The sequence below is a fragment of the Coturnix japonica genome, chromosome 1 (genome assembly GCF_001577835.2).
Source record: "Coturnix japonica isolate 7356 chromosome 1, Coturnix japonica 2.1, whole genome shotgun sequence".
In the NCBI taxonomy this organism is placed as follows: domain Eukaryota; kingdom Metazoa; phylum Chordata; class Aves; order Galliformes; family Phasianidae; genus Coturnix; species Coturnix japonica.
In genome coordinates this window covers 155,266,952-155,399,968 of record NC_029516.1, presented here as the reverse complement: position 1 = coordinate 155,399,968, position 133,017 = coordinate 155,266,952, and the positions used below count along the sequence as shown (strand labels likewise).

General features: G+C 38.5%; 2 long non-coding RNA genes across 2 annotated transcripts; both read left to right on the top strand.

Moving 5' to 3' along the window:
- The first annotated feature begins 13,649 nt into the window (after positions 1-13,649).
- LOC116652770 lies at positions 13,650-68,413 on the top strand. Its single transcript, XR_004305960.1, has 3 exons — positions 13,650-13,977; positions 64,898-64,955; positions 68,365-68,413. It is a non-coding gene; the product is annotated as an uncharacterized LOC116652770 (long non-coding RNA).
- Positions 68,414-68,589: 176 nt separating this feature from the next.
- LOC107308229 lies at positions 68,590-84,211 on the top strand. The gene is made up of 4 exons (XR_001552695.1): positions 68,590-69,095; positions 70,212-72,276; positions 72,796-73,041; positions 80,730-84,211. It is a non-coding gene; the product is annotated as an uncharacterized LOC107308229 (long non-coding RNA).
- The last annotated feature ends 48,806 nt before the right edge of the window (positions 84,212-133,017 follow it).

Genomic DNA, 133,017 nt, shown 5'->3' with positions numbered 1-133,017 from the left:
CAGCCTTGGAAAGGAAGAAGCCCTGGAGGTGGGCCATAGCAGCAGGGATTAGTTCAATTACTGGTTTGCCAAAAATACATGTATATTAAGCAGTCTTTATAAAAAGTTCTTTGCTTTATAAAAAAGACTCTTAAAAGGGGTCAATTTAACATGAAATAGCGAGAGGTCACAGTGCTCCCAGAGAATGAAGATACAGCAGGGTATCTTTTTTTTTTTTTTTTTAAAAAAAAAAAGAATGAAATAAAATTGCATTAGACACTCTGTCAGAGAAATAATCCACAGGATAGCCTTGAGCACTGGCAGTCCTGACAAACTGCAGTGGGTGAGATGTGTGGGTGGGTGTTCTTAATGTCATACTGGTGACCACCAGAGAGGCTAATAAGATCAGGTGAAGAGAGAGAAATGGAAAAAAGAATAAAACCCAGACATCCTTTCTAATGCTGTGAGATAGCAGAGGAGAAAGGCACTGCTGGAGGCATATCATACATTATGCAAGCAGTCACAGCTGTCCAGCTCATCCAGATCCTCAGTATGGTTAACACCAGTGTAACTAACGATGCCAAATGTATAATGAGTGAGAGGGGGATGGGAACAGCCTTAGTGTATGAGAAGCCTTGAGTTTCCATACAGAATGAAAACAGAAAAACTGAGAAGGACATCCAAACACTTCATAAGGATAAAACCTGCTGCCTGGGACTCTCACCAGGAGTTTGGTATTGCTGTTCCCTACTCCTTCTTGTCACTGGTGTGAGCTGAGCCATGTACAGGAAGCTACAGAGGGCCAAAAGTGGAAATGGTGGTAGAAAATGAAGTTACGATATTTCTGAAGGAAATGGTGAAGTGCTCATGATTGAAATGCACACAATGAAGCATGTGTGTTATCCAAAGATCCTGTAAGGTAGTCTGTTGTCACTTCTGCTCTCTCTTGATGGCTTAGGGGCTGTATCACACTGCATGTCCTACTGGACAGCCACTCTACTTCCTCATTCTTCCTCCAGCCTAGGCTAAGTCCTCTCCCATGGTGGGATGAAATAAATAGAATCACAGAATCATAGAGTCCTTAGAGTTGGAAGGGAACATTAAAGGTCACCTAGTCCAACACCCCTGAGATGAACAGGGACATGCACAGAGAGATGGGGTTGCTCAGGGCCTTATCCAGTCTTGCCTTGAAAGACTCAAGAGATGGGGCATCAACTACATCTTTGCACAACCTGTTTCAGTGCCTCAATGTAAAAGACTTTTTCCTTATGTCCAACCTAAAGCTACCTTCTTTGAGTTTAAAGACATTTCCCCTTTTTCTGTATCACAGATCCTGCTCAAGAGTGTGTCCCCTGCAGATTTTGAAAGGCCACCCCCAGAACTCCTCAGAGCCTTCTCTTCTCTAGGCTGAACAGCCCTAGCTCTCTCTGCCTGTCCTTGTAGGAGAGCTGTTCCATCCTTTGGATCATTTTTGTGGCTCTCCTCTGGACACATTCCAACAGGTCCATGTTTCTCCTGTACTGAGGACTCCACATCTGGATGCAGTACTTGAGGTGAGGCCTCACCTGCACAGAGCAGAGGGGCAGGATCATCTTCCTTGCCCTGCTTGCCATACTTCTTATGATGCAGCCCAGGATACAGTTGACTTCCTGGGCTGCAAGTGCATATTGCTGCTTATGTCCAGCTTGCCATCCACCAGTACCCTCAGGTCATTTTGACAAGGCTGCACTCAGTCCTTTCATCACCCAGCTGGTATTGGTGGTAAGGGTTATCTTGTCCCATGCGCAAGTTGTTGCACTTGGACTTTTTGAAACTCATGAGGTTCACCTGGGATCACTGTTCATGCCTGTTTAGATCCGTCTGGATGTCATCCCATCCCTCTGATGTGTCAGCCACAGTTCACAGCTTGGTGTCATCAGCAAACGTGCTAAGGGTGAACTTGGCCCCACTGTCAATGTCATTGATGAAGATACTAAAGAGTATTGGTCCTAGAACTGACCCTTGTGAGACACCACTTGCCTCTGAGCTGTGGAGCAGCTTCAACACTTGCTGCCTCTCCTCATCCTTCCTCCCAAAGACTTGATTAATTTTTCTGTGCCCTTGTGCACCCAACATTGCTCTGATAGTACAACAGACTACTAACTTACAGAAGGGCTTGAGAGGTCATACTGGTATTACAAAAGGTGATGCTTTTGACAGACATGTCTGCTTCAGTATCAGTATGAACAGATCTCACCAATGTAAGCAGAAACTCACTAGCAGGTGTTCACCTTATCTGCAATTGCTGATAAAGCTCAAGAGGAATACCTTCTATGTTATCTTTTTCTTCCATATAAATGCTGAAAAAGCATCATGACACATGTTCTGTTTACAAAACCTGCTATAGCTTAAGAACTTATTTTCCAGAGCACTAATTACAGGAAACAGCACCAATCAAATATATAAGTGGGACAGTTTGGGTAGAAGTGGCCACAGCAGCATCTCTGCTGTTGCCTACTTTCTCCTTTAAATGTGGTTTTTCTAGTAGCTTCCTAATCTAAAGTTCTTCCATTCCATTTTCTTTCTCAGCTGACTCCCAATCTCCTACAATGGCAAAATAACCTGTCAGATGACAACGAGCCATTTCAAAGACATATGAAAAAAAGGAAAATTGTTTCCATCCTCTTGAATGAATTGCCTTTATAGATCTGATTTCTACATTGATTGAAGTGGACTTGGTGCCTCAGAGCAAAGCAAACACATATGTTTAGGAAGGCTTTTAAACTACTTGGCACCAAATCACCTCTTGCCACCCAGAGAATATTTTTCAGCCTTAAGGGCTTCTGATGTATCTGAAGCACTGGCTTTCAGACTCCACATTTCTCTTTGAGATACAGTTGGTGGTGTGGTGCTACGTGTGACCTCAGACATCTGGACTCGCTGTCAGCCAGAATCTTCAGCGTTTGCAGCACCATACTGAGGCTCTTTCACATCAGATGGAGAGAAAAATATTCCCAGATATTGGCTCTCTCCCAGAAACTGTACTTCACTTGGATCACACCTCATGTGAATCTCTATATGAACTGAAAAGAGAGATGGGTTATTGGCTTATTTTACACAGCCTGTCTGTTGGCTTTATTGTAACAGACGACAGCTCCAGCCTGGAGGAGGCTTGACTACATGTTGCTTTCTGCATATATACTATTTTGCCTGCTGTTTCAATTTGATTCTTTATTTTCTCACTGAAGAGTATAAGACAAATAAAAACTACCTCACTTCCATAGAAAAGGTATATGGCAGTTGAAGATACTCCCGCAAAAAAAGATAAAAGTGGGTACATCATAGAACAAAAAGTAAAGTCTGTCTTTATGTATACTTACAAACTAGGACACTATTTGAAGTAAAATATGTGGATTTCTTCTGTCCACAGTTGCTGGAGAAAGAGGCCACAAATTGGTGTTAACACTGAATTGAATTGATGAGATTCCTCTACAAAATGTCCTTGTCAGAAATTTGCATTCAGGTCCTGTGGCTTTTGAAGATATTGTTGAAGAAGTGAGATGCAGTTAAGCATTTAACAAATAAACATCTGGGATAAAGTTTTCTAGCACCAGCTGAATTTAATCAAGCTCTGAGCAATGTCCCAAGTTAGTTAGCTTTCTAGTAATCCCTCTAAAGGTGCTGCTCAAACAAACTATCTCAATGAAAATGGATGTAAATGTTAAACAGGTATCAATCACAAATCATGTGCTTTGGTGGAAGCAAACCATGGCTTGCAATATCTCTGCAACGTGGCTTGGAGAAAGTATGCTTTTCTCCTGGTTGAGGTCAGCTGTGGCAGACCCAAGTGTGGCACACACCTCTCTCATCGAACCTGATGGAATCCTAGGGCATCAGCAAAGTCACCGATCACACAAGTCACAGATCTGAAACACCACAAGAAGTTTCAAATCTGTCTTATACACCCTGATGAATGCTACAAGGATTGCCAGATGGATGAACAAAAGTCAGCATCATGAGCAGATAAGAATAGATCAACAGATGCAGGCTGACATTGCTAGTAAGAGACCAGAGACTTCACACTAACTCTAAGAAGACTTTGGAGTTGTCAGGCTTTGGCTGGGTTTGTCTTGGGCTGCCCACAGCTTTGTTTTGGCTTGTTTAGCTGTTATCAGCAATCTCCTAATTGACAAGGTAGCCATTGCTTAATTTGTTTTATTGTTGTTTAGCTTTGGGTAATCATTTGCTATAACCCTAATTTCTGAATAATTAATATTATTAATTGTTAATAACAGCATTAACAAGCTGTTGTTTTGTGTGGAACTGAATACTTGACACTAGCAAAGTGATGCAGTGCAAAGGAGTGGTATTGTAGCAGAGGTTTCAACAAGGGATGACAGGGTGTGAAGTATTGAGGAATACTGGCAGTGGAAGAGCACAACATGGTACTGGAGACCCCAGAGCTGTAAACAACTCATCACTGGTCAACTACCAATAGTGAAAGAAGTGTCATCCTGAGAATAGGGAGAAAATTGTATGGTGTGATAGAAGATATATAGCGATAGCCCCATGTGGGGAGCAAGATGGAAACAACAGCAGCATCATACTCCTCTTGGCAAATGAGCTGGCATGCCAATGACCTGCAACACTGATGCACAGAAGATTTGCAGTTTGGGAAAAAGTGGAAGGTGATGCATAAAAGTGGGAAAAAGGGGCAAGTATTAGGAAGTGAGTGTAAAGCAATTCTACCTTTATTGTTATGGAGTCGTTTTTATAACGCTATGCCTTCCTCTGATGGATTTCCCCACAACCCCCCCCCCTCCACCCCCCCCCGGTAATAATTAGATTGTGACTAAATATAACTCATTGAATAGTTAACATTTAAATTAAACTGCAAATAAATTCTTGGCTTTGTTTGAAAGTTGCATTTATTTCTGCCCATAGCAAGACTTTGAGCATAACGGTGACTGTTTATTTTAGGACTGGAGTCGATACTCGTTGGCATGTGAAGAATTAGACCAAGAACTTAAGAAGGTCCATGGAGGAGGCTTTGCACCCACAGAGGTACAAATCTAGGAGATTCCAAACAACAAACAAATGAAAAATGTGAGATTAGAATTGAGACTTCAAGAAACAAAGGAGTTTGAGGAACAGTGGCTTGATGGAACTTGAAGAGGGAAAAAAGAGCTTTTGTCCAACAAAAATCTTTCAGGATATAGCACTGATAATTACCTTTTAGTGTCCCATATGGCTGAAAACAGTGCTGGTCAACATAGAATGATCTGATTAAGAAAGGTAATTAAAATTAAATTAAGAAAAAGAAGAACTATGGAATATGAATAAGAAGACTTTGATTGTCCTGCTCATTTCCTGCTTAGGGACTGTACTGTGATTCATGCAGATGGTTGGATTGTGTTCTAGAGAAAATTGCAAGGGGCTCATAATCAGCACTCTCACTAGCTCCAGCTTGTTGTTGGAAGAGAGACTAGAAATGGGATCTTTCCCATCCCAGGGGACTGCTGTGACACTGGATTATGGATTACTGGCTACTCTTGAAAAACTTTCCTCTTACATTCCTGTGATTTTATTTTTTTTGTTGTTGTTGTCTTAGGATTTCACTCAGCATCAGAAAATAATTGGATTTGAAGGTTTCAGAAAGTTTGCACTTTTCCAACCTTATTGAAATCTAGTGCTAGTTTCAATTTTCTGCCACAAATTGAATAATTCACATTGAGGAACAGAGAAGAAGAAATGGGATATCATGATGAGTAAGTTAGTATACTGTGGAAGAGTTTTAATTTCTGAGTCCAAGGAATTGAAGTCAGAAGTACCTTGGCTATGAGACCAGATAGCAGACCTTCCTTACAAAGATCACCTGAGGATAGGAAACCCTCCCTGTAGAATCAGAAGGAGAAGTTGCTGCCATTTGTGCTTATTGCGTGACATTGTTTAGCACACATGAAAAGATCCTATTGTCCAGGTGGAGAGCTGCTCTAGCAGCCAATGAAAACTTTTGATGTGGGCCTACAGCCTCTTTATCCCATTTTTCTCATATTTCAGTACTGTAACAAAGGCCCAATGCTACTGATATATACACACTCATGTAATTTGTCTGCTGTTGGAAGAGATAATGTCAATGATACTGTCAAATATTTTTTGTCTTGTACTTTGGCACAAGCTTCATGACTATTTCTCTGATGGCAGTATCACTTAGAAGTAAGAAGAATACACAGGAGAATGACAAAAAACTAATCTCTTGCAAGGATAAGTGGTTCTAAAAATTTTTTTCAGGTAATGTACATTCAGAGGGATTATTCTGTACTACAAACAATGTACTTGCAAGCACACTGCGATGATTGCTCTTGCTATGAACGGCATCTATGCTGTGTGCTCTTCTTTGGCAGTAGCAGAGGGATTTATGAGAACATGAGTAATTACTAGTTACCTCCATGGGTGTCCACTACCAGCAGTTCCATTTTCACCTGTGTGAGCTATCCAGTCTCTAATGTGGAATGCAATAGAGCAAATCTTATTGCCTTTTTATAAGTCTTTTACATTGTGTGGCAGCAGATGTCTAAGGTTTTAAATAAGAGTACTGTGAAAACAAAAAATGAAAACAGCTTGGATGAGTTCATAAGAGGTTGCAGGATTGTTTTTGTTTCCTTTCATGTTGATTTATATATATACATAATTTATAAATATTAAGTATTTTAGATATATTTCATAAACATTGAATTAATATGATATTGCTGTCCAGTAGAGATGTTAAACTGCCAGTAACAAATCCCTGAATCCTAAGTACCAAAGCATGTAGAAGTAATTATGGTTAACTTGACAAATATTGCTGTCATGAATGTAAAATAAGATATACCATCTTGGAGATAAATATAAAAAATGTACTAAGGAAAGGGAGAACAAAGGGAAAGTATTAGAACTCTGGAAATTCATAGTGTGATGCTAAAATCCATTAGGGAATTGAAGGAAAATATCCCTGTAGGTGGAAGCCATCAGTTTAGCTCCCCGTTGAGGAGCCCATCTAGGCTCTGAACCCATAGGCAGAACTGCATCAGAGAACACCATCCGAGCACAGTTTCTACAAGGATTTTTCAGCCTGGATGCTCAGAAATCATGGTCCCGAGTCCAGCTTACAGACCGTGGTTTCATAACTCAACTCTTCAGCAGGGTAGATTAGCTCAGGCACAGCACCACACATCTGTAGCAGCTCTGCGCACATGCAAAATGATCTCAGTCCTCTCTGCATGTATTCATTTAGACAAAGTATCCAACTTCTCAAACACATTTTTACTGTGATTGCCAAATTCCCAGTGGCGACAGTTTTGACAGTCACAATCAAAATACAACCGTGTAGTAATAAGTCCTCATGTGGTAGCTGCTAATAAAGTCCTTGGTAGATATCAAGAGATAAGAGACATTAAGAACTTCTGCTTTAAGGTTGACATGACTTTGGTTAAAGCTATTTGAATGTTTAAGTAACAAATAATGTTGTTTTCTATACCTCTGGAAATCCATTCCAGTAACAAGAACTACATTTTTCTATATATATACGTTTTTTTTTCTGTGAAAGAGTAGGAAGCTAATTTCCATGATCCTCAGAGCAGAGTCTGCTTAAATGGGTTTCTTAAGACACTTATACAGTTGCAGGAAAGACTGATGTTTCCCCACCATGACATATCCACTCCCAATGTAAAATCAATGAAAGTTAAGAAAAGATTTCAGTCTAATTCTTGTAATTATTTTCTTCTTTTGTTTATTATGGGGTTAAAAACAGTGATTCCTACAATAATAGTGAGTCTTGTCACATATACGTAGATGTGGACAACAGCAAATGTTTTACATGGTATTATCTCTCAGGCTTGGTTGGACCTGAGTCTTGTATGTAATTAACTGAAAAAGCGGTATTAATCTTCTTTTCCTTCTTCAGGTGCTGCATCTGCCTTCTCCTTCAGTAGCAGTAAAAAATGCACTTGTATCAAAAGGCACTTGCTTACCTTTTCTTCCTTTTGGAGAATAAAATATTTTAGACCTCATTCATTATTAACTATTTTAATCTTGTTAGCTGTCATTCAAGATGTTTTTTGGAAGAAGAACCAGAAATGAATCACTGTGATCTTTTTTATCCAAAATATGTCTAGTTCTGCATAAAATTTTCCAATAAGATCATCAAGTTATTGCTGCCTTTTCCTTTTTCTTTATCTCCTTGAGATGGTACAGATGTATATTACCTCTGGAGGAGCAATCATTTTGTGCATGTATGGAATCAGTGTCAGAATGGATCAAATCATTTCACACTTTTACATACAAACGAGGGAGAGAATAAAACAGTCCCTAATGTCTATAACTGGTTTCTTGAATCTTAACTTCTTGGTCAGTGTAAGCCAATGTAACGGGACACTCTTGTAAAGTTCTACAAAGAGGTCTTGTTGATACAGCCACTCTATTAAATCAAGAGGGGACTATGCAGAAAGACTTCCTATTGCCCACACCTGAAAACTGCTATTTTACTCCCTGTTTTTCCTTTGGACCACTCCAAGAAACACTTTCAATAGAGTAATAGAAAAAGGGGGAACAGTTTCAAACTAAAAGAGATTTAGATTAGATATAAGAAAGGCATTCTTCACCGTGAAGGTGGTGAGGCAGTGGGACAGGCTACCAAATGACTCAAAAGAATACTTAAACAGGAACAATCATGTTCTACATCCTGGACCAGTTGCTATGATACACATAGCAAAAGTTCTATGATCTAAACCTTGCCTGAAGAACTACTGCTGAACTATGTCAGTGTGACCAGCCTGTTCTAGGTCAGGATAGCTCTGAATGGCACAGAGGTCTTCTCCATCTTCTCCATTGTTTGATCTTGGAGTGACAGACCCTTCTTTGAAAAGGATGCTTTTAATAGCTTAGATGTTTCTCTTCTGAGGTTTAGAAGCAGTGATACAGGGCCATCTGTTGATGTCCTTATCTGCTGTTGATTTAATAACAATGGTTGAAAGCAACTCTTTACCTAAAGCAAGAACCTCATATTCTTGTTTGGAGATCTAAATCTGCCTTAGTCCTGACATGAATGATATGCCCACATTGCCTCTAAACTCAGCACTCATGCAATTAATCTTTCCTGTACTACAGCTGGCTGTGTCAGTGAAACTCTGTTCTGTTTTTGAGGATAGTAAGGTTGTCATTTTGAGAAAAAATTATTGATGATGAAGGAGGAAAGCATGCTCTGAATCCCTGCAGAAGGTCAGAGAAAAACATATGCCAAACACTCTAGGATTTAGGATCGTAGGTAGCAGTATTGTGCATATACTGCGATTGTCTTCATAAAAATTCTGAGCCCATTCAGTGATTTTTCTCTAAATTTTTATTTATTTATTTATTTATTTATTTTGCATATTCCCATCTACATTGGGTCAGGTTATTTTTAATTATGCATTTCTCTTGCAACTTTTAAATGTAAAATTTCCTTTTTCAATTAAGAAATTCTTTTCAGTTAATCTTCTATGATAGAAAATGAAATTTCTATGTGGGCCAGACACTGCAGTATCTGAGGGAAATAATATCTGGGTTAACAGACAGTTTTAAGCATGTTCTCTCAGGACTTTTCCCCTTCAGCATTTTCAGCTCGTCTGCCTCTTTCCTGCTTGTTTCTTCAGTACTCAGGCCAATTGTGATCTGCTAGAAAAGGGAGACTGGGTGTATTAAATGATGTCTTTTCATAGCAGGTGACAATTTAGAATGATCTGTAACAGAAATGGGTTAGAGAATAATACCCAGAGTAATACTGAAGGTATGCAGAGTGGATCAAGACACAGTGCACAAGACAAAAAGGAGGCACTTTAGCAAATAACTAATTAAGTTGCCTTTACTGTATGTCTTTAATCTTAATTTTAACAGCAGTGCCAAAAATGAAGAGAAACCTTTCATTTTGTCACTGCAGTTGCTCCATACTTACTCATGTTATCAACCTAATAGGTAGACTACTAGCCTGTACATGACAGCTGGACTATTACTATGTAGTCTGTCTGTGACAGGGAGAGATTTTCACAGTTGAAAAATCAATCAATCAATCAATCAATAAATCAGTAAATGAATAAGATTGAAAAAAGGCAAGCTTTCATAGAAAAGAAACACAAGCACACATTTTAAGCTATAAAAGTTTTTGTATACAGTTCTTTGTTTCAAGAGTTCCAGACCTTCATTTGCAAACATGCAAACCTACAACACAAAATCCCTGGTCCCGAGCCAGTGTTATACATTCACTGCTTTTGATATCAGTGACCTCAATTTTCCTCCCAGCAGGAATGCTGGGGTGCACTGGCAATAGTTTGGAGGTAGGCTGATGATATCCAAACTAAAGGAGTGCAGAAAAAAGGCTTATTTAGTGCCTGAAAAGCATTAGCAGGTTTAGTGAAAAAGAAATCCAAGTTACAATAACCTCAGGACTTTGAAATAAAACTCATGACAATATTGCATTGTGTCCTAATATACTATGATCTATCTCTTATCTGAAGAACATACACTTTGGACACTATAGAGGCAGTTTGCAGTACTTTGTGTTGACATAATGATGAACCGCAGTCCTACAGGACCATGTATAGATCATCACATTCACTCAGAACTTTAGACTAAACTATCAACCACAGCACACATAATAAAATCTCTTCAGTTCAATTATCTAGCCTATCCTGAGAGATCAATGCCTTCAGTGCTTACTCCACATTTAAGTTCTTTGTGATGGATGTAACAGTAAAGGGTTTCCATCAAAATAATTTTGAAAAGGACTTGCGAGTCATGTATTTGGGGCTTCATGTTAAATCTATTTAATCAATAAGTTAGACATGAGATTTCCTCATAAAATTATTTACTCTAAATGCACTGCAGTGGTGAAGATGGTAAGGAAAGAAACATTTTTTTTTAGGAACAGGAGCAGAAAACAGTGATTATTGTTTTGTAGATATAAAACTGTAAAATATGGAAATTTACCAGGAATTATTTTTTTGTCATTCTTAAAACAACAACAACAACAACAACAACAAAGTTCATATCCATATAGCCTTGATACCCATATTAATCTGACTAAACTGATTTCTTTTATCTCAGTGTCATTTTGGAATTTCACATACAACTGAGATGTCCAGACACCTTTATTAATAACCAGTAACAACACAAGTCCAGTAGCCATAATCTCTTAGTAGAGGTATTGCATGATAAAAATGCCAAACTGAGATTCTGGAAATTGGGGATTCTATTTCACATTCTGCATGTGACTCTGACTAAATCACTTAATGGGTTATTCAACCCTGAAAAGTAATACCAGCACAATCTTACTTCACATATCAATTTTCTACATGTATCCATAATTACATCTGCTTGTGTTAGAGAGAAAAATAATGTTTCTGGTGTTAACTCCTCTGAGGCAACACAGATAAATGAGGGTAAGGTAGATTCCCTCTTCTGTATGAAGTGCTTGTGCTACTGCATTTCTAGTGTTGCAAAAACCCCAACACTCTGGCTGATGCTGGTAAGTTAAGCAGGGTAACTCAGGGCCTGTTTATGTCCAGAAAAATTTGTGCTACTCTTTCTCTTGCAAAAACAACAACAACAAAGTTAAATTCATTGTTGCACCTCAGACTGAATTTTCAAGGTGCCATTTGGGAACAACATAACTATTCTTATCTGTTGCATCGGTGTTGGGAACCAATGAGAAAATAGAAAGCTATAGTTTCAGTCTTAGAGTTCCGAATATTCCTGCATAGTAACTGAGCTCTACTTGTGGGTGAAGATCTGAGTTGTCAAAATGCTTTGATGTCCAAAGATGGAAAATGTGATCAGCATTCAACATTATCTGTATTTGAGTGATACTATTGCTGAGCTCTAGCTCTCATAGGAATGATGCACTGAGCACTGCATAAAAGCTGTGGTGTAGGAGCAGTGCTGCATTTGAGAGGAGGAGTGGGCAGAACTGGCAGAGAAAGGATCTTGTATGGAAGACTGCCACAGCAAACAACTCCTGAACACAACAAGGTAGGGAGCTCCGTCTGGTGCTGGACACCTTGGAGGCAAAATGGACCCTCTTTGCCATTAAAAACAGGAAAGTTCTTCAGTCTCAAAGGATGAGTCACAGGAAATGCTACAAAGCTACAAAAAATGACATATTTTACTATGCAAAAGGATAACCTGTTCAATCTTTTGTTCCAGGATGTAGGCAAAGACAGGGCAGAGACTGTGTACTCCAGAGCTATGTCCTCAGAAACAACCTCCCAGTCCAGGTGCCTTATTATCTGAAGGCCTCTGACTATGGTCCAGAACTGGCATAAGCAAATTAGAGATAACTCTGGAATTAAGCCATTCCAATGTAGCCGATAGCATTATACTATGACAAAAGCAGTACCAGAGTTTATTCCCAAGCCCTGTGGGTAATGACAAAAGAAGAACCAAATATATTCACTCACTTCACACATATTCATGCTGAAGAGTGTGTCAGCAACATGCAGTTTATCTCAGCCCACCGGGTTCTATCCATAAGGCATGTACAGAAACACATCACAACACAGTGATTAATCCTCCACCAGCAGCTCTGCTTTCTTAGTCACTTTCTAGCTTGGAAGACATCCATATTTAGAACTGAACTGACAATGGGAAGTGAATATTTTAAAGGATTAAATACATCATCTCCTTATTATTTATATGTAACCACACAAACATTTCCTTTCATACCTTAATTATCAAACACAAATCCCATTTTATCAGTGTACACATGTGTGAGACTATGAGTTTATTGGAAGGTGTGCAAGACAATTTTCAACTGCTTTGAGTAACAACTGGTTATATAAGTAACACGGTTCTCTCTCTTTTTTCCCTCACTGTCTGAGTATAACTAACTGTCAGCATTTGGGCTTGAAGAAGCCAGTGATGTGCTGCGTACTTAAGATGAGGGTGGTGGTTTAGAGATAAGTTGTAGCTAAGAGAGATAAGAGCTACATTAAACACTCAAAAATTCATATTTTCCAAACTACATAAGACATCACTTAGACAGGATCCTAAAAAATCCCCAGCCTCCTACACTATTGATATAAGTGCTGAATTTGAACTTAATTTTGGCTCACACTGCTCATATAAATGAATCATCTGGAAATGCTGGGCAAAAAAATATCAAAAACTGGTACGTCTATGGGCCTGAATGGGTTGACTCATCCAATCTTGCCCCTGGAGATGGTGTTACTTAACTAAACACTGCCATACTGGAGGCCATCAGTATGTTGTAGGCATAACTGGAACTCCTACAGACGAAACTGTGAAGCAATGGTACAAAGTTGGACAGAAGCAAGGATCTGTTCAAGTTACTCTGTTACCCCCACAGGCAGTCCTTGCCTTTTGCATTATCCTGCTGAAGGTTAATAAAAGTTCATTTACTTTGGCAACACTTACCTAGCACACTCTCTGCCTCTATTCTCTTTTATAGATAGATTGTTCAAACACACTCCACACATAATGGAAGTTTATCTCTCTTTATTTTGGCAGGATGTTGTGACCTTTGAACTGAAATATCCACAGCCTGCTATCATAACAGAGCTGCTGACATATCAGTATAACCCAGCTTGGCAGGCATACCTGAAAACACTACAAAAGTTTTATTGCTTAAAAAGTACAGCTTTTCACTAACTCGCTCTCTTTAAAGGGAGGAGGGCTTGTGTACACTATGATGAAAGGTGCCAGCCACTGTGAACTTGTGGAGGCTACTGAGACTGTACTTCAGAGGCTCATTGCTGTTTCCTAAGGAACGAGAGAAGATGGAGATGCAGAATGGCTCCAGGTGAAAATTAAATTGCAGGACTGGCCACTGACAATGCTGAAGAAGATAGCATAGGTCCTATATTATTTTTCCACGGGGATGGCCAAAAATGTGTAAGAAGTGATCGCATATCAGGGAGAGGGATTGTTGTTTGTCTGTTCTCAGATTCCAGAGAGATCATCCCAATGGCTGTTGAATCCAACTGTGGAGAGGTAAGGATAGTTTGTGTGATTTCTACGATTTAATGAAAAGATTATGGCAGCAAATCTACGCATACTTGAGCTAGCTGTAAATTTACTAACATGTGTCTTGATAACAATGGACTTGATTATTAGTTACAAGTATCTAAGATCCAGGAAAAGATTATTATCTGTGATGAATGTCATATTTACTGCAGGTAAGTACTGCTAGTATGTACTCTTGTTAGATACATAGCCAATATATCTTGGATAACGTATATCTTGAACATTTAACTTGAGTGTTGCAAGCACTTTTGTGTCTGTTTATGAAAAGACAGAGTATGAGAGATGGAATCATGTCACATTGTAGGCCATCTTCCAGCAAAAGCATGAACATAAGCTCACTTCCTGATATCTATAGTTAAGTCCTAGCTCTGGTTTCCTGATAGGCTCAACTATTTAGTCAATAAGTGGTACATCATGAAGCAGTAGGACCAGGAGGGTTGCAATGTGAGTTATGATGACAGGGAATAGGTAGGAAATCTCCAAGCACATTCAGCAGTCTTTCCCTGTGACTTGGGAAGGCACTGGTAAAACTCATTTCCGTATGCTCTTTTCATCCTTCAAACGTTTCTATTGCAAATTAGCAAGATTTGGGTCACTCACACAACTCTTTAGGTCATCACTGAAACGATGCAGTTAAACTATTTTTTGGTCTGACTGTTTCAAACACTCTTAATGTGCACTGGCTTTTGCTTTCTGACTGATCCAATTGAGCTTGGCCTCAGGAGAGCCAAGCAGCTTCTGCTAACAGTGACTCCAAACAACCTTGTAAAAGACAGCTTACTACTTTTAACAGTCAAAATATCACGGAAGTTTGTTCACACCTTGGCTTATCTTTTAGGTTTTAAAACATTTTCTTTTCTTTGGACACCTGTGATATTTGAACCTGAGGTGGACAGGATCTCCTGCATTACTGCCTCATTCTCCACACGTTGCCCTTCCCCAGATAGCTTTGCTCTCCACTTCTTGTCACTGGGAAGGTTCTTTTAATGGATGGGTGTGCTTTGATCTCAAGTTATAGAAATGGGACAATAAGCTTGTTAACCTGACCCTGAACCAGGTAGGTAGGCACTTCTAGATTGATAGCTTGCCCATTGCTCTCTGAAGGACTCTTGGTATTTTCCCTGGAGATATCTCTATCTCTGAGCAAGCAGGAAATGAAACATAGATTCATAAAGTTTAAGCCCAGAAGGGACCATTAGAGAAGTTTCTCTCATATATATATCAGAGGACCTTTAATTTCATCAATTTATCCTTGCAGTGAGTTCAATAACTTCTATTTGACTAAAGTGAGTATTCCTCCTAACAGATGCGAAAGATTTAAATTCATGCAGACAAAAAAAGTATAAAGCACATGAACAGAGACACGTAAAACAGTCACTGAAAAATAATACAGATATCTCCCTCATTCTTTGTAACCGTGTTTGACTATGCTATAGTCCTGACATGTTTTATTGTCCACATAAATAATTCTAACATCCACCCAGTTTCAAAATAAGAGAACCTGAATATTAAAATATGTTTAAAACAGAGATTAGATACCATTATAACCTTGCTAGGTAGGTTGCAAACTATGGTATGCTGAAATCAATACAAAAGTAGTATAATGATGTGTGCAGGGCTTCGTATGTCATCTGTTCAGTCTAAATTGTTAAATGAAATAAGGTTGCCCTGACAGTTCACTTATTATGTGTTATATCTCACTCCCCAGTGTTATGGCTCACAATAACTCTGTCCAAGACATGTTTACTCTTGGGGAGTCTTATACAAAACATCACTGGTGCAAAATACTCAAGAACAAGACATTAGAGAGTGAGAACTCATTCAGCTCCCAGTCTTCTTTTATTTATCAGTTTAGTTGTTGTTGGTGATTTTAAGTAGTGCACAAGAAGAGCTGAGGCTAGCAAGAAAGTCATTACAGTAAAGTGCAAAAGGGTAATGTGCCCCTTGATGCTTTCCTGCAGAGTAGAGAATGCTCCATTTTGTTATTAACCAAATTAACCAACTTATCTAGGAAAACTGGTCTTACTGTCAAACAAAGCAGTTCCAGTCAGTAACATATTTGGGCACTTATAAATTCTGTTAAGAAAAGGAATTGTTGAGATGTTGTCTTCTGTCTTCATGTATTAATATAGTGCAACTTCTTGAATGCACAATCACACTACCGTTCTTTCATAGTGTTTGTGAGATTTTGGATGATAGCACACCTCCAGATGGGATGAAATCTCAAGGAAGTTAAATAACATTGTAAATGTGGTCATAACATTCCTTTGTTTAAGACGTTGCAACACTTAAAATTGGCTTTTGTCCATGAGATTGAGAAAGGTTGTGTTTACATACCATTCACTTAGTAGATATTACAGTTACTGGCCTCTCAATGTTATGAAAACAGTTATGTCCAGGTCAGATATCTCCAGGACCAAATTACATAGGTTTATTTCCTGATGAATGCAATATGGAGTATTTTCAATCACAGAAAATTTGAATCTGGCACGCAGTTGTCCATGTAAATCCAAAAGGACAAATTTGAGTAGATTTTGAGCACACTTTCTATCAGCTTCTGAACCTGAGAACATGTTCATATGAAATAATTCAGACAAGCCTGGTGTTTCACCTTTGGCATAATTTATAACTTCATCTCTGGGAGTCACAGTCAGAATAAGCCTTCATTCCTTTGAAAAATCTGCACTTATTATTGCTAACAAGACGAAGTTACAAAACCCTCAACAACATGAGGGAAGTACAGTTAAAACATGTGAATGTGTCCATCCAGGAAGAATAATCTGCAAAAATGGATCAATTTCAGGGCATCCCTGACATAGCAGAACTTACACTTCTGTCTCAATCTGTCCCAGTGCAGCTGTTGTAAAAGGATTCTGCAAGAGACAATGAACTAGTTTATGGCAGAAAACAAGGGAAAAACATGCAAAAGAGAGGAAGGAAGGCAAATATGGAGAGCATTATGCTGTCTTCTGTGGGATTTCTTGATTTCCACAAAATTAACTTCATTAAGTTCTAATTTTAAGAATAATTATTTAAGTCCACTACATTTTATTAATGCAAGTGGTTCAGTTCTGGGACAGCAGTTTAGCATGAGGAATGAACGTGAAGGGCATTGTACATGTTCACCCTGATAAACAATGACTTTAACTATGTCTCTATTTTTGAGGATTCCATCCAAGACTAAATCCAAGAAATTAAAGTTTCTGGTTTGTATTTTGTACCTGTGATTTTAAATTTTTCTTAGAGTGAGTGAGTGAGAGTGCCTGCTGATAAGAATGTGCCCTAATCTAGCTCAGCAACCCATCTATCAGTATTAATAACTATCAGCAGACTCATTAATGTGTTCCTGCTGTGTGTATTTCAACAATATGAATGTCATACTATGCAAAAGGTATCAGATAGTAAGGTAATTTGTATAAGTGGGCTCTGTGGTCTGATTATCATGGAAAGCTGAAATATCTTATGTTCTCAGAGCAGTTTCAAAACAAAGGACAAAGTTTTTTACTTTGGGTGCTGCTTCTATTTACGTTTTTGAATTGCATGCTGTGTGTGAGTACTTGTATTTTACCATTTTATCCTGAGTTCAGTTTATGATTTTCAACATGGTTAATGACTTTTGTATTTATCTTCTTATGTGTATATTTCTTCTGAAGTCCAGTACATAACAAGAATATGTCTTTTTCTTCAAGGAAGAGGCCTTATTATCTTTCCTTTATGCATTCCTTCAGTCTTACTCAAAAGTAGGCTCTTTGTGAGAAAGAATGAAGTCTGGTGACAAACATAAAAAGCATATAGAACGAAATTTCAGTTCTACAGCATTATAAAAAGTAGTCTAACCATTTAGAGGATCTCATCTTGTCCATGATAGACTTTTTAATGCACGACACAGCACCACTAAAGCTTTCACCTCATTACCAGTGTTTGCACAGAAGTGCAGACTCATGTTTTTGTATAACTATAAATGAATGAGTGGGGTAATGCCAGGCCTTCATTTTCCTTTCTTCGTGCATTTTTGTTCTTATTGCTTATCGAGTATCATCATATTCAACTGTAAAGGTCATAACTTCTTGGGTAATACTGCTCTTGTGATGCTTTAAAGTAAAAGAGGTGAGATTAAATTAAATTTTAGGAAGAAAGTTTTCAATTAGAATGTAGTGAGGCAGTTGCACAGGCTGCCAGAGGAGCTGTGTATATCCCATCCTTGAAGGTGTTCAAGGCCAGGTCTCTAGGCAGCCTGCTGGGTGGGTGGCAGCCCTGCCACATGACAGGGGGTTGGAACCAGATGATTCTTAAGGTCTCTTTCAACCCAAGTAATTCTGTGATTTGATGGTTCTATGAGTTGGAAGAGTGTCTGAAAATATTTTGTTATGTATATAAACAAACATCAGCATTAAAATTATATCTTGTTTCCTGTTATATAAAAAAATAATTGTATAGTTAATTTGACTGACAAGAAAAAGATTTTTTTTATTAAGTGTCTGGGTACTCTGAGTCTCCTCAGTGTCCAGGAAACAAGTTATGCTTCTTTCATCAGTAATATGATTCTGTTTACAGAAATCATTGAGGTTCCTAGGACTCCTTTTGAAAGCTCAGTTTCATAACCATGTCATTGTCTGGGTTTATGAGTGGTAAACACTATAATGCTACTCACTGGTGAGCAAAGGGGAAGGGTTATGTGTGTGTGCATATATGTGCTGTTTGCCACTATTGTCATGTGTACCTGCTTCTGGAGAGACCCAGTCTTCAGATGGCAAGCAGATAAATCAGACTTTGCAGACAATCCACTTCCCAGGAAACACCTTCTGCAATGAGACATTCCCTAAGAATGGGATCTTTGCTGCCACAGTGAGATGAGATCCGTCCGGTTTCTTAGGAACATTGTCACTATTGATGAATCCATGCCTTATCTGGCCAAGAGGTGCTGACTTCCATCCTGAGGCCCAAGAGACTGGGTATTCTGTTCCCAAAGAGAGAGAACTGGGACCTGGGGATGGGAGTGCAGATCTGTGGCCTCAGCAGAGAGGGCAGGAGGAGCAGGGCTGTTGCTGCCTGTAGGGCACTACCCTGAGCAACCCTCTGGGGACAAGCTTCAATCTGCTCCTTTAATCGCTTTAGGTGTTGAAGACGTTATCATGAATATCCTTAGGTACCTATGCTGTACATTTCTGCCCATTCTTTGACTGTCTGAACTCTTGTTATGGGGCTGCTGGTGGTGAGTGAGTGGTAAGAAGCTCTGAACTGAGAATATCCATCCTCATGATCAGTAGATTCAGAGCCATGATGAGCCCCTATCTTTTCCACAGTGCTACTTGAACTTGTATGGTCCCAGATATTCCATTCCATTTCACCTCTCAAAGCAAATAGTCTCTGGGACAATGCTGTCCTTGCAGTGTGATTACAGGGTAGACAGAGACGGGGAGGGCCCTTACACAACACAGCTGGTGGCTGGAAAAGGTGAGCAAGCTACTCTGCCAGGCTGGGAAGGTGACCTGCAGTGACTTGTGCAGTGGAGACTGTGCTGCCAGCCCCGAGCAGCTGCTGGCAGAGTCCCTGCTGTGGTGCTAAGAAGAGTCAGTTCTTCACATCTAATTGATGATTTTGAAACATGACAGATATATTGATGCTCTGAGAGCCCACAGCCTTGGAGGGTGTTCATAGTTTACCTAATACTGTGAGTTGCTAAGACAGATGTAGTTCTGCCAACAACAGGGAAAGAAATGGAGCCAATGATGTGCATAATAACATTTCTCCACGCTGGAACAAGGCAGGTGCTATGTACTGCAGAGCTTTTTTCTTTTTTTTTTCAAAGGATATGTTTACATTGCAGCATTTGCTTATGCTTTCTTCAAGTGCTGAAGCCTTTAGTTGCCAAGTATACAGCACCCTTATTACATGTTTTTAACAGACTTCAGTGGCTTATTTCCACTGTCATAACAGATACTGTCTGGACTTGGGATCCATTTAGTGAGCTTTTCCTCACACAGTGGAGGTTTAGTAAGACCATGACTCCTGTATGGGACTGATAATATCAGCACCACCTTATTTAACATATACAATGTCCTTGTTACAGCATGGTATTTGCCATTACGGTAGTTTGTGTGTACAGCTCTTTAAATATTTGGTCTTTTTGCAATAAGAATAATTTAAACAGGGAATTCAGTATTCAGTGATGTTGCTTTGACTTCATTAATATGCTCCTTTGTACTTCATTCAATATTTGCAAGCAGTGTTTGCAGTGTGCTCTCTTCCTCCTAGGCAATGAGCTGTATGGTCTCTCTTTGTTTCTGTTGATTTTCCTTCTCTAGAGTTCACAAGACCTGTTTTGCAACAGCTTACTTTTTAAAGCAAATACTGCTGTTTAAAATCTTTATCTGATAGAGTTTTGATTACAAAGAATTAGATTCACACCTTTAAAAGTTCTGGCTACTGTTGTATTTAAATGCAATTTAGACGTATTTGTCTTCATGGAAGTGCAGCATTTCATAATGATTGTCTGCTTAAAATCAATAGGCAACTTGTGGCCAACCTGAAAGCTTGCCAGGCACTGAAGTTAGGTGCTGCATGTGTTAATAGGAATTTAACACTCCAGGCTGAAGTATGGCCAGGGAAACACTCACTGACTCCCCTCCCTCTCACAATTGCTTCCTTCTCTCTGACTGTTTTATTTCAGACCAGTTCTTAATTACAGTTTAATATTAAATATCTTGGAAGACATTCCACATTGTAGCCAGATTTGCGACCTCTGAGTGCCATGAATTCAAAGACAATTTCACAATGTTTTTTAAAAGATTTCAAAAACTTTAATAGTAATTAAAACTTCATCCAGTATTCTATATTGACTGTCTACATTTAACAATTGCCTGCAGTTAACAAACTGCAAAGACACCTTGTTAACCCGGTTGTATACTGCTAAGCACCCATAATGCCAGCATTTGATTCACTCAAGCAAATAAGATGACTATGCATTGCATCCCACCAGGCACACACAATCTAAGAAAAAAAAAACTTAGTTTCAATAGTTTTTGAATAATGGGGGCAATGCTAAAAAGTTTATTTTTAGATAAACTTGAAAATGAATATGCATCTAATGGAAATTGATCTAGCTTTCTCCATCTCCTGTTGGGTTCTTGGAAGAATTTCAGTAACTTTTAAGACTCCAGTCATAGTCTGTGTGCAATTTGTATTTGTTTTAATTTATAAGGGAGGTGTTGGCATTCTTCCTGAAATTCTAGGAAAAAATCTTGGCTCTGATAATTTTATACTCCTTGAGTTTTAATTCTGTGGTATTGTCCTATATAAATGCTACCCACTAGGAAAAGGTTTCAGATCCAGACTCTTAAACTTAGGATCTTGTTCTGTTACCATTCACAGAATTTTACAGCCATTTGGTAGACTTTGAGATGTAGCAAATATGTTTGTCTGTAGTTCGGAAGACAAATTTTTTATCCATGTTATGTTGCTATTGCCAACAACTCCATATGAGTTTTGGATGCAGTGTTTCACAGCTACAGGCTACATGGATAAGATCCTGTTGTAACCTATTCAATCCCATTGATCTCACTGTAGGGTAAGCATCCTTATTCGGTTAATAACGTCCCTTTCAGATTCCACTGACTCATACCTCTAATTATATCTTTTAAGTGTAACTGTAAATTTGCAGACCATCCTCATCAAAAGGGCCAGTATCATCCCAGATGGAGTGGTGAAAATTTCCATAAATGTCTAAAAATTCAAATTATGTCTTCATTAAACTGGTAACTCCCATGCATATGAATGTACCAAAACCATACATACTACAGGCTTCAAATAAAAACAGGGGAGATTTAGATGGAATGTAAGAACGAAGTTATTTACAGTAAGGGTGATGAGACGCTGGCACAGGTTGCTCAGAGAGGTGGTGGATGGAGGTTCCCCTTTAATGGGGAACATTCAAGATCAGGCTGGATGGGGCTCAAAGCACTTGAACTAGCTGTAGGTGTCTGCTCAGTGCACATTCCTGCTGGAGCACATGGCTTCTCACTCTTTGCAGTCCTTATTGTATGTGAAAATACAATTTTAACATCCTGATGTTATGTGTTTTTAGCTTTTTATCTGGCTGACCATATAAACCTCCTATTTATTCCCTGGTTAGCCCAAATGTTGTACACAGGAAAAGGCAGAAACAGGATTACAACCTTCTGGAAAACCTGAAAATAGTGACATGCAAATCAGTCATTCATATGTATTTTGCTCTGCCTTATGGCAAGTGATAAATCACACCGTAATAGAATTTCAGGACTTGTCAACGGACTCAACAAAAAATGATTTTTTTCCCCTGTCCTCAGGTTTGCAGAGCGGCCTGAAAGACCTGTGGGCTGATAAACAACTAGATGAAATCAGGGCTGAAGACAGAGAGACTTTTTTCTTGACAGTAAAACTCCTGCTGGTGTCAATAGGGAAATGATTTTGTCCCAGGGTAACGAACATTCTTAGACACTACTGTGAATCAGTGAAGCTGCCCCTGGTATGTTCTTTTTGAAACAGGCTCCTTGCATGGATGATAAATATGTTCTTGGTAAACACATTAAGAGCCATAGCAACTTCTCAAACACACCTACTTCATGAATGAAACCGCCCTCGTGCTATGCTCCCATCATTCAATCTCTGCTTGATAAATCTGTGCACAGTACAGCTGAGGAATGTTTGCACATAGCTGGAGGGAGAAAAGAGAAGTTAGGTCCAAATACAATAATTTTTTGTGTTACTCGTATGACAGATATTTCTAATTCTACTGAAAATCACAGTGCAAAAATAATTGTTATCCATAGCAGTGGCCGCCCTTACAAGCAAACCAGACAGCTCACATTTGGCCCAAATTTGGCACTAGATGGATCAATGGGAATTTGCATTTCACCTGAATTCTGCTTTAATACATAGCAATGGATCCTTGCACATACATATTTAGTCATTCATTGTCCATATGTCTATCGGCTCATATAATTTCTAAAAATACGAAACTCAACAAACAAACATAACAACCTTATTTTATTTTTTTTCTTTCCCAAATGTCTGTAATAAACAATATTAGCAAGGTAATTTAAAATCTTTCTCTTGAAGGGTGAGTTTTCCTTTTATTCATTTTGAAAATATTTTATAAAGGAGGGTTATGAAATAACTATCTTTGTTTGGTAAATCAGGAAAGAGAACCATAGAAATGGGAAAGAATCTGGCTGTGGCAAAGGTATTTCAAGTCACTGAAAGAGCTGTGTACTGAATATAGATCTTCTGACCTCTGATCAGCTGGAGGATGCCTCTCTCCATGCAGGCAGGTGTGAGGTCTGACCTGGCCAACTCTACTTGCCCCCTGTCCTCCCTTTAAAGCCATACCCACATACAGACAGGAAAGTTTTCAAGTGGCTTTCAACCACTGCCTGTTTGGTCCTTTGTTGTGCTTCTATTAGTACTTTCTCCTTCTATGTCACTCAACTACTCTGATTTGTTTCCTTCAGTTTTATTTCTTCCTCCTGCCAAGAAGACCCCGAAGACTGTAGCTTTCATGATCAGCTGTCAGCTGATCAGCAATGTACAATTACTTCAGACCTGTGCATTGCTCAGAGTGGTGGCTGGAACCAGTGCTGTTCTCATGTGTTCTCCAGGAGAAGTGCTAAAGCCAGTTTGATTCTGGGGAACTTATGTCCTCATTAAATTCTTTAGAGGACTCATGTATGAAAAAAATCTCAATTTTTGACGTGAAAAAATGAGATTGGTCATGTATTGTTGAAGGTCTCTTTGTGCAGTCAGTGAATAAAGAGGAGCAAACCCAGAGTATGGCTCATCCCAGAGGCTGAGAAAAGAGGTGTGATACACTGCTCTCTGGACATATCTATGTCTTTTTTTATAGGCTAAAGACAGAACCTAGATAAGGAAAGTAGACAAGGTGTCTTATATTTAGGTAGCTGTCATTAGGTAAGGTAAAATCTACCTTTAATATCTTCACACTCTATTTTTGCCATCAGTTAACTGGGATTAAAACAGCTGTCAGTGAAATGCCAGGTGTCCACATTTAGGGATATCTGCAATTATGGGGAGGTCTTTGAATGTATAACCCTGAGGAAGTATGAAGAACTCATTATGCACAACTGTGACAGATGGCAGAACTGTTTTTGGGCACAGTTTACTACAAATAATTCATATATTATGTTTTGCTGGGAGGTGTAACAAGGCAGCATGAAGGTAGGTTACTGTTTATATAGTCCTGACTGCAGAACTGAGTGTCCAGTAGCTGGTCCCACAGAGAGGAGGAGAACAAATCAGCCTTTCCTATTTCCAAATTCATCTCCCAGAGGGCTGCATGATGCTGGAGAGAAATTACTGGCACCTCCAGAAAGAAATGTTGTCAGGGGACAACTTGTAGGATCCAAAAAGAGCAGGGGGCTGAATTGAACAAGTCAGAATAAAAGCAGTGCCTCTGGCTTCCTGGGGAGCCAGAGGATGCTGTGTGACAGTTACAGTAGCCCAGAAAGATGCTGAAAATTACTGGCCTGGAAAGAAAAACTGGAGGAGAAGCTGCCCCTTGGAAGGTCTTGTTGAGGAGGGGTATTTCAATTTATTCTGTCTCCCCAAGCAAGGTTGAATGTATGTCATTGAAAAGTTATTGGTTTTGTTTGTTTGTTTGTTTGTTTCCTTGTTTTTTTTCCACTCTGATAAATCTTGCTTTTAAGAACTGCAGTCTTTGGGTGTATTTCAGAATGCATTCTGTAAGGAAAAATCAAGGTATTTTCACTTTAGGCTCACATGAGCCATGTCATAATTGTTGCGTTCATGGTGCCTATATGCGTTGATCTCTGCAACATCTGGGTACAGAATGAGATCCAGTTTTAGTAAAAACCCTCATAAATAAGTATTTAATCATTTTCCAAGGACATAGGGCCTGGAGTTTCTATGTGATGTTTACCATATATATATATATATATAAAATGTGAGACATTTTACAAATGTAAAGTTATATTTGAAAGTAAACGAAATACTGCTGAAATGAGAGGTAAGCTACAGAGACATCTACTGCAGAGCAAAGCATTTGCTGTAAATCAATACTCTCACTTAACTCACAGTAATTTCTATGGCTGATAGATGTGCATAAAGGTGCCTTAGGCCAGTAGGAAATTTGGCCCATCACCTGCAATTAACATGAGTTACCTTGAAATAAGAATGTCTTCATACTCAGAAATGTTCTTTGCTTAATGTCAAATCACAGGCAGGAGGCCAGTTTTCTTGCTCTGTCATACCTAGCTCAAGCCATTTTGACCTTGGCAAAAACAACAGAAAACAGAGTATCTGGGATGTAGCAGCAGCAGAAATAGACAGCAGAGCAGCTGGAAATCTAGCTCATGAGAAGGTTCACAAATACACACAGGAAAAGACCAGGAAGCAAGCTTAATAATGGAGTATTTTGAAGATTTATTTGGTCTGAAAAGACATACTGATGTTGTACTGAAGTGAGACAACACATTGAAGTTAGAGGATTTTGATAGATAGTTTGGCTCTGCTTTTGCAGTACAGATTTGTCTTGGTGGAATTTTTCAGCTTTGAGATTGTTTGTGCATGGGATGAAGTAGTGCAGAACAGGGTTCACCATTGTTCACCACTCACTCCGGTGTTTTTATGAACTTGATGAATTAAGTAGTCCTAGACCACTCTCTACTTTAGATATTCTAACAAATAAACGCCATTCAAACACTTCTACCTGTATTGAATTCCTTTCACTTTATCCCACAGGAACAGCGCACCATTTGCCCCATAATATATGGAAACCCACCGCTCACACTTCTGCTGCAAATGTCAGTGTAATGTGCAGCATCTGTTTACAGCTCTCGTGAGCAATTATGCTGAGGCACAGCCTCAGACTGATGTGTAGAATTATTTGGGTGTCTGCAACAGTTCTTCTTAGAAAAGACAATTTCTGTGACTGAAAGGATGTGCTGTCGCACAAATGCACCAATCCACAAGACTAAAAAAATTGAGGAATGAGTTAGCAGAGAGCAAACCAATTGCTTAAATAGTTCCTTTTTATTTATTTATTTTTAATTCTTATTTTACTTCAACTCTTGAAGGGAAGCAATTACTGAATATTCAAATTATTTACCTAATAAAATTTCACATAGGCAGATGTTTGCCCCCAGGAACTGTTCAAACCACAGGATTTCTGAAATAAGTATGCTTGAGACTATGGGTATCAAAAGCAGAGTGCAGCTTCCATTAGCAAGCATTTGCCTCATTCCCAAAGACAGGTGACAGTACACAGAGCTTTCTTACATATAACAGCAAGTATTTCACCTGAAAACTGTGAAAAATATTTCAAGAATCCACCTGAGAATATACACAGTTTTAAAACATGTTAATTTATACATATCAGAACCATTCAATGGAGCTCATTCTTAAAATGGTTTCCACAGACTGGAGCTGTCTGCCATCTGTTAAGTGAACTATTTCTATTGCCAATGGTCTTAAGTTCATTGCTTATGCTAGAGTGATTGAGATTCTTAATCTCAAATGTCATCTGTTCTTTTCCCTCCCTGTGCTCTTCCTCTTCTTTTGGGTCATGATTTTTTTGAGGATTTCTTAATCAGCAATTTCTGAATGTGAAACAATAGGGAGAGAGGAAGAGCTGTCTGAGAGGGACAGATGGAGTGGCTGCTATCATTGCAGCTCGTTTACTGAGATCTTTGGTTGACTGCAGTATTCTGTGTGTTCATTTTCCTTTCATTGGATACACTGCCAAAATTAGGAAGGATAATGGCTAAAACTTCTGGTCGCCTATTCACTTTCTTCCTGCATGTCAGTGATTTCCATACAGGCAAGAATCTTTTAATTTTTATAAAAGGGTCAGGTCTCAGAGGCAGTGTAAAAGACATCTGAAGTAACAATATTTGCTCAATAACCCCCGGAAGCTTCCCTATACAGTTCCTGCATACCAGTTTTCCATATCCTTTGAGTAGCATTTTTTTTTTTTAGACAAAAATTTGTAAATAACTGAAATTATTGACTGTTTCAAACAAATAAAAAGGAAAGAATTGTCACAGTTCTTGTTACTGCTTTTTCACAAGCGTCCAACAAAGTAGAAGACCAAAGATTTGCTGCTGTCTTGTTCCATATGCTGCTACTGTCTTTCTGATACACATACACATTTATGTATTTACTTTCTGGCTGTTGTATCTACTGGTCCATTCTCTCTCCCCTTGGTCAAACCTCTGCTGTCATGAAGAAGCCCTGGGTAGGAGAGTGGAGGACCCATCCCCGCCTAGCTTCACCTTTCTGTGTAGATGCTGAACATGTCTTTCCTGCTCAGAAGCGGCATGGACATGGAAATCTACTCTTAAATTCTTGCTGGCTGATGTCTGGGTCTGTTGGGTCATAAGTTCATCATGGGAGTGTTTATGTATTGGCTGTGCACAGCTCATAAAGCCAAGCTGGTACAGCTTCTCCCAAGCTGCAGAAGAGACAATAAGTACCCGCCACCTGGGAGCTGTCATTCTCGCATGAACAACATGGATTGTAAGAATCTCATATGGCTCATTCCACCCCCTCTCCATCTCCTACTCTGTGTTTTGACCTCAAACAGCAACTCAGGATTTGTGCTGCAATAAAAGATAACAGGGAATATGAATAAATTAATTATTGACTTTTTAGCTGTGCATTTCAGGGTTGTTTTATTTCTCTTTGCCTTTTCACTGGGGCAATATGCATCTGATCTGAGCGTCTGAAGAGCTGGGTAGAATTCAGCAGCGAAGACAAAAGGGCTTTATCAGCTGGGAAGCAGTGAGGGTGCTATTACTTTTGCACCACCAGCTGCTTACTGCATGAATGATTTATGAAAGTGTGACTGTCTGACTTCACATTAGCTTCTACTATATCAGCATCCTTATTAGCAAGAATAATAGCAAAAATTAACATTCTCCAGTGTTTCAACAAGAGTTTGGAACCATATCTTGTTCTTGTAAAGGGGAGAAAGAATTAAAATCCCGCCTAATTGTAACAACAAAACTCTCTCAAATTGCACTAAGAATGAGATACACTGATGCACTGAACTTCCACAACTCCCTCTGAGACAGTGGAGTGAAGGCACTCTGCACTTCGGGAAATGGAGAAATCTAGTTCATTCAGTGCACTGATAAATTATAGATACGTAGCTGATTCTACAATTAGGTCTCAATAAAGAATATGTAGAGCTAAAACAATCCAGAAGAAATCAGAGTGAACATTTACACTCAACAATATTCGGTTCATATGCGGAAACAAACCCACAAGCTACTGAAACCACTTAGAATCTGCTTTGAATTTTGTTATCATTTCTACACTATCTTACATTAAAATAAATAAATAAATGAGTTTTTGTTTGTATGGTATAATATTTTACTGTTGTTTCCTCTCTGACATACAGTTCTTTTTTACTCAAAATGTGTATTGATGGTCCAGAGCTACAAAGTTCACTCTCCAGCAGTGTGACTTGAAGCAGGACATGACAGAGGAGAAAAAGCTGCTGTTTTAACATGAAATGTGAATTCCCCTGGCTAAAATGCAAATCTGCTGTTACTTTGCTCTTCTGACACTAAGGAACTGCAGTGCAATTAAGCCTGATTTGTTTTCTATTTCAAATGCTGCTAGTTAATTTTCTATCTACTTTGTTATCAAAATTAACATAATAATTATAATACAATTTAAATCCCACAGACATTACTCCTTTAGCCTTTCTCTTCTCAGGAAACCTTGCTGAATTTCATGGTATGCCACTGCTGTAATAAAAGTGTGTATTATGACTTCTTTGACAAAGATATCAAGGCAAACAGAAGTGTATTTTCACAAACAGCTATACATTACCACATAATAACTTTGAATCTCAAAAAATAGGGTGTTCTTATAAGACAGGTCTTTTACATGTAACTGTAACCCATAGCTCTCTTGGAGCTTGCAAGTGTGCGCACTGTAGTGCCAACCATTCCCTATGACTGCAGGGTAAAGCTCAAGCAGTATTTATTATTATGGGGAAAGAACTGCAATTTAGGATCAGATCCCCACAGCTATTTAGGTGCCTAAGGCTAATGCTGGCATTTCCAAATCTGCAGCTGAGCTTCTGCTCTTCCCGAAGGTGGCTAAATTTTCCTTCTTCTGTGCCTGTAAAATGGCATATCTGTTTCACTGCTGACTAATTCCTTGGAGACCAAGGTCAGGCTGGGGCCCAGAAGATTCCCAGAAGTGAAGTGGTCAAGCAGATGTAAATCTCCTGCAGATAGGAAATTATCTGCTTTTTGTTTGTTTGTTTGTTTGTTTTTCTAGACTTCATTTCTTGACCTTATCTATTTCCAGTTCCCGTGACGTGTGCTAGGAATGAGTGGTACCTCCCCATGGGCAGAAGAAGGTGGCAAAGTTTTTCCCTTGGCTAAGGTTGACAGAGGATGTGATGCTGTTCTTAGGGGATGTGTCAAAAGAAAATGAGCTCTGTATGTCAGCAGAGTGTACCAGTAAGGCTAAGACTGTATTGAGATCGTTCCCAGATCTGGAGCTATCTGCTGTCACTGGTTTGGGCATGTCCTTATCCCCTTTAGGGACACCCTTAGGATCTGTATGGGGCAAAGTGAGATCTTCATGCTGTGGCTACACCTGCTCCTAATCTTGCTTGTTTTACCTTCTCAGCCCTGTTGATACCCTCCAAGCTTAGCTGAGCTTCTGTATGAAGTTCATAGAATCATAGAATGGCTTGGGTTTGTGGGGACCATAAAGACAACCTAGTTTCAACCTCCCTGTTGTGGGCAGGGTTGCCATCCACTAGATCAGGCTGCCCGGGGCCCCATCCAACCTGGTCTCGGATTCCTCCGAGGAAGAAATCTAAAGACCTTCCAAGCTGGCACAGGAAGAGAGGAGCAACCTCATCACAACAAATGTCACAGAAGTTCTGCATATGGTGTGGCTGCCAGGACTTAACCTCTCTAAGTAGATGGTTTGAAGTTTTAAAGGACTGAAGTTAAGGGCTACTGTTGAGTATTGTGAGCAGAGGACCCCTTTTGTCTAGCTCCACTTTCATTGATCTGAATTCTCCCTTTTGTCTTTTGTCCTTCTTGGTATTATACTTCCAGCCAGGTGGACCCCAGCAGCACCCACAAATGGACAGGGAGCTCAACAGCTCTGTTCATGATTCTGAACACTGAGGTTTTGGGAAGTGAAAGACAGAAGAAAGTGGAAGCTGGGCAGTAGAGAATGCATAGAAATAAAAGAGTTTCGTCACATCAAAATAAGAATTATCTTTCCTGTTTGGTAAGTTTGGTAGCCCTATGAAATACTGAGTGTCCTCAATTTCAGAAAACTACCCATATGGCTTTCAATCAGTAAAGGTATTAAAATTTGACTTTGAATTTTCATTATTAATACTTATTGTCAGTATAAAAGGTCATAGTACAAGTAACTAGCAATTATTTTCAACTGCCACTTGCTGCGCTGAACCCATTTTAAAACTACTTTTACCTACTATTAGGTGAAAAAACCCACAACTATTTTTCCTTCGTTGAAATTAATACAATAAAATTGGTAAGCAGAATTTTATTTGTGACTGGAATATGGAAGCAATTTCATAACAAGAAAACAGAAATTGACCTTTAATCACATTAATTTTGATAAACATTACCCATCCTCTACTCTGTGCATATTTGTGTGCAGGTTAATTAGAAAGTTTGTATCCTTGCCTGCAAAAATCTACCTTTTTAAAATGTAGATTTGATTTTGGAGTTTAATGAGATCTGCAGAAATCTTAAAACATTTTTTTCTCACTCGCAAGGCAGAAGAAAAACACTGCAGCCTGTTTTCTGACCTTTTCTTGAGCAAATTGACTTTCTTGGATATACAAGACAATTAATAACTCCATAGACATTAATTACATCCATATAAAATTTATTGCATGCACACACACAAAAGTAAATTAAAATCCCATGCTCAAGTGCTTAACACACAGACAACACTGGCATAAATGCTGTTTGTATTTTATTTATGAAGCTCACAGTCATACTTTTTGGAGAAAAAGCAATCCATAGGGTAGAACTTTAGTAATAATTGCAAAGAGCTCCACTACTTAAACTTTTGAAGCAGCTGAGAGTAGGAGCAAGGGATCATTTTTATTGGGATAAGCAAAGTATTAGATGGTGTAGTTTCCGTTGAATGTCAATCCAGCACTAAAGGAGTGGTCAACACTGAGGTTCTTGGTCTTCACTCCCAGCTCTGGGAAGGAGTCTGTGCAAACACATCTGCCTTTCTTCCCACTGTGTGGTCATTTCTGCTGGGATACAGAAGGCAGAGTAACTCTGCCCTAGACTCAGTCTGTGTTCGTCTTACACAAACCTATTTGCCACGGCTTCACATCCTAAAACTAGCTTTTCTGCATGATTATTTTCAGTCTTCTATTTTCTTCCCTTCAGCCTACTTATCCTTTCTCCACCTTTTTCTCATCAACCTCTTGCCCCTCTTGCCCTTTCTCAAGTCATTCTTTCCCCACAGATTCCCTGTCATCATCTTTCTACTGTGACTACTGAACCAGTTTCTGACAGCCAGTTCTACAGCTTGTGACAGATTTTCAAAGTCTGCCTACCACTCCATGAAGATCAAACTCCCCAGAAAGCGCTTATTGGCTTCCATACCATTTTCTTCTAAAAGCTGTCAAGAGAAAGAGACATTGCCTTTCCTGCTTCCCCGAATTGTGTATAGAAGCCTGAATTGTGCAGCTTTGATCTAGGAAGTAGACTCAATTCAGGTTAAAGCATCGGCATATACATGTTTTATCACTTCAGCAGTACAATTTGTAAGGAAACTGTTATGTCACAGTCTGATGACTGAGCACCTGGTGAAAGGGTATGGCTAACCCATGAACCACAGGTGTAAGCAATTCACTTGTTCATCCAACATGACCAGAAGGGGTGAAGGTCCATACCTTGCTGGGCTCATTTAAGGGCTAGAGCTCCAAAGGAGGAGAGTCTCCTACATGAATGCCACTTCCTGACAAGGAGTGTTCCATAGCCAGAGATCCTGTCAGCAATTGGATCACTCTACTTTTTCCTATATATGACTACTGATGTTCCTAGTGACACCTTTTCTGGAATCACAAAGTACTCATCAGAGGCATCTTCACTACTTCCATGGACCAACACAATTCAATACGATATCGTTAGGTGGGAATGTGGCACAAACCTGATTTACCTAACCTGTTGGTTGAAACCTAGGAGTGAGGATTGATTCTGGTCTTCCCTAGCAAGAAGGTATGAGCATTTTTCTTTAAAAATCATGAAAATAAAATACAGAAAGACTCTTGTTTTGCAGCAAACACATGGGCTAAACCATCTGAGTGGTTGCAATTGTCCTGTCCTTTACTTCAGTTTTTCCTGTGACCCTAATGCTCCATAAAAGCAAGCAGGACTGAGTAGCTGCAATCAGATTATAAAGCACACAGTGCAACACTCAGAAGCCCTAATTTGCTCAAGATTACCTTGTGACTCCCCTCAGGAATATTCTTGAGGGAATTAGAAGATTGAGAATGCAGTTGTTGATACAATAACAATAGCTGTTTATTCGAACACTGAGAGATTATACAAAAAAAACTTTGAGCAATGCGTATGATCCAATGCTGGGGTTCTTCCCCCACAAGCCTGTCTGAAATACAACTGTGCAACATGTCAGCGTTTTGAACTGGAATTTTTTAGAAGACACCAATCTTTTTAAACTCATATCAGTCAAACAAAGAGCTTGCTCTCTTAGCACAAGTTATATTGTAGGTCATTTTTCTGTCATAATTATTTTCTTTGCAAAACAAAATTGCTAATGGTTAGTAAAGCAGTAGCACTGTTGTTTAACAGGAACCTTTGCACACATAAAGTCTAATTCATTTTTCAATGGCAGCAGCAGAAATTTGTGTTGTTTGGCAGCTCCCAAATGTCATTCTGTTCTAGCACCTATGTTAGGAATGGATTAAATTTCTGTTAGTGTTTGGGAGGTTTTCCAACTAAATGAGTTGGAGCTGGCAGGACTAGAATGAGTTATTGTCTGTTTTATGTCTTATTAAAAATTGACTGTCTGATTTTTTAGCACTTCAAAAGGGTTTTTAACATTACTTAGAATTTCTGTTAATTTCCCCAAAGTGATTTACACAGTTCCAGTTTTATATGCAGCCTTCACTTAGTCTGATTTCAACTGCAGCTACATTCCTCAACAGCTTTTTAGTTCAGGGCCTCTATTACTACACACTTGCTCTCATTCAAATGTGGCAAATTAGATCTTTAATTTATTATTATTATTATTATTATTTACAATACTTGGATAAAATTCAAGAAGAATGAGTTGATCTCACTTCAGAAAAGAAAAAATACTTTGGGGTAGGAATAAATGTCATCACTAATTATCATTAATAAATCATTAAGTGTATCTTAATAAATTATTTAAAGTAACAAAAGAGCAAGCACTTAGTGCTAACTATTAATTACATTTGAATGGAATCTTTGATTTTCCTAAAACAACATCTGGCTTATTGATAGATTTCACAGTTTCTTATACCAGTTTGCAGTGTGCCCATTGTGTCATTTGCTTTTCAGAAAATAACTATTTTGTGTGTAAAGTTAATTCCTGTTAGGAAATGATACCCAGGATTTTTCATTTTTCCTACATAGCAGGGAAAGTATGTAAGCGATTACCATTCTTACGCAGTTTATTTCTCTCTATTATTTATTTCATGCAAGTTTTTCTAACCTAATCAATTTTCACGCAGTTTTTTCTACAGTCAGGCTTGGAAAGCAGAGAAAATCCAGTTAGCCGAGATGATGGCTTCAGTTAGACAGAATAAGGAAATCTAGTATGCTGTGATTTATTTTATGAAATGCCTACTGAATACAGAGGAAAGTTCTCTGTGCCTGATTTCTGTGCAATTTACATGACAACCACATTGGGCATTTGATATTAATAATGCTTTTTGAAGTCAGGCCTTTGTTCCTCGTCTGCTGTATGTGGATGAGGGTTTCTTTTCTTTTCAGTCGCCAAACCGAGAATCCCAGCTTCGCATTTTGTTGGTTTACTCTGAGAATAAAAGCCAGCTAACCTGGATTAGGAACAATTAAGGGTTACATCTGTAGGTAGAATATCATCAGACGTGTGCTAGATAGGACATTTCTCCAGACTCTAAAATGCTGTGGCTTCTCATCTGATGCACCGAAACTCACAATGAGGACTCAAGATCCCCTACTTGGGCAATGCAGAAGCTCCACATGTTTCTTACTGGGTGTCGGGTCTCTTGTGGCTGCATGAAAGCGCATCATTACTCTCTTTCCATTTTAAAATATTTGCCCTGAAAGAAGTCTGGTGAGATCAGAAACTATATGTCTTTGCAAGTTTAACCTAACGTCTCAAAATAAGCCACTTAAAACTTTGACTTAAATACTTACTTTAGCTGTTTTTTCTTTACATTCAGTAGTTCCAGATGATACTTGATGGAATCTGGTTGCTGAGATGATACATAAGTATGCAGCAGGGATCATAGAAGGCAGGCAGCCTTTGCTGGGGGAGCTCATGTTGGAGTAGATACTGAAGACAGATATTGGTAGATATCTGTAACATGCAAACAGGATGAAGGGTTGTAGCTTTCAGAATGACGACAGTAATATTCATTTTATACTAGAGTTGCAGTGAATCTGGGGGCATTTTGTTATTTTCTTACTGAAATCTGGTATTTTGAAATTTCAAAGAAGAGCTTCAGACAAGCAATGAGCAACAGCAAAGGATTGTTTTCCATTCAGATATTGAAGATTTTGAAACTTTGTTGTTGTTTTTTAATGCAGTCACAGTCAGAAAATGGAGGTTATCAACTATCATCAGTGATGAGATTTCTTTCCAGTTGTTATCCTGCAAACAGGACAGGATTAATGAGTATCTTGTTGTCAGTGAAACTGTGAAGATACTTCTGTTTAAGCAGAGGAAACCTTCTAGACCACTCTCAACACATCCTCCTATCTTCAGTATTACTCACCTCACTTTATTACCTCACTTTGTTCCCTCACTTTGGATAACCAGTTTTACTTTCATCCAGAAGAACTTGACTTCTTGTTATTTTCTTTGATGTCTTCTGTATTTTTTCTCTTAGTGACTTTGAGGGAAAGGTTTTGAAGGTTTTGTCTTCATTTCCAGAATTTGTAAAGCAGCCAGATATTAAATTATAGCTATCTTATTGGGACACTTAGAAGTTCAAAAGATCTTAGCCCTCATTTACTTATGAAGTCTAATAAGCTTTGTTTTACATTTTTATTGCAGTGATTATGGTCTATTTATAGTACTATTAGTTCCACATTCACACTCACATGGCACAATCATTTTCACATTCAAGCATACCAAATTTTGAATCTTCTTGGCTAAAAATAAAAGCGTTTATCCATACATAAACACCTGTGATGAGAAGCAGTCCCCTGATAGATCTTTATGGGCTATTTATATTAGTTTCTTAGGTAAATGGGTTTGTTTCCTCATTTCCAAGTGAAAATCTACTTTCTAATGGAAGTTAAACTTGTGCTTACATATTGTTCTAAATTAGGCAATGATTACTTGCTTCCTAAAAATAAATCATTATTTTCTTCTTTGATTTGGTTCCTTAAAATGCAAAGGACCTGTCTGGACCTGATAACATATACTCACACAACAGCAAAATCATCTGTCCAACTTTCTTATGCTATGATTCCTTTATATTTTTTATGGAGTTCAGAAAACTGATATTTGAGAAATTGTGAGTGCATGAAGGGAAATCAAACATGCACAGCACACAGTATATCCTTTACAGATGTGTGCCCCCATCCAATATGATGCCTATCAACTCAGATCTTTACTTAAGCTGGCCCAGCTCTTCCTATTCGAGCCAAATGAAGATAAATCCTCACTAAAGCCAGAGTTCTCAGACTTTTAGCCAGTGAGGTGTTAACTCAGAGTGTAAGACAGTACAAGTGATATCCTGCAATGAAAAAGCAAAAATGTGTACCAGAAAAGGGCCTCTTCAAGACTCAGGCATGCGATAAACAAAACACTAATATCAATAAATGTTACCTTGACTTATTAAGGTGTTCTAGGTTGAGCTCTCTTTAATGTCCTGTTTCTGAAGAACACAGTTTCAATGCTCAGTTGGTATCAACAAGTGTTTCTTCTACTACTGAGTACAATTAATATAAATGTTCTCTCATCACTAATCCTCTGCTATAATTAACTCTCACAGATTTTTCTTTCAGTTTTTCCAAGTGAATGATTTTGAGTTGCTGTTTTCATTTCAGCCATAACCTTTCAACTACTTATAAGAGAATCTTCAGGGGGCATTCTCATTGCTGTAACTATTCAAAATGTCCAGAATTGTAGTTCTGACCTATATAAAAAATGTCAAGGGCGAATGATGAAGTATTGTTTAGCCTTCAGTAGTCAGCTAAGTACAAGCTCACAAGAAAATGGGGAGTTCAGGAGTTCAGCGTGAGTTCAAATCTCAAGTTTACTTTTCAACTAGGGAGAGACAATTAGTGATTAATGGTTACGTTAGGGTATCTGGTTCAAAACTACATGTAATGGCTGCTATGTCCATTTGAAATTACATTTCAATAAATTGTGCAACTATGACTGGGCAAACAATTCAAGACAATGATCAGTTAAACATGAACAGATGGGAACTGATGTAAATCAATGAACCAGCGGTCCTGAAAAGATAGAAACGACTGTGCGCCAATGACTTGCAATAAGCATGTGGGGTGGGAAAATGCTGCAAACTGATCCAAAATAAAATTCAGTGATACCAGTGACACAGGTCATGGATATTGGCGAGTGGATGTTAAACATTTTTCCTGAATGTATCTATCTGATCTTTTTTTAAGCAGCAACTGTATATCCTACACTGAGAGGTTTCTTTAAGCCCTGAAAGTAATTGCAGACTCCATTGAAACAAAAAGCTGAAAGGAGACCTAAGAGTGTCATTGATTCCATTTTGAAAACAAGGTCAAACCCAGTTTTTTGGGTAGCTCCTGACAGATACTTCTCTAATTGAAGCTTTTCTTCAGGATCTCCAGTACCAGGAATTCTATAACCTTCAGTGACAACTAGTCCAGTGCACAAACATATTGACAATCAGGAAGTTTCTGTAATGTCTAATCTAAATGTTTCTTGTTATATATTAGGTCAATACTCATCTTTTTGATCTCTAGAACATTAAGAAAAGGTTTTTATTGCTCTAACAATCTCAAATATCTTAGCACGATTATAATATCTTGTCTCAGTCTTCTCTTTTCTGAACAAAATATTTTCTTCATATTTTTTTTCTGTAAAGTTTTTTAGATTACCTTTCTGTCCATTTCTCGGACATTTCCCCCAGTTTCTCCACAACATTTTGAATGCTGCTTTTCAAACTGGGACACAGTGTTGTCATTGAGACTCTACCATTCGTGTAATAACTATCTGGACATTAATAATTACCTCTGTGTTAATATTTAACTAGCAACGTCTCGTATGTAATGAGATTTCAGAATGAAGCATGTCTCCTGTGACAGCATGTCAAACATGGACTCATTTTGTGTATATCCCCCACATACCCCAAGCTTTGCTTGCAGTGTTGCTGGTTACCCATGTTGCTTTCTTCTCATTTTATATTTATGAACTTAATTTTTGTTTCCTTCTCAGAGAACTATTCATTTGGCATTAAACTATGTACATTGTATTGATTTCAGACCAGTTCTCTAATTAAGAGTTCTTAATTCTGTTTCTGACCATTTAAGCACATGTTGCATTTCTCAGCTTACTGTTATCCGTAAATTCTAAGGGATTACTTCCTATCATCCCATTGTTAATATTTATATTGAGTATTAATAAGGAGTGACCTCTGCAGGATCTCCCACTTTGTCAGGGCCATCCACGTTGAAAGCAAATACTTGACAAATCCGCTTCAACAGTATTTTCTAAATTTGCATATGAAAATGTTGCAGGGACTGTGCTGCAAGCTTTAGTAAAGCCAAAATACACCTTATCTGCTCTTTCTATCCCATCCACTAGAACTTGTTACTCCATGGAGAGAGGGAACTAGAGCGATGCAACTTATCTTGAAAAATCCAGATTGATATTTTCTTATTACATTATAATCCTTCTAGAACTTGTAGTTGGGTAGGTTTAGGAATTGAAATATTTTTTCAGGTAGCAATTTTTTTTTTTTAATAATTGGCTGATGGCTAGTCTCTACAAATGTTGAGGCCACATTTTGCCTCATTTTGGTCCTCTGTTGAACAAATTAAGGAAAATTATACCACAGCTTTGATTTTAGTTCCAAAAAGAATGGGAATCTTTTGATTTTTTAATAAACTTGAATCTTTGGATGGGAGAGTTTTAATTATCTTAAGGTCACACTTTTAGTTTCCTGTGATAACAGTCTCTGCGAACAGTGTTTACTCCATGCAGACACACAGAAATAGGAGATATTTGAATCTGACAAAGGCTAGCATTTCAGAGGAAATATTTATATTCTGATCAATACTTACAGCTGGCTGTGCTAGCAACATCATAGACAGTTTTGGAGGCAGAGTCTGCAGGGAAAACAAATAACTTATTGACTTCAGGGGAGGTGGAGCAAGAGAAATGCAAGAGGTAAGCAGGCCTTCAACCTGACTACCTGAAACTGCCTTAATATTTATATTTGCTCCTTTTTTTTCCTCCATTTTCAAAATCAAAGCAGTAGGAGTTACTTTCTTACACAGTTTTTTTCCTAGATAACTTAGCATAAATAGACCTAGGTGATTTCTGATTATATTTGTATCATGTTTCATACAGAGGAAACCTGATACCTAAGAACATTACACACTGCTGGGATATTTAAAGAAAAAAAGAAAAAGAGAGAGAGAGAGAGAGAGAAAGAAAAGGGGAAAAAAATGATGCCAGCATTTAGTCAAAGGGAAGAAATTGTTGCTGTACTCTTCAGATGATTGTATAAGAAATCCAGACTTGGCCAGTTGGAGCATGTTAAGAACTAAATTGTCTGAGGGATGCCAAACACAATTGTACTGTCGAAAAGACGTACATAGTGGGAGTAGGCATATGAAAAACAAATACATAGGAATGAAGGAGCAATGTGAAAACAGAACACAGCATGGCATATAAAGGACAGGACAGCAAAGTGAGAGACAAACACTGAATTTGAGCCAGTAAATTGGGCCTTTAAGGCATCACATACTGTATTCTGGTCTATGCTCCAGTGATTTTGTTTCTTGTTGCTTAGCAAAAGTTTGTTTACTACCAGAGCAATTGCAAGTGGAAAAACTGTCAGGCCTTCAGTGCTGACATAGATATTTCATCCTCACTGCTGTCCTGGCAGAAGCCTGACTATAGTCTGGGTGGGAGCAGGGCTTGGTCTCAGCTCCTCCTTCATGTAGGTACAGCTGGGGTAGGAGGGTCCCAGGGGGCTGGGAAGTATGAGGCTGACACCCTTGGAGCAGAAAATGTCAAGTCTCGGATCATTTCCTGGCTTTATTTTCTGATTTTGTTTCCTTTAACTACTAAATGCAATTTTACAGTGATTAAATGTGTGTTACATCTTCAGGTTGAAGATTCCAGAGTTTTAAAAGTGTTTATTATCTAAGCTCACATTACACTCCAGATGCACATAAGAGTAATTAATCTGCCTAAGCAAAGGGCCTGGTATCTTCTGAGGTACTCTTTAGTGCCTAAGGTATTCCCATAGGAGTGGCAAACATGACTGAAAGCACAGAGGACATTTCCATGCTTGCAGAGTATCCTCTCCAGTAGACATCTCCAATGACACTAGATATCCACATTTAGACAATTGAAGAGTCCTAAAAGTCTCTCTTAACTACAATGAGAATGAATAAGTTCACCTTCTGAGCATCCACACTGGTGTGTTAGTAACCTAAATTGAAACTGAGATGCTTTGTGAGAGGCTGGGAAAGTACTGCTGAACAAACAGAGTTCTGGTCAGCAGAGAAGGCTTCCAAAGGTACCTTCCAAAAGCACCCAGAGTTGTTGGTGAAGGCCTTTTGACCTTCTTCATCTAATTCTCCCTCTGATAATATGGGTACAACACTGCCGCTGGTGAGGTTATAAATGAAAAAGAAATGCAATGAGGAACATTGGTACTTCCAGAACTAGGTGAGAGTTAAATGAAGGCAGCAGTACTCTTCTGTGGTATGCACACCTACATGCAAGGGAAGCACCCTCTGCCCCAGAGCTCCACACCTGTCTGGATGAGCAGGCATGGGTGTCCACCCAGCCAGGCTGCATTACAGCCAGAAGCAAAACAGTTAATGCTTTCTTTCAACAAAAAACCAAACACAGGTGCCTAAATGCTGGGACTGCAAAGAAGTCAGACGCGGGGGAGCATGATGCAATTCAACTGCTGTAAAATACTACAAGAAAAAAAGCAAAACAAACAAACAAACAAAACCCATCACCACCAACAACAGCAAAAAAAAAAACACCCAGCAAACTCAACTATATGTGCTCATCAAAGCTTTCCTCCATGGGTGTTGGGCTGAGCAAGAGCAAGGTGCTCTCAAAACACAGACAGTATGATACTGCCTTGGACTATCCCTGGGTATTTTTATCCCTGGGTACAGAATGAATATAAGCTCACATCTCAGCCCAGGCTACTGGTTTATTCTAAATTTAGTCAACCTATTGCCCATATACAAGGCAAATACTTGTCCAGATGTCAAGCACATTCTGTTTTCTGATATAACCTACTTTTTTCTTTACTGAAAATAGGGTATTAATCCACAGTAAAAGTTGTATTAGACTAAGACAACAATATTTGCTATGGCAGAATTGTTTTTAAAGAAGTAGCTAACAAATGACCTTAAAAAATACAGCCAGGTTATTAAACATTATGTGGAGTCTGGTTGTTGAAATAACGTCAAGAGAAACAAAATCAACATGTTGTTTAGCCTGGGAAAGTGATGAGAGAGGTGCTGGTAGAAATCAAGCCTGACAAATTAGATAAGAAGGCAGTAAGATTTAGCTGAATTTAAAGAAAATATAAATAAGTTTTCATAAGAATGAACAGGTTTTTTTTATATGCTTTGTAGTTAACTTAGGACACTCATTCGCATAATTACATGGATATCCATGTCAGATATTTAATAAGCCTGAAAGCACAAATTAGAAGTTAGTGGGGACTAGAAGAGCACTGACAACTGAAACAAAACTCTCTTTATAACAAAATATTGTTTAAAACCAGTTTGCATTATATTTGAGAGAGAAGAGATGCAGCTAATGTTAACTGGCAGAGATTTGACAAATCTTCTGGTGAGAAGATTACAGTGTTAATTATTCACTAAATTTTAATATTATGTAGCTGTTCACTGCTAGAGACAAAATGTTTCTAAGTAGAAGAACTGATACAATCTTGTATTTCACTCCTATGTACCTGTTAGTGCATTAACCTGATTGTTCTGGGCAATCTGTCTCTTGCACTTACTTAATTTGTAGATGGTTATTGAAAAATTGTCACTTGAATCAATTTTCAGAATGACCTAACAACAACAACAAAAAGGGAATCCACTACATCTCAGGGCAGAACTGTATTTATTATATATGCTTTTACAGCACATCTTTATTATAAAAAATACACAAAAAATAGTAATGATAATAAAAAAATCCAAGAGATTTACAACTGGCAGAATGGTTAGAATTGAGACTGAACAAATCCAAATGCAAGATCTTGCATCTTGCTCGAGGCAGTCCCCACTACCAATACAAACTGGATTGAGCACAGTCCTTCCACAAAAGGCCTGAGGGTACTGATAGATTGGAAGCTGGACATAAGCCAGCAATGTGCCCTTGTGGCCCAAAAAGCCATTCCTGTCCTGGGCTGCATCCAAAGCTGCATGGCCAGCAGGGCGAGGGAATGATCCTGCCCCTGTGCTCTGTGCTGGTGAGGCCTCACCTGGAGCACTGCATCTAGATGTGGAGTCCTCAGTACAGGAGAGACATGGAGCTGTTGGAGTGCATCCAGAGGAGGGCCACAGAAATGACCCAAGGGATGGAGCAGCTCCCTATGAGGACAGGCTGAGAGAGCTGGGGCTGTTCAAACCCAAGAAGAGAAAGCTCTGAGGTGTTCTGAGAGCAGCCTTTCAGTCTCTGAAGAGGAGATACAGGAAAGAAAGGGATAGGCTCTTTGACTCTGATAGACCAAGGGGGAATGGTTTCTAGCTCAAAGAGGGTAGATTTAGGTTAGATATAAGGAAAAAATCTTTTATGGTGAGTGTGGTGAGGCACTGGAACAGGTTACTCAGTTTTGGGGTTGATGCTCTGTCCCTGAAGACTTTCTAGGCCAGGTTGGATCAGGCCCCGGGCAAATTGATCCATTTGTGGTGTCCCTGTTTATTGCAAGGGAGCTGGACTAGATGGCCTTCAGATGTCCCTACCAACTCTAAGAATACAGAGCATACATTTTTTGTCACAAAGCATGTGACATCAGCATTACTGCTATTCTACTATGCTAAGCACGCAGTTCATGCTAAAAATACATCATTTTGCAATGCATTTTTCTGTTAGAAAGAAGGCACATATTAGAGATGTTTCTCATCAAATAATGGCTTTTTAGATAAGTGTATATTATATGGATCAGGTTTTATAGACAATGCTTGGATAGAATCAGTAGCAATTGCAGAGATTTAGTTGGGATTTGTAATGTTTTATTTCACTGAAAACCATTAAGTCTTGCTTGAAGTAAAAAAAATTCCTAAATTTTTAGAGGTAATATTGCATTATGTAGTTTTGCTGTAAGTTTTCCCTTAATCAAAAGGTGAAATTAGACCCACTATCATTACACTAAGCAATTTCCTTCATATTTTATTAGTGTATGTATGTGCTACCATTCTTTCATTTAGTCTGAACATGGCACGCAAATCATGAAAGTAATATTATCATCATTTTTCATAACAGGAGTTTTTCACAAAGGGAACTGAATCGCAGAGAAAGTAAGTGGTTGGTCTGATTTGCTACTGGAAGTCCATGGCAGGGTCAAGAATCAATCCTTAAGTTTTTGCTGGGTAGGATTAGAGTATCCAGGAAGTCCAGCAAAAATGTGACCATTACTGATATGAATGGGTGATGCAAAAAACACAGTGATGTTGAAGAATGGGAATCAGACTGGGTACAGCTCATAGTGTGTTGGGTAGCTGTTTAAGTTAAGTTGGTTTTGGACCTAATGCATTTAACTGCCTTCTCTCATATGCGACTAGAATCCTTCCTTGGAGCTCTCATTCTTGTCTGTAAGGAATTATGTCTGCCTCCAGAATCTACTGAGGCATGTAAAATATTCCCTCTGCTTTTTTATTTTATTATTATTATTATTTTTTTTTAAATTTTATTTATTAGCTTAAAGAACAGAATTGTTATTCACAATGAACTTGGGGTGATCCAGAAGCAGCTGAATAAAGCCTTGCGCAGACAACTGGGGAAGTTCAATTCTCACAGATATTCTCCTTGCTTTCAATCATCCTGTGTAGCTGTGTCTGACGTGAATGAGTCATGGATGAGTTTTTTTTCACAGCTGTAATAATTAAAGTCTTATTTTCATATTTTTGAGGGTAAAAAAAACAACCAAACCAGACTTTTGGTTTTGACTGGCCTCTTGCTATGCATCTAAAACTCCCCTGCACCATTATGTGACTTCAGTAGTCCTGGTAGATATTGAAGTTTAAATCTCTGAAGTTGAGTCTGAAACATTTACCTCCAAAGTGGATACAGTAGATAAAGGATATGGTTGTTGTAATTTACGTGGCCAAATTGCACTGCTTCTTGTTTTGTTGCAATCATAGACCTTCACATGAACCCAGATCCTCAATGCCAACCTTCCACTGGAGACTGCTACTCAGATCCAGTGCTGAGCTGCATACGTGAAGCATCTCTTGACTCATTTCTGTCCAAATTAGAAAGGGGTGGAGGTGGGTTGAGTTTAAATACTTGTTCTTTGATTATTCTCTTTGTTTTGACTGAAGTGATTTCATGAGTGACTCTGAGGAAACAGTAGCACACAGCAGGACCACCAACAAACAGCTGAGATAGTGCAGGAGAAGGGAAATTGCGATTTCCTTAGCTCAGCCAGCCAAAAATGGGCATAGTCAAGCACCAGTGCTGCAGAACTAATCAGATCTGAAGTGCCCTGTTACTGAGTTGGTGGTTTCTCACCTTTTCAGGCCTTGGCAGCTGTCAGCAGCACAGTTCAGCTGGTGCATCTTTGGCAAGTTGAGACATGCAGCCAAAACACTGCTCATAATTTGTCACTGTCACTGCTGCCATCGCGGCAGTCTGGATTCTGCTTGAATGCAGCTTTCTTTCTTGTTTATTAGAACGCGTGTGGTGGAGGGAGGAAAAGCGAACACAGATAAATTGGGAATGTGATGTTTTGCATGGACAGGGAGGGAGAACTGTATTAATTCAGACTTAGTAGGAATGAGGTCTGAGGGTACTGATAATTCAAAACATGAGGAGATTAGCTCTGGAAAAGGAATTAAAATTAAATCATAGTAATCATTCAAAATAGGGAATAAAGTCTGTAAGTACATTTAATTATCCAAATTTAGTGGATTACGTAGTAAAATTTACATGTAATCACGTTCAAATGCAGTGTTTTGAGTTAACAAATTAAGTTACATTTGAAGATGTATTACAGTCCTACTGATGGAGTAATATGTAACAGGCAGCCCTTCTGTTCTTTCATCGTCCCTTTCAGTGCAGGAGAAGGATGTGTAAGCTCTCCTGAGTGAGCTGAGTCCTGTAAGGAAAACTGCTCACAGGTGGTGGCTCTCCAGTGAGCTGCCCCTCACTGAGTGCCTGGAGGGCTGCTCGTAGCTCACTAGTTGGGCTCCTGCTGAGAGAAACCTCCCCCTAGCTGCCAGAAGGACCCTTAAGAGGCAAGATGCTCACAGCTAAATACAGACTTCATCTTCTTATTGTTTCTCCTGACTGCTGGTTGTTTCTTACTGCCCAGTGTGCTCAAACTTACGCATCTCCCACCACTTTCAGAGATGAAGATATTGCACGAGAGTTGTAATGTATCACCAATTTAGAAAAGGAAGCACTCATGCCTTGGGAGATTTGTTGTAGATAGATATTTAATTCAGCATATTAAATAAAGAGAAACCACAACAGTTTACAAACATCCTGTTGGTATTCACCTGAATGATTTCTGGCACAGGACTTGTCTGTCTTCTATTTCTTCTTAGGAGAGTCCAATTGCAGAGCTGATGTGGGAGCAGTGAGCTCTGTAACATAACTCCTGCTACCACCATGCTCAGGAAAGAAAATGCAAGCCACAATTACTGCCTGACTCTTTCTTCCTATAGGCTTTGAACTTTAATGAACTAGAAAGAAGAGTATAGAAGGAGAGGAGTCAGGAAAATAAGGTCACCTACTCAACTGATCATAAGTACTTTTTGCCTTTTTCCAGTTTTAATTTTGGTATTTAAAGGAATCAGTACAAAATAACAATAGCTGTCTGAACAATGGCTAATCAGAAACGCAGAGTATTATACATTTTAAATGCAAACAAATAAATTGTATTCTTTTTCTTCATCACGTCTTTCTTCCCATTTATCTCCTTCCCATGCTCTGCTCCAACTTCAGCAGGTTCCTTTTAATGAACAGGCAGAATATTTCAGAAGCAAAGGTTATGCTCTGTCATGTCATTTATCTGTGAGTCCAAAAGTTTGACATTCTCTACTGAGAATGTGTTGAAAGAGGCTTGTGGAGCTGGACGTGCAAATGAAAGTTTGAAGGTTCCAGCAGGCTTTACTTTGATGTCACTGATTGCTTCCTGCATTTCATTATATCTCTGTTTCCCTTTACTTTCATAACTCCCATGGGCATCAACAAATAAGGGCTAAATTGAAATTTATTTGGCTAAACAAATATTTTCTATCTCAATTTACTTGTGACAAGCTTAATGAAATCATAGGGACATGTATTTATGTACCAATTAGAATCAGAAATTGCCTGCTTATGTCCAAAAGAAGTGCAGAAGTAGGATTCTCAGGTGTCAAAATATCGGCAGCATAGCAGAAGCTGCATCTGCAGCTTTGTTACCCACTTGCATGTTTGCATCACAAGACTTCTTTCTGTTTTTTTGTTTCTTTGCATTATCAGTCGCACAATTTCAATCACAGAAGGTCAGAAAAGCCAGAAAAGAAGTCCCTGATGTCTCAATGAAACTGCAGAAGGAAAACAGAGAGCCACATGTTACACTCATACCATAGGGATACATGCAAAATAAAGGGACATGTCCTCTACCAGGAACAACTGAAAAAAAAAATAAAATAAAAAGCAACAGATAAATGACAATTAATAATATCCTTTTGGAATGATCTTCATAGTTGAAGGTTAAAAAACAACAAAAAAGGTTAGAAGGCATTAGTTAATTTGGAGAGAAGGCTACAGCTGCTATGTAAGTAAGCATAGTATGCTAGCTGGTAATTTCCAAGAAAATTCCAAGTTGTATGTAAAATTTCCTGTTGCCTCCAAGAATTACCACATGCTTAATAGAAAAGAGACATATTTTTCTAAAGGAATCAAACTGATGGCTTGGAGTTGACTAAGACAGAACAATACAAAGACCTGAGACAGCACCAGTTTTTGCAGTCCATGCTGCATATCCATCATTCCTAATTCATACACCAGAGTGCTGTAAGAAACCCTTACTAGTGACCTGCCTTTTCTGCCCAGTATTGCCAAAATTCTCATCAGCCAGTCCTTACTTCTATTTCCATACATATTCTATAAACAGATAACATTTTAAATACACAGATCCTTTTTCTTTTCTTTCTTATGGTGTTTGTTTTTAATTGCTTTTTTCTTTTGGTCTGCAAGGTAAAGGTCTATAAATGCCTGTACAACCATGAGTTATTCATGCAAAAAATATATTATTTAGAGAACAGGCATGTAATGTCAAGGGATTTTTAGAATTGTGTGTATTCATATAGTGATCCTGAGGCTGTGAGTAGGTCAAGCTGAAGAGGAAAAAGCAAAAGTGAAAGGTCAGTTTACAAGCTAATTTTGCTGCAAGGGTTTCCATTGTATGACAGATACTTAGTGTTCATAAAAGAAAAAATATTTAATAAATAGTTTACTTGCAGTATTGAACATTTCCACAAGAACTCCCCAAGAATTCCTACTCCATTATACTTTCCCTTCTGCTACAAGCAGAGGCATTGTTTCTGAGTTACACAGCAGGGTAATTTTTCTTGCTGACTGTAATAGGAATGTTTCAGAATGATCAGCTGGCAATCAGTAATCTTTATGTGATCATTTCACATTCTAATTATTGGTTCATCATATGCCTGGAATAAAGAAATTGATAGAAAACTGGCATGAAGAGAGCACATTCTGTGAACAGAAATCTCTGCAACAGTTTCTAATTACATTTACATTAACTTAAATGAAACTCCCTTTTCTAACTTCAGTGGACTGTTATAAATTCACTGTGGTGTTCTTCAGCACCTACCCCCAAGCTTTTAGAAACAAATGGGTTACATTTGTGTGATACAATGACCAGAATTTTCTGATATTCAGGGCACTTGAGAGTTAACAGCCTAGAGCAAAATCAGTATGGCATAGATCAGAAAGGTAATGCCTTTTGGCTTACAGAAATAACAGAGCACACATGCTGGAAGGAATCCCAGGGGCTGAACATACTCTGCCTGCGTTATTTTTTTCATGCCATTTTGCATATAAAAGGACACATACATCTCACTGGGTGAAAACTGTTTGTGCTTCTGGAAATGGCACTTCAGCCTGGAAGCCTTTGTAAGCCTTCACTTTTCTTTAAATTCAGAAGTACTATTCATCAGAGCTGAGAATAGTACTTTATAAAACCCCTGTGGCCAGCCTGTGTGTTTCTGATGCAGCAATCTCTTTGCCAATGTCAGTGGACTCTTTTTGAGGAGATCCCTGTCTTTTTTGAACTTTTTTGAGTCCAGAATTGGACACAATACTCCAGATGTGTACCAAGGCAGAGTAGAGGGGAAAGATCACTTTCACCACACCTGCTGTCCACTCCACATTCTTTTTAATGCACCCCAGGATCTCACCGGCCTTCTTGGCCACAAGGGCACACTGCTGGCTTATGGTCAACTTGTTGTCCACCAGGATACCCAGGTCCTTCACTGCAGAGCTCAGTTCCAGCAGGTCATCCCCTAACTTGTACTGATGCATATGGTTACTCCTCCCCAGGTGAGAGGCTCTACACTTGCTCTTGTTGAACCTCATCAGGTTCCTTTGATATCTCCACTTTTTATTCTTCTTTTAACCATCCCATACTAAGACCTGTATAATCCCAGGATATATTTCCCCTCCATCCTATAATACAGGAATATGGAATATCCAACCTGCAGTCGATGAGCCACATTCATCCTGGCACAAGGCCTGCTCACTGCTGCCATGTCATCAGCAGCAGGGCAACAAGGGACAAAAAGGCTGTGCCAGCCTCAGGACATGGGAGACACAGTGCAGTGTTGACAGACAGCATGGCACTATGCTCAGTTTACAAGGAAATAATGTCAATTTTCAAGATTACAACCTGAAAAGACATAATATGCAGAAAAATGCTGCTCAGTTGTATGTATTTCAAGGAATTCTTTGTAAAGACAAAATAGTGAAACTGAAGTCTGTCACCTCAACAAAATATTATCAAAAAAAAAACCAACCAACCAACCAAACAAACAAACAAAAAAAAACCCCTAAAACACAAAAGAACTCTGTTACCAAACCTAATGAAATGATAGCAAATCTGATTGCCAAAAAAACCAAACCCACTTACTGATGGTGAGTTTATTAAGCAATGTATGGAAAGCATGGCAGATACAATGTGTACTGATAAAAAAAAAATAAAAGCTATGATTTTTCTAAAATCACTTTGTCTCACCATACTGTAGCCATATGAACTGAAGAAATAAGAAAATGGTAATTTCATATTTTATGCTTTGGCAATAGATGAAAGTACTGGAGCTGCAGATATGGTTCAAATTGCCATTTTTGTTGGAAGTAACAATGACAAAATGTCACTGAATGGCTTTTATGTCATTAAAAACACAGTAAATCAGTAAAAAAATACATTAACTTGATTTTCTTTAACATTTGTCAACATATCTGGTGTAGCTGGTGCCCCGGTGACGGCTGATAAAAAAGAGGAACATTAAATTAATAGAAAATGATAGTGCAATTACCACCTGCAAGTTGAATTTGATGAAATAAAGTTGCCTTGGACATCCAAAAATATCTATGTGCAAAAGCTTTAAAAATTGTTTATGTCATGCAAATTGTCACCAAAATGGTGAGTTTTGTAAAGTTCAAGGGACTGAATCATCACCAATTCTAGGAGTTCCTTAAAAGTATGGATGCTGATTATGGGGTCATCATTTACTTTTCTGAAGGAAGGTGGCTAAGTTGGGGTAAAATGCTAAAAAGACTTTATGATTTGCAAAGTGAAATCAAGTCCTTTATGGAATCAAAAGGAAAATTTGTGCCAGAACATGAAGATTAAGAATAGCTCACATATTAAACATTTTTGGTAGATTTGACCAATTCATTTAAATGAGTTAAATATGCATCTTCAAGGTGAAAATCAACTTATCCATGCTGTGTTTCCAACCATAGCAGTGTTTGAAAGGAAAATTAAGTTATAGCAAACTCAATATATGGCAAGTAACGCTATGCATTTTGATGCATTGGCTAAACTCAGTCCTGTGTACAGTGAAAAATATGCAGCCTTGCTTTCTGTTTTGATAAAAGAATTTGCAAATAACTTTCAAACTTTCCAGAAAAAATAATCATCCTTCATTTTTTTTTATTTTATTTATTTGTGATTCCATTTTCAGTTGACATAAATATGTTATCTGTGAATTTTTGAATCAAACGTAAAAAGTTGCAATCAGACACTCAATTCAAAGAAAAATTTGGTGATGTCTCCAGACTTTTGTAAGACCTATCTTACCAGAGAAAAATATCCCTCATTTCACAGTCATACCTTATTCATGTCATTGCTTTTTGGCAGTATATACATCTGTGAACAATCACTGTCAAGGATGAAGCACAATAAGAGTAATATTTCATCAAAAATCTCTGACAAACACCTTGAGAACTCGATAGGAATGGCAAAAGCTGCCATCAAACCAGCCTGTTTCACTAGTTTCACAAAACAAAGTCAAACATCCCCCTAAGTTTATGCTTGTGTTGCTCTCCATTTTTTATGTTTTAATAAAAAGTACAGTAAAAAATAAGTTCTGTTAATTATATACCTTAACCTTTTATCTTATATGCAGCTCAAGGTAAGTCCTGTTTTCTCAGTATGGCCCCAGCAAGCCAAAAGGTTGGACACCAATGCTGTTATGTACCCCAAACTCATGTGGGCAGTAGCTCCCTCAGTCCATAAGGGTATTTGGAGTGCATGTCCCATTGACTTGCTGACTGGTGTTATCTCTGAACTATCAAACTGATGTATGTCCTGTGATGGTCCCCTTACGAGTCAGGTCAGATTGTTTAATTTTCTCTGGTTAAGTCCATGTGGCTTCTCCGCATGTTACTGTTCCTGTGTGCTCTGTTGTATGTATGATGTGCTTTTTGAAACACCAAGTAATTTGTATTATATCATAAAATCAGAGAACAGTTTGTGTTAGAAGGGACCTTTGAGATCTTCTACTTCCAAGCCCCCTGCTATAGGCAGGGACACCTCTAGATCAGGTTGCTCAAAGCCCCATCCAGCCTGGCCTTGAATGCCTACAGAGAGAGGGCATCCACAGCTTCTCTGAGCAACCCGGTCCTCTGTCTTGCCATCCTCACAGTAAAGAATATTTTGCTGATATTTAGTGCAAATACCAGGATACTGTTGGCCTTCCAGGCTGCAAGCACACATTACCTGTTTATGTTGAGTATTTCATCAACCAGCGCTCCCAAATCCTTCTCCCCAGGGCTGCTCTCATGACGTTCTCTGCTCAATCTGTATCTGATTGCCCTGATGTAGGTGCAAAACCTTGCACATAGTCTTGTTGAACTTCATGAGTTTGACATGGGCCCACTTCTCAAGCCCATCAATGTCCCTATGGGTGGCATTCCTTTCCCCTAGCGTGTCAACTGATCTACTCTGCTTGGTGTTATCTGCAAACATGCTAAGAATTCACTCAATCTCACTGTCCATGTTGTCTGCAAAGATGTTTTACAAAACTGATTTTAACACTAATCCCTGAATAATGCCACTTGGACACTGAGCAGCTGACCACGACTCTTTGAGTGCAACCATCCAGCCCTTTCCTTGTCCAATGAGTGGTTTATTCATTAAAAAGCTATTATCCATAAAAGCCATTTCAAATCCAGTGTGTTTTAAAAAAGGTCTAATAAATGATGCCATAAAGTTTCCATTCTCCCCATTAACTGTCTGTCTACTTACCTTAGGCAGTCATGTGAATCTCAGACCTGGTGGTTATATGCAACACGATTTTATGGTTAAACCCAGCAGGCAGCTCAAACCACACAATCATTCACCGGGATGAAGAAGAGAATCAGAAAAATGGTAAAACGTGGGCTGGGATAAAAACAGTCTCACAAGGCAGAAAAGGAAGGGAAATAACACTAGTAATAATAAACAATAATATGTATATACAAAACAAGGAATGTAGAATGCAATTGCTTACCACTTGCCAACTGACACTCATCCATTTACTGAGAAGCTAATCTACTCCCTGAATTCTATTATTCACAGTGACTTCATATTGTCCTAGCAATGATATGGTCACAGCAGCTGTGGAGCAGTAGGTCACCTCCACTGGTGCAGATTTTGGTGAGAACAGAATGAAAGCTTTTGTTAATTGCTTGTGAAAATGCATAGCTAATGATGCTCACTATGTTAAAAGAAGTGTGTTGTGGCTGAAAATTTGCTCTATCAAATACTGATATTGAATTCCTTGTATCTGTTTTAGTTTCCATAAAAATGAAAACAAGGCATTACTTTCAGAGAAATTTTCTGTTCTTACAAATGCCTCTCACTTCTCCATAAGGTAGTTGCACAATCTTGGGCTTTCTTAGATATTAGGAAATATTTCTCAGTGTTTAAATTACATGAAGAGCTCCAAATTACTATAGGCAATTCTAATCAATATAAACTAGCTGAATAAAGATAAAAGGTGAGAAATATTATTAATGTTTCTATTTTTGTAGAGGCAAGGCTTTACTATTCTACACTGCTTACTCATGTTAATCAACCTAAATGCAACTTGAAAACTTTTAGTAAATATGTAATTAGGACATTTCAAATGTATGTATCTATCAAAATGCCACAGAATATATATTTTATAATAATAATGCCACACAATAAATATTTTAAGGCAACCTCTTTATTACTGAATGATATTTTCCATCAGAATTTTAGAAAATGTTCCTGATTGACATTTTGGCAAACAAAATTCCCGTCTGTATTTTAAGAGAACATTCTGTTTCATCTTTCCAGTTGCAGATGAATATAGATGATTACAAAGGACATAATTTGTAAACATCAGAGATTCTTTTAAGAACAAGAGACTATTTGACATGAAGTTAAGACCAGAGATCCTCTTGCTACACATTTTGACTTGCAGAAGAATATATACTGCCCAGAATGTGAAGGAATTTAATGCATGCATACATCTGCCTCATCATATTTAAAATGTAATTAAAGGCAGAACTTAAATTAGAGATGAGATTCATTGTAGAGGAACCAAGACCCTCTTACAAAACTCAAGAATTCTCAACTAGTCTCATTTCTGCTATTTTGATCTTGGACAAGAATTGGGAAAAACAAAAAAATCCAGGAAAACCTGATCTGAAGGGCTGGGGGGAGGGAGAGTGTCCCTGCCTATGGCAGGGGACCTGAAAGAAAGTAATCTTACAGATCCCTTCCAACCAAAGCAATTTTGTGATTCAGTGAGTCTATAACAATATGAAAATCTTGTGAATCTGAACCTTTTAAGAAGAAAGAAATATCTAATTGGTTTTGCTGATCTTTTACAGTGATGGAATGAGGTTTCATTTATACCAGTGCAGATGAAAAAAACAATAAACCTTGTCTTGTCTGCACTGGTACTAGTGAGAACTTATCTAAGCAGTTAAAAAAGAACAAGGACAGTGTAATTAAGCAAAAGGTTGGTGGTTTCAGCAGTCAATCTCAATTTCTGACCATCATTCATGTCATTGTAGAGAATATTTACTGTTTTTTTCTGAACTTCATATTGACAAAATTCCAGTCACTATCCACTTCACTCCTTCCATCTTTCCTTCCTGAACAAGCCATTGACATGGTTGTCATTTGCAAGTTACAGGATCACTTCTTACTCACTAATTACAGTGGTTCCCAACATAGAATTCAGGGAGGGCTTCCAGTGATTATGCTTATCATAAAGGTGGATCCACTGGAAGATGGTATCATCATCATATCACATCATAGCCTGGTGCGGGTTGGTGAGAAAGCAGGAACTGAACTGAAAAACCGAAAGAGCTGAAGCATAAAACAGGACATACTATTTCAACTGTTAATTATAGGATGACGCTGGAACAGTTTGGATTAGTTGTAATCCTCCTCCTGCTAGAGATAAAACACCTCTTAAAAGGAGCTATTCAAAGAAAAGCATGATTTCCTCTTCAGAAATCCTGAAATCCTGTTCCATCATTTTTGAGAGGACAGTAACAGAAACAGTCCTAAGACAAGGAACAAAGAACAAATGCTGTATTCCTAGTAAGAAAAAGGTTTCTATACAGCTCGTTGTTGGACAGGTTCCAAATGGTGCAGATGAAGTAGATGGCAAAACTTCCCTTGACATATTTGGCAACAGGAGCATTGAATGACAAATGGAAGGACAGGTAAATCTAGAAAGGATACCATATCACACCTCACTGTGACAGAAGGAGCACTGGTATCTGACACCCTGCCTGGTCTGGGGTCTTAGCAGTATGTTTTAAAATATAGATTTAGCTGGATTTTCAGCTACATTTAATAATAATAATAGTAATAATAATAATAATGAAAAAATTAAACTGCCTTAGCTCTATTTCTCTCTAAATCCTAGATTTACTATTTAAAGTAGTAATTATATTGGTACTTTGTTTTGCAAGGGGAGTTGCTTTACATCAGTCACCTTTGTAATCATACTTCAGTAGCCCAGAGATCTGTCTAGCTCTAATGTGATCAGTGGAAGTTAATCATCTTAGTAAGTCTCTAGGACACACTTCTTTATAATAATAGGAATGAAAGCAGAACATAGTTGAGTCGCCAGGATATGGTTTGTATGGAAGGTTTGGTTACTGTATTAGTGGAGGTAGTCGAGGCCATGCTCATCTAAAGAGAACATTAGCATTTTGTTGGAAATTGGTAAACTCAGTATTCTAAGAGCTGTGAGGTTAGTGCAGCTCTGGCTGGACATGTACCCCAGTAGGTGCTTTCAAGCTGTTGGGTCCTCCAGCATATAGATCCCAGGACCATGATCTGTCTGGTGGCTGGACCCTAGACACCTTACTCTCCCTGCTATAGAACTGCCTTGAAGTCAACAGGTGAGTTATGTGTTCATACACTCAAATCAAAGGTTGAAGTTCCCTGGGGAACCACTCTTCTGCAGGCATTTAGATTTCCCATACACAAACACATCAAACAACACCACCACACCCACAAATGTAAAGAAGTTTCACTGGAAGGCAGACCAGAATGCTGTGATTGGGTGCAAGGTATGTTTAGACCAGTGTGTTAACAAGCCAACTGCTTGCATGCATTCAGATCATTTTAGTCCCCTTTTCCTGTTTCCTCACTCTTCCACAAACTACCTTGGTTCCTCCCTCTTCCCAGTTCTCAGCATTCCCTTAGTCATCCCCATAATAAGTCTTACATGTTGCCACAGTCCCCTAGAAGACATTTCGTTATATGTCACTGTCCACATCTACCCCTTGGGCAGCCCAGGAAGTCCCATACCCTTGTGGACAATGAGCTGCAGTGGCTAGGACAGTGGAGCAGAGTCTTACCTATGACTGTGTCATGGGTTCTTGTGCAGACCAGTGTTGCTGAACCTCCCTTGACACAAGGCAGAGGCCAGGGTTGGTTCAGCCTCAGCACAACCAGGTAATAGGGTTTGCAGTGCTGTTGCTTTTCTGCTTCTTCTTCTCCTTTTGTACCTGCAGCAGTCAGCCCTCAGTCATGGTAGCTAACTGATTTCCTTTTGGGAATGCTATTTCTGCATCTGGAAGATTTGGCAAGAGACTGGAATGAAACACGGTGACTGAAAGATGCCTTAAAAATATTCATTAATCACAATTTCTGCAGGTTAGGTGGATGCCCATTACCTAGGGAAGGGGGGAAATACTACCTTCTGAAGATCTTCCTAGGGTTTTTCCTTGTTTTTTGTGGATGTTGTATGATTCCTGTAAATCACATGAGAGAATAAAGATACCCAGCTTTTCTTTTTACAGCCTATTTCATGTTTGGATGAGTTCATAGTATCACAGTATCACAGTCTTGTGTGGGTTGGAAGGGACCTTAGAGATCATCGAGTCCAACCCCCGGAATTCGAGCCTCCTGGGTAGCAGAGCGGCACTTCTACCACTTGCACCATTGCACCTTAATACCAGTGAGGGTAGTGATAAAAGACAGAGACTTAAGATTAGAAAATAAGGCTGTAAATAGCAAAATAACATCCAGCTTGGAAGAAATATTAGTTAATGTATCTAGGGAAAAATGACACCAGATACATCCTCACTGGGAGTGTGGCCTTTGAAAAGGAGGCGTAAAGGATTTGAGCTTTTGTGTGTTAGAGCAGAGTTTGTCCCCAGTCATTGCAGGAGAGGATTGTGTTTGCTCAGCCTTCGTACAGATACAGACTCTTAGCTCTGGAAGAGACTTGAAATTGCCCACTGTTACAGTAAATTGGCATGTAACTTGAATGCTGTTTTAATTTCTGCTAATTTAGACATGGTCCTACAAGCTCTCAGAATACAAGATTGTCCAGGATGCATATTTTGAAGTAAAGGAGGTAAAAGTGCTGAGATCCATATAGTATCAATACTCTGAGTTCACAGAATTGTTAAGCTGTTTAAAAACACAGAGTCTGAGCATTCATTTTTTTGTAAAGGGAAAAACAAGCAATCAATATTGTCAGGACCTTTTGTGCAGAAAATATTCCCATCCTACTTACAAGTAGTTTTGTGACAGATCAGTGAGGCTTGCTTTAAGACATCGGTCATCTAGAGGTTGCTAGGTTAATTCTTTTTACCTGAGAGACTATAAAAATATCCTGGTATGTATTGTATGTGGATACAAGTATTGGCCAGTAATTGACCCCTGCGATATTTACTTACCTTTTTATTGGACTGTGTGCCCCTGACTACAAGGGTAAACTCTTCAAAAATTAATTATATGGTTAAGTAGATGAGATATTTACATTTGAAAAACACACAAGAGATGAAATTTAGCCCTTACAGAGTCATTACTGTTCACCTAGAGCACAACGCTGTCAAAGGAGTAATCCCAAAGTTGCTTCAGTATGCGACTGAGAAGTGGATTAACACATGTAGCTGAGGTCAGGATGGATTGATGCTGCATTTAAAGGCTATTTGAAATCACTGCTGCCGCTGAACTCATGTGACTTGGTAAAGGGGTGGGCTGAAAGGTGGATTTAATTCTGCTCATATCTGTATGTGTAAAGCCATTCTCATTTACATCATTAAAGGTAGCATTCCTGAAGTATACAAAAGAGAAGAATGAAGTAGTTAAAGGCAACTATATGCACAATGCCAGCTTCAGTTGAATAGTCATGTCACTGTAAATTCTATTTGCATCCTCAAGATAAAGTGACACTGTGATTACACAAGGATCACAGAAACTCAGGGTTGTAGAGTAGGTAAGTTTGGAAGATACCTTAAAGACCATTATGTTCCAACACCCCTGCCATGGGCAGGGACATCTCCCACTAGGCCAGGTTGCTCAGAGCCCCATCCAGCTTGGCCTTGAACACCTGCAGGGATGGGGCACTCTGTTTCTCTTGGTATCCTGTTCCCAGTGCCTCAGTACTCTCAAACTGAAGAATTTCTTCTTAATGTCTAATCTAAACCTGTTCTTTTTTATTTTTAAGCCATTACCCCTTGCTCTATCACTACATTCCTTGATAAAGAGTCTCTCCCCACTTTTCCTGTGGGCTCCCTTTAAGCTCTAGAAGATCACCATAGCTTCTTGTCAGAGCTTTCTCTAGGCTAAACTACCTAAACTCCTTTAATCTGCCTTCAAAGGAGAGATGTTCCAGCCTTCTGGTAATCCTAGTGGCCTCCTCTAGACTACCTCTGCAGGGTATCCCAGACCCAGATGCAGTGCTGCAGGTGGATTATCAAGACAACAGAGCAGAGGGGGACAATCACCTCCCTCAGTCTCCTGGACATGCTTCTTTTGATGAAGCCCAGAATATGATTGGCTTTCTGGGCTGCCCACTTGCATCGTCAGCTCACACTGAGTTTTTCATCCACCAGCACTCCCAAGTCCTTCTTCTTAGGAATGTTCAGTACATTCTCTTTCCAGTCTGCATTTATGTTTGGGATTACCCTGACACATGTGCAGGAACTTGAAATTGGCCTTGCTGAACTTCATGAGGTTCACACCCACCAGCCTGACCAGGTCCCTCTGACTGATATTCCTTTCTTCGAGTGTACTGACCACATTACTCAGCTTGGTGCCACTGGCAGAGTTGCTGAGGGTGCCCTGTCCACATCAGCAGCAAAGATGTTCAATCTCAGTCTAAAATCTGTGTGAATTTGAATCTTTCTTATGGAATCCAGATGTATAGAAAGAGTCTTGAGTGACATTTTTAAGGGGATTTGTAACAGTTAGGTATGTGTAAGAAGAATTTGATGTACATTGTTGGGATATTTTGCCTATATAGAGGGGTTCTAGTCCTAAGTTAAGCGGCAGTATTATTTTTTGAATATTTTTCATCTACCTTGTTTTTTAAGTTTATGAATTTATAATATAAAAATATTCTATACTTATGAACTTGCAAATCACTGAAATCTCAGAAAGTCTCTGGATACCATTATATTTAATGACAGTTCTCTCCTCACAAAGGTGTGTTCAAGACCACAGTATCCAACGATGCTGTATTTACAGTATTTGTATGTTCACTTGTAACATTTGAAGGAAATGCTATATGTCAGTTCAGCCACACTAACTGCCTCCGGAGGTTTTTCCTTCTACCCTGATCTGCCTGTGCATCCCTGTTCACAACAAGAAGAAACCTATTCACAGTAGCATACACATTTATTAAATGAACTGATTAAGCAGATTATTTGGGTGCTGGAGTTCCAGGGTCTCAAGGTATAATGTGTAATAGTCAGCAATGGTATTTCATAACTAGCTTTAGCGCACATGGTTTATACATAAAGTTTCCATTGTTTGACTCTGGTGGATTCAAAATTTTTAACAATATGAATGAAATTGCTAGGGAAAAGATATAATTCAAGCCCTGAAGCTAAGCAAAAGGACTTTAACGTCGGAGTATGGAGCACAGCAATAACTAAAAGTTAAACACCTGGTTTCCACTGGAAAATCTGAAACCTAGTTTTAGGTAAGTGGATTCCTCTTACAATGACAGAAAGGAATTAGTGATTCAGACTGGAACTACCAAAATCAATCCCTCTGAATTGCTTAAACTCATGGAGAAGAGAGAAGTGAGAACAGGGTGGCTCTCAGCACCCAGAAAATATGTTTAATCTGCTGGGGTTTGATAACCCAGTAGTCTTTCTTGCAAACAGATATTTGTGTTTTTACTGTCTTCTCATATTAAATACAGATCGTTGCTCAGGCAGAGGGGAAAATGGGCTGGCCTTGTTGGAGGACTGATCAGTATGCATACTCATCTAGCTGCTTTGCTGAAACACCACTCAAAGCAGTCCTCAGAGACAGCTGTGATTGACTGGCAAGTTGTCTATTCAAGATTTTGTTAACTCACTTGGAAGGGTGGAACAATATGCACAGACCTGCATAGCGCATTCACTGAACAGAGGGTGAAGCAAGCTGTAACTTGCAGATCAGAAGCAGGACTGGTATGTTTCTCTGACCATAGTAGCAAGGGGAGTTAGAAACAGTGTAGGTTATGGACACAGAGATGCAGTAAAGCTTTATCATGAACACAGAATCATAGAATCACAAAATCACAAGGTCGGAAAGGACCTACAAGGTCAACTAGTCCAACCATACTCCTATCACCACAAGCCACTAAACCATATCTTATAGTTTCTCATCCAGATGCCTCCTGAACACTGTCAGGGATGCCGACTCCACCACCTCCCTGGGCAGCCATTCCAGTGCCTGATCACTCTCTGAGAGAAAAAGTTTTCCTTATGTCTAATCTAAATCTTCTCTGGCAAAACTTGTGGCCATTTCCTCCAAACCCCCCTCATCACAACCTACCCTCAGGAAGTTGTAGGGTGCAATGAGGTTTCCCCAAGCCTCCTCTTCTCCAGACTAAACAATCCCAGCTCCCTCAGCAGCTCCTCATAAGACTTGTGCTCCAGACCTCTCTCCAGTTTCATTGCCCTTCTTTGGACATGTTCCAGGGCCTCAATATCTTTCTGGATAAAGGTTTTGTGGGTTTTGTTTTGTTTTGTTGTCTATGCCTTAGTGAGAGAAAACCTAGCTATGACTATGTAAAACTATGGCTATGTTTTACAAGATAAGATTAGCACTGGAGTTTCCAGACGGACAATAACATGCCACCAGGATTACACTGCATGGAAGACAAAACCAGAGATAACATTCTTATAAAATTACTTCACAGTATGTGAAGAACAGAGTTTAGAAATCCCCCATACAAATTTAACCTGTGACCATGCTACATTCTGTGTTTAAGATACATTCCTGGCAGATGAGAGTTTGAATTCCTTCAGATGTGGAAATAATTTCTGTTGTGTGTGACAGTGCTCTAACCATCTGACTCTTCTAGGAGGAAGGATATCCCCAAGGATACCCAAAGAAGGCAAATTCCACCACAGTGCCTTATAAGAATCACAGTCTTGCATGTCTGAACTCTCCACACACACGAAATTGTTATAAGAAAGCCTAAATTGCTGTAAAGAATAGGCTCAAACACTGGCAATACACACTGTTTAATTCCTGTTCCTGATTTGAGCTGCTTCATCTATGTCTTTCTGTGAGAGATCTCTTCAAAATAGCTTATCTTCAGCTGCATGGACAGAATATATTCCACACCATCAGGCCCTAGCCTGATCCAATCTTATTTAGTATAACACAAAGAGCCTAGGGTGACAGCAGGTCAAATCCCGTCTCTGGTATCTATGGAGAAATTCATTGGTTTTAGTTTAGGAAACTACAAGTCTGTGTACTTTTCCTGGCCCTACAATCAGTGGAAAAACAGATGCAAAATTTTCTGGGATAGAGATCGACTGCATGCCATTCTTTGAGGCTTACCTAGCTCCGTCAGAGGTAAGCATTGGGTGATTTTGGCAAAGTGGTCCTCCCTATACAGACAGTACAGCTCATTGTACCCAAATTAGCCTCATAAGAATATCTTACATCCCTATAGATCCAACAACTCCCACGTCTTTTTCACACTGCACAACCAGTAAATTTTTACACAATGAAATAAGCCCCCTACTAATTTTGGTCACTTTGAACTGAATGCTACCCTACAGAACATTATCCTAGGAAGCATCACAGAAGATATACAGAACACTGGACCTAACCTAGATTTGGTGAGTTTTCACAAAAGGATGACAGCAGTGTGGACATCATTTAGTCTGCAACACCTGAGTCAGGATTTTATCCCTTGTGTGACAGATGCAGTGCAAACCTGGCTTCAAGTATGTAATAAGAATCACACTCTAGAGCATATTTTTCTTTGTAAAAGGGGAATCTAGAATGACATGTTTAGATTATGACATCTAACTTATACATTGTTATGAATGAGCCTTGAGAAGTGATTTTTTAAGAGCTGTAAAGGTGCTCAAGAAGGCTTAATTTCCAACATAATAAACAAACACATTAATCCTTATCAAGCACCACAACATTTCCACCTTTAATGCCCATGCATTACTGACTATATCAAGAAAGTTTTTTAGCTGAAGAACACAACATATTAAAATTGCTCTGAAAAACTGTTTAATATTTATTATGCTTATGACACCATGAGAGTTTGAATGACTGATTTGACAGCTATAGTTGATGATAATAGACTTAGAAGCCATTAAAGATTTCAGAGCACAAAACAGGTCCTTCTATTCGTCATCTAGCACTGAGCAATAAAGAAGATACAATACTTTTCTCATTTATATGTAAAGGCCAGAACCATAGACTTCAGCCCTAAATATGAATTATGATGTGATGACTACCAGTTCATGTGTCCCTTTCAGTGGCTGAACACACTAGGTCTGACTCAGCTACTAACAAGTATGCAACCCCATCACATAGCTGCTTTCTGGTGGACAAATTACATCTTGGCTCTTTTATAAAATGACCTGATATTACATGATGCCAGAGGAAGTACGAATTTAAGACAATGCTGAGGACATGTCTAATCTACCATTTTCCTGAATCCTGGTTATATGGGATAGTAGAACTAGATAAGGTTTCAAAATAGCAATGCTCACACCATTTCAATTGGCTGGGGATTAGAGATCTATGTGTGGTCACAGGGCCATGGTCTTATTGCAATCACAGAGGCATGGGGGACACCTCCATGACTGAAATGCTGTCATGGATGGCCATGCACCTTATAGGAAAGACATACCAGCAAGGTGAGGCAGTGGAGTTGTTTTTTTTTTTTTTTGTTTTTTTTTTTTAAGTGAGAACAACTTTAATGCATTGAGTGCTGACTAAGAATGAATTACAAATGAGTAGAAGGCTTATGGGTAAGAATTAAGGGTTAGACTACTATGGGTGACACTGCCAGTTGGGACTGTGAAGGCTGGGGATAGATTTAGATGCAGTGACCATGAGGTAGAAATAAGGCAAGAAGTAGGACTGCAACTCTGAACATCACCAACTACAACCTCTTCAAAGACCTTTTTGGAGTTATCCTCTGGGCTAGGGTATTGAAAGGGAAGGGGGCCCAAGAGAGTTGGCTGACATACAAGTGCCACTTCTTCCATGCTCAAGATGCAGATTTCTAAGAGTGAGAAATTAGGCAAAGGTGACAGAAAATCTGCATAAATGACAAAAGATCTCATGGAAAAAATCAAATAGAAGAAAGTCTACTGAAGGTGGAAAAGGGGTCTGTCCAGTTGTAGGAATAGAGCAAAATTGTCATGGCATTCAGGGAAGCCACAAAGATGGAAAAGGTTCATTTGGAATTAAATCTGATGAGGGAGGTCAAGAATAACAAGAATGGCTTCTTTAAGTACATAAAGAGCAAAAGAAATATTAAGGAAACTTGGTTCTCTGCTGAATGAGATGGGTGTCCTGACAACAGAGAACACTGAAAAGGCAGTTATTGAACACCTTTATAATTTGATGTTTACTGATAAGAGTGCCTCTTGGGAATCCCTTGGGAATAAGGGAGAGGGTCTACAAGAAGGAAAAATTCCACTTGGTTGAGAAGGATCTGGTCAGAGATCACCTAGGAAAACTTGATGTACCAAATCGACGGGCACTGATGGGATGCACGTATAAGTGCTGAGGAAGATGACAGTAGTGACTGTCAAGTTGCTCTCTATCATCTTTGAGAGAACATGGAGAATGAGAAAGGTGCCTGAGGACTGGAGGAAAGCTAGTGTCACTCTAGTCTGTGAAATGGACAAGAAGACAGAGCTAGGAACCAATCAGCCTCATCTCTGTTTCCAGAAAGGTGGTGGAATAGCTTGTGGATGTCATCTCCAAGCAAGCGAAGAAAAGGCTATCAGAAGTAGTCAACATAGATTCCCCAAGGCTAATTACCAATCTGGTCATATTTTATGATGTCATGACAGGCTGAGTAGATGAGAGAAGAACAATAAATGCTGTGTATCTTGACTTTTTTAAGAGTTTTGATGAGGTCACCCATAACATCCTTGCAGGTAAACTTTGGAAGTGTGGATTAGATGAGCAGACACTGAGGTGTATCGAGAACTGTCTGACAGAGCTTAAAGGTTGACGAGCAGCAGTGAAGATTTCGGTCTGAGGCCTGTAGCTAGTGGTGTTTCCCAGGGGCTGGTACTGGGTCTGCTCTTGCTCAACATCTTCATTAGTGACCTAGATGAAAGGATAGAGTCCACGCTCAGCAAGTTTGATGATTATAGAAAGCTGAGAAGAGTGACTGACACATCAGAAGGCTGTGCTACCATTCAACAAGACCTGGACAGGCCAGAGAGTTGGGCAGAGAGTAACCTGATGAGGTTCAGTGTGTGCAGGTCTAGAGTCTGTACCTGAGGAGGAAATGCATGCATCAGTACAGGTTAGGGAATGACCTGCTAGAAATGAGCTCTGCAGAGAAGGACCTGGGTGTCCTGGTGCACAGCAGGTTGGCCACAAGACAGCAGTGTGCCCATGTGGTCAAGAATTCCAATGGGATCCTGGTGTGTGTGAAAATGAACGTGGTCAGCAGGTCAAGGGAGGTGATCCTCCCCCTTTTCTCTGCTCTGGTAAGGCCACATCTGGAGTACTGTGTCCATTTATGGATTTCTCAGTTCAAGAAAGGCAGGGAACTACTGGAGAGTCCACTGGAGGTCCACAGAAATGGTTAGAGGCCTGGATCACCTCCCTTATGAGGAAAGTTTGAGAGACCTGGGACTGTTCAGTCTGGAGAAGATGAAGGGGAGATCTTATCGGGGAGATCTTATCTATGTGTTATAAATATCTGATGGGCAGGAGTCAAGTGGATGATGCCAGGCTCTTTTCAGTGGTACCCAGTAACAGGACAAGGGGCAACAAGGAGAAATGAGAACATAGAAAGTTCCATACGAACATGAGGAAAAACTTCTTTACTTTGAGGGTTACAGAGCACTGGAACAAGATGTCTGTGACAACAAACAAAACCCATCTGGCCTCTTTCTTGTGCAACCTACTGTAAGGAACCTGCTTCAGCAGGGAGTTGGACTAGACAGTGTCCAGAGGTCCTTTCCAACCCCTATAATTCTGTGATTCTACGGTATGAAAGTTGCACACATCTCAGCATTTAGTTGACAGATTGTATAGATTACTGTATTTCCGTGTACTTTACCCAGTCTGGTTTTGTGTCGTTCTGTTTTTGATTCTGTTCCTCAGAACAATAGCTTTAGAAATGATACAAATTCCAGGGGGCTTTGTATGCAGACTGTATTCTGCACTTCGGTTTGCAGTGTTTGCAAATGAGCCAGTCCCTTCAGGCTCACAATGAGATTTGTGCTACAAAAAATAATTGCATCATCACCCGAACATTACTATCATTTCTGGAGGGTAAAACAAGCTTTCCCTGCACCTTCAGAATTTAGACTGGAAAAGAAAAGCTCTTTTAAAATTTCATGAGAAAAAAAGAGTTTAGCAATACCGAAATGACCTTTTCTTTTGCTGGAGAAATAGTAGACATGGTCCATATGCTTAGATGTTTCTTGAATCTTTGAGATTTTGGGAAGGAAAGGCTACGTTCTGATGGAAAAGTGAGAATTTTTTATTTGAGTCAGGAAAATCTTACAGAAATGTAGTACAGTTGTGTTTAGTAAACATTTAAATGAAAAGTATTATGTTTTCTTATCATAAAAGATCAGTTAGGAACTGATCTCAGAAAATCAGCAGATCCCCTACCCTGCCACTACTGGATATGAAATACTGAGATCACAGTAAACTGTTCAGTTATTTTAAAAAGATATTAAGGAAATTTCTTTGGTAGTAACATTTAGCTTGTTTTTTCTTTCTCCTTTACTACAAAAGGGTGATCACTTTCTACAATGCACTGTCACTTAGACCAACTCTTCAGTTTCTAAATGAGGTAAGGTCATGAATACTTCAACTGTAATAGACCATTGAATCCTAAGAGCAAACCTTTGCCTGGTTTGTTGTTGTTTTTTTTTTGTTGTTTGTTTGTTTGTTTTGTGGTTTTTTTGGGCGGGGGATGGTTTTGTTTTGTTTGTTTATTTGGTTGGTGGGTTGTTTTTTTGGTGTTATTTTTAACTACATCCCTTTCTCTACTTAATTTTGTCACTAATTATAATCAGAAGGTTTCTACCAGACAATGACAGAATTTGCCAACTCATACATAAACAGTGATGGTGAGATCAAGTCTTTTCTTATTAGCCCTCAGGTTGCTATGCTTTGTTTAGCTGTCATCACCCTACTCTACCAAGGGAGCTGGTTCACAGTAGCAGTAAACGAAAGGCAAAGGCAATCCAGATTATAAAACTAATATAAAATACAAACCAGCTACTTTCAATGACATTTGGGATCCATTGTTTCTTCTTTTTTGATAGAAAGTCATATGAAATTCTCCTTCAGCATATCCTTACCTCTTTGGCCATTCCATCCCACCTATTCCAGAGAAGTGTGATGTAAAATTAACTGCACATATATCTTTCACAAATGCATGTATATAACACAGTAAATATATCCCTGTGAGTTCTTCAAGGGACAGTTTACAGTGGTGAATATGATTGAGTAGATCTGTAAAGAAAACTGTAAAGCAATCCCAGAGAACTAATTAATTAATAATTAAAGAGGGAAAAAGTATAAATACTCGTGTTGTTGTTATACCAAAAAGTTGACAGAGCTGTGCAAATAAAAATAAAAAGGCAGAACAAACATCAGTGGCTGGAATAACAAATAGTCTAAAGGAAACTATAACAGCCATAAAATGCAGAAATAACGGTGTGCTTGAGGTATGTTGAAATTACCACCATTTCTCCCTCAAGCCATCAGTCATGTTTTTCTTAGAGTACAAGACTGGCAGGTCTGCATGCAACCTGCAGTGCCATAGCCAGGGAGAAAAACATCCCTAAAAACCTTAATACAAAGGAGGCAGCTGGTTGAAAAGATAAATTAGTGCCAAAGTACTCAGACAAACTATTCAAACATAAGCAAAGGAAAGAAATACTCAATAGCCATTGAAAAACATGCCAGATGAAGTAATTGATGCTCAGCTGTTGTGGTACAAGGTAATAACAGCCAGCGTACATATTCATTTAAATGTTCTCCTCTCTAAAGAGTAGATAGTGGCTACAAGATTACACTAATTTCAAAAGATCTTGTAGTGACACCTGTAAAAAAATTAAAAGACAGTCCATATATTTTCTGTTTTCAGGAATTTGAGATTTATGTTTCTCCAGTAAATACCTCTTTTATTTGTTCTGTGTCAATCTACCCACTGCACTGAGCTCTTTTCATCTTTGCTCTAAAAGAAAAGTGCAATATATACACTGCTTTCAAGGAAAGATTCTCAGTCAGTTTTTCCTTTCTTATAATACCTGAGTTGACAGCATCCTCCACTGCAAAAAGGGCTACCTCTGCTCTGTAGCTTATGAAGCTGAACCAGGAAGTGAGATAAACCTCATCACAGTCCCTGAGTGTTTTCTGTGACTCACCTGACACACATAGCTTTGCATCCATCAGTCTGCCTTCTATCAAGCAATTTTGGCCATAAAATAATAATCTGGATTGCCCTTGAAGCAGCCTGTGGTGGAGCCTTTCTGCAAGAGTTCTTAAGAATATATCCAACATCAGCTGTGTAACAGCTCTACAAAGAACCAAAGATCTCTACAAAGAATGGGATCACATGTTGGATACATTGTTTGACTGGTCCAGCTCCTCTAAAGGTCAGTGGCATGACATTAAAGAACAAGAGTGGGCTAAATCTTTCTCCTGGGAATGTGTCTCAGTTGAAGGAGTCTGAACAGAGTTGCATGCAGACAGTCGCTCAGTGTGCAGTAGGATCCAGAATGACAACAAAATTAATCAAGAAGAAAAAAGGTGCTTGAGAACAAGACAGAGGATATGCTGTTATGAAAACTCGGTACAGCCAAATCTTGAGAAACATGTGGAAATATGTGCATTGACACTAAGAGATCAAGAGGGCTGAACAGATGTCTTATGAGAAGAGGAAGAAGAGCCAAAGAAGGGATGCATGATCTCTTAGTCTTTAAAGAAGACTGGAGGGGCTATGGGTGAGTTTTGCAAAGCTGTGAAACAACTACTCATTAAATTGTGCAGTCCTTGGATTATGTACAACTGTTTAAACTGGTAGGATCTTGATTTAAAACATGTAAAAGAAGGTAAGTTTCTAGTGAGTAGTGAAATTATGTAATTTATAGCTATAAGATCTTGTGGATGCAGATAACAGAGGCTTCAGAACAGTCTCAGACAACTCACACACAACCAATCCATGAAGATACTTAAAGGAAAAGAATGCACTTTCTAATACATCTGACAACATCTGGGGACTCAGGAAGCACAAGAAGAAGGGACTATGCAAAATGTCAGGGCTTGTATGATCTCCTGAAACACCATCTTCTGTTGCCAATGATGACGTAGAAAAGAGAGGAGGATAAACATCTGGTTTAACCCAGACAGATATTTCTTCTAATGGAGTTCATCAAATGTTAAAGAAAGAAAACAAGAAATGTATTCCATGATAGTAATGTTTCATATTGTATGCAAGCTTCTGTTAGTCAAACCCACACAGCTGCTGCAGTGAAAAAACACAGTTGTTTCTGACATGATATAGAGTCTAAAGGTGGAGAATGACCAGGTAGAAACATGATTATCTAGTATTCAATTTGTGTGCAACATTCAGAAATCGGCAGGAAGTGAATAAGGATAATTCCATCATTACTGCATAGTGCTCACACTTTAATGCTTTTATAATGTACAGTAGCCTTTCTGAGCATTTCCACAGTAATTGCTGGGTCGACTCAGAGTGCCATCAATATTCTGCAACTGCATTATACTGCATAATGCTAATGGTATTAAAGAGTGATACTGAACATATAATTGCAAATGAAAACCAGGATGGGAAGGAAGCATTGGGTAGACTGTATGTTGTGACTGAGGCAGGAGATACTTTTTAATAGTCCCATCTTAAGGGGTATAGCTGATGTGTTCAAAAAGCTGTTCCACCCAGTTTGTCACCAGGGGAAGATTTGATCTGGTGTGCATATAAACATAAGTTTCTGCTGAGCACATGAACAAGCCTGCTGAAGATCAGGATATCATTCACGTCTTCAATAAGAAGTTAACTGGCTTTATGGATATCTATACCAGGATCTGCAACAGTGGTATTTACAGAGAGTGCAAAAAAATACATATCTTCAGGTTTCAAATACAAAACCTGGAATTTCTTGATTCAGTATGGACTACGTAACACTTCAGGATAGCATTATTTGCTTAATTTGAATGTTTCTTTGCTGCAGGATATCCACTGCAATCTAAACACAAAGTGACATATGAAAAGGAATATAACGGCAAGGACAAATGCTATCACAGGTGGGGAGCTTGGTAACTGTACAATTTCTGTACAGACGTTGTCAAGAGCAACTCCAAAAAATGAAGCACTACATTCACCCAGAGGTAAGAAGGAAGAAACAAGGAATATGTCTTTGCTCTTTTCACACAACAAAAAAACCACACCACAGCAAATCCATGTCTGCTGGAGAATAGTGCAGGCCTTCTTTGCTGCAGTGGAACAGTACACATTTTGTCCACCAAAACTCTCCAATCCTTTACTGGAAACTTCTGAGCTGAGTAGTCCAGACAGATTTTACTACACCTCACTGTCCACTTACGTAGACAATACTTCATTTGTGTTTCAGTGAGTATGCTATGGGAGAGAGTGTCAAAAACATTAAAGTTAAGATAATCATCATTCACTGGTATCTTTTATGTCCACCAAACCAGTAATCTCAGTGCAGAAGGTATCCAGTTGGTCAAGTATTATGTCCTTTTGGAAACCTATGCCAACTTCTCCCAGTCATCTTCTTGTCCTTCTTATGTTTGGAAATGGATTCCAGGAAGATTGCTCTATCACATTTGCAGGGACTGAGGTGAGGTGTACCAGACTGGAGTTCTCTGGATTCTTCTTCTGACTTTTGTCAAAGAGAACAGCAGTGTCTACTTTCGTACAGTCCCATGAAATCTTCTGAAGGTAAGTCTTACCTGTAAAGAACAAAGTGGAGAAGATTCCAAGCGACTTGGCTCTTTTCATGCACTTTGTCACCATGTCCTCTCCCATTCAGTTGCAGGTTCATGTTTTCCATGGTCTTCCTCTTGTTGCTGATATAGAGTGGAATTCATGAAACTGTTATCTTCAGCGCCTTAAGCAATTAGGACTTCCTAGTACTACACCATAGTAACAGAAATAACACTGTGCAGCAGAAAAACCTTAGGGATATTCTTATCAAAAACAGAGTCTGCTTTTTCACAGAATATTCTTTCCTGAGTTCTATAAATATTCTTAAAACACTATGTTATAAGGCAATTTTTAACATTCCTTTTTTGCCATTCCATGATGGTAGTACAGTGGTTTTTTTGTTTTTTTGTGTTTTTTTTTTTAATAACTACTTTTTCTTTTCCCAGAATTTTTGTGAACTAAAGGCTCATGGGATTAAAAGGAATAATTTGATACAAGACTTGCCATTTCTGTAGAAAAATAGGTCTTTCTTTTCCCTAAAAGCAAACACTCTCCAAGTTTGCATTTCTCAGCAGCAGTATGTTGGCCAGCTGTCCTCTGCTTGCAGAAGTTATAGTTAATTTCAACCAGGTTCACTATGGCAGAGAACATCTAAATAATTTTGCTATTAGTAACAATAAGCAGATGAAAAAAAACATCCAACATATCCCCTGTTTTAATGACAAAAAATTACTTACATACAAATGGAGAGCTGAGTTTTCAATAGAAAATTCAAATTCTCTGACATACTTCTTCACATAAATAAGTAAATTTATTTTATGGTTATGATAATAGTTTTCATTAAACTATGCTTCTTATCCTGTTTATGAGGGTGGATAGTGATAGGACAAGGGGGAATGGCTTTAAACTGAGACAGGGGAGGTTTAGGTTAGATATTAGGAGGAAGTTTTTCACACAGAGGGTGGTGACGCACTGAAACAGGTTGCTTGAAGAGGCTGTGGATGCCCCATCCCTGGAGGCATTCAAGGCCAGGCTGGATGTGGCTCTGGGCAGCCTGGTCTGGTGGTTGGCGACCCTGTGCACGGCAGGGGGGTTGAAATTAGATGGTCATTGTTGTCCTTTTCAACCCAGGCCATTCTATCATTTTATGATGCTGTTACATGAAGATTTTCAAGAAATTCCTGTGGCATGACAGCTCCTCCCTGGTCTGGGTATGTGGGAAAGCCTTGAAAAGGTCAGTCTGCATACACCCCATTCATACATCTGCTACTGGTACGGAGACAAAATATTGAACGTTGGAAGTGGAACCATAAACTCAATGGGCTATTCATGAGGGGAAGAGGGAAAGTGGTTGGTTTTTTTTTGTTTTTTTTTTTTCCCCTTTGTTACAGTAGACCTGTGCTCATGTCACTCAAAGATGAGTACAGTGAAACACCAGCTCCAACATGACAGCCCTGGCTGATAGTGCCAAACATTGCAGTGCTCTATGTAATGACTTGGCTTGATATCTGAAAAGAAAAAAGAAAACATTTATCAGTTTCTTTTCCTTTCTATTCTTGGACCGTCTAGTTTTTTCAGAATTTTAGAGAGGTTTCTTTGACATAGTCTGTAAGACGCTTTTTGTGGATGGCCCTTTATACTTAAATGAAATCTGTAAATTCATCTGAATTTTGAACAAGCAAAGCCGCTGGGAAATTCTAACATCACTGTAATATCTCTGGTGAAGTCTTGTCTTGTTTAGGCTGTACAAAAATATTCCCTAAACAAGAAGAAGAAGGACCCATGTCTGCATTGTGCCTGGATAAACTTAATTTTATGTGGAAGTAGAAAATAACTATTTTTGAATTACTAATGACAAAAGTGAATTATGAACTCTCATTTTTTTCCTAAGTTTTTGTTATTGAAGTGTGAAAGGCTGGAAAGGCTGGTGCATACACTGTGAAAGTGGATGCATGTAATGACTCAGTTTGACTAGATGATGGGAATTTTAAAATGAAAGATGATGACGTTATTCTTCTTCATCACTTCAGCTGGAGAAAAGGCATCACAGCACAGGCTAAACCAATGTGGTTTTATGGGACCATGGCTTATCAGATTTGCAAAATGTCTGTGATGACCAGATAGGCAAACACAGGCCTAAAGACATAAAGATGATTCCTGAGGGAGAGGAGGGGCCAAATGCAGTGAGGACTGCGCAGAAGAAAAGCAGTTTGAGAGCTTTCTCTTTTCCATGAAACATTCAAGAACATTTTAAGTTACATGCCACTGCTTTGGAGAATTAACTCAGAGGAGGCACTGTTAGCTCTGCAGACTAGCAAAAAACCCCAAAGAGATGAGGATATTCAGATCCTGGGGACACCAACCAACAACTTGGGTCAAACTTCCTTAAGAAACAGAACTGGAGGAGAAGAAATAAATTCAGTTTCCCAGTAATCTAGCATGGCTTTTTAACGATGTATATGTGGGAAGAGGCATCTTTAAAAGTTCTCTGGAAATAAACATTTAATCCATTATTAAAACAGTCAGTAGTCTGAGTAACTGTTACTCTTGTTGTCAGGAATAATTTAGTAATTTAGCATTGTGTCTGTTGTCAACTTGTGGTAAAAGAAGGTTGAGTTGAAGATAGTTGTCAGTGACACAAAGAGCAGTGAACTGTACAGCAGGAGTACTAAAGAAACGCTTTTGTAAGTGTCAAACAGCAAAGTTCCTTCTGACAAAGATGGAGACCTCACCACCAGCACTTCGTGTCTTCTTTTCAAAGGAAGTTTTTCACACAGAGGGTGGTGACGCACTGGAACAGGTTGCCCAAGGAAGTTGTGGATGCCCCATCCCTGGAGACGTTCACTGAGTGGGTTTCATCTCATGCTGAAATGAATATTCCCATTACAGTTTCCTGTTGCTAACAAAAGTAAATAGGCACTTTGAATATCTATTGAAGACAAACTGTGCTTCCCAAGTCTCCTTTTATCTCTGATGTTAATCAAGGAAATACAGATAACTGGTGAAGGTTTAATACAGCATTTACAGTCAGCAACATTCTTCATCAACGGGACATTGCTTCAAAGCCTTAATAAAATCGCTTGGGATGTTTAAAAAGATCTCACTCCTACTCAATTTATTTTGGAACACAATAAAAGAAAAAAAATCTTACTAGACCAGAAAAGAGACAGTAAAAATATGCTTATTCCAGATCAAGGTAAGAACCTAAATCTTATGAGTGTGTTATCAGATTTCTCCTTTTCTGTTTATATGTTCTTTTGATACTTCCTCTTGCTACACTTATGTACTCCACTATGTATTGTACTCGTCTGTAGGCATTCAGTCTTCTCTTTCTGGCACAAATAGTCTTGATGCCAACATTAACACAGTGAATTCTATTTTTTGAATAAAGTATCTGAAAGTCCTTCTGTAGGAAAAACTAACCCTTGACTAACCCTCAGGTTCAAGAAAGATGAATTCAGCTGGAAGAAGGTGCAGAGAAAAGCTATTATTATGATTAGTGTAGTCAGGAGCATATTTTGTGTGAAAATTAGGTGCTCAGATAGCTTAACAAAGCAGTTTGCAGAGAAGTGATGCAAATGTTCTTCATAAATACACCAGAGTGTAGTGCTATTTAATGTAGAGAAAATGCTCTTACAAGCACAAAGAGACATAAACTGCCAAAGAATAAATTAAAATTGGATATTGGAAAGAAGAAATCTATTTTCTGTTCCAGTGACATCATGGATAAGCCTTCTAGCAAGTCTAATAGGGAAGACCAGGAAGTATTCAACTATGGCTTCCCAGCACCCAAAGGACAGAGTCATTTGATGCACCTGAGCTTCTTGTGACAAAAGAGGGCTGGAGTATGTGGCTGAGGAATTTGCTCGCAGTCCTGTTTTCCTCACATACCCACCGCAGACATGGAATTTTAGCTCATTTGTTTCTGGCATCAACCTGTAGCTGTAGCAACAAGTTTCAGGTAAGTAAATAGCTCAGAAAGCCACAGATCTCTGTGGAAAATAGTAATACCACTTTATCACTTTGATTGTAACAAGAATATTCAGTGTTGATGGCACCCTTCTGCTATTGATCCTTAATTCCTAGCAAATCTATGCTGATGCCATGGCACATCCCAGCTCAGGACACTCAGCTGCAAATCATGGCTGCATTTCTGGACACATCACAAAGAGAAAGAGATGGGAGAAGGATGAAACCAGTCATAGAGAATCTGTTATCAAACACGTATCTTTGGTACAGCTGAGGGTCAGGTGATTTGGAGGGTGGACTCGATTTTTTGAGATCCTTCCAACCCTGTCAGACCTGTCATTCTCTGATTGCTGAGCAGGAAAGAACTCTGACCCAGGATTCAGCAGAAGAGTCACAGAAGAGTAAAATAAGTGCTGTGAAAAGTATATGTTGGTTCTGGTTCAGACAGGTTAGGGTATGTTTTCTGATCTCAGGCTATTCTAGAGGAGCAGGGCCAGAGCTTTGCTCTCCCTTCTGTACAACCCAGCACCCTGGAGTGAAGAGGAAAGGAGCTGCCCCTGCTGCAGCTGCAGGATTTTTGAGCAACCTTGAGAATTAAATATATAACCAAGAATTCTTTGCTTCTTCTCTTTACTACTTGTGCGCTCGTTACCTTTCTTACCTATTCTACTGTGAGTTGCTAGTACTTTATTGTAGTTAATACATCCTTGATTTTTTTTCCCTGTAAATTGTCATGTAATTCAATGAACCTGAAATTCAGTATTAAGAACAAAGAACTGCTCTTTTCTGTTGCTGCAAGATGTAAATGAAAGAATAACTGCTACGCATGTACAAGACCGTTTCATTGGTTTTGTTTCCTTGGCATTACTATTTCCTGACCACTAGGGAAAATGAGATTTGCATGGTCAGAGCAGTCTTCAGTGTACTTGTCTGTGTTTTGGTAGAGGAAGTCCCATTCCAATCCCTGTGACTGAACCATCCCAGGAGCCCCAAGTAGTCCTTTGTAAGCCTACTTCTGTTCCCAGCTGTCTTATCTTAACAAAGGACTGAGTGCAAAACACTGCTCCACAATCCTTGATCTTACAAAAAAGCCAACCAGTTTCACTTATTGACCTCAAGAGAGTCGAGGTTTAAAATCTCAACTAGATAAGAATTCCTCTCCTGTGCTCTCAACTCATTTTTAATACATAACCCATAGTAGTTCTCCAAATCGGCATCCTGCTGCACATGCATGCAGTGGTAACCATGCTGAATATGACTCTGTAAATATACCAGGCACAGCAGGGTATACTGGCTAAGCTAAGTGTAAACTTTTATCTCCCAGAAGAACCTGGATAAATTTCAGTGGAACAAAAGCTTTTGATTAGATTGCTCTCACACAAAAGAATTTGTGATACATTGTTCGTTTTAGTGATATTAAATGTGCCTCTTATGTGCAAGATCATGAGCAACATACATTTAACGGCCTGACATATTTAGAGACTTAACAAATTTTCTTTCTGCACACCAGATAGAAATTATAGATATGAGAGCTGAACACAAAGCAACAAATCTATAAATCTAGTATTTTATCAACCTATTCCAGCTGTACAATTAGAAAAGTTATCAATTACATCACCACCAGTGATACATACTTGCTGAAGTTTCCCCTTTGGGAAGATCAACCTATCATGAGAGTAAAAGATGTACATCACTGAAATTACATTACACTCCCAGGTCATGAGCAAGGTTATTTGGAAGCATTGCACTGCAGATGGAACAGATGTCAAACACCAGGGAGTGCCAGAATTTTCACTTTGCAGTCTATGAATATACTAAATAGGAGATCACTGTGATGATTCTCAAGAGGTCGGTTATTTTCATGATCCATATCCAACTGAATTTTAAAAATTTTTTTAAAGTGGAAAAATGAACTGAGAATACATAAAGTTTAGGGTATTTCAAACAGTAGTAACTGCCAGGAAAAATGTATATTGGTAGCTCTCTCTTCTCCCCTGACTCTGATCTGTGTCTCAGAGCATCAGCACAGTGCCTCTGTGATACCAGGTTGGATTCATCCCATCTACTTTTATATGCCTATAACTGAGCTGGTCATCCTCAAGCTTTTTATAAAGAGCAGGGAAAACCGGACATTTCAGGAACAGTTCATGTGATTTCCTTTACACATCTACCTTGAGAAAAGGTAAGTGATGTCTTAGTGCCTGCTTCAAAAAACCAATCTAAGCAGAGAAAATCAGGTGTAGGCATTTGTGTTCCCTCAGATGAATTTTATTTTGGAATTTGCATTTTCAAACATCCTCTTGGAATCAAACTTTTTTATTCATAATTGAGAGTAGGAAAACTATGTGATCATTTCATGTGCAAACAGAAACAGAAAGTTTAGTTTTTGTAGAAATGAACACAAACAGAGCATGAGCCCTTTTTTAAGCAATAGGTAGGGATTTGACACAGTTTGCAGAAGAGTTTTTTATTTGACCTTACCCAGGTAATCTAGCTGTGATTTGTTTTGATTTACAAATTTTCACAAGAAAAACATGGGTCTTCCTCTCTTGGAGGCAGTTTTGAAATTACCCTTCTAAAAATTCATTTTTAAGAATAAACCTCTCCATTGGCTTTCTGAAGATCCTCTGCACACTCCTCTCATCTCTGCACCAAGCTCTTCTCTCCTCCCACTGCTCCATGCTGAGGCCTGGTTGTATCTGTTATAGTTTATTGGCTGGCACTAATCAGACCACTTGACTAGGAGCTGCCTCTGTGTTTTCCCAGTATATGGCTGTCTGCGCTCTTAAGTGCTACAAATGTATGTTGCCTGTTAGACACTAAGTTTCATAACAAATATAGTACAAGGGCTTTTGTTGATGTAAACAGCATGTGAATTTGACAGAAAGCATGCCCTGGAAAACTAGCTGGGAGCCTATGGAGTATTTTTGACACATAGAGAGAGCAAGGACTCGAGGCACATACATGCAGAGGCAAGAGTTGCTTCTTCCATCAGCTGGAGGTGGTTAGAGATGCAGAAGTGTAATGGCCTTTTACAAACAATATAAGAATCCCCACAGCAGCTCTGAGTAGTTTTCGTGTTTTTAAAACAGAACTCATAATTGTTGGAAGAGTGGCAGCAATTTGCAGTCCAGCACGGAGCTATCATGTGTTGTTGTGCTTTGCAGCAGAGGTTAATGAGAACACAGAGTAGGAAGTTATCACTGAGATAAATCCCTGATTTTAGGACAAGTAAACCAACAAAGAAACAAGAGGCTTCTGAGAAAAACAGGGAGGCACAGAAATCTGTTTGGCTGCTTGTAGACTGCTAGCACTGATGTAGATGTGCTCATCTAAAGCTGCTTAAATGAGTGTTAAATTCCAGGACAGATTTTAAAGGGTGAGACACTCACCCAGCTGCCATGCACTGTGGCTGGTAGCACACATCATCTCTACCAGCAGCTGTTTGGTCATGTTACTGTGGTGAGTGAGACATAGCATTTCACCAAAAGGGGAGCTGGGGATTTCCACCTATAGCAAATGCTGCTTGAAGCCAGGGACATTTCAATCTACATCCAGATGAAAGCCCCATTTTGTTTGGAGAGCTGAACTTTGCTTCCCTTCTGTCTTCTGACTTCCATCTTGATTAAGACTCTGCATTGGAAGTGGACAGTAGCATAATGATAACAATAGAGAATCCTTTGGTGCTGAAAAAATAATCCATACAAAAAGATTGCAACAATTCACTGAAGGACAGGTTTCAATTCTGAACTCTAGATGTAAATAGACATCAAAATAGTGAACTGCAGCCTTCAACCAGGCAACAGAAGGCTTTAGATTTATTACACATTGCAGTTGTATTAAAGCATCCCTATAGTATATAATGAAGGACAACACAGAGAATGCTGAGCTCTTGCAGTAAGGCCACATAGTGCATTATTAGCCCAGTGTTGTGCTGAAGATAATCTTTCCCTCTTGGGAAGATGGACCAGCCCAGGTAAACAACATGCCGCAAGTCTATCTACCTCAAAACCAGAAAAACTGAAAACAAGTTGTATCCTACTTTCTAGTACTTTTGATGCCAGGACTATCACAGGACAACCTGAAAGTGGCATAGCAGTAGCAGCTTGGGACTATCTGGGAGAAGAAGACTCTGCCTTCTTCCAAAGCACTGAATTTACTGAAGAGTCAAGTGCTAAGTGCTGCAGCTGCAGAGCAGTCATACAACTTTATGCTCCAAAAAGTTCAAGCAATATAATATTCAAAAATGATTTTGATTAGCACATTAGTATTGCATCCAGCAAAGGTAACAAAGGGTTAAGCTTTGGCTTAATTGAAACCAATAAGAAGTTTTAGTGGATGTCAGTGGAAGCAAAAATCACCTTTTGATACAAAACAACTTTCATATTGGAAAAAAAATATTCAAGTCCACACAAATGTTAGAACACTAATTCCAAGTTAGCCTCAAGCAGAATGCGTTGTTTTTCCAGCATACCAATCTGGCTTGGAGAAGGATTAAACCACCCTACCCCGTGGTTTTCAGCTCCAAATTCCACAGAGTGTGTACCTGAAACCACATTAAATGTGTACTGACACCACTCACTTCTTGGAAGACTCTCCAATCAGTTAGTGGCATTGTCCAGCTGATGTGTCTGGAGGCATTTTCATGCAAGCTCTGTGGTTAAAGCTTAATCCTGAGCCAATTTACTGTATCTGGCCCTCTGCAATCTCCCCTTCTATCAATCTATAAAGAAAAGAAAGACCATGTTCTTACCTGGAAGGAACCTGGTATGGCTATTGCAGAGCAGGAGGTTGCTGAAGGCAAAATTCAAACAGCCAAAGTTGGGCTCCTTAAAAAAACAATATGGATACACAGTGATCCAAAAGCCTCAGCTTCAAACCACTCCTTGGGAGTATCTGGTACCCCATGTACAAATGGTATCTGGAAAAGCCAAGCTTTGGATGTCTTCCAGAATAATGGACTGTGGTAGATTCAGCCTAGCCACTATCCCTGTGTGGCCGCCATGTAAATGAGAGCTTGGACTGGAACAAGTGGCTGGCTGTACTTGGCACCTGTTGATATCTCCCTGGTACCACAGCAGTGTGCTGTGGATGAGGCTGAACTTGCTGTCTAGCCTGGACCTGCAGGTAATTAAGAGTGCTCAATGACTGTGGAGACAAAGGTAGTTTGGGTGTGATGAGACTGATGTCTGCTTTCAAATATTTCTGGGCCAGCAGCCTTTGCTGGGAATTTTAGTCTGCTTTGATACATGAGACTCTCCAATCTTCTTTTAGAGAAGTAATTGGAATTCTACAAAATTTATAGATGGTAAGCAAAATCTAGGTGATATATATGCTGCCACGGAACAATTTCAGAAATGGATGCTTCTGAGAAATTGTTATTGCTTGTTTCAGATCATCTTGAGCTTTTGGGACCCTATCAAATGCCCAGCTCTTATTGACAAACAGAGGTAGAAGCCATTACAGCAATGCTCTTCAAGGGAAATTTGAAAAGTGCTGTCAGATTTCTGCTTCAAATAGATTATTGAGGATTTATTTGTATTAATTATGATCCTGATTTAAAGATCATAAGCAGAAAGGTTCAGTCCCTTTCAGATTGGCATCAGTAAATACCTTTCACTCAGAGTTTCCAGATGTGGAGGAATACATACATAGCATTATTGCAGTTTTCTGGTGATACTTCACTTTAGGAACCCAGGAGTATTACAAACCTCATTAGTTCATCCAGACCTTTAGTAGGTCAGTTTTTGAATGGTGTAAATAAGAACAACATTGATTTCCCTTTAATCTTATTTTTCTTTGAAGATTTTAATACAGATATCCCAAAAGGACAAATCAAATCTCACATAGGTAGAATCACTCTCTACAGGTACTTCTGTTTGTCTGCACTGTAAAAAGTTGACTGAACCCCCCCCAAAACCTCCCATTTGAGTTAGGAAAGTCTCCAGGATTCCTTTAATATTAATGGAAAGATAATGATTGGTCTGAAGCCTCTGTGTGTCCTAGGATAAATAAATTCCTATCCAACACCAGAGATATCCCAGTCTCGAAGATACACAGCTGAACAGTGGGAATATTCTGGTCTTATGCACATTCAAGTACTAAACTTTGGATTTAAACACAGACATTCAAATGAATGCTAACCTCACTTCCCCCCTTGTATCTGACTCCCCCAGCGTCTGGCAGCAATTTGAAGCCTCCAGTTCAGAGAGTGACAAAGAAAGAATGAATCTTGTGAAACACGTGGGAGAAAAGTTAGATGCAAACAGAAATGAGTTTCAAATATGTATGTGTCAGAGCACAAACATTCTGGTGGATATCTGCAAGTGAAATCCCAACATTTTTATTGGGTTTAAGTTTTTATTTGGTTCAGCAGATTCCTTTATCCTTACTATTGGAAATACTGTAGAGCATGTAAAGCTCTAGATAAAGCACTCTAATGATTTCAGCTGAAAAAAAATATCCCAGCATTCATGAGCATGACACGTAGGTTTAAGGGAAAAGCCTTTTTCTATAGCAAATGTTAGCTTTGACCCTGCTGTCTTGTATTCTAGTAGCTGAAATTGATACATGGATAGGTGTAGAACATGAAATCTATTGACTTTTAACTGGTGCTGAAACATTAATATTGAAGAACAGTAAGAAAAGGAAAAAAAAAAAAAAAAAAGGAAAGCATAGCAAAGCAAAAAAGGCTTATTCAATTGACACTGAAGGCAAAAAAGCAAAATCTCAACACTCCAGGAGCTCTCTGTTGTCTCAAGATCTGTTTTGAGCAGCACACCCATAATATTCTGCTGGAAATACATTTCAATATCCTCAAAGATTAAAATTTAATATCACACCCAAGAATTAAATTGTAAAGGCTTTGAGCTAAAGTGAAAGAATTTAATCTTAAAAAAAAAAATAAAAAAAAATTGTCTGTGATTACAAGCAGACAAGAAAGCTCTAAAAGGCAGAAATTGAATTCCTTTTTGCCTTACAATTTCTATACTGCTGATGCAATACATGGGATTTTACCATAGCTGTTATATGAGCTAGGACTAAAGGGAATCACAGAATAAAATCGTAGAATCATTCAGGTGGGAAAATACATTGAAGATCACACAATACCACTGTCCACCAACATTGCCCACTAAGCCATGTCCCTAAATATTACATATACTCTTTTCTGAAGCACTTCCAGGGGAGGGAAAACCACATATAAATGAAGAGGTTTTTACCTTAATATCCACCTCCAAATAGATATTTTTGCTTTTATAATATATAATTATAGCAAATATCCTTCTTCCTATCCTTCTTGATGTTCATGCAGTGGTGATTTAGAGCTTCTATTTAAAGACATGTAGCAGAACCAGTAAAGACATGAGCATAACCTGAGGGACTTTGTATTCTTTTCCTCTCTAATTGGGTTTTGTTTTGTTTTGTTTGTTCCAGTCCAAAATTAGATTGTTAATTCTGCAAAGCAGAGACCCTGAAGTCAATTATCCTCTCATTTGCTTCAGTCAAAGTCACTGGAATTTCACTAACTGTAAAACATACAACAGTGGGCAGTGAATGAGACTTGTATTACTATATTTCCCCTGTGTTAAAAGTATAGGGGTTTGTGATGTGGTCACTTGAGAAAAGTTCACTAAACACTGTACATGTGACTCTAGCATCCCCATTGTCATTTCTTTACAGGAGTGTTTCCCGGTGGTCTTCTTGAACCAGAAGAGAGAAGTGCTTAGCTCTGCTAAGGGGAGTTTTGCCTCCTAAAGCTGCAGTTGCAGTAAGAAATATTTATTTATTTTGTTCAATTATCAATTTGGCAAATGTATTTCTCTCTCCAAACTGATTAGTTTCTTTGTCTTATAGCTACAAAAGCAAATTATATTCTCAAGTTTAACATTCAGATTTTTCAACACCCCAGGCTTAAGATCCTCTTCCCAAGGGATCACTGTTTAGCAGTTAATATCAGCGGTAGGAAGATGGTTGGAATGGATGACCGTAGAGGTCTTTTCCAGCCTTCATTATTTTATTATCAGAATGTCACAGGAGCTGAGACTACATGGCTGTAAATCCTAAGCAGAAGAAAGACCTTCCCAGAAGTGCACCATAAGGCATCTAAACAACTATGTCAAGAAGGGCTTGGCCTGAAGAACTCTTTAATGTGTTTTCCATTTCCAGTCACTTATAAATGAAAATCTGCCTCATCATATGCCCACATTCCTATGCTAATGTTTCTGAATCTCCCTATTTAACAAATGTTCCTCCACTCCAACTGTCCTGGACCTTAGATTTGAATCTAGGAAAGGATCTGAAAGAACATACATATGCACTCTGTCAGAAGCAGGACATGCTGATTCCATGGTTTGCATCTGGAGCAGCTGGCTGGGAAACCATAAGCAAGTCATACTTTCCACATGTGAGCTGCAATCTACATCTGGCATCTGGAGAATTTGTCATCTTGTTGCTCTTTCCAGATGCAGCCAAGACAGTGACTGGGATTTGAAAAGTTTTCAGGTTCTCTAAGGATGTTGCTAGGAAGCAGGAAGAGGATTCTGCCTTGCTGAAAACAAAAACCACAGGATAAAAAGGATAATAAAAAGTAAAGCGTGGGACAAAAAGGACAGTAGAAACCTTTGCATGAACCATTTTTGGGTCAGTGAGACAGTACATTTATCACATACAACAGAATGGCAAAAGAAGTGGGTATCAAAGGTGCTTCTAAATCCTGAAGAAAAAATAGCTTTCGGACTATGTCAAAGGGCAGACAAAGGAAGAAAGCCTTTACTTTACTTTTTTCCTTGTAAAATTTCCTTCAACTCTATGTGATGTGTAGAAACAAGTTGATATTGATATAAAAGCTAATCGATCCCCAAATATCACTCAATTATTTTGCTGTTCTCTTTGTACATGATATAGGTTACATACATATTCATAGATGAGCAGTATATATTGTAGAAAATGAGGGCATTATAAACTATGAAAGCTGTGACCTATTGTACTCCTGTCACTTAATGAAGCAGTTATTAAAATATAGCTGTGTAGTTTATTAACAATTTTATACATGAGATCTTAACCCAATACGTGATGCCCTGCCTTATAAGGAGTGCATTTGTTCAACACTGTTCTGCAGTATTTCAAATAGAATCTTTTTCACCTAAGTTGTCTTAAAATGAGGACTATTTCTGTCGAACAATAATAACCAGGTACAAGCACTGTCAGTTTGAAACACAGTGAATCAAAAAGAGTTAAAATGGAATTTTACCGCTACCCGCCAGTATTTCTGCTATATTTATGGATTTTATTGTTAAAATAAAACTTGAAGGGAACAAGGGATTTGACTGATTTTCTTTTTGCCACCTATTAATCCTGCAATAGATTTTGAAGGATATATTCAGACAAGAGGAACAATTAAATGCCAAAATGCTCTCAATAACACAAAGAAAATCTATAAATAGTATTTTGAGTCTCTTTCAGTTACAGCAAATGATAACGAGATAGTTGGAATATTTTCAAAGAGGGCTGTTTTGGTTTGTTTGCTTTTATTGCTAGAAATGTCCCTTTAACATTCTAATCTAAAAACGAATTATGCACATTTTCTCACAGCTAAGAAGAACGAGATGAATTTTAAGGAAGTTGTTAGTGTCAGGAAAGCTTATTCTGGCTTTGTCATGAAAAGGTAGTATGGCTGACAGTTTGCTTTGTGCTCTTGTTTTTTTGTTCTCTTCAGTGTTATTGTGAGTTAATGGGTGAAAACAAGATCTGTAACACTGCTTTAATATAGATTTTACTTGTTATTTAATGTACTTTGAAAAAACAGAAAATACTACTCTCTCCAAACACATGAATCATACCTGTGTGATACTGTCTGATTGCTGATCCAGGGAACACTTTGTTATGCTAAAGTTCCTCTACTGAGATCTTAACAGAAGGTCGCAAGACTGCTGATTACTGTGAGCTGTGGTTTGATGGGCTGATTATTCTACTTAGATAGTTGATACAACTAAACTTATTTCACCTAAAATTCTAGCCTGTGTTTCACTTTTTACCTAGCAAAATATCAGCTTTCTTTTCATTGAAGAATTTTTGAAAATGTGTGAGTTTTTTTAAATACAAATTCCCAGGTGCCAACTTGAGGTTTACCTCTAGAATTTATCTCTAGAAAATTTTGTTCAAGTACTGAATACATGCACTGCTGCTGAGGGCTACAGATGGGTTGACCCACCAAATTGGAAAGATACGGATTTGATAGGTGGACTGTTTCATGGATGAGGAGCTCATTGTGAGTTTGTATCCAAAGTGCTGGTTAGTGGCTCAGTGTCTGGATGGAAATTCTGCGGCAAGTGGCATCTTTCAGGGATCACTCCTTGGACCAGTGCTCTTTAATATCTTCATCACTGACACTGACAGTTGGATCAAGTGTCTCCTCAGCAAGTCTGCTGATGACACCAAGCTGTGGGGTACGGTTGGCACACCAGAAGGATGGAGTGACATCCAGAGGGATCTAGACAACCTTGAGTAAAGGTCATGGAAGAATGTCATAATGTTCAACAAATTCAAGCACAAGGTCTTCTACCTAGGTCAAGGCAACATCCACTAGCAATGAAAGCTGGGGAATGAAAACTCTGCCAGCAGCCCTGTCAAAAAGGACCTGGGGGTACTAGTGTTTGGGAAGTTGGACATAGGCCAGCAATGTGCCCTCACAGCCGATAATGCCATCTGTATCCTGGACTGCACCAAAAGAAAGATGACCAGCAGGGTGAGGGGTGTGATCTTGTCTCTCCTCTCTATTATGGTGAGGCCTCACCTGGAGTACTCCATCCAGATGTCTTCAGTGCGGGAGAGATGTGAACCTGTTGGAGTGCATCCAGAGGAGGGTCACAAGAATGACATAAGGGATGGAACACTTCCCTATGAGGACAGGATGAGAGAGATGGGGTTGTTTAGTCTGGAGAAGGCTCCAGGAAGACCTGAGAATGGCCTTGCGGTATTGAAAGGGGAACTATAAGTAAGAAGGGGACAGACTCTTTAGTGGGATCTGCCAATATAGGACAAGAGGAAATGGATTCAAACTAAAAGAGGGGAGATTTATATGAGATATAAGGAAGAAATTTTTTTAAGATAAGGGGAGTGAGCTACTAAGGAACAGATTGCCCAGGGAGATGGTGGATGCCCCATCCCTGGAGACATTCAAGGTCAGACTTGATGGGGCTCTGAGCCCTGATCTAGCTGTGGATGTCCCTGTTCATTGCAGGTTAATTGGACTAGATGATCTTTAGGTGTCCCAACACAAAAGAGTCAACAATTCTATGACCAAACTGCAACTCACTCACTCCTTTCTCCTGCAAAGCAAATAGAAGAAAGACTAGAAGACTCATGAACTGTTTTTAAAGCCTAGTAGGAAAATAAAAGCTGTGTGCACAAGGAAAGCAAAATGCAGAATTCATTAAGTACTTCTCATTGGCTGGTGGAGGTGCAGCTCTTGGAAGTCTGACCTTGGTACCCATAGTGGTCACTTGGAAAGACAAATACCATCATAATGACTGTTTCCCATCCTTTTTCCCCCTGAGATGTTATTGCTGAGTACAACATCATATGGCATGGAGCACACATTTAATCAGCTTTGGTCAGATGTCTTGGCAGTATTTCCTCCCAGTTTCTTGCCCATCCCTGGCCTACATACTAAGGATGCAGAGTAGGAAAGGAGGAGAGCCCTGACACTGTACAACCACTGCTCAGTAACAGCCAAATTAACTCCATCCTAGGCAGACACAGTACAGGGTTTCAGCTTGTAGTGTCACCTGTCAACCTCTTCCTTTGCTACCTCACGCCCTGTGTTTGAACTCAGAAGAATCACTTCTCAATGCCTCAGTTTACCCAGGAGGAAAAATTTGACTCCTTCAGTATATCAAACATAGTTATTCACAAAGTGCTTTCGGAGCCATGGATAAAAGCGTGATAGAAGTGCCAAATACATAGTGTTATTTTTAATCTTAGAATTTTAAGGCTGCCTTCTCTAGATATATTCAGAAATTTGGCTTAGATGTATGCATACTGAATTTTATGCCTTTCATCAAACCTAGCCCTGCTTTGCTAATCTTTTTAATTTACATTTTCTTTGTATGTCAGGTCCCTGTTTGGTGAATCCATGCCCCCAGCAGAGAGTTTGGAGATTGTTTCAAAAGCAGTTTAATCTTTTCTTCCCACTAATATTTAGGAATGATGTTGTTTGATTTCTTCCTGTTAGGAGGTTAAAATAAAACCCCTGTTAAGGCTACAATTTACAGGTATTATTTTTTATGAAGAACAATATCTACAATATTAAGCTTTGGAATTACAGTGACCTACAAAAAGCCAAAAAAAACCAAAAAACAAAAAAAAACCCACAAAAAAAAAAAAAACCCACAAAAAGAAAAAAAGAAACACAAAAAGAAAAAGAAAAAAAACACAAAAAAACCACAGAGAATAGATCTGCTGTAGGGATAAATATTGCTTGTTTAAAGTTACTAACAGAAGTTCCAAAGATAAAAGGAGGACAGGATTTTATAGCATCTCATTAAACACTGCCTACTCTATGTACAGAAAGGATGACAGTGGCCTCAGGTATTGTAAATTAGGCCAATGAAAATTAAGAAAATGAACCAAGTTCAAAAGGATGAGGAAGAGTCAGAAGAACCATTCTGGATTCTAGTGGGATGTACTAATCAAAGACAGCCAAGCTGCATATAGATCCTACTTTGTTTGATTTTATTCATGTGATTAGAAACATTTAAGGGGAGAATATTTCTAGGAGTAAAGCAGGGCTGGAACCAAAGTTAAAGTGGAGTCAGCTTGGACATTCAGCCTGAGAAAAACTGTACCCACAAAATGAGTTGGGTGTCTTGCCTCAGCAAGGAGCCACTTAGGCACTTCATCAGCAGCAGCAGAAGATTCCCTCCTTTACCAGACAGCTGTGCTGTCAGAATCACAGAACTTATGAGGACAACCAAGGTCCTGCTCCTTTCAGACCAGGATCTCATAATCTACTTTATGTATGCACACAGCCTTTTGTAAGTGAGCACCACATGACTGCCAGTCAGCCTTGCCCAGCGGTAGTGAGGTTGACACTATCTTTCTCCCTTCTATGGCTTTTGTACTGGTGGGCACCTTGCAGCTCGATCTCAACATCAAGGCTACAGCACAATAAAACATGGCCACTGCTGATCCTTCAAGAGTTTAGGGATGTACAAGATGCAGAGAGATGGGCATTTCTGCATGAGGTTGTACTTATGTATTTCTGCAACACTACCATGAATGTAACTTGTTATCTGAGATTTACACTCTCTGAACTAATCTGATTTAGTCCTCACCCCTCCCCGCAGGCTCTTTTTATCAATCACACAGCAGTAACAGTCAATAAGATACTCATAAAATTCACCATAAGAAATGAAGAAGTTTAATACAAGATTCCCCACTAGTATTTTTAAGTTATTTACTGTTTAAAGACCAAGTATAGTCTTTACCTAATAACCAGCGGACATCAAATGTACATTTGACTTTTCACCTTTTCCTCTTCCATGGTGACACATCAGTGACTCTGGCTGCCTGGAAAATGCAGTTTCATAAAACATGGTTTTGATCATTTTTATTCTTGATCCTTTTTGTAGGGTGTGAGTTTCAGTACATTACTATTACCTGCTAATTTCACGGTTCATGGCTAAACATAAGATGATAATTCAATTGTGGTGTTTTTTTTCTGATGTTATAAACAGCAGGAGTAATGCTGATTTACACTCTCAATATCCACAGAGGACCATGTATTGTTATTTGTAATATAGGCAAGGGATTTTTGCAGACACCTAGTCATTAAGTTATTTAAAGTCTGTCATGCTGTAAAAGAAGACTTAATCCATAGGATGTAGAAAGTAAGGGATTAAAGTGCTAGAGATCTCAAAAGAAAGAGATTACTGACAAATAGATGAAAGCAGCATATTCGCTTGTTGGGGGGCAATAATATGTAGGCAACTAGAAGACAGTGAGCAAACATGTGCAGTCCATTTTTTAAACAAAAAATATTATGTGGCTAACCAAACACTAGCAAATCATGGTATTATAAGGTATTTCTAGCTGAATACAGTTTCCACATGATAATTCAAGATAATTTATTGACAAAGTAATGATGATCTCTTAAGTCTTCTTACTCTTGTTCTGGCAGATATCTACTTCATGTTCTGTTCTGATGAATATGAAAATAAGGTCATAATTACAGTTCAAAAACCTATTGAAAGATATGAAATCAATAGCTGTCCTGAAACTGGTACCAGAAGAGAAATATTTTGCATTGATTAAACTTACAATTCACTGTGGAGCCGTGCACTGTTGTAGCTCTTGATCCTACAGGAAGTTGAACATTTTCCCTCTGCTCCAGCAGACCACTCATGTGTGGATGACAGATAAAGTCCCCCTGACACAACTGGCACTACTCATATGCTTACAGTTAAACAGGTCCTTAAACATTTTAGGCTTTAAGCCAGGATACATAGCACCTCACAAAAACAAGCCTTTAATTAAGATTGATTTATAGTCCAGAACTGATTTCTGCAGTGCTCAAGGTCAAAGCAAGTTTTTGCTCATTCACAGCCTGTGACTCATGCTGCTTAAGGCACCTGGGTTGCATATTTAAATTATCATTATCCCACAGACTCTACACAAGCAAAATGTCCCTTGGTCTACCTACAAAAGCTGACATATTAATTATAAAGATCAGAATTTGGGTTCTTTGTACTTGTTTAATCCTTGTACTCTACCTGTTAACAGTCCGCTGTAGCGAAAGGTTTTAGGTGATGATATGTGCTACCAGCAAAGGGGTGATTTTTCTGCCATTACCAGAAGTAGCCATATCTATACACTGTGAGAGAGTGAGTGGGGGAGGTGAAGGAATTCAAAGTGATCATGTATGGGGCCTGTATCTTTTACCTTAATCTTATCTATCCTGGAGACTTCCACTCTTCTGGCTGCTTTACAGGCTCTGAAAGCATGAATAAGTCACAAAAGTTGAAAAAGGGATGTTAAATCTATTATCCTTTGATTGTGGCATATTTTTCCCACTGGAAAACAGCAATTCAGTGTTATGGGAGTCTGCTCCCATCAACATAGGGTAGCCCTTCTGCCCTCTTCCATCCAGAGAGGTATGGCTCTTTCATATCTTCTCTCTTACAAGGGAAGTTAAGGTACACAAACTTCCTTAAGTGGCTGAAAATCAACAGAGAAATAAGATATTCCCTCTGCTATGGGGTGTTCTTACCACTACCTCTAAGGGAAGTTAATTTTTTTAACGCCTGTCCACTGAGTTCACGAAAACTAAAGCTTGTTCAGCTAAATCAGAATTTCTTTATAATAGGAATGGCTGGTCAATAAACATAACAGCATTGATCTAATTTCAGCAGAGAAGAAAATGTTTTACTTTATGTCATAGAATCATAGAATTACCCAGGTTGGAAAAGACCTTGAAGATCATCAAGTCCAACCGCAGCCTAACTAGTACCCTAACTCTAAAAACCCTACACTAAATCATATCCCTGAGTACCACATCCAAACGGCTCTTAAACACAACCAGGGATGGCAATTCAACCACCTCCCTGGGGAGCTTACACATATATGACATATATTTTAAAACTAGAATTTCAGAAAAAAATCGTGATAAATGGTTTACAAATTAGTGAGGTGACCGATCACAAAGGATAACTGGAAATGAATAATTTTTGAATGTTTGTGTTTCTTATGAGCACCTCCAGGTATCTGGGTTTCATCCCCTGGTGCATAACACTATTCTCAGTGACCTGGAAGATAACATAACATTGTTGCAGATAAGATTTACAGATCACAGAGTAAGGGATGGGAAAAAGAGAAGAGGCTCTGATACTGATCAAGAGAGCTGTGTTAAGCAGTGCTCAGACGGGCAACATATGTGGCAAGAGGCATAAATATAAATTCATATCCAAATATATAAAATGCAGATTATATGTACAGGTGGAGGAAGCCTAGACTAGCTGCAGTCTGAGAGGAATTTGAGGATCACAGAGGACAATCTGAACATTAAAAAACATTCTAGGATACATAATCAAAGGAAGTTTGCAACAGGAGGGCAGAAGACTATGTTTTTAGGTGGCAGGAGCAAGCCTCCATGTGTCATGAAATCCTGCTCAAGGTGTTCAGAAGACTTGAAAAAGGGGAGTTCAGGAAGGAGACTGAAGTCTCCTTTGTCCTTTGTCCTTTGTCATGACAAAGACTGAAGGTTTTGAAGCTCTGCCTCATAACTCACTCTATTTTGCTTATCAAATAGATGGTTCAAGGGCGGATAAAAAGTTGTTTCCCTCTATAATCTCTTATTTCATACCTGACATTCAGAGATTTTTCTTCTTCCCTCTTTTCCAAGGAAAAGCAACTTCAGTAAGTCAAATTAAATGTTATCCACAGTCTTGGCATTTTTTTCTGGAAAAATAACTTCAGAGGAGAATCTCCTTCCTTCTCTCAGAAGTTACTATTGAGCTGAAGCTGTCTCCTCACTGTGGGTTTGCTGGGTCGATGGTGGTCTTATGCTGGGTATCATCACAGGCCTGCTTCATGTGTCACTTCTGAGTATGCTGGGACAGCCCTGGCTGTTGGTGAGTTCCCAGTTCCTCTTCCTCTGCAGAACAGCAGGCCCTGGCCTCTCCCCAGCAGGCAGTGTCCTTGGTTATTTCCAGGCTGTTTTTTATTTCCTATTCACTAATTCAAACGCAGCTTATCTCGAGATGCCTGGAAGTCCCTATTCGAGTTCAATTGCCTTCATAAAATGAATAATAACAAGTCAGATTTCTGGTGATGGCTGTCCATGTCTCAATTCACACATCATCTGATTCAGAACTAGTGCTGGTATTCTTAGATCCAAAATTCAGGCGTGGATGATTATACAAATTACACTTGCCTACATGAAAACAGACCTGACCTCTGAGTGCTTAACTTAAATCTGATGTGAGGCACAATGGCTTGATAAGTGGAAAGATATCCACTCCTTGCATCAAGCCTCTTCAAGGGTCAAAGGAAGGAATTCAGCTTTTTTATCTCTCAATCTACCTATTTACTTTTCACACAGGAGGGAATACTCCCTTAAAAGCAAACAGAGGATAAAAAAAAAGAATTAATGAATAAATAAAGAAAGAGAAACCTCTGACTGAGTTACATGTATTTGACAAGAAGTCAAATACATAGATGCCTTGTTTGTGCAAAGTTCCATTGCATTAGAGAATCACGGAATGGCAAGGTTGTAAAGGACCTTACAGCCCATCCAGTTCAACCCCCTGCCATGGGCCTTGAATGCTTCCAGGGATTAATCATCCACAAATAAAAACACATTTAAGAGAAGTCTTAGGAAAATTTCAAGATGTGAAAGGCTGAATTTAAGTCCTCTTGCCTTGTTTTTAATCCTTGGCAAAGTTAAAACCACTCCCTGCAGATCCTACACCTCTCCCAGGGCTGGAAATTAAAGGACAGTCTCAGATTATTTGACGGGACAGATCAGCAGACAAGATATGACTGCTGACACTTAGCCTAAACTGTGAACTTTTGAAAAAGAACATATTCTATTTGCTCTTTGTAAAACACCTTAACTACAGTTAACTACAGTATCATCAGGTAAATTAAATATAGCAGTATATTAACACAACACCTGTTTCACCCAGAATGAAACCTCTAACCACCTGCATAGAAGGTACAGAACAAAAACATTTGCTTAATAGTTAAAATTTTGTTAACAATATTTTTTTTCTCCAAAACAAAGTCAGTCATAAGTACAGGAGTTATACTGAAATAACTTTATGGCAAAACAGGAGGAAGACAAGCAAGATAAGTATGTTTAGAAACTTATCTGGTTTTTATAGTGCAGATAAAGAAGAAAGAGTATTTAAATGCTATTTTTTTTTTCTTTTAAATGTGAGATCTTCCACACACAGATCAAAACTGTGCCCCTTACCTTTATGAAGCAGTAAAGTAAAAGAAGTATTAGGTTAGCAAACCATACTAATACAGTAGAATTAAGACTGTGGTTAGATTTCCTACAAACTGATTTTCCTCAAAAAACCCCATTCAGATCCTTATGAATTTTAGAGATCAAGTGGTTCTGGTCCAGCTGTATTGATCCAGTACAAGTCTATATCTATATACAAGTCCAAACCACATGTACATACTAGGTAGGTACAGAGGAATGCTGAACACAGGAATTTTGAATTTTACATATTTGCCCAATCTGTTTTAATTATCATTGAGCTAAGGAAGAAAGAGGAGGGATGCAGGAATTCCTTAGAGCATAGAGGCTGGAAATAGCACCTTCTGGATCTCAGCAGGGCATCTCCCAAGGAAGTTAGTTTAGCTACCACGAATTGTTAGACAGTCATAGAGGACTCAGCATATATGATGCACTGACCTCCTCTGGATGCATAGCCAGAACTGCCTTGAATCATTTAAATATGCAGAACTGCATTGGAGTGTGATACAAGATACTTAAGGAGTCCTACACCTGGCCCAGAAGATCTCATGTACAAATCTGTTTTTTGTTGTTTTTTTTGGTTTTTTTGGGTTTTTTTTTTTTTTGTATGTATAAAATTTGCATATTGCATTGCTCTATCATTCAGTGAATTTTTATTTGTGATAGAGGAGGAAATGCTCAAAAGAAAAGAGCAGAAATTTCAACTTAAATATGCTGTTATTGTCTTCTTCTGCTTTTTAAAATTCTGTTGTCATATCATGATGCTGACTACTTTCAAGGGCTGCCATTTGACATTCCCACACAGTGTAAAAGGTGTGAATGAAAGCTGCATCTTTGTCTTCAGGCTAAAGCATACAGCAGACTTGTGTAATAAACCAGAGGTAAGAGGATGCTACATAGCATTATCTCAATCATTGTCTAAGGATGCTTTGTGTTGTTCTTAGATCTGCTTTTGGATTTCAGTAAGCCTCTATTCCTTCTAACTCCAGTGAGATACACTTTGTGCAGTTAACAACATGCTTCATTTTGGCCTGCAATTCAATAAACATGAGAAGTGAGGAATGATCATGTTATTCAGGCAAAGATAAAAGTTAGTCAGGACTCCTCTTCCCTACAGACTGCCTATACAAAACTATGCACATTATTATCATAAGCATTGTTTAAATCTCAGTTACATTCTTGAGATCTGACTGGCACTGGCACTGACTTTTGGCAGCTTACGCAGATGACTCTCTGATCCCTTGCTGGCAGGATAGTGGAACCCATGAAATCCCGAGCAGATTTGTGCTGTATTGCACCTGAAAATTTAATGTGTGGATAGATTTAACTTCCAGTGTCCAGTCTTTCAGCAACAGCTTGTGAACAGTTTTACATATATAAGCAAACCCAGGGCTTAACACGGTGAAAAACTAAATGCCTTAATTTGCTATAGGATTGCTGATGTACTCCATTACTTATTTATGCTCTCAAACATTATCTGTAACCACTTTTAAAAGTTTCTCTTCACCCTTACACAAAACACAAGTCTGATCCAGCTCCCATTGAAGTCATTATATCTGCATTGCCATGGCTGTTGCTAGCAAGTACTGAGATTTTATCCAGCTGGATTCATATGCGTTGAGCATCAGCACACCCAGCTGTGTTCGCAATGCAGGCCTTAACAGTGCCTTTCTAGTAGTCCTGTCACATCCATTCTCCAGCTTATTACTGTCTTCATTCTGTCCACGTGAAGTACATTGTCATCCATCAGCAGTGAAGGACTTTGGCATTCCCTTGTTTTTTTGTAATTTTTGTCACAAGGCATGAAATGTAGTGGGTACGAAGAATGGAAAGTGTGGGAAGAAGAGGAGGAGGGTAAGTAGAGTGCCCAAGTGAAAACTTTGACTACTCCTACCTGCAACTAAGAATTTCACAAGCAGCAACAGTCTCCAGACAGCAGCCCGGAATGCTCTCAAAAGGAGTGCTTTGATACTTTGAAGCATGCAACACAAGCTAGTTGGGTCCTTCGTTTTCAAAGGGACTCAGGCAGGATGCATCCACCCTGCAAAACCTCTAAGAGCAGTTCAGCAGCATGCTGTGACAACAGGCTGAACACATGATTTGCTGCAATGGATAGTAAAATCATCATGCAGACCAGGCCACTGCCATGAGCTATGAAGGAGGTTTTTTTTCTCCCACTTCAATCCCATGTTGTCTCCTGACAATACATGTTTCTGTCAAGTAATGATGAAGGGGAAGGGGAATGTTGTATTGCCTCGTCAAAAAAAAATGGATGACAAGACACAGTGAAAAAAACAAAAAATCAGAATCTTGGATTAGCACGACTCTGGAAGAACAAGACTATCCATTACGAGCACCACCATGAAGATAACCCCGCCCAGTACCAACCATATTTAATACAGGATCCACCATACCAATAGACATCACAGAAGGATCAAGGAGTTTCCACAGAAGCAATAGCAAGTGTCAGTCTGGAAATATCTGATTAGTACTTCTTTCTCCTTAGGAAAGAACTACCAAAAAAGATGTGGCTTTCTGTCCTGCTAGTATTGCAGACCTTTATCTCTCTTTCAGAAAGGCAAACCTCGCAAATGCCAGAGCTGCTAGCCAGACTTACAGCTGCTGGCCTTCCCCACCACCATTCTGTCTATTATGGCATTAGTGCCATTAACGTAACAAAAGCAAGGAAAAAGTAAATCTATTTGGACATTTTTAGACTAACAGTTACTAGATGTCACCAACTATTATGCTGTCATGGAGTCATTCCTAATTGCTGTTTGAAACAGGTGTGGGTTAATCTGCAGCTGGTAGCATGTATGAAAATGTAGAACTAGAAAAAGTTTGAAGAAAGGGAACTTGGATGACCACATGGCTGAAATGGATGCAGAAAAATAGACTAGGAGCAACAAAACTGGAAAAGAGAAGGCTGAGGCTGGAGAGAATATTGGAAATGTTAAAAATCATAATGGGAAACTACAGATATGTAATAAAAGTATTAAATACATAGTATAAAAAAAGATGTGAAAGTGATGACTAAGGAATGATTATTCATTTTTTCTCATAGTAACAGATCCACCCAACACCAACTGAAACTGTCAGATTGAAACAAGACCAATAAATTAAGCTCTGTTGTCATTACTCACCAACTTCATATTTCCAATAATGGTCAGTCTGCTTTTGTTGACACTTCAGAGTTGAGTGAGAGCCTATGCATAAGGCAGTCAGCCTTAACAGTTACATATTGTCACTGGTACAGGCAGCTGAAAATGGCATTTAGAAGGAATGTGTAAGGCATCTTTATCATCCTTTGTAAGACATGCTATGAAAACCAGAGAAGGTATTTGTCACTGTCATTCAGGAGGAGGTATCTTCATCTACAGAGAATCAGTATTTTCTTTTCTGCATGTGCTGCTCATCATATCAACGAAGTAACGACTCTCCAAACAATTACCTCATTAAGGAATTCTGAAGATTTGGAAAGAGGAGATGAAAAATTCTCCCCAACAAGGAAAAAAGCACTGTACTGGCAGCAGGTATCATAAATGGAACAGAGAAGGAAGCTCTTTGTCCTGCTCCCAGCACTCCCCACAAGCTATGGACATCATGTTGAATGCTCAGATGACACAGAGGAAACTGGATCATCATCTAAGAGGGCTCAAAGTTCACAAAAGTAATTGGAAGAGTATAGTTAGTGATATTTAAGTCCAAAAAAAAGTCATCTTTGATAAAATCATTTGACAGTGAAGGTCCGAGGACCTGAATTATTTTGAAATGGGACAATACAAGGTCTTTATATGTGCAAAGCACTTTAATATTGTGAATCGTCGTGTCTTTATTCTTATTAACATGGTTTATATGTCAGAAAAAGCAGTTGTACAAAGATCATCAGAAAAATGCAATATAAAAATGATACTTGCCTTCTTATTACTCTTCAGTATGTCATAACAGTAAAGTAATCTCAGGGAGTACAAAATAAGAAAATTATATTAGAGTATACAATAAAATAATCTTTTACACTTTGGGGACTGTAAATAGCTCTCAGAATAAAACTGCCAAGCTTCTGGATGTCAATGAAAAGCTGACAATTTTTTGAGCTACTTGAAATATTTCAACTGCTTTAAACTGGTAGAACTGTATTTTTTGCTGCCAAAAGTCCTTAATGGAGTAACAGCCTTATGAGACTTACTGCTTATCAGGCACCCACTTTACCTTGTTCCAGTACTGGATCAAAATAGTATGAGAAATAGGCCCTGGAGAAACAGAACATTAAGAAGATGAGGGATGGGAGTGAAGATTTTGGCTTACAGAAGTGCAGTGTTTGTCTGATGAAACAAGTTATAGAACAACTCATTATTTAAGGGACACAGTAATAAAAAATACAATTAAAACTTGCTTCTCTCTTCACTCATTCTTTCTTTCCCCAAAGGCATATGAAGTCATGAGCCTGATGTGTGGTTTTTTTCACTGGTAATTACACAAAGATTATCACTGAAAAGCATTCAGAACTATCCAATTGGTTGCGGTGGGAGTCTTCTGGCAGAGCAGAGCAATATAAAACACACTCACTGTGGGAAATCATCCCCTTCCTATTAGCTAACTACAGAAATATGTCTCCAAGAGAGCCATGGATAGTAAATGACAAAGACAAGAGAGATTGTTCTAGGTATCCCAAACATTAAAGGAAAAGGCATAGGCCCTACTCGGAATCAAGGAACAGAATGTCATCTTACATGTACGCAGACACTGTTAAGGACAAACAGAGAATGAAATCAGAAGTACTAAAAATTCTTAGATGAAGCAAGGTGCTTCTAACATCCTCCTGACTACTCTCACAGGTAACTGATCTTAAGTTCCATTTTTCAAAAAATGCATATAATTTTGTCAGCTGTCTATTTACTGCCACAGATAATTTTGCAGTATTGAAGCTGTCTGGATAATTCCATCATCTTTTAACTTCATCTTTTCTTATTTGGTGTTCTTTTAAGGAGATTAAGGCAACTAGCACATCTGTGACAGATTTGCTCTGATATTCCTGGTGGGAACTGGTAAAATCAGAAGAGCAGACAGTACAAAGTCCATGGAAGCAAAATTATCTTGCCATTCTTCAGAGGCCTTTGAAACAAATTCCAAATAGATGCTGCACTTCTCTGTAATCAAAAAATATATCTGTCATTCTGAGACTACAAGGCTAGTGTCTAATACAATGGAAGCTGATGTGTCCTCTTTGATGACAAAGATGTATCTAGTCGATATGTTCCACTAAATTCACACTTAACGTATGATGTCACTTGGACAAGTATTTTAATTTCTTATGATGATCAGAATTTAGCACAAGGGTGGGTTTGTTTGTTTTTTTCCTCCCACTTCCATACACATATTTACTACTTGCTGTATAAGGGGTCCTACATGTAAGTTTGAGAAGTTTCTAGAAGAGGAGAAGGTCTACAGTGTTGTTGTTTTTCAAGTGAAAGGAGGTCTTTAAATGTTGAAGTAAAACTAACATGCGGAGGGCAGAAGCAGTGAAAGGATTGAGAAGGGAATGCTGTTTCACTCTTGAAAAGATAATCATAGACAATGAAAGGAAAAAAGAAATGATGATTCCACCATGAAGGTGATGCTCCTCAACATTTCTAATTTTTTCAGATTTTTCAGTGAAAAGAAAAAGAAAAGGGGACGTAATCCGAAGCATTCTTAAACTTTCCTGGAAAAAGTTGTTTACTGCAAGACCATTAAAATAGTAATACCCAAAATACTGTGAACGTAATTCAAACTGTTCCAGGCCTGCTGCAAAACAATTTAAAGACACTTCAGCATATTATACTTCAAAACTATTATTGGTGCTCCCTAGCAACAGAATTAATTGCCTCACATAAACTGAATTCACTACAAAATCTTAATAAACCTGGCTGCTATGTAAGTACAAAACAAATTTCAGCTAAAATCTAAAAGATTGTGTCAGTTAACGGAGATCACACAGAGATGTTTGCTGGAAAATTGCTGAGAGGTGTAACAGAAAATCCGATTTAAAGTTTTCTAAAGAAACTGCAAATGTGAACTTTGAAAAGGTTTTCTTTGTTCTGATATTTATGTCTAGACTAAAATATTTAACTCTCTAATTGAGCTCAATTACACAAATGGATTGTAATTTCATCTTTGTTTTCTTTAATGTTGCCATTTTTAATTGTTAGAGCATCTTCACAGTTTCATGTCTATGACCCCCTTTTTTTATTGACTTTAAGGCTTTCTTGAAGCCCACTTTTCTGTGCTTAGTGAGAACCGTCTTTTGCTTGGGACCCTATCCCATTATAGCACTGTCAGTGCCATGGCCAGAGGTGGCTTCAGGGCCAGCCTGGAGGAATGGCCAGGAACTCCATTGGGAGTCCTTAAATAGCAGCATAGAGCACCAGTCCTCAGTCAGGTTGGGGAAAGAGGTCTTCACCTCAGCTTCTAAAACAGACCAAGCTTTTTGTCCCATCTTTTGAGAATCCACCATTTTTTTTTAATGTTATTTCGCTCTTGGCTTCTTCTCTGTTAATACATTAGCTTGCTACTAAATCAGCTTACTGTACAAATTTTATAGCTAATGTTGAGAACAGGACTATATTTCCTTTTGAATAGGCAGAACACACTATACAGTGTTTAACTGGCCTTATGTCATCTATGTAAAGATATCTGATCCAGCCAAAAACCTGATGGGATGAAGTTACCATTTCAAAAACTTTACAACAGTTTGCAGTGGCAGACTGAGCTTGTACATATCTCCTGCTGTGCACCATGTGAAAGTTGGATATAGTGACTGAAACTCTAAAATTGAATTCACATGTTTAAAAACCCACTGCTTCAGCAACACCTGAAACATAGTCCAGACACCGGGAAAGTACAGGATAGCGCTGAGGGTATCCCTGGAAACAGCTCATTGCAGGAAAGAGGAGGGCTGTTTTGTATACATATGCCTTGGGAATCATTTATTTGATATTGTGCAGTGCTCACTGATGTTGGAAGCAGTCCATGAAAGTCCCTGTACCAAAACCGCACATCTTTGAGGCTGCCCATTTGTAGGCAGGCCCTCCTGAGGTCCAAGCAAGAAGTCAACCATACAAGCACCTCTTGGCAGGACTGGGGCCTGGGTAATGCATGGCTAATTAAGGAGGACATTATGAAGAGAGAGGGGAACAGGCTACAGGAAAGACAGATATTAAGACACAATAGGGGAATTTAGTGAAAATGCACACAGTTTCTTTTATGAGAGTTACTGAATTATCATTGTCTAGAGTATGCTTACTTAGATTCTGGGATATTTATTCTGCCTCCTTTGGCTGGCAATACAGGCATTTGTGTGGTGTTATATGAGGAACAGATACATCCTTCTTGGCCCTGCCTGTGGCAGAGGTGTTGGAACCTTATAATCCTTGGGGTCCCTTACAGCTGAAGTCATTCTAGGGTTCTGGCTCCAATGGAACATTAATTCCTGGTCATTGCAGTTTCCAAAAGATTGCAAAATATACGTTAAAGGCATTCTGGTTTGAGGCACCTGAAAGTCTGTGTATCTACTAGCAATGCTCAAAATGAATTGGCTTTAAAGTTTAATCAGAAAAACTTTTTATTTTTAAGAAATAAATGTGATATTTCTAGAAAATAAATGTGGGAAAAATCTGGGGTTTGCTCAGGTATTTTCTGTCACATCCACATTTTGACCTTTTTGAGTATTCATTTAGAATTCCCAAGTCTTTTAATTATTTGTGTAACACTCCATGGGAGCTGCTATCTACAGGTTTTGAATTTATTATCTCAGGCTGCACAAAAGGACCATGAGATAACCTCTTCCCCTACCATTCTGTTATGGCTGATTGCAATTTTAAACATGCTAATAATGGAAGAAATCAGAGCTTGGCTGAGCAAGCTGCTAGCTTTTTTAAAAGAATATATCCTAGTACTGCAACAAACCAAAAGAGGAAAAGAGAATAGGTGTGAGGAATAGGAGAGGAAGAAATCATAGGGTGCAGCAGACAGAATATCCTTTTAATACAGTGTTACACTTTGGAAAATCAACCAAAGTCTAAAATGAAAAAAGGAAAAATACAAAGCAATTCTGAAATGTGAAGCTATTTCTAGCCAAATAAGTGCCTTGGAAGGCTTTCCAACATGTCTCTTGCTGACAGTGACAGAGGCAGGACTAGCTGTGAGCTTGCCTACAGCTACATTTGTCCTGTATCATAAGCTTCAAGGTCAGATGCGTGTGACATAAAGTGCACGTGCCTCCTTCAAACAGTGCATCCTTTTTTGTATCTTACTGCACACATTTTTATTTATCTCTCTGCAAATGAGAGAGGTGGTTATGCCAGAAGAAAACTGTTCAGCAGCAGTGAAGGTCAGGAGCTGAACAGATTTGTTTAACAAACTGTCTCAGTACCACCTTTCTAATCCTCTGAGAGAGGAACAGAGCAGAAGCGCTGTTAAAATTCAGTCTACTTCATTATTAATTTGCCTCTTTTTCTTCCCTATCAACTCATAGACCATAATACCTTTCCCCTCTGAGCAACAGCCCCAGGCAGAGCCAGACTCTGGCCTCAAGCGAGAAAGAAGTCCATGTCTTACAGGAACTCTCCAACATGAGCAGGCCATGAGGCCACCAGCTCAGAGAAATGCCCTCACATTCCCCATCACCCTCATTTCCATGCCCTAAACTATTTCATGGGGAAATGCAGGATGTATGCACAGTAACTCGATGACTATCACTTGTGTTTACCTGGGTGTGCATACACAAATGGGATCTCACCATCATCTCCTCCACTCTGGAGATGAGTAGCATGGATTTTAGCACAGGCACATGCAGTCTTTCTGTGTAATGCACCAGGAGATGAGATGAAACGTTGCCTGAGCAGATCCTGTGGGTGACTATTAGGATATCAGCACATGATCAAAACATTTGGGGTTGCAGGTTAAATGTCCTGGTTTCAGCTGGGACAGAGTCAGTTTTCTTCATAGTGTCTGGCATGATACTATGCTTTGGCTTTAGGAGTAAAACATTGATAACATATGTATGTTTTAGTTCTTGCTGAACAGTTCTGTATAGAGCCAAGGATGTTTCAGTTCAAAGAATCATAGAATCGTAGAATCATAGAATGGCTTGTGTTGAAAGGGACACCAGGGATCAAGTTTCAACCTCCCTGCCACTGGCAGGACCACCAACTTCCAGGTCTGGTACTAGGCCAGGTTGCCCAGGGCCCCTTCCAACCTGGTCTAGAACACCTCCAATGACAGAGTACCCATAACCTCTCTGGGTAGCATGTTCCAGCACCTCACCACTCTCTGTGAAGAACTTCCCTGACATCCAAAGAACTTTCCCCTGACATCTAAGTTTCTCAGCTTCTCATTCTGTCATGCTGGTGAGGAGGCAGGGGGGGCACAAGGAATTGGGAGAGGACAAAACGAAGACAGCTGACCTAAACTGGCCAAAGGGATATTCCATACTGTCTTACATTGCATGAAAAAAACAACTATAAAACTGAGGGGAAATGACTGGGGGGCAATCACAGCTTGAGCACTGAGTCATTAGTGATTAGTTGAGTCATTGAGTGGTTAGAAACTGTTCTCTACATCGCTCGTTTTGTAGATACATAGATCTCATGTATACAGCTCATCTATCATATATATAGATTTAGGTTAGATATAAGGAAATAATCTTTTGCAGTGAGGGTGGTGAAACACTGGAACAGGTTTCCCAGTGATGTGGTTGGTGCCCCATCTCTGGAGACTTTCAAGGTGGGTATGGATCAGACCCTGGGCAGCCGGACCTCTGCTCATTGCAGGGGAGCTGGACTAGACAGCCTTCAGAGGCCACCTTACAACTCTAAGGAATCCATGATTACATGATTATCACTACTGATATTTCCCACTTCCTTTCTGTCTTAGTAAATGTTTGTTGCCACAGTCCTTGACTTTTTTACTTGTTTTTCAAATTCCGTCCCCTATCATGCTGGGAGGAGGAAGTGAGTGCAAGGCTTTATGGAGTTTAACTGCTTGCCAAGTTGAAACACAACAATGTATTCCCCAATCAGAATAGATCTGTGCAATTAATAGTCTGCAAAGGGAATCATGCATACAGTGCACACATCCATACAATCAGATAAATCAATCAAATGCCCAAATAAAAGCATAGCATAAAACTAAGTAGAAAGTTGCAGGGAAGCCATTATAAACAGCTAACAGTAAAATAATTTACTGATTGGATCCATTGTGTAATTGCTAGTACATGTGAACTGAGGCTATCTGAAGCTTAACAATACAATATTTCACCCTAATGAGGCTGGCAGGGAAGGAGAAGTTGGGAAATCAGGCCTGGCAGAAAACAAGAAGGCAGAAGGCCCTCAGGGTTCATGGGCTTCCTTGGTGCAGATTTTTGGTGAGGGGTTTGCCGGGCAGTAAGTTCTCCTGAGAAGGGCAAAATGGAGTAGCCTTTGTGAGCAGGACTTCTACTTAAGGGATTTCTGTGGATTTCTGGCACTTACCCATTATCCTTCCCAAGAAACACAGACTTTCCTCACTGCAGCCAATTGACCACAGGCTTCTGTCTGAAGGCCTGAGGACACTTCCTTGAGTGGGCTTTACCTACTTTCTGTGTTTTTCAGACCTTTTTGTTAGATCTGCCATTTGTGAAGAATCCCTTGTGCAACAACACAAAACAACAACAACTACAAAAACAACCGTCTTTTTCCTTGCTACAAACAGGACCAGAGATCTTGGGAGGTGAAAAAGAAAGTTATTATTCTCAATATGTTTATCAGGGTGCTCATAAGTATTAGAGCTGAGAGTATATGGCTTACTCAAGCACTGTTCCTTTTTTTGCTGTTTGTTTTTCCATTCTGTTAGAACTCCATCGTTTCCTGGCAGCTCAAATAGAGGTAGGCACATTAGGGTGGGAATGAGGTGTATCTATCTACTACAGTGCTGAATTTACTGAACTCATGTCATACATGGGAGTCAAAGTCCAAAACCTCCTCATCTCATGCATCTGCTTTTTCCCTGAGTGCTGGTGGTTCACTCATTTAAACAAAACAACAACAAAAAGAAAAAACATGAAAAACTCCATCAGTGAAAAAGAGGGTATTTTCACTGATCCCACCTCCTTATACAATGACTTAATTCTAGATCATCCATTTCAGTTATGTCAAATAAATGTCTCATAACCTTTGCCTACTGGTAGAAAGCAATCTCCTCCTCCCTCCTGCAGGCACTGGTGAATGAGCTGCCTTGAAGCATTCCTGTTCAGGAAACTGATGCAGCTGAAATGTAATCAAGAGTTCACGCATACTTCCATTTCATCTAGGTCATGCAGAATGCATCCTTGTGTTTATAGGGATGTGGATCTTACCTGTGTTCAAGGCTGGAAGAACACTGGGCAATAAAGCAGGAGAATCTGAGGAAGGATCTTATGATCAAAGAGATGCATTGATGTCACCACATGACTGTCCACTAAATATTCTGTATGATTTGTTCACTTGGATTTTCAGAGAAGCTAGAAAACAATTACAGAATACTATATTAGGGTTGGGTTTTTTGTTGTTGTTGTTTTGGTTTGGTTGTTTTTTTTCTTCAGAGGTGGAAGAAAGAGCTATAAAACACAAAATTTCAGAAACAAAACATCACCCTTTTGTATTATATTACAGTCAATGAAAATCCTTCTGGAAGTTCATCAAAGCAACTGAAAATCTTCTCAAAGTTAACAAAAAATATGGTTACTGTTTTTCAGAACAAGCTATTTCTACTTTTTTCCCCAGGCATGTTGTAAAAGCTATGTATCAAAGGTCATGTTACAGGCTAGAAAGAATTCAGTAGCTGAAATCACTATATTTTTGTTCAAGAAGTCTGAGATGAACTCTTCCTTCCACCCTCTTGCTTACAGTAATGGATTCACTTCAGGGGTTGAGTATTACTGTTATTTTTTCAGTGTTTCTACTCAATTACTCTTTTCTGCTTTAGTTCTATGATTTCTGATGAGGCATCATGCTTGATGGAAACTTCAAACATTTCAAAGTAGCTGCTGAATTCCAGATTACTGTCTTTATTAACCAAACTTCTGATTACTACTTAGGCAGTAATCATGTAGAACAGAAGAAAGAGTAAGAGGTCTGAATCTTTGGAAAAAAAACAAGGATGAAAAGTCTTTCCTGGGGACTGTTTGAAACTATTTTATACGTTGCTAGCAAAGATGCAGTGGCCTTTTGATACAAAAAGAGTCTCATTAAAACTTAGGTGTCAGTGGGCTCTTTTGATCAGGATTGATTTTTTATTACATAATACTGTGCTTAATTGAGAATAAGAAGCAGAACTGGAGTAAAGTAGCCAAGAGTTATTTATTTAAGTACAATGATATCTACATTCAGTCAAGAGACCCCACAGAACAGCTTTTTGTCCTGATTAAATTATATACTCTATTAAAGGATTCAAACCAACTCCCACTCAGATCAGTGGGAGGTTTCTCCATAAGCTTAAATGGCTGTTCATTAGACCTGCAGAGAGGATGCTGCCTCGTACCTGAAAGTCTTCCCAGACCACTCTATTTATTTTGGGATGGATCCCAAGATAAGATGTGGCCTCAGAGATTTCTAAGGCAGAAAAATTTTGCAAACAGGAAAAAAGCAGGAGTTAATTCTGAGAATTTTTGCATAACAGCTGTTTATTGAAGTTGATGAATCAAACTGTGAAAGGCAGGTGTGTGCTTATGAATCCCCTGAATAAGCAGACAACTGGCCCTTTTTGGTTCTTAAGAGTGTATTTAAATAAATAAATAAATAATGTTGATTAACAAATAAGAGCAAAGTTTTGAAGGATTATAAGAGATTTTTATTTTTTTTTCCCCTCAATTGCTGGTGAATTGAAGAAAACTGGAGAACTATCACAACAAATTTTCTAACAAACAGCAGGTTCCTCTTGTAAAAATGCTTACAAATAATTTGATATTAAGGAACATTTTAAGACTTTGGGTCATACATTCTCAGTGTCTTTCACTTAAGTAACTGAATAGAGTTGAGTTTCCCTAACTACTTTTCTAAGCGTCTGGCCTGCAAATCCATCCCCTTCAACAAGATAACAAGATGTAAGTCCTTAAGGGCTGAAAAAGCCTCTTTTTTTTCTTTTTTTTTTTTTTTTAATGTGTCTTTAAATTCTGAATTTGTATAATTTAAGAACTGAACCAGCCAGATGATCAGCAGTGTTGATCTGCCTGAGGGGAGAAGGGCACTACAGAGGGACCTGGATAGACTGGATAAATGGGTCAAGGTTAATGGCATGAGTTTCAACAGGACAAAGTGTCGGGTCCTGCATTTTGTTCACAACAACCCCAGGCAACCCTACAGGCTTGAGGAGGTGCGGCTGGAAAGCTTCCTGAAGGAAAGGGACCTTGGTGTGCTGATGGACATTCTGCTGAATATGAGCCAGCATTGTGCACAGGTGGCCAAGAAGGCCAATGGCATCCTGGCTTGTATCAGGAATGGTGTGGTGAGCAGGACTAGGGCATTGGTGAGGCCTCACCTCAAGTACTGTGTTCAGTTTTGGGCACCTCAGCACAAGAAAGGCGTGGAGTTACTGGAGCAGGTCCAGAGAAGGACCTGCTGAAAGGTGCTTAACGTGAAAGCAGGGCAGGTCTGTTCTCACTGGTGACAAGTGAAAGGATGAGGGGAAATGGCCTCAAGTTGTGCCAGGGTAAGTTTAGGTTGGACATTAAGAAATACTTCTTTACAGAAAGGGTAGTTAAGTACTGGAATAGGCTCCCAGGGAGGTGGCTAAGTCGCTCTCCCTGGATGTGTTTAAGAGCTGTTTGGATGTGGTGCTCAGGGACATGATTTAGCAGAGGTTTGTTAGAGTTAGGGTACTACAGTTAGACTGTGGTTGGACTTGATGATCTTCAAGGTCTCTTCTAACCTGAGTAATTCTATGATTCTATATAGGCTGTCTAGAAAACCTACCTTTTTTGTCTCTGTTAGACTTTTAGATCCTAATAAGGGCGATGGAAAGGGACCTTGGTGATGGGCAGCCAGCTGAATATGAGCTAGCAGTGTGCCAAGATGGCCAAGAAGGCCAGTGGCATCCTGACTTATATCAGGAAAGGTGTGGTGAGCAGGACTAGGGAAGCCATCCTGCCCCTGTACTCAGCATTGGTGAGGTCTCAACTTGAGTACTGTGTTCAGTTTCAGGCACCTCAGTACAAAAATGACATTGAGGTTCTACAGCAGGTCCAGAGAAGGGCAACAAGGCTTGTGAAAAGCTTAGAGGATATGCCCTACCAGGAGAGACTGAAGGAACTGGGGGTCTTTAGTCTGGGGAAAAGGAGGCTGAGGGGAGACCTTATTGCTCTCATCCAATATCTGAAAGGTGCTTACAGTGAGAGTGGGATTGGCCTCTTCTCACTGGTGACAAGTAACAGGATGAGGAGAAATGGCCTCAAGATGTGCCTGGGTAGGTTTAGGTTGGATATCAGGAAACACTTCTTTACAGAAAGGGTTGTTAAGTACTGGAATAGGCTCCCCAGCAAGGTGGTTGAGTTGCCATCCCTGGATGTGTTTAAAAACCATTTGGATGCAGTGCTCAGGGACATAATTTAGTGAAGGGTTGTTAGAGTTAGGGTAGTGTGGTTGGGTTGTGGTTGGACTTGATGAACTTTAAGGTCTTTTCCAACCTGAGCAATTCTATGATTACAAAAAAAAAGAGGAATTACGAGTCTAGGTGCTAGGACCAGGTAGGTCAGTACATATGTCAAGAAAGATGCATTAGGCTAGGTTTTATGATTCAGTAATAGAATTAAATACATTTGGAGTCTTCCAGTAGGAAGAAATCAGTGCATGAGAGGATCTCAGGAACTTTGTATTTTGGATCTGCAGGCAACCTAAGCCCTATTCTGAATTTGCCTTGTTATAGTTAAATGTCACATTTTATTGTCTATGTTCTTCCTCTGACTGTTCTGGTTTAATTCTCATATTTGAGTCAGTATCAAACGGCACAATGTTAATGTATCCCACCACTGTGCATGCTAATGCTTTTGAATGAGGAATTAATTTGTACACTGAATATGTTACAGAACAATGAGAAAAACTTGCATAATGCAAGCTTCAAGAGAATTAGTGAGCTACAGTGAAAAGAAACATTTTTGACATTCATAGTTTTGATACCCCTGACTAAGCTCTGTTTGCTTTTAAATATTTTTTAGAAAATGTAAATCTTTCACTTGTCAAAAAAATAAAAATAAAATCAGAAATTACTACTTGTAACTTTTAGTTAAGTATAACATATATTTTACATTCTTCCATTTTTTACTCCTACAGTTTATATAACTAAGTTTGACTACCCAATATTCTATCAGAATGTGTTGTGAAGTTGAAAGCATCATTGCTATAATTGCATTTTCTGTCATAGTACCTTTGAACATGTCAACTCAGAGCTTTTAGTGTGCACAATTCTATATAAAGAGACAACAAAAATACAATCTGTCTCTCTTTTAGGATCCAATCTCTAGGGTGTTACGCCTCAGCACTCTTACCTGTCTAAAAAGAAGTTTTTCATTCTTCCAGTCTTGCCCTTTGATTTGAAAAATCCATCATCAAATCCAAAGAACAAATACTATTTTCATGGAATTGAAAGATTTCAGTGAACATTACTGAAACAATTTTTTTCAACACTTAATATTTCGCACATAAATCAAAATTTGCCTATCCAAGCATCTGTGAAAATAAAAAAGGATAAACAACAAGCTATCACATTTGGACCTACCTAATTTGCTTAATGGTAAGCTGAGGAGAATATTTGAGCAGAATATTTTTTAAACTGAAGAGAAAAAAAGATGCAACTGACTTGCTCTGAGCACTCTTCTATGTTAACTTCCTAGAATATCTGGTATCTCCTCAGGGTTCTCAGACAGCTCCAGTTCCTCAATATTTCATGTTCATTTTTTTTAATAAGGCTTGTGTGTAAGCTCTCCTTCTGTATAAAACATCACCACCAAGCAGTTAGATGTTTATTGAAAGGGATGTTAATATTGCTTGTTCATCTCAAGGTTTGATGTTGCAAGCCCTCTGAACGTCAGATGTTGTGGTTATTTGAGTAACACATTTCAGGTGCAAGACAACAGATTTGGATTCTTGCAGAATTACTGCTGTTCATTACCACCTCCCCAGTGTTACTACCTCCTGTTAGGTGGGGTTACTTATTCTCTGCACCTGTTCAAATCGAGTATGAACTTCCTACACCTATAAATATTTATGCTACAAGCTCCCCTGCTTGACTTTGCATTAAAAGGAATGATGAATAATGATTTCACTGAAGAACTTCAGAACAGCAGAAGGACCTTTCAGCTGGTAGAAGTTGTGTGCTGAAAATGTTCATTGGTTGAGGTATGTCAGCATATCATCATAGACCATCTTAATATGCCAAGCTTCCTTGCCAGAACAATATTCAATAACTTGGAAATTGTGCTTGACCAGTTTATTAGCATTCTATGATTTTATGACTTGGGTGGATGATGGGAGAGCAATGAACGTTGCATATGTTGACATCATTAAGTCTTTTGACACTGTCTCCCATAACATCCTTGCAGGTAAGCTTTGGAAGTATGAGTTAGATGAGCAGACACTGAAGCATATTGAAAATTGGCTGACTGAGCTTAGAGGGTTGTGAGCAGCAGTGGAGAGTCTAGCTGGAGGAACCAGTAGTGTTCTCCAGGGGTTAGTACTGAATCTGATCTTGTTCAGCATCCTCAGCAGTGACGTAGATGAAAGGACTGAGTCCACTCTCAGCAAGTTTGATGATGATACACAGCTGGGAGGAGTGGCTGATACACCAGAAAGCTCTGCTGAAGTTCTCAAGGCCTGGATAGGCCAGATAATTGGACAGAGGATCCTGATGAGGTTCAGCAAAGGTAGTGTAGACTTCTACACCTACAAAGGAATAATCACATGCATCAGTAAAGGTTAGGAGATGACCTGCTGGAAAGGAGCTCTGTGGAGAAGGTCTTATGGGTCCTGGTGGACAACAGGTTGACCATGAGGCAGCAGTATGTAGTTGTGGTCAAGAAGGTCAATGGTATCCTAGGATGCCCCGAAAAGGGCATTACCAGCAGGGTGAGGGAAGTTATCCTCTCTTTCTGTTCTGCTCTGGTGAGGCCATTTTTGGTGAACTGTTTTCTGTTCTAGACCCTCTGGTTCAAGCAATACTGAATGCAGAACAAAATCCTTCCTCAAAAGAGGGGAAAGAGAAAGCGCCAGAGAAAGACATAATAACCCTGACAGTATCTTCAAGGAAGGAAGAAAAGAGGAAATCCAGTAAGGACTGAAGAGGAAATAGAGTTAATGAGTGGAAAGAAGCCTTCATTCTCACATTTTCAAGGCTCTAAAGAGTTATTCTCTCTTCTCCAAGACTGATCTCTAAGGTTGTTGCCCATGTCAATCTAATAGCTCCTAGTCTTCTGATTTAAAATTATTCCACACTCAAGTGTGCCATAATAGTTGTACACGACATTTTGTGTGCTCTCTGACATCTATCACATATCACATGCATCATTCATCTTGATCTTGCAAGCAATTTATTTGCTTTTCTTACTCCCTTCTTATTTGGACAGGATGTCACTATTTTATTTGCCATCTGTGAGCTCCATATGGTCACAGCTAATGAAAGCAACTAGTCTAAAAAAGATGACACCGCTAAATAACCTTAGTTTTACTAAATGAATTGTCTACTTCTTTTAGCTTCTTTTAGACTAACCTTCATATCTTGGAATGTCAAGATATATAGTCATTCTGCAGGATTTGAAGACCACAGTGTTTGGAATACCTGGGGAAAAAAAAAGGAAACAAACAAACAAACACAAAACCAAAACAGCACAAAAACCACCACCACCACCAACAAAACAGTTTTTGCAATTCCAGTGACATTTGTTGAAAACTCTCCAGGATTAAGTCCTTCAATATCTTTTTCCCTTAGGTAAGATGTGTTTATGTTAGCAGCATTCCCTGAAATTCTGAGGTGCATCTGTAAGGGCTATTGCATTTCTTCCTCTTCTTGCCTTATCCATGGAGCTTATATCTGAATCTGTCACACTATTTACGAAACCACTCAGTGGTTGCCAGTGGGACAAACAGCATGGGGTACAATGTTGAGCATCACAGACAGTTGAGTTTCTGAGCTCTTTGAGGGAATGGCTGTGAACAAAACCATCTGTATCTCCCTCCCAGTTGTCTGTTCTATTGACAGCCTTTGCATTTGTTAGACAATAAAGTTATTTTAGGCCTATATCTGTGGCAAAAAGGCCTTGTAACCCCTGCACTCTGCTTTCTCCAGAGGTAGTCTGTAGTCAGTATCTGTCAGTTGTCCCAACAGAGCTCTCCAAGGAAGATGTTTTTCCTCAGATCTCTTGAGGGAAGAGGCCAAGATTTGATCCTGATATATTTTTTACTCTTCAGGAATACAACTAAGGCTGGCTTGGATCTGTGAAACCCCATTAAGGCTCTGGCAGCCAGAGTCAGGACCTTTTAAGTCGGTGGGTTTCCAAGTTTGATTTTTACAAAAGATGTTGAAATGTATGCCAGTATTTTGTGGCTACAGCACTGTTACTGTACACATGAATAGTGATTTTAATGACTTATTAGAACCCCTAGGTTGATAGGTGAGGTTTAATATGTTCCTTTATATACTCTAAATAGAAACAATTAAATTATGTAGTGCTTTTGCAATGCAACTAGAAGTCTATAAAATTAGAATAAGGGGTAATATTCAATATTCCATTGAGGCCCTCATGGTCTTTATTATGAAGTTCTGTTAATTAGTGGGGCAATGTCTGAGTACTTATTACTTGACATGAAGTTTGTGTTCCATTGCACAAAACATCAATTACTGTTTCTCCATGACAGCCATTACATCAGTCTCTCTTTTTCTCTTTTGCTTTGAGTCTATGCAGTTCTAAAGTTCCCCCAATCCTACATTAAGCTTTTCACTGTCTGCCTTGATTGTTTTGACAAGTGAAACCAAACTCTAGTGCAGTAGAATGAATGACTACTAAAAAGAAGTATTATTTTTCTTTCATAGAACTCTCTTATTTACTGAAAGGCATGATGCAAAAAAAAAAAAAAAAAAAGGCAAATTTAACAGATGATTCAACATAGCTGTGTATCTGTGAGTAGCTTATGTTCATTTATTACAAAATTTGAAAGGATTTATTTATTACATTTCTTCTGATGGAGTCTTATCATGTGATCATAGAATCATAGATTGTTCTCACAGCACTTGTTAGCAAGAAAACCATTTCCCTCAGCACCACCTGAAATTTCTTCTGTAACTGTTTTGTTAGTGAGGTTTAGTTACTCATAATGGGTTACTTGTCTTTCTGAGAGTACAATTCTTTGTGTGTGTTTTTGTGTGTGTGTGTGTGTGGAATAGTAAAGATGTTTTCCGTTCTCTTATTACCGTATATACATCTGTTAAAGAAATACTAAGAAACAAGCCAGAGCAGTTTTAGTGACTGTGAATAACTGGCACTCAAAGGTAATGAAAGGGTATTTACTGACTCTTCAAAGGCTAAGTGCTACTAAGAATTTCCTGTCTACTTCAAGATGGCTATTCTACATTCAACATCTGATAGCATCTAGGCCTTGAGGATTGACATATTTTTTAGGGAAAAAATGTCAGCATCTCAGTAAAACTAACAAGCAAGATCATAGCGCCTCCTTGATAGCCAGCCACTCCAAGATATCCAACAAATACAATTGTCAGTTTTCTGTAAGAGATTTAAATGGTCAGGCTAGCATCAGTAGGTATCCCCTTACACAACACACTGTAAGAGCAAGCAATGTATGTACACTGTACAACAAAAGGAAGCTTTATCATCTACAACAACTGCTTGTAAAATGCAGTGACACATACTCTGCCTTCAGTGACTGAATGGTATATTGTGAGTAAAGAAAGGAGCCGTCTTAATGCTACCTGTACTAAACTAACAATAGTGGGGAACCTACTGACTGCTAAACAACTGGGTAAAAGTCAAATTTGAGATACAGAGTCCAACATTATAGCATCATCTTTCTAACATGTAGAAGGGGTAAAAAACCTTCTGTATACATACAGATAGACTAAATATAGAAATCCATTCTGCTCTTTATCTTTTTCTTCTTTTCTGCTGAAGAAACAGAGAAAGACTGGTTTGCATGAGAAATAAATTGGCTTTTGTATAGGTCTGAATTCTGCAAACTTTCCTTTTTATTCATTTCTGTTTTCTTCTTATTGTTTGTACATTCTTATCCCACATTCAAGAAAAAAGTGAAAGAAAATCTTATTTACAAGAAGATCTTTTCTGAGACAAATGAAACTTATACATAAGGCGAATGTAAAATAAAGATTCAGTTCTGAAAAGATGATAAACTGAAGTTGCTAGCTTGTTTGTGTTTGTCAAATGAATAAGGAATCTTCTCAGACAAGTACTGTAGCTCATGCTCAGATTGCCTTATTCACTCAGTTTTATTGACTTCAATCAAACTTTGCAATGTGCTGCGTAACCTCAGTTCTTATGGACTTAAAATAGGTTGAAAGCATATGAAAAAGAAAGAAACATTAAGACAAAATAGACCCTGGAAGAACATTAATTTGAAAATTATAACAGAAGGATTTAAAAAGAGAAAATAGTGCAAGTTATAGGACAAGTATGGTTTCACCTAAATTCATTCACCTACAAGCTAGGTATCTATGTCAGTTTTCCAGAATTTTGCAATCATCACGAGGAGAAAGTGTCATCTCCACAGAGATACTAATTCCACAGACGCTTGAAAACTAATTTTAGCAGGGGTTGAAAACCCTTCAAGGTGTCTTGTGTCTCTCCACTGTGGTTAAAGAGACTCTAAGAAATAAGTTTTGACTAAAGGTTGCTGAAATGCGACTTTGTATTGGAGATATATGCATTAATTTCAAAGGAAGGGAATCAGCAAAGCATAGAGTACCACAATCCTGAAAATAAATCTAAAGCAAGATGTTCAAATTTGTTGATTTCTTGTTGATTTGTTGGACTCTTCATTGAAATATAAGGTATAAAAGATCTGAAAAACAAGTATTTTCTACTTGAAAAAGAACTATTTTTCAGATAAAAACTAATAATTTTATTTCTAGCTCTACTCATTTTTAATCAAGTGAACTTAAGTGTTTTAGAGCACCTGAATGCCCCTATGCAGGAAATTAACCAGATGTTATGTACTAGAAGGATCTCATCTGCAACCATAAGAATTTACATTATTACCACTTAGTCCTTGTAGATATATCCCAGAAGACTGGTTACTCCTTCTCTGTGGGCTACAACAACAAAAGAGCTGAAGCACCTGAACTAGGAATCTGGTCAGATATAATCCTGCTTTATGGTCTTTAAGCTTCCATTCAACTGTAGAAAAACTTCCCAATTGATCTCTAACAGCCTGCTTTGCAGAATTATTGTCATCTGAAACATCAGGTAAATCATTAATTAACTGTAAATAGATGCTATGAAGCTCTGACCACTTTCTAGTAATGTGCCCCAGTGACTAATTGTCAAACACCTGGACACCAGCCTGGCATCAAAGACTCAAAGATGGAAAGCCTAAACAGTGTTGACAGAAAAATCAGTAAGAAGACACTTTTATCTAACTACTAGGAAAGCCCTTGTAGGAAAAAGTATGAATTCCTCTTCACAACTGATCTATCCATTAGGCTGTAGGAAGTTTTTATTATGTGTACAAAATTCAGAAGCTAAAGCCTTCTCTAGAAGGCTGGACAGGGATACCTGTGCCATAAGTCATGGTTGAGATAAACTCGTAAGGATCAGCTAAAGAGATAGGGAAGCTTGTGAGACAGCATGAGAGGCAAGCATAGACAGAGGCTTCAAAGCCTCTTAGGATAAAGCTTGATCTGAGGAGTGTGTTTGTGCAGGGTAATGGCAGGAGAGGCCAGAGACAGGGTACAAGAGAAAGAAAACCTTTTCCTTGGGGCTTGGGATCACGAGAACACACTTCGAGGATTTGTACAGTTGGGCTCAGAAGAATCATAGAATGGTTTGTGTTGGAAGAGACCTTAAAGATCGTGTAGTTCCAACCCTCATGCAATAGGCAAGGATATCTCCCACTAGACCAGGTTGCTCAAAGCCCCATCCAACCTGGTCTTGAACATGTCCAGAGAAGGGACACCTACTGCCTCCCTGGGCAATCTGTTCCAGGGTCTCAGCATCCTCACAGTAAAGGATTTCTTTCCCATATCTAATCTAAATCTACCCTCTTTTGGTTTAAAGCTATAAAGAAAATAACTCTGTGACTAAGTCTTGGCCTGATCACCCACTATACATAGCTCTGAACCTCATGCTGGGGGGTTGAGATTGAGTATGGCACACCTGCTCTTCAGGCTTCCTCCAAGAGATGCTCTCTAGTGATTGTGTAGCTAATATGGCACCTTTCTTTTAATATGTGTTCAAGTGTCACCTAAGCAACTTTGCCACTGATTCATTCCAGCATGTGCCAAACTATTGATCTGGGAGTGGGAACCTATTTCTACTCTCTTCTATGCTTGAGGAGTTTAGGTCTTCGTCTTTAGCCTCACTGATAACAGTGATAATCTAGATTTAGTGCAGGAATCCTCTTCCTTTTCAGTTGAAGTTACAGCATTGTCTGGGGAGAAAAATAAATGAAGATTTCTATAAATAGAAAAAGAGAGAACAAATATAGTCAGATAAAAAAGGACAGTTATGTGCCCGAGAACTATGGGGTTATTTTTGCAGAGAAAAATTCTTCCTTGTAATGACTTGAAGCTCTTGGTACTCTTCCCATACTCTTCTTTCATGGGGGAATGCTCTGATTACTAGCTGAGGAATGAAAAGTTCTCTTCTACATACTCTTTCTGAGCCTTGAATCTCTTAAATGAATACTTAACAACCCAGTAATCCCTAATTAACCCTAGGAGCAGGGCTATTATATATGAATAATTTCAAAAGACATGGCCGCTTTTGCAACCCAGATTTCTCATCTGTGAATGCTTCAAAAAACTGATGTTAGTTCTGGGTGTCCAGCAGTGTGCAGCTCCTGCTCTCCAGGAATGGTACAGCCCTCCAGCAAAGACAGCACTTGTGCTCAATGGGGAGTGAAGGACCCATTTAAGTGCTGAAATGTCGAAGTGCACAGCACAATAGATCCAGAGCTTTTTGGAAGCATTAGATTTACAGCTCATGCATTACAGTTAATCTGGGCGTGTGCAATAAGTATGAAGCTGCTGAGAAAAATTTTGCTTACTGGGCACTTTCTAAATGTCACATATGCCCTGACTGATCATTTACACAAAGACACTGCTGCATGTCAGAGTACAATGTGAGAAGTCATTTCCCATCTCAAAGTCTACCGTGTGGAAAATAGACATCTAGCATGGTCCAGACTCAGTTCCAGGAGCAATCTGTATCACAAAAAGCATTGCACTACGTATCTTGTATGCATCTAAGTTCTCTTCTAGAATTTGTGTTGTTTCTTGGTTCCTTTTTGCTATTTAGTGATACTGTCTTTCTGATGTTTGCATTAGTGGTTTCATAGTTTCATAGTTTCATAGTTTTGTGCGGGTTGGAAGGGACCTTGGAGATCATCGAGTTAAGCAGAATGAATGCAAAATGTTATTATTCTTTGCACTGATTTTAGTCTCAGACCTCACTCCCTTCCTGTTGCCAATGAATAACAGCATTTGCTTATCCAAACTGATTATTGATACTCAGGATTTGTTTCTTGTAAGTGTAAGTTTTCTGTCTTCCATGAAGCTCAGGAATATTACCATGAACTTATGACCAAGTGCCATGACATGATAATAAAAGAATAAAATTTCTCAGAAAAAGTAACTGAAAAGCAGTTCTTATTACATCTAGTCTCTTGAACATATATTACTCTGCAACACTGCGCTCTTTAGTATACAAAATGTTTATCATTTCATATATGTATTTGCCTCTTACTGAGGCACCAGTATCAAGTGTGATGACATTCTCTCCATCGTGACACATTCTCCATCAACCTCTGTTACAAATGCCAGTAAGATGAATATAGCAATCTCTTCTGTACTTGCACAGAAGACAGCAACTTGAGGACAAGAGAGTGTAAGTGATGACATTGTGATCATGAGGTCTGCTTATTTCTCTATGCCAAATATAGATTATCCTCATAACCACCACATCAGATTGTTAATTTTGAACAGACCTCCAAAACTTGCTTATCAGTCCATCTTCTTATCTCTTTTTAGACTCTTTTCAAAACTAATGCAAATAAAATACCTTTTTATATATTTTTAAAAGCCAGTGTGCAAAAGCGCCTTCCAATGTGATGTGTAAGAACTGCACCAAAAGTAATGCCTCCTATTTTATGATGTTGGTTCATTATGTCAGAGGCAGATACTGGCGGTTGAACTTTCTCACCAGTATTTCATTGCATTTAGTCATTGTGTAACAGATGAAAGCAGAGGGGCAGTCTGACATAGATGTGCATGTGAAGCAAAGGGGCAGAGCTGAATTCCTCTATGCAGAAAAAATGGCTGCCACTGACATTCATCACCACTTGCTGAATGTTTATGGAGACTAAACAGTGGATATGAACAGAGCGAGGCAGTAGGGGGTGCGTTTCAGCAGTGGTGACAGTAATGGTGGTCACCTCCACCGGTGCAGATTGTTATGAGCACAGCAAGCATCTCCTGTTCAACACTGGCAAAAACTCATAGCTATTGGTGGTGACTGTGTTAAAAATAGTGTTTTGTAGCTGAGAATTTGCTCTATTAAATAGTGTTACTGTGCTCTTTGTTGCAGTTTCCATGGAAATAAATATGAGGTATTACTTTCAGAGTGTTCTACATACTGTTTTATTAACATTGCCCCTGATTTTCCTCACTCTAAGTTTTCTAGCTACATGAGAAAATGTTTTGTATTTCTGGCAAAATTCATGTTCATAAATATCTATTTCTGAGTAATACAACCTGTGCAGTGTAATACATAGTTAAATACGGAAAGACCCAGTTGTTTCACGGCTTCTTACTGCATGGGAATTAAATTTAAATCTAGCAAAATTTGCTGGGAATAAAATTGTTTCAAATGGCCTTCTTGGGACTGAAAACAGATCCCATACCCTTTCCTTTGTTTAATGTGTAGGGACTATGAGCATATTTGTAGTTGTATTAGTAATCTGATCAGAATAAAATCCAGGCCCAGGTTATTCTCTGAGCCAGAAAAGATATTTGCTCTTCCAAGACCACCACAAATCAGGCAAATTTTGATTTGAGACAGCTCTTCTATTTTTGACATATATTCTTTAGTTTTAAGACTCATCCACTTTACTAAGATGAATTAATTCCCTTACATTCACCAGATTATGAGCACAGAGAAGATGTTAATGAGAACGTGGATTTAAAATCAGGACATTTTTATGTAAAAAGCAAGGTGCTTCTCAGCATGGTATTTATGTCCTTAGTAATGGCTTGTTCTCCTAAAGCAGTCACTGAAAGATCAGTATATGTTTGAAGTTCAAAACAAAGAAACTAATTAAATCAAGCCCACAAAAATATTTTTTGCTTTGAACCATAATAGTAACAAAGGATTTTTTCAGATTTACAAAGGAAATCCTCATGCTTATAACTAATCAAGGAGGATTTCTGTTTTGCTACTGTTGCTGTTTGTTTGTACTTTCCTGATTTGCTGAGACCACTGCAATATGAAGATCTGTGCAAAGCTAATTTAAAAATTTCAATGCCATATGGACAGTTAAGAGGATATTCAGCTATACATAGACAAAAAGTAAGGTCTACAGGTTTTAACCAGCTCTATACTTTCCTTAATGGTAAAATGACTTATATTTTCCATATAAGGAAAGGTTTATAATGTTACTTTTAAATTGGGTGCAGTCAAAGTTTTGACTTTGACAAAGTTCAAATTGATTTGAAGAACTTATTTCAATGTCAATTGTAATCAGCATTTACGTACCCCAAGTCTTGTTGTCAAAGGTGGCAACTTGCTGGTCTGAGTCTAAAAATAAAATCAGCACATTCTGAATTTCATCACACACTTATTTGCTCTCAGAAATGAAAACACAGTTTTTTTGCTCTTCACATATAGTAAGACAAGGAATTCAGACACATATAGATTCAGTTCGGCTCTGTCAGAGATTTTTGATGTATATAGATGAAAGCAAATTGTAGTGTTATAGAGGTGTAAAAAGTAATCTCATCAACTGTGCTCTGGTAAAAGAAAAGAAAAGAAAAGAGAAAAGAACTAGAGAAAAAGGGTTAGGAAAGATTAGAGGGGTGCACTACATCTTGTAACATCATGATCAGTTAACTGTGAAATTACTCCTTATCACGACTATACATTTTCTATTACCCTATGGACATTTTCAAACTCAGTATGTTGCTGGCAGAAAAAATAAACTTTTTACACCTTCATGTTAAACTTAAGGTTCAGTATGTGTGTATGTATGTATGTATGTGCTTCAAAGTAAAAGCAAAGAAAATATATTTTATGGACAGCTTCAGATAAAGTATTCAGATTCAAGGTAATTATGTTCTTAATTTCAATATTTGAATAAATAAAAATGTGCATGAAGAAATCCAGGCAACTTGAACTATACACTAGAAGTATACATAGTGAAGTTCTAAAAAGAGTGTCTTAGCATCCATAACAAACAGGTTCCTCTGTGCAGTGCGCAGCTTGGCTGGGCTCCAAATCCTGTCCCACAGAGTGCATTTTATGGTGGATGTAAAAGGATTATATTTCTCTTTTAAGGGAAACATTGTGTAAATGATTAATCACCACAGGGATGTGGTATTGATCTAGTCAGAAAACTGTATTTTAGAACGAAGATTAGGAAATGCTAATTCACAAAAATTCCAGTAATTCATTAAAACAGAGATCTAGGGGTTGCTTGTGTATTTATTGCAATGACATAAATCATAATAAAACTGAAGCACATGGTAATAACACAGATGACTTACATACTTACACAAAAATAGTTTGTTGACTTTTGCACTGCAAAAAATGAGCTAATATTTTAGCACTGCCGAACATCCTAAGAAAAAGAAGCAATCTAATGTATTCTACAATAAATGACTTAAAGGAATGAGATAGATAAATTTCAGAGACACAAAAGTATTCAGTCTTAAAACTCATTCTTTTTTAATAGCAGGCATCATATAAGCTTACTTATTTCATATAGCTGTACTCTAATTTTTTGAATTTATGTACATTTATGAAAGATGTGGGAACTATAAAGATATAATGAAGATTTGTTGTGGGAAGAAACATTTACATGATGAAAATTAAAAGATTAAACTACACCTCAAAGTTTTCCCATAAAAAACCTCCAAATGACCTCAAAATGGTTTGCATAATAACAGAGCTATAAAACTGTTTATCAGAGCCTAAACCTTGTAACGGAATATAAGTGAATACAAAGTAATGAAGTACAATAATAGCATGTCTAAGAAAAGAGTATTAATTCAAGATTGAGATACTGGTCTAGTCACAGAATCATGGAATGGCTGAGGTTGAAAGGGACCTCTGGGGATCATCTGGTCCAACCCCAGATGCTCAAGCAGGGCCACAGATATCACCTTACCCAGGGTTGTGTCCAAACAGATCTTGAATATCTCCATGGAAGAATACTACATAAACTCTCTGGGTAGCTTGTTTCTGTGCTCTGGCACCTGGATAGAAAAGAAATTTATCACAAGTAAACTACTACTACTCATCTTCATTTTTGGTCTGATTGGAAACTGGATCAGTAACTGTATCCATTAGTAAATGAACAAATTAAAAGAGTTATTGGCATAAGCCAAAAGAATATAAATCAGTGACCTCAGTTCCAGACAAACTGCTCAGAAGCTCCCATTAAGTAGCAGTGACAGTAAATAGCATATCTATTAGGCTATCCAAAGTGTCAAAGTTTAATGGAGCTCTCTGAGAAGAAGCCACGATGAAGCCATTTTTACATAAATACCATTTAATTACATCTTCTGACAGTACAGCATTCAGTATGATGTAAATTTACCAGTCAAGTATTTTATCCCACAAGGAACAACTTTAAAATAATCAGCATAGACACACAAAGTTAGTATCTGCTGATCACATGATGCTTTGAATCATTACTTCTGTTGTTGTAGGATATAGACAATCTAACTAAATCAAACTATTCTATATGTATGTAGTAGTGTTTCATTTGTGTTTTCTATAAGAAAATATGTCAACTCTTGCAAATGTACTGAGAAATGTCTTACAAGTTCAGAAATGTTGGACTCTTTTGGGACAGGTAATCCTGCAGTGGAGATTCACCTAATTCACTAAACAGAGCTTGGGGTTGTTACCACTAGACTAGACTATACTTTGAAGAAGCTTTCCCCATAACATTGAAAGAATAATGGAACCACTGAACCATAGAATGGCTTAGCTTGGAAGGGACCTTAAAGCCCATCTAGTTCCAACAGTTTGCACTGCAGCTACTCACCCGATCAGGCTGCCCAGGGCCCCATCCAGCCTGGCCTTAGATGCCTCCAGTGATGGCACATACACAAAATAAAAGCTGACTGACTTTTTATAATAGGACTTGTGCTACATGAGATGGCCAAAGAGATATTGCAGGCACGTAAGTCTCTAACCAAATACTGTAGCTTGGGATTTTCAATCAGGATTTAAATGCTTGTTCTGCTAAGCCCCTTGGCTGCCTCAGCAGGGTGACACAGACGCATGAGACTGAGAGCACAAATCATTCCTGTTATCTGGGTATGGCTTATGGATACGAACTTACTTTCTCTATTACTCGTCACACTTTTTGTTGTGGGAATCAAGATTAAATACAATCAATAATTAAGCTATGTATTTATACCATCTGACTGACCTTCTGTAGTAGACTGCATTATAATGTTCTTATAAATTGTTTTAATTATTTAAGGATTGTAGGGTACTATTTGAATCAGTGTACTTATATATAAAAAAAATCCTACATGGTTTTAAGAAATTCTCTGATGTATAGTCCTCCTCCATTATTTTCTGCAGTCTTTGTGCTTCCATTTTCTGTATAAGTGCTCATTTAATGAATATTTACAACTTAAGAATGTCAGGACTTGTAAATAATACTAAAGTAAAGTTATGAATTTGTTTTTCAAAAATACTGAAAATGTTTTACTTAACTTATGAATATAATGACAGTGCTGCACCCAGTCTAACAAATAAGCTTGCATGCACTTAGACTTACTTCCAAATTTTAAAGATGTAGCTGAAGAAGATAAAAAAGAAAATGTGAACTCGTGGGGCATTTGGACAATGGTTCCAGGAAAAAAGAATACTCCATACTTGGCCCAAATCTAAGAAATAATCACAAGGTCAGATTTTCTCTTAGGATTTTCAAAGATAAAGCAAAGAGACTAAACTGGATGGGACAGAGACTGAACACAATAATTGGTCTCAGACATAGAATGTGACACAAAAAGTGAACACTGTAAAAAATAAGAAAATTGCTTTAATATTTTGAGCATGTAGCCAGAAAACTTAAATATAGTGGATGAACCCATACCGACTTTGGAATGTAATTATATCCAATACTTATAGGTAAATCTTTAGTTTCTCACTTAATCGAATTCCTGCTGCAAGGACTGGAACCTAGCCAAGCAAGGACATGCTGGCAACTGTGCTGAATTTGTTCTCTTCTTCATCATGATATTGTGCTTATGTCAAATAATTTGTTTTTATTTCATAAAGTTTATTGCCCAGTTTTCCATAAAAACACAAGCCTTGAAGTCTTAGGATGTCTTAAAGTCTTCCCCCCCAAGCCAACATTCCTCTCCACAAAAATCCAAAAACACAAAACAAAGTCAAAACAGAAACAACTGAAAATTTAATTAGAAAATGTTCATTAAGGTCAGCTGTTATAAATCTTCATTAGCACTAAACTAGATTGTGTAGGCTAAGTTCAGGCAGCTCAGTTTTCCCAGTCTGTCTAGGCCACAGAATTAAAAAAATAATGAAATAAATAGGCCAAAGTCTGCCTGCTTCCCCACCTCTGACATTAGTTGACGCAGAAGAGTTTGCATCTTCATACCCAAATTTCTTTGTCCCACCTTGTTCTTGACCACTGCTCTCTTCTGAACTGGGCATTGTCTGGAACATACTGGTTCTCATAGACCAAAACTACGTTATAGAACATGAAAACAAAGACTGTAGTAACCTACAGATCACTATTGCCTTGTCCTGGCAAGTCTTTGCTCTCAGGCTGTGCTTCATTTGCTGGTATTAGTGATATGGTATTACCATATCAGATCAAAGCAATATCTAGTCTTACACCCCGCATCTGAGAGGAGCATATACTTACAGAAGAATACGGAAACAGCAAATCAGTGGGTGATACCTTCCTGAAATCTTCTCCTTGACTCACCGGATGTGTAACACTACTGATAGACTTCTTGAGGGCTTCACAGATGAAATTCATGTAGTCTGTGTTCCTTTTTGTTAACAGAACCCTTTAAAAATGCCTTCTTATTTCTTGCTTAAGTGACTTCTAAATCTTTCTAACACATCTTCATGCAATGCATTTTGTTTGAAAGTTCTATGTTTTTTAACTCTTTAATGCATTTTAAATATCCAATGAAAACATTTTATCCCTTGCTTCTTCTTTTTAAAAGAAATATTTCCTCGTAATTATAATGCCTTCCTTTTGATATTAAATAGTATATTAGCCAGGATCCAGGGGGCAGGAGGGTGAGAGGGGGATGAATGACACACAGGATTTGCCATGACTACAAAAATCCCAGATTTAGGTATTCTATAAATAAGTTTTCAGCAACATTTTTTTTATTTTTGTTAGGTAAGATCCTAGTTGCATTTTCTACTTGTTCCCTGACTACCTGTTCCACAGAACTGAAAGTGCTCTTGTCTGAAAATTTAGTCTCAGCACCACATCATCCCCAGCTGAGACATGTATGCTGTTGACCAAATCTCCTGTTTTATTTCTGTTTCTTGGTCTTTTGGTTTGATGATTGCTCTAGGAGGTCTCACTGTTATCCTAGTTGGATATTACCAATTACATTATGCTGTAATTGCATGTGAATCTATGCTATAGTTCCCATGTACTTTTTCTTTTCTATTAATTTTCCCCTATTTGACTTCCTCCCATTGAATTTTTTTCATGTTATATATCAATATGCTAGTTTAAAACAAGAGACACCGATTTTCTTATTTCTAGACTTCTGGCATTTTTACAAAACTTTTATTTCTAACGTGTCAGTGCACTGTCTATCTGAAAATCTATTTAAAGAAATTGTCTCTCATCAATTACAATTTTCATTTTGACACTTTCCTCTTCTTTACCTGAGGATACACAATTGAACTCTGTTCTCTTTTTGCATCTGCTGGCTTTCTGTCCCCCTCCTCCCCCAGTCCACTAATTTTAATTTTCCCATTTTTACCTTAAAGTTAAAGCAACCTTGTTCCATTTTAAGATAAAAATCCTTCAAAGAAATTCTGATTTCCAGAAATTTTCACAATTCCTGAAGAATCTAAAAGCCTCCATGATTCTCCAAATTGAGAATTGAATGCTCTTTCTCGTTCCTGCACATGATGGGGGCTGTTACGCTGAAATTGGGGTTGCACAGCAGTGTTTCAGTAGATACTACAGAAGAAACTCTTTGCCTCCATGGAGGACCCAGTTATGCACCTCATAACCTGCTCAGCAGACTTTCTCAGGGTAGTTTTCTGTAATGTAACAAGAGAAAAACAGAAAAAAAAGCTAATATAGATTTTTTTATAGATGAAACTTTGATGGCAGAGTTATCCTAGGGAGAAGAGCAAGCTCCTCAACTTTTTAAATTACACTGAAATATAGCTATGCCAAGCATGCAGAGGAATATAAGATATTTTTGTGGTTCAGGAAGACAGTTGAAGGTGCTACTGAGACAGATGGCCTCTGCAAATTGGGTCTTCCCAAGGTGCATACAGTCAAAAGATGGAATGAAAACAGGGCAGCCCTTAATGTAAATGAAAAAGTGAATGTTTGATACTACATGGTAAACAGTAGTGAAGTACTCTTTTTTTTTTTTTTTTTCCCCAAATGAAGGGTCTGGATGGAATTTTAGCTACAAATATATTTTCAGTTCTGAAGGAGAAACACTTTCCAATTTAGCAAAGGATCAGAAAGAAGAGAACAACTGTGACAAAACAGAGTGTGAACACAGTAGATTCTGCCAAAAGAGAAATCCTTGAGGGAAAAGGAGGATGAAGGTGAACTCTCAGAGTTTTTATTGGATTAGTTCCAGTATAGTGCTGCATGTCGAAATGAACAGCTGCAAGGCTTGAAACAATTTCTGGTCAGGAATCTGGATTTATTTTCTCAGTTCCACAATGCACTTGACATGTTCATTAGCTGCACCTCACTAACTAGCCATTTGGAGTACTACAGTCCCTGAAATTCAAGTGGTTTTGTAGTTTTTAAACTTCCTCCAGCGTAGTTTTCTTTGCCCAGCTATGTAAAAACTCTTCATTATTTTATTCACCCTCTGGAGCTTGGAATGTGTGACAAGATAACAAGAGTAAAACTTCATTGATTTATGACATTACAGTTGATTCAGAACAAAATTTCAACAAATGGAAATGAAAGAGAGAAGAGAGGACTCAGATATGGAAAATTGAGTTTGTTCCCCTGTTTTCTATTCAATACTTTTTGGATGGTCTCAAAGCTGGGACAGGCTCAGACATCCAGCTATTTCTTTGGAACTACCATCATTTTCTTTTCACTGTGTTGATGCCAGGCATCTGAAAGCCACTGCAAAACACAGCCTCAGTGTGAGCCAGAACTAGAAATCTAATTCAGTGTTTTAAATCAATGAGGAAATCTTGCCAGGTGTCTTTAGCCACAAACCTCAGTTGTATGTCAAAGAGAACAATCCAAGTGCAAAGAATTGTATGAGGAAAATGGGAAGAGTACAGATTGGTGTGACAACAGCAATACGTTTCTTTTAATACAACCAGTTCAAAAAATTTTAGTAGCTCACACAAACATAAAATAGCAGTTGTTAAAATATAATTATAACGAGGAACATACTAATTGAATAGCTATTTTAAGAAAGAAAAAAACATGCATTTCCTGATGCATTTCTATTCATCAGCAGCTCAATTTCCTCTGTCTCTCAAAACAGGATATGAAAATATTCTCTTGCTTTTACAGCTTACATCACATAACAAATTGGAATATTTTGAGTACATACTTTACCTGAAACCTCCCTCTCTTTATTAAATCTCTAGCAGCTATAATGTCTTTTTTTATCATAAAAAGACTGGAAAGCAGACTGATGGGTCTCTGAGCTACCACAAAGTTTTAAAATATGAAGTAGCTTCACAGGATATCTATAGTTACATTACCACTTTTTGAGCACGTACTCTAGCTGAATCTCTGGAACTTGTGGTTTCACCCTTGACACTACTGCCTGTTCAGTTACTCAACAGTGCCCCCTCCGGAGTGAGGCAAATTTAAACCACAGCTCAGCGTCTTAATGCAAACATGAGGAACTGAAAGCTTAATGTACAACACAGTAGCCAAAACATATTTCTTCAGCACTGCATGCTGTATAACAAATCTACAGTTAATCTAGGATATAATACACATTAAAAAGTGTAGATTATGAGGTTCAGTGTAGTTAGGCTGCTTGAAGGCACTGGTATACTCCAAGGAGATCTGGTAAGGAAAAATGTTGGGAATGTGCTACTTCTTACAGATACAGAAAGCCTGTAATGTTTCTTTTTATTAAAAATTGCAGAGGATGGTGTTTATAGCGGGGTTAATTATTCTTCGACCAATATTCGACTGTATTATGGAAAGCAGCTTACCAAAATATTTGGGTTCTACTCAAAACTAGGACAATTTCTTTGTCTCTATTTCATCCTACAGAACCGTTAGCATGTTTTGAGAAAGGGAGCTGTCTCCTGACACCTCTAATAGGGGACAAGCATTGCACATAGCAGGAAAATAGTGAATTGATTAAGCAGAAAAAGAATATGCTAATACAGGTGTATGCTTATGATTGATGTAAGTGCACTGCTGAATCATCTGGAGAATAATATTGCAATAATAGAACAAGTAGGACTGAAAACCCTAGTTACTGCTGTGCAAGTTTCTATCCAAACTGCCTAATTTCAGTCATTAACAACTTTCAGAAGATATAATCTATCATTTTTTCAGATGTCTTTACTGTTCTACAGTAATTTATTTGTTGCTTTTTTTTTTTTTATTTAATGTTTGTTTTAAAAGTTTAAGACTAAGTAATCCAAATATTTTTGAGAAGAGGAACAGTAAAGGAATAATATCCCCATGGCAAATAATGATAACCATTCATAATTTTGTAAAAGCTTGAATGTCAACATAGTTATCAGACCATGAATGATATCCCAGATTCACATTTGGAAAAACGTATCTCTTTTTCTTTTAGAGCAAGAGAGGGTCAAACCATACTCAGCCAATGTTGCTGAAAAGCACCCAACAGATAAAAAATGTGTCCCACTTAACCCTCCTTTAAATGGGAAAGAAGCTTGCTATACTTATGAAATTACCAAAAATTATTTTCATTTTTAGGATCTTTGACTTTTTGTGCTTTTTTTTTTTAATTGTGAGCAGAGAGTTGGAGGCTTTAGTTATGTTTCCATCAAGGCCAGTTCACAGGTAACGAGAGGTCTCCAAGACACCTCCAACAACATCAGAGCTCTTGGAGAAAGAGCTGGGAGATGGCCCAGAGCATTAACTCCATACCCCAGATTTGCTTTACCGAGGGACTCTTGTCACTGTGTCGCAGTTGTGCCCCTGCTTGGCCACAGACCCTATGGATCCAGGTCCCAATGCAGGCTTGCCATTTTTATTGCTACAGAGGTGCCTGATGAGCTGGGTCCCAGTTGGGGGTGGTGAGACAGCCTTGGCTGGTCTGCCTACCTATCTGTCAGCCTAGCTTCTCCTGCAAAGCAATCTGCCCTTGCTGTCCCTAGCATTACTTTCTAAATTAAACATGTTGGAGCAAATGCATTGTCAAAAGAAAAAAAAATTGATGGATCTACTTTAGCTGCCACTCTCTGCTCAGAGCAAGTGGGGTGGGATGCAGTCCTGAATGTCAAGTAGGCAGAGATATGCATCACTAAAAATGAGAAGCAAAGTGAGGGTAAAGTTAGGATTTCTGCTTTAAGAACAATAGAAATCTTAGCTTCCCTCACCTCCAGTAAATCCTTGTAAATAACACTCAGATGGTGCTTACCCTTTCTTCTAGTGTTTGCCATGTAAGGGTTAGGCACCTTTAATACCAAAAATCTCTAAATAGCTGTTAGTCAGGTGTCTACTGAATGCAATTTATCCCACCTATTTTAGACACTTGTCTCAGGATAAGGCACACCTTTTGCCAGGTATAGAAGGAATTGAGATGGATAGCTTAAGCCTAAGAACAGATTTCAATGATTTGAGATAAACCTTGTTTTCTGTGAGGTGCAGGGGATGGCAACAGAGCTTAAACAGTTCTGTAAAACAATTGCTTGGAACATTTTGATTATGAAATGTGGGAGGCATGAAAATAATCCTAAAAACATGGAAGCAGAAAGGAAAACAGCTACCTCTGAGAATTCACACATCAAACTCTCTGCAGGGTTATGCCCGTATTAATTTTCAGTCTGTAAGTACCACAACACTTACAAAGGTTTGATAAGCCTCATTTTAGACATCTATATCTACAGTGCTGGCTCCTGCAGTAGAGCAGCCATCGATGAGTTGTGACTAAACCAGTTCTGAGGGCAGTTTGTGGTGAGTTACTTCAGCTAATCTCTGGGTGTTGGAGTGGAAGGCGAGGCAGCTGTCTGCATTCATGGTCTCATGGGAGAATTTCACTATAGGAGATTGAAGCTTCTTGCAATTAATTACAAAGAATTAGTAAAGCACTAACAATCTCCAAGAGGATTTCTGTTGCTTTTTTTCCCATTCTGAAAATCCTATTCATTTGAAAGAGACTCCTTGAATGGGAATCTGACTATCACGGGTCTCCTGAGACTGGTATTGATTTTAACTCTAAGCCTGGAAACATGAGGCTTAGAGGGAACTCTGCAGTCATCAAGAACAATAGGTTGGTATTGCAGACAATCACTTCATGTAATCTGTCTTTGAAAACTCAACTCTGTCTTAAAATTATCAGTGGTCTTGTTCCTACCAACAGGCTGTACAGAACTTCAATATTCTCCATCTTTGCAAGCTTTTCTCTACTTTCCAGACTAAATATGGTAATGGAAAATGTATGCTTATCTATTTTGTTTTATGCTCAAACCATGTAATTCTTATTTTTACTGGCACAGCCATAGAATTTCTGCCTGCATCATTAATAAGTTACCAGAGCTCATGTTTTAAGGACATTAGTAGCAAATATTAGTACTCACTTTTTGAAATATGGAACTCTCCAGCCATGAAGCACTGTCCACCACTGACAGACTAATCTTTGAAACCTATTGTCAAGACCTGTAATTTCATACCGCAACTCTTTCCAGAGAATCATAGAATCACAAGGTTTGAAAGGACCTACAAGATCATCCAGTCCAACTGTCCTCCCATTTACTGTAGCTACAACAAACCACTAAACCATATCTTGTAGCTCCTCATCCAGACGCCACTTCAACACTGCTAGGGATGGCTACTGCATTACCTCTCTGGGCAGCCATTCCAGCGCCTGACCACTCTCTGAGGGAAAAAGTTCCTTCTTATGTCCAGTCTAAACCTCTTCTGGTACAACATGCAGCTGTTTTCTCAGATCCTGTTTGTTGCCTGGGAGAAGAGTCTTGGATGTTGACTGTCTGATGAGAACAGACTGTTTTTCCTGAATGGAACCTCTACTCTGTGTTAGGTCATCATTGTTTGGGGTTTTTGTTGTTTCTGTTGTTTTCAATACATGATCACCTTGCTCTGCTTTCACTTCCTGAGTCAATACCACAGTAGTTATTTAATTGAAGCATCTGGGGAAGATGGCAGGAAGGAAAAACTAAATCTTATTTAACCTCCATGCTGTGCTTGCTGTATAGAAATTCCCTTCTCATTTCCTTGCATAAGAACATAGAAAAAAATACACTAGGTCAGACCAGAGGTCTACCTCCCTCAATATCATACTTTCAAGAATAAGCCATGCACTCACTATGGTAACATCATGGAAGTTTTCATTATATTTCCCTCATACCTTCAATATTTCAAGACCTAGCATTAAGCTCCTCTTTTCATTTAAGCAATTTGAAAAAAAAATATATATATATATTTATTCCTGGTATATTTTTAGACCTCAAACCCTCACCTGAACATTTCTTCTTTATTTATGATGAAAATTCTGAAGACATTTTGCACTTTTGGTTCAAGAAAATTCCAAACCAACAACATATTGGAAACACTATTTAATACAATTTAAATCTTTCATATTTGCTTTTCTGAAATTGATCATCTTAGAAAAAAACCTGTTTTTTCTTGTGTAAATTTAAAAGAAAAAAAATGCCAATATATTGTTGCTGAATCTGATATGATATTCTAAAACCTGACTTATAGAATAATGTTCTCTCACATTTTAGGAAACCCTGTCCTATCACCATTTTTTATTCATGTAGTATTTTTTGTCAATAAATATTTGAGACAGTGTTACTAAAAATAGTGTTAGCTTATCATTCATTTTCATTCTATCTGTTGTCCATTTTTATTTGAGGAGTTGAAATCTCCTACCATTACACAATACCCAGTCATCTCTTTCTAGTGATCTTTCAGGTATTTCTGTTCCAGTTCACATCAAATCCTCACATACCACATAAGACCTTTAATCCTTGGAATATATATTTTTTAATTCTTACTCAAACAATTTCTCACCTAAGCAGATTCTGTTTGGTCTGTACAATAATTTCTCAATTCATTATCATTTACAGTGCTAACCCAGTAGATTAATTTTTATTTCTCTTTTATATTTTTTCCCTGAAGAGCATATATCTCTTAACACAGTCCAGCCACATTTGCTATTTTACTGTGATTCCCTCTCCCTATCACATTCCTGTCTCATCTTTACTATACTTTCAATTCTTCTGTTAATATTATTTTTAACAACACTTTCCATGATGGTATAAAGATGACTCATCTTGTCTTTGTGCATTTTTCTATCTGAAAGGGGTAGTCTATGAGCCATAGGAAGAAACCTTAAATCACAAAACTTTTAAACTTGAAAATCTCAAGCAGTGCACAGTCCATTTTTAAACTTGAAAATCTCAAGCAGTGCACAGTTAATTTTTAAACTTGAAAATCTCAAGCAGTGCACAGTCCATTTTAAAAAAAATCTGAAAATGTATTAATTATTCAAGATATTATTTTGAAAGTCATACCAGGTTTTAGATTATTCCACTTTAAAACTGTTTTCCTGCAGTATGTATATACAGTCAGTCTTAAAAACAGCTATTTTTACTCAATCGGTGATTTCTAATTGAACATTTACTGACATTTAAAAATATATTTATTAAAAATAGACTATTAAATTTGGTATATAAAAAGCATGTGAAATAGAATAGTACGATATTTGAGTGCCTACTAAAGCTTTACGAAAATTCTGAGCCTGATATTTAGTCAGACCTGAGAGATCTAAAAAGGAGTTTGGTACGTTTTGGGGGATAAGCATCCAGAATCATCTTCAGATACACTGAAAATTTTTCATTTTTTTTCTAAATTGTTTCTTTTAGGACTCTTTTTGCACCTACGGAAATAAAGGATTACCTTTTTGTCTGGCAAAATATCATTCAGCAATGCAAAACCAATGTTCTTAAACATGTGATTAAATATTCTGAATCATGTACATGTACCAGTACCCCACACTGATTTACACAACTTAAAATCTGAATGAAGATTCTGTTTTACACTGGAAGAGGCTATTAGAACACTTTCCAGGGTCTCTTTTTGAAAGAGTTTGATCCTACAGCTGCATCACCTGAAGTAGTGTACCTCATATATATACCTCATATATATATTGACACCTCCTTTCACTATTGGCCCCCTCCCATGTTTTGCACCAAGAAAAGCTGCTGCCTCCTCAGTCCTGTGAACTGGTCATGTCTAGAAATAGAGCAGAAAAAGACCATCCTGTGATTAAGTTGCTGAAACAATATCTTCAAACAGTCACATAACACATATGTGATGGCAGATTGCATTTATCATACACAACTGCAGCAGTTTACCATTTGTAACTGTCAGACACATCTGCAAAGACTTTCCAAAAATACTGCCTCCTATTTAACAATGTTGGCCCACAGCATCAGAGGCAGGTGTTGGTGGAACATTCCCATCGATATCCCATCTCATTTTGTTGCCATATGACAGATGGCAGAAGAGGGGCAATCTGACAGAATGGTATCTGACATGGAAGTATGTATGAAGCAAAGGTGTGGAACTGAAATCCTCCATTTATAAAAAACTTAACCCGCTGACTTTCATCAGTGCTTGCTTGCTGATTATTTATGGAGACCAAGCAGAGGATGTGAGAACAGTGAGGCAGTGGGTGGTGCATTTCAGCTCTGCTGACAGCAAGATGAAAGAAATACACAGGAGTCACACCACAAAATGGAGAGTGTCTCCATCAACTCATCCATGTGAGTCAGCAAATTATAACCAGGAAACCACGTATGGAGCTGAATAGTGGCTTCAGTGAATTGGAAATAATGGTGACAACTTTGAAATATCATGGTTTGTGCCAGATCGGTCCTACAGATGTTCACACAGGAACAGAAAGAACACCAAATGCACCCAATGAACCAATATGAGGCTGAAGGTTTCCTGGATTGCTTCATTACCAGTGAAGAGATGTGGTGTCACTACCATGAGCTAGAATTACAACAGCAGTCCAAGGAGCAGCAACAAGTGAATTCTCCACTGAAGAAAAAGTTCAAGATACAGTCCTCAGTGGTTAAAGTGATATGTGCTGTCTTTTGGGATAGGGATGCTCCTTCTGAGACTTTTGGAACACAGACAAACCATCAACTCTGTCTGCTGCATCAAAACTCTGACTAAGTCAAAGTCTTGAACTTTCAGAGTAAAGTCAGAGAAGAAGACAACATTTCTCATGCTACATGATAATGTTAGATGCCATACCAGTTTGAAGACCATGGAGCATGTTGCCAGTCTTGTGTTAGCTGTCCTACTACACCAAGAATGGTCTGGATTTGCCCCCATGGACTGATGAAAAATGGGCTGTGTGGGCAACATTTTCCTAGCAATGACACCATCATAGCAGCTGTGAAACAGTGGGTCACCTTCTCTGGTGCCTGGCATGCAGGCTCTTATTTATCAGTGGCAAAAATACATAGCTAATGGTATTGGCTATTTTGAAAAATATTTTTGTAGCTGACAAGTTGCACTATCAAACAGCACTATTGTACTCTTTGTAGCTGTTGTAGTTTCCATGATATTACTTTCAAAGTAACTTACATACCACCTCAACATAAAGCAAAAAAGAATTTATATAGCAGGATTTTAGCTGTCTAAACTTAGGTGCCATAAATCTTGGGAGATGTATTTCATTTCAGAGAAAAGCTGCAATGTGCTTAAATTCAGGTCCTTGTCTAGTACTGGAAAAAGCAGTAAGTTATAAGAACACAGTAAAAAATCAAACTTCTATGTGTTTTGTTTGATGGAGCTGAAATTCAGAATTAGAAAGTGTCTAAATATGTGAATTTAGTTTTCCTCTGTGTACCCTCTTTTTCTAGTAAGAAACAAAAGCCATTCTTGCACTTTCCTTCTTTGCGTTCATGACATCTCTAGGTCAGGTGGTATCTCTGAAAGTGGAATGGATGAGGATTGATGTCTGTCATCCTGTATCTCCTTGTAATGTAATCATGCCTCCCAAATTTATCTGAATATTCTGGAACCCAGGCTTTCATTTCAAAGATGGAATTCTATGCTTTGTAGATATAGGGAAAAGTTTGAATACACATTCAAATTTATCTAGACAGTTTAGCAATCAGACAACAAATAATGGAATGAAAATCTTTAAAGCATCATTACTTTTAAATTGAGCTGATGATAATTAGAGCTTAATTTACAGGTTTTGAAATGTTAACACTGGCAATTGTGATTTCAGTAATGCAGTGGGACAAAATGAGCACAGGAATCAAGTGCTGTAAAAAGCCTTATTAATAAATGCATACTTTGATTGTGTGAGCAATCAGAAGAATCTTCTAAGATATTTCCCAAGTTTACACAGAGTCTAGAAACACTTTTGGTGATTATTGCTTGCCATACCCTAAAAAGCAAGCAAGCAAAAGAACAAACAAACAAACAAAAAACACACTCTTTTTCATCTGTAGGTTTAGGTTGGGTTTAATTCATCCGTATCCATTGGCCTATCCACAATTGTTTGCATTCTGTACAGAAGTTAGGCCCCTAAGATAGCTTCAGGTGTTAAATAAACTATAGCTCAGCAGGCAGGCTGCTTACAACAGCAGACAACTGAAAACAGGAGCAATAGAAGAGCAAAGTGAGATTATCATACACTTCTTGGAAGCGAACAAGAAGTCAAGGAAAAAAAAATTGTCTCAGAAGAATAAATACTAGAAAAGGAATCCAATTGTAGACCAAGCACATATTGTGTTCCCTTTTTTCCCCCTTCTAAATGAGAATAACAATGATTCATAAAATGAGGAATTTTGTATTTAGCAACTTAATACTTTTCAATTACTCCCAGTTACAGCTTGAATGAGGTAAAGGTATATTCTTCCCTAATACATGATTCAGATTAATACTAGTGGAAATGAAGAACATCTCACCAAATACATGGATAGCAGGATATATCCCAGTAGACACATTGTAGTGGATTTTGCCAAAACCATTCATTGGACCAGAATAATGCAGTGTGAGGTAGCATAATACATGATACTTTGTTTGCTTGGATCATGTCTAGTTGGAAATTCAAAATATGAATTGCTACCATCCAGTTACA